Raw genomic sequence first — 143,049 nt, 5'->3', positions numbered from 1 at the left:
GAGCTCAATAAATACTGAATTACAAATTAGTTTCTCTTCTATCTCTTTGGGTTGCTCCATAGTTGGGTCACAGAATAGCTTATGTAATTCATTCCTTTTTTCTTACTGGAGGCCTCCTTTCTTGACCACACCTGGAAAGGCAGGTGGGATGACAGCGCCACCTGAACAAAGCAGCAGAGAAGGAAACCAAACTTTTGGTTGTCATTTAAAACATGAAAAATGAGAAAAATAGCAATTTATATTTCCTTCCTCTCCCAGAGCACTGCGTGAAGTGTCTGAAAGCTTCTGCAGTACAGAGTTTGGAACTGCTTCTTTACCTCACACCTTTGATGAGCAATAGCTTGAGGTCTGAGGCAGGGCTCTAAAAGAAGTTGACATTTTTTCCCTTTTCACCTTGTTACAATGTCCAGTGATGCCTGTTTAATGGGGCCAGAAATGAGGTCCCACGTGTCTACATCAGGGCTTTGAGAATCTTATCTGGTGGTACAACTTTTACTCAAAATTAACGCATTGCGTGGTTAAGGGGATGAATAAACTCATTAAGGGAGCTAGCCGATGTCCTCATTGTCACCTAACAGCATTCATTGTGTGTGTGCTTAGAATAATGTCTTTCCTACAAGCCAAATGGGAAAATGCTCTAATGTATTTCCCTGAATTTGGCCTGCCACTATTGTAAATTACCTTGCTTAATGGACTTTGGGATTCTGTTATCTATTTGGAAACTTCTGAGCTCCTGGAGAACCAAATCAAGTGCTTTAGTCCCTAGCAAGGGAAGGCAGGCTTAGAAGATTTACAACTCTGTGAACATCATTATTGATGTCTGTTGTGTTTTGCAAACAACTTTCCTGTGAAATAAGTACTTATGATGAGGCCACAGGCACTTTTTTTTTTTTTGATAAGTCACCCTGAAATAATGACTACTAGGACCCATAAATCCCCTCTGGTAATCAACAGGCCAGGAAGGTATCTGACAATGATCCCACCCCACCCCCACTCTAGCTGCATGTGGGAACCCTGCCAAGGCCCTCAGCAACCTTCTGGTCATTTACCAAGAGCAGCTAAAGTGATCACTACCACTGTCACCACTACCACCACCACCACCACCACCACCACCACCACCACCACCACCACCGTAGCCACAGATGTAGAGCACTTTACAGCTGATGGAAGCATTCATAGGCCTTATCTCGCCTCAGGAGATGTGGGACCTGAGGTCCAGAGAGGTCAGCCAGGAGTGAGGGCAGGAACTAGGGTAGAACTTGGGCATCCTGACTTGCTCTTACTGTCTTTACTCTTTATACTGGGGTGGTTAAGTTTATGAGTCAGCTTGACTGGGCCATGGGTGTCCAGATATTGGGTCAAACATTACTGTGGGTTTCTGTGAGGGTATATTTAGATAAGAGAAACATTTAAATCGGTGGACTGAGTAAAGCAGAATGCCCTCCCTAATGTAGATGGGCCTCATCCAATCCTTTGCAGGTCTGATTGGAGCAAAGCCCAGCCCTCCAATGAGTAAGAGAATTCTCTGGCCTGATGACCTTTGAACTGGGACATCAGCTCTACAGATTTTGGATTTGCCAGACTCCATACTCATGTAAGCCAATTCCTTACCATAAATCTCCATATATATATCTATCATATATACATATACCTTCTATTGATTCTGTTTCTCTGGAGAATTCTAATATGACTACTTCCTCCTCATGGAGTGATATAACGTGCCCTGACTGCTGGTCCTTGAGCCGGAGCACAGGCCTGAGCTTGGGGATATGAAAAGGTTAAAACTGGTTGTGACAGTAAAGGTGTAAAAGAATTATTTTTAATTGTGACAGAATGCATATAACATAGAATTTACCATCTTGACCATTTCTGAGTGTACAGTTTATCAGTGCCAACTATGCTCACAGTATTGCATAAAGTTCTCATTAAAATTGGGCTAGATAGAACTTTTTAGTACCCAAAGATGAGATCATCCTTACCGCGAGCAGTGACCCTCACAACTTCTGGATTTGCCCGAGATGGCTCCGAGCGACAGGGAAGGAGAGCCAATAGAATGTGTTTGCAAGCAGGAGTGAGAGAAAAATTAAAAATCAAGCTACTGCCCATTTGTCTCTGTGGAGCAGGGGCCTTTCTTTAAGCCAGGATCAGAGCCAGTTGCAAGGCTGTGACAGCATCAAGGGGAGGAGGAGGCAGAAACAAAAGGGAAGCTTGGAGGAAGGGGGGAGGGGTGCATCTGAGCCGAATGTGGAAGAGTGGCAGGATTCGAACACTTGAAGATGGGTGGGGATGAGGGGGACTCAAGGCAGAGAGCTGTGTGACTGAGGGCCAGTATCAGCATGTACACCTGCGTCCCTGCAGTCATGTGTCCTTGGGCCACAACCCTTTCAGTGCCACGTTCCCACCAGGCTCTGCGCCCTGAGCCTGGGGCCCCTAGAGGCTCTGCCGTTCTGGAGGAGCCCCACCCCAACCCCAATTCCCCTCGAGCTTCTAATCCACAACCAAGAAGCAGCATTTTATAAATAGCCGTGTTGACAAAACTTAAATATAGCACCCCTGGGAACTTAATTACCCAGTGGCAGCGCTATAAGGACCATCCGGGCTGTGACTGGTGGTACTGGCGGTGCAGGGAGGGGCAGGGGGTCTGAAGTGTGGCCAGTCAGCCCTGCCTCCAGGTCCTCTGCCCCCCACAACCTGAGCATTTCTACCAGGACTGGCCTGAAGGGGTGGGGTGGGACCTCACTAGGAGCAGGCCTAGCTAGACACCCATCCCTCGTCTGATCAGAGAGACACCTTGGGGTTCTCTGTCCTGGCAGACTTCTTCTCAGAGACTGCAAGATAGCAGAGGCCACCACTGGGGCCATCTGGGGAGCAGCCAGCTTCCAGGCTTAGGCCTGGGACCTGCCCAGAGGACTCACCCGAGCAGCTCAGTCCCAGGAAGTGGACTGCATCTCAGGCCTGGGGGGTCTGGCTCCAGCCTGTTCGCAGAGCCCCTACTCCCTACTGTGCTTTCCACACTGTGGCCACAGGTGCCTTCTTCGGGGACCCCACAAGCAGCAAGCCCAGACTCCACACAGCACCCATCTCCCTGCCCAGAGCCCTCTCCTCTTCTTGCTTTCTCCATGTTCCAACATAAATTCTTTCCCTGAGCAGTGCTCCCTTGTCCTGGCTAAGGGTGCGACCCCTGATGTATGCTCGTGAGGCACTATGTTTGTCCTGGGTACCTAAGATTCCAGTAGTTACTAAGCACTCAGTGCACTGTTGGCTGAATATTTGCCACCTTTGTGAGACTGCAAGCTCGCAAGGATGTGGCTTGTTCCTCCCTGTACTCCCAGCTCCTAGCACGGGGCTTGGCACTCAAGGGGTGTGCAGTGAATGTGCAATAAATGGCAGATAGAATATTTAGCAGAGCTCACACTTCTCTAGAACCAGAAGCAGCCACATCCCAACAGCTGAGACCTCTCTCCACCTCCCTGGAAACATCTGGTCACCTCAACAGCTGAGTCCAGCTGAAGTCAATGGGAGAGCCATCTGGATCTCCCTGAGGCCAGCAAGTACTGAAGACATAGATCTGGGAATGCTGGGGTGAGGTCTTGGCCAGCAAGGGGTGTGGTGGCAGCAGGGCAGTGGATGCATCATTGGTACATGCCATTGTGTGTGTCACCCAAGTGTTCCGGAGGGGACAGGGAGGTTGCCTGGTCAAGGCAGGCTGTGTATGGAGGTGGGGAGAGGGGAGGCTGTCTAGACTTCAGGAGGGGATGCTTGAAGCTCTGGGGTACATCAGGAGATGCAGAGTTGAGGCCACAGGGAAGACACAGAGATGGATTTGAGTTCTCACACGTGGAGCCTTTCCAGATAAGGCCAGGCTCTGCTGACCACACTGGCAGCTCCGTGACATGGTAATGTAGACCAGCTGCTGGAGAGGTGGACGTCTGGCACACCTGGGCAGGCCATGACCCAGCAAATCCTGGGGGCAAGGAAGAGGATTAGCCAGCAGGGAACAGTGGGTCCCCCCAGGGCCGGAAGTCTCCGCAGCTTACAGGGCTGCGATGTTGGAGAAGAGGAGGGCAGAGGGGAGAAGGACATGGGTGAGAGACACCCTGACCTCATGGCGACAGGGACAGGCCCTGGTCAGGGACACGCAGCCCCAGAACCACTCCTGGCGAGGCAGGACTCAGCCTGGTGCCAGGGCAGGGAGCCCCCTGGCCTAAACTTCACATTCATGATCACCTCTTCACATTTAGACTTCAGGAATTATTCCAAGTGAGGTTTTAATGTTAAAAGAAGTAATTTGTTAAATGTAAGCATTTAAAACATGCCAGAGGTTTTATAGCTGTATCTTGGCATGTCTTTGGTCTTTAATCTACCAAAGGCCTAGAAAAGTGGAAGTGGTCCAGACAGACCTGCTGGCTGTGGGCGGCCTGGCTGAGACACAGGGACACAGCCCTGGCTGGGGGAGCCCCAGACCCCGTCCTGCCCTGCACACAGTTGCTTGGTGTCTCCCCTTTTGGATATAGCTCTACCCAGGCCACCAGCTTTCCCCTTGAGAGAACCCAGGATGTTTTCATTGCCTCTTATTCACCCCATTGGTGACAGAGGGGTTCCCACCCTACAACGATGGCCACACACACAGCATCTGACACTGGACAGCAATTTGTCATATAGACACAAAGCCTGGGGAAGGAAGACATAGCACACCATGCAGGGCCACGTGGGGATTGAGTACATGGGGACATGAAAACAGAGTACACAACCAGAGTTTGAGAGAGGCAGGCTTTATAGTATCCACAGGATGAGGTGGCCCCCTTCCTGGGGGAGGATGTGATTGTCTTGTATGTAGTAGTACGCCTGAATTCTAGCTCCTGCCTCGAGTGCATGGTGAGGGACACAGGCCAAGACTGAACAGACAGCAGTGTGTTCAGGGAGCTCAGTGGGAGCTTGGGAGGGGTTTGTGGGAGGCTGTGTGGGCCCAGGAGGTCACCCAAGAGTTCACCCAGGAAGACAAATGAAAGTTCTCCTCTTGCTGACATATTACTGTGGTACTTCTTGAAGCTGCCCCTGCTGTGTTTAAACCAAGTCAGATTTGTTTCCAGAATGGGATGGCCCCATTTTTCTGGCCCGATGGAGAAAGCACATATGTTGGGGTATCCTTGGGTCAGGGGTCTTAAGGCTAGAAGCCCAGCCACTAGGAGGTCAGCTGACTCTGGTAGGTATAGACTCAGGCTCCTGAGAGGCAGGAAGCCCCACAGAGTGTTCTCTGTTCCCCTCTGCTTCTCCCGCCCTGAAGTTCTTGATCCAGGCTCACAGGATGGCCCTGGGGACCCGTGGGCCAGATGGAGACGTGTAACCCCAGGGTCACACATTCCATGTGTCCACCATTTTGCCTTGTGATCAGGATTGTTGTGTCCACTTTTGACTCTGACAAGTCAGCTCCTCCCAGTGGACCATCACTCCAGCAGCCTCCATACATCGCACCCCAGGCCTCCCTGCTCGTTCATGCCCTCTGCCAGATGCAAAGACTCACCCTTGCTTCCTGGAACTCACACTAACACTCTTCTGTCCTCCATAGACCTATAAATTCCTTATACTTTCCTGAATTGTGTGTGTGTGTGGTGTTTTTCCTGAATTGTGTTTAAAAACACATGATGCATTTTCTTAGGATATGAATCTTGCTGAAAAAAACTTCACTGATTTTGCTCTCACTGAAAAACTTGAGGCACTTTTTTTTATTGTTATAAGTTTTATTTTGCAGAGATTGAGGTATCTTGACCATTTGCTCGAAACGGAAAAAGAAAATCCTAAAACTCATTGGCATTGCTTTTTCAACAGACTAGGGACTACTGGACTATGAGGTTATGGTCAAGTCTCCTATGGAGGCACTTCTTTTATTTTTTTTAAGATTTTGTTTATTTGAGAGAGAGAGACAGGAAGCATGAGAGAGAGGGAGGGAGTGAGAGAGAGAGCACAAGCAGGGAGGAGAGGGAGAAGGAGAGGGAAAGGCAGATTCCCCGCTGAGCACAGAGCCTGACACTGGACTAGAGGCTAATCCATATAATCTCGCATCCATTTCTTTTGGGGACTCTGGTCTATCCTCCAGGCATCTATGTCCACCACAGAATTTGGTTACTTGGAGTATGCCCAGTCTCGGTTCCAGTTCTACTTCCAGCAGAAAGGACAGCTGAGTGGTTTCCATCCCTCATTCTGACTCTCCAGCCCCCAACTCCTCAGATTGCTCCTGGAGCCTCCAGGGCAGGACCTTGGAGGGAGGGGCAAAGAGCAGGAGGCTCTGGGGTTGGGGCTGAGCCCTGGAGTGAGCCTGGGGTTGAAGACTCGACCTCTCCCTGGGCAGGGACTTGGTGGGATAGAATCCCTGGGCTGTGTACCTTAAGAGAACAAACAAGCTGCTTCCTTCAAAAAAAAAGTCAGGGACACCTGGGTGGCTCAGCGGTTGAGCATCTGCCTTTGGCTCAGGGTGTGACCCTGGAGTCCTGGGATGGAGTCCCATGTCGGGCTCCCTGCATGGAGCCTGCTTCTCCCTCTGCCTGTGTCTCTGCCTCTCTCTCTCTTTCTCTCATTCTCTCCCCATGTGAATAGATAAATAAAACCTTTAAAAAACAAAAACAAAACAAAAGGCAGCTGCCCAACCGAATAAGCCATGGAGTTGCCTTGGGGCACTTCTAAACGTGGGAAGGGGCAGATTTGCAGGTTTCACAAGCAACAGAGACCAGTGTCCCAGGCCTAGATGGTCCCGAAGAACTGGGGGACCCCAGGGAGAATGGCTGATTGGTTTGGCAGAGGTCCACCCTCGATGCCAAATTGGAATGGCCAGGCAAGACTGAAATGATAGGATCCTTCTTGAATATTCTACTCTGTACAGGACCCCCACCCCCACCCCAAAGAATATTGCATGACTCTAGGAAGGGAAAGAGACCTTCCTAAAATCTAACAGATACTGGGTTTCCCATCAACTTAGGGGAGTGGCCTGTTCACTTTTTTTTAAAGAAGTAATTTGCCTTAGAAAATTTGGAAACTGTGGAAAAGTACAAAGACAACCAGCCTTACCCAGAACTGCAGCGCCTGGCGGTAAGTGCTGTTGCCATTTCGGCGCCGTTCCTCCCAGTCGTATTTCCTACCCTTTTAGATGTGGGTATGTCCAGTTCTCAGGACAGGGATTCCATGGGGAGAATTTCACTTGCTTCTTTTGATTTAACAGCTGCACGATACTCTACTCTGTGGATCTCTAATCATATAACCACTTCTCCTATTTTGGGTTTTTTGGGTTCTTTCCAGGTTTTTTGTTTTTGTTTTTTGTTTTTTTTTGCTATTATTAGTAATGCTGCAGTAAATATCCTGGCATGTAAATCTTTATGTATGTCATTGATCAATTGATTTGTCAAATGTCACCCTGCAAAGACCCCTGCTTGGGAGTAAAGGAGGGTCTCCTGATCTAGAGGTCCAAAGCCAGAGGCACATGCCCATTTCCAGAAACCTTCCCCCTAACTTTTTAAAAAAAATTTTTAGCGGCCAAAAGGTCCTTTATTGGGGCTCATGTGGCAAGCAGGAATCCGTCTTGTCCTATAACCTCTCTTCATCCCACTTCAGTAACTTCTAGGTCACTAGACTGGAAGCTAGCTATGCCTAATCTGGGCAGAGCTCTGGAGACTTTGAAGGGAGAGGGGACAGGAGACAGAAATGGAGGGTGAATGGAAAACCATTCTGGTAGCATTCCCTAGCCTCTCCCATAGACTTGCAAGATAGACCATTTTCTTGCCTCCAGTTGACAGATGAGGAGACTGAGGCACGGATAGAGACAGATTAATTGCCCGAGGCCACTGAGTGAGTAGATGGCATTGCTGGAACCTAAAAACAAGACAAACCGAGTACCCCTCCCCAGTCCACCCATGCAGTGCAGAGAGGGGCTCTGATGTGAATGCAGATGGATGGTCTCTAGCGGGGGGCAGGGAGGGGGGGCTCCCGCGCCCACCCAGCCCCGCCTCCTTCATTTTCTCCGCTTTGTTTCACACACCCCATCTTTCCAGTGGGTGTTCAGAAAGCTCCCAATTCAGGACTGTTGCGCCTGACACTTCCTCTGCATTCGTTTAGCTCAAAGCTGCTGTCCACCTCCACCTACCACATCAGAAACTGTGAGGAGGAAACTTGAGAATGCCACTGGAGCAGGAACGTCACGCTTTCCAGTGGGGGACCTGCTGTGACTCACCATTGGGCTGTGGGCCTCTGGAAACATTCCTCGGGGTGAGGGGGTCAGTGTGGCCAGAGAAGCTTTGGGAGCCCAAGGCCCTGTCCGAGCCACTCCTGGAAGAGAGGACACCCTAGGCCTCCACGGCCTCCTCTGCGGATGCTCAGAGGGAAGAGATCCAGACTGCCTGCAGCCCCCGCAAGTCCTCAGGGGCCATCACACACCCTGGGCTCTCCCCAACCCCAGGATCCTGCCAAGCTCCAGGGCCACCTTTCCAGAATGTTCTTCCTGCCAAAGCCCAAGGCACTGATGAAGAAAAAGCAATGTGCATGGAGAATGTTGTGCTCCCCCCTCAAAGGATAAGTTAAAGTCCTAATCGCTGGTGCTTCAGAATGTGATGTTATTTGGAAATACTCAGCAGATGTAATTAGTTAAGATGGATTAAGGCGGGCCCTCAAGCCAAAGACTGTGTCCTTATAAGAAGGCTGTGTGGAGACACACAGAGAAAATGTCCGTGTGACAAGGGAGACCAGAGGATGGAGTGATGTAGCTGTGAACCAAGGGAATGCCAAGGATTTGTGGTAACGGTCAGAAGCTAGAGCGAGGGAGGAAGGATCCTCCCCTAAGGATTCTAGACTGAGTGAGACCCTGTCAACACCTCGATTTTGGACGTCTAACCTTCAGAAGAGAGAGAGAACAAACTCCTGTTGTTTTAAGCCATCCTATTCATGGTCATTGGTCATGGCAGCTCTAGGACACTGACTAGAGGGTGAGTTGGGGTGCTGGCCCCCCTGAAGCACTCCCATTCCTAGAGGCTGAGAAGGCATCCATAAGAGAGGAAGTAAGTGTTTTCAGAGCATGGCTCCTGAACTCGCCCTCTTGGCAAACTTACTGTTCTCTCCTGGGGCTCTCCCCAGCTCTTCAGAGTTTCTGACGCACCTGGGGCCTAGTGGTGCACATCTGACATCCAAGGACTGGTCTGGTAGGGAAGTTTTGTTTGTGAGGGGATCCATCCTGAGACTGGACTTTGTATGTCCAAACCTGAGACTATAAAGAAAGTTTCTTTAAATCACCTTAAAAAGTTTCTGACTAAAGGGGTGCCTGGGTGGCTCACTTGGTTAAGCATCTGATCTTGGTTTCCAATCAGGTCATGATCTCAGCATTGTGGGATCAAGCCCTGCCTTCGGCTCCCTGCTCAGCACAGAGTCCACTTAAGACCCTCTCTCTGCGTCTCCACCCACCCCTAAAATAAATAAATAAGTCTTTTTTTTTTTTTAAAAAGAAAGTTCCTGACTAGAATTTTAAGTCTTTTTTTATCAGTACAAGGGACCCTATATCGCTCTCTACTGTCCCTACCCCTCACCTTTTTGTCTTTTAGCCAGAAGGTAAAAGTAGTTAGCTCATGGTCACTGCTGCATGGAGGAGCTACCTGATTCTCCCATTGTCTCTCCTCACTCTCAACGGGAACTGCTGGCTGGGGAGGGAAGCCCTGGTCATTTGTACTGACGGGAAGCAAACCTGAGCCAAGAGCAGCCGTGCCCAGAATGAGCGTTAAGGCAAATGTGACGCGGGCAGAAGTTTCCCTTTCCTGAAGCCAGCCACCAACGTGGATGGTGTGGCATGGGGTAATAGCTCTCATCTTCCCCTCCTTTCTTTTGTGATTTGTCATTGCTTGAAGGTCCTTCATCCCCTCCCTCCTTAGAGTTCAGATGTTATTGGCACCGATCCCCCATTTACATACGTGGATGGTTGTTTATCACGTCTGGCTGCTCTGAACTCTAGGTTCCAGGAGGGCAGGCTGTCCCCAGGCCTAGAGCTTGTCCAGCACATAGAGGGTGCTCAGAAGAACTTTATTGAAACAATAAGTAAGTTAGAAGAAGAGTATTGTTTTACAGAGACACATACTAACTGTGAGCTCAAATCCATGTGGAAGGGGGACAGGGAGGGCACAAACCCTTTTCTTCAAATGAAAAGAACAATAACTGATACCGTATACTTATACTGCCTTTAACTTCCTCAAAGCACCGTAATATGGTATATAATGTATATATAATATATATATAATGTGGGTAGAGAGGGTGTTATGATCACCGTGTCACTAATGGGCAAAGTGAAGTCTGTGTGGGGTGAAATGACTGGGTTGGGCAGGACGGGGCAGGAACCCAGCTCTCCCTCCTGGGAGTCTGTGCCTGGTAGCTGGGAGCCGTGAGGAGGGTTAAAACAGTACTTACTAATTTTGACATTGAAACAGAAAACAGCTGGCTCATCTAGTATTTTCTAAAATATGTCCTAAGAACGTGAGGCCCTCCAGAGGCTTTGTGAATCTGCAAACTCTGGTCGGATTCACAGAGGATGTAAGGGAGTATGTCACACACATCTCTTAGAAGCTCTGGTAAGTCCTGCGCTAAAGGGCCCATTTAACCTCCAACACTGTGTTTCCCTATGATTTTGGGCCGTAGAAGCCTCCCTCACTCCCTCTTCTTTCCTTTCCTTTCTAGTAGTAAATAACATCCTGCGGCGGATACCTTGTACACTGTCAATTCTTTGGTTTTTCCTTAGAAGAAGTGCCCTTTTCAGAGGATCACATAAAGGGGAGGAGGGCACGGGGCAGAAACCTCATGTCTAGAGCCCCAGACAAGGCCAGTCCTCCTGGGCTCTTGTACCTGGGGATCCTCTTGGGAAGGGCTGTCCCGGGGAGGGCGGGGACTTGGGGCGGAGCTGCGATCCTGGGCAGCAGAGGAAAGAGCGGACTCCTGTGGTGGCAGCTGCCTTCCTGAAGTCGAGTGGAGCAGTCTGTGGTTAATTATTTGCTTCTCCTGAGGAGCACTGCGTACCCCAACCTGTGGCTCCCTGGGCCTGATTGCATGACTCCTCTCCATGCAGATTCATCTCAAACTTGTTTGATGCTTCTCCAAAGAGCTCCATCTGGTTCCCACACCATTTCTGACAGGTGGCTAACACGGCTCTTTGAAGCCCCCAGAACACCAGGAAGTGTCTTCCGCAGAACCGACTTGGCTTTTATGTCACTTTTCTGTCTCCCTGTTGTGTATTTGCCAGGACCATAGACATTTGTATGAAAATGGAGTCCATGTTTGTAAGGACTCGTCTGCTCAGCCTGCAGGGCGAGGAGGCGCTGGGGGGCAATCTGCCTAGCCCAGCACCTACCCACATGGCTCTGCGGCTCCCTATGTGAGACTTCTCTGGGCTCTGAGAGAGGGGGACGCCATCCAGCCCGGATTTATGGCCTGAGTGGGCCTTCCTGGGCCACAGGAGCATCTGCTTCAACATGGAAACAACATCACTCCGTCTCCAAGCATATGTCCAGACTTGGGCCTCATGGGCTGTGGACTGTGGGCTGCATTGTGAAGTGCTTGGCTGGATGGTGGGGCCAGCCTGCGGGGCCAGGAAAGGCCAGTGGGGAGTCTGAGGGGTGAATGACTATCAACAGGCTGCTATGGTTAGAGAGAGCCACTGACAGCACATTAAGAGAGTATCAGGGCCTGGGTGGGGGCCAGCACATGACCTAGCCTGATGGAAGCAAACACCGAGCACATCTCTTCTGCCATCCTTGTGAGCCTGGAACGTTAGCATTTTCAAAGCACCTTCACCACCATTTGGTGTTTTCATGATGGATGTTATGGACCAAATGTTTATGTTTCCCCCAAACTCATATATTGAAGCCCTACTCCGCAATGTGATGGTATTTGGAGCTGGGGCCTTTGGGAGGTAATTAGGTTTAGATGAAGCCATGAGGGTGGGGCCCCCACAAGAAGATTGGTGCCCTTCTAAGAAGAGGAAGAGACAGCAGAGCTTCCTCGTCCACCATATGAGGACAGAGTGATAAGGAGGCCATCTGTAAACCAGGAAGCAGCCTTCACTAGACCCTGACCATGATGGCATCCTGATCTCAGACTTTTAGCCTCCAGAATGGTGAGAAATGTCTGGTACTTAAGCCACCCAGTCTGTGGTATTCTGGAACAGCAGTCTGAGCTGTCTGAAGTGACTGGGAAGTATTGCTGGCTGATGGAGAAGGTCTATCTGCTGCAGGTTCCACAGTCCTGGTTTTTCAGGGAGATGCAGCTCTGATGACATCACTTCTGTGCTGGATCCAGCCATGTCTGACAACCCTAGAGTTGTAGTTTCCTAGTTTTGCTTAAATCAGTTTGAACTGGATTCCTGTCCGTTCTGACCAAAACCAGAGTTCTGACCAAAGCAGTGGTGTACCCCTATTCTGATGCCATTCTCTTGGAGAACCAGCCCTCCCCTGACACTCTGAGGCTCCCCTTGCTGAACAAGTTGAACACCTGTTCCCTGTGGCGCTGCATCCTTTTTCCATAGGGAGATCTTACAATAATCACCCTCATGTGGCATATGGGGCTGAGGCGGGGTGGCTGAGGAGAAAGCCATGGAGAATCACTGAAGAGGATTTTTTGTTTGTTTGGTGGTTTATTATTTACTTTGGGTTTCTTTTTGTTATTTAAAAAATGTATTATTATTGTAGTATTTATTATTTACTTGTGTTTTTTCAATTCACAATGTTTATTATTTTTATTATTATTTGCTTTACTTATTTATTTATTTTTAGAAAGGCCGATTGACAGGACAATACTGATATTTTCCACCCCGAGGGTTGGGGCAGAGGTGAACTGGATGGGCTCCCAGGGCAGGTGAGCTCCTGAACTCAGGAATAGGCAGGGCGATGGATTCAAGAGAAGTAGAAATCTTCAAGAGTCATCACATATTGACTTGAAGGGTATGGCGGGGAGATGGAGTGGATAAGGACTCCTATTTTTTGGGGGTTTTGTTTTGGCTGCAGCATGTGGGTGGACAGTGGAGAGCCATTGAGTCAGAGCAAGCGTTGAAAGGGACCAGCCCCTGGGAGGGCCCAGTTCAGGCCCCAGGCCCTTGTGGCCCCCTCCCCTTGGTAATCCCTTGCTCTATCTACATGTTTACTTTTGAAGGACATTTTCTGTCTATGCTTTGAAGCCACTTAATCCATTAATTCTTCATTATTTATGTCCGGCTTCATTATGTTATAATCTTTACAGTTGTTAATTTGCATTTCATTTCCTGCAGTGACAGAAAACCCCAAAACTTTACCCATGAAAAATGTTATTGTTGTGAATATTAATACAAGTCACAAATGATCACCATCCAGAGCCCAGTGCATAGCAACGGCTCCCTTCTTTCCAAGGATGAGAAGATTGAGGTAATTACCAAAAGCAAGAGCTCTGCTTGCCCTGAGGGCTGAGCAAGGCAGAACCAGTCACGAGTCCTGCGATAATATTATAAGAGGGAGAGGGGCACCTGGGGGGGCTCAGTTGTGTCCCAGGTCATGATCCCAGGGTCTTGGGATTGAGTCCCGCATCGGCCTCCCTGCAGGGAGCCTGCTTCTCCCTCTGCCTATGTTTCTACCTCTCTCTTTGTGTCTCTCATGAATAAATAAAATCTTAAAAAAAAAAAAAAGTGGGAGAAAAAACAGTACCTGAAGACAGCCACTGCCCACTCTTGCATCTAGCATCACTCCTGGCCCAGACTCCACAATGTCCACAGCTAAGCCTCTTGGAGGCTAAAGAGGCTAGATGGCTGTCTCCATGCCCCGAGGGGTAGGGGAGAGCTCGTGCCCGAGGGGGCAGAGGAGGAGAAAAGCCAAGATGAGGTGAGGTGGCCCTGGGAGGGAAGGACAGGATGGGGTGGAGGGGAGCTGCTGCATGTGCTCTAGCTTTAAGCTCCTCAATACCTCCTTTCCTGGCCCAGGATGGGACTTGGGCTTCGTGCTTTTTAAGGAAAACCACACTGCAAGGAGGAATTTCTCTGCCTCGAGGCCAGAGATAACCAATACTCCTAAGCCCCTGAATGAGATGCCTGAACATGGAGATCTGGTAGGGAATAGCTATCACTCCTGAAGGAGTTTTGTGGCCCTGTAAGAAGTATGGGAGCAAGCCAGGGGTGGTTGAGGCATAGCTCTGCCCACTGGGGCCCAGTTGTGTGCAGGAGGTTAAGGCTGTGAGTGAACCCCTACTGTGGGCCTGTGATCCTGGCTGTGCTCCAGAACGTATCTGGGTCCCAGCTCTAAACATTGACTGGCCTCTGCCTGCACCTGACTCCAGGATGAGCCCCAACTCTGGTTACAGACCTCTCTGGACACTACTTCTGATGAAGCCCTTATCCTGGCCCCTTTCTCCTGCTCCAGTTCTGATTCCAGACAGTCCCCAGTCCCACTCACTTTTCTCCAGTGTCACCTCAGCCTTGGAACGCATTGGTCTACACTGTCACTCACACCAAGCTCACAGGTTGGTTAGACAGAGGCACTAGCTGCTGGACATCCCACCTCTGGGATCCTTCTCCGCAGTGCTGCTAGCACCAACCCCTCTTCCTCCACAAAGCCTTCTCTTTCCAGTCCAGCTCTCACGGACTTATCCTGCCATGGGCAACCTGAGGGCTGGTTGAACTTCCTGGTTCTGTGCGGTTGTCTTGCTAATATTAATGGCAGGAGCCATTGCTACTAATTAGCAATGGCCTAATGACCTAATAGGCCCCAGCCACTGTGCTGAATTCTTCACAGGCCTCAGCCTCTAATCTTCTGGAAGAGCTCAGGAGATTGAGATTAGGTCATGCCCATTGTACAGAGGGGAAGACGGGCTCAGGGATGCAAAAGAAGTTGCTCAAAAATATGCAACAAGTAAACCACAAATCTAGGGTTTGAACCAGGTGCTCTTTTGCCTTCTTTTCTTTTAAAAAAAGTCCCCCTTCCCCACTCTTTTGGGGGAAGGTGTTAACCCCACAGAAAAGCTGGAAGAACTGGGTGTCCTCTTAACAGCTTGCCTTAACCCACTCCATTTCTCTCCCTTTATATACATACACCATTTGCTTTTGTCAAATCGTCCAGAAGTGGGCTGGGACATTTGTGACACTTGACTCCTTGGATGCATGCATTTCTCAAAAACATGGATTTAATCCAGAGTCGAGCTGCGCATTTGGCTGCGAGATTTCTGTAGCCCTCCTCCATCGAGGGCGGTCAGAAGGTCAGCTCTCTGCAAAGTCTAGACTGATGTGGTCTGCATTAGGTCCCACATTCTGAATGTGTCCTACCTCCTCCTTCTAGCTAGATTCAAGTCAGATGTTTCCATCAAGAACACCAACCGTGTAGGTAAGTCCCTTTCACCACCCATGTGGGGCACGCAGGGGACAGAACCGCCTTGCGGAAGTGCAGCATCCGTGTTAGGGTGGTGGCTGCCCTGTCTCTGCTGTGCACTCACTGTTCTCTCCCTGGGTGAAGTGCTCCGGGCAGTCCTCTGGGGCTGTGTGACACCCGGTTCCCTGCCACAGCCTTAATCCCAATAGTTTTAGCTTCTTTTCCTGATTCTCAACTGACCCACCTTTCTTGTTCTGTTGTCTCCTCTACATTTATTAGTTGGCATTCTCTGATGAGAGATTTTTCATGTTTTCTTGTCTTTCTTCTTTCCCTGGCCCTGTCTTTTGGTGTATTACTGTGGACTCATGGATTCCCTCCCACCCCCATTAAATGTGCTAGAATCTCCACGATTATCATTCTTCTTTTTTTAGTAATCTCTATGCCCAACAGGGGGCTCAAAGTCCTGACCTCCAGATCAAAAGTTGCATGCTCTACCCACTGAGCCAGCCAAGTGCCCCATCATTATTCTTTTTGGTGCTAAATTTGGTCCAAATTTGGCCAGTGGGCTCCTTTTTAGATTGGTTCCTGTGCCTTTGAAAAATGATCCTGTTACATCTTTGATCAGTCCCTTGCTTTCTGGTCCAAGACCTTCCAGGTTCACTTTGTACTTTCCCTGCTCTAGAACTAGAATGAGCTGTTTTTCCAAGAAGTCCTAGTTTTTTCCCCCTTTGGTCTCCTCGCAGGCTTGACTTAGAGAATATACCTATTTCTTGTAGAATGGGCTTCTTGGAGAGATCTGTAATGTAGCAGTCACTATTTGAAGATGCTGTCTGTGGGGATGATGGTTGTGGCAAATGGAGGTGACATTTGGGCAGTAGCAAATCACCAATCAGAATGCTAAGGATGGGCTCAGGTGCCCACAAAGCCAAGGTACCAAGTGGGCTGAGCAGTGTACCCCAGAAGGTATGTCCCATGTTCATATTCTCTAATTTGTGAATGTGACCTTATTTGGGAAAAAGGGAACGTTGCAGATGTAACTAAGTTAAAGATTTTCTGAGGAGAGCATCTGGACTACCCAGATCCTAAATCCAGGGGCAAGAACCCTTATGAGAGAGAAGAAAGGCACATAGAGGAGAAGGCCATGTGAAGAGGGAGCCAGGGATTAGTAAGTGCAGCTGCATGCCCCAGAACAGCTGGAACCACCAGAGGCTGGAAGGGATAAGGAGTTCTCTTCTAGAGCCTTCAGAGGGAGTCTGGCCTTATCAACACCTTGATTTTGGACTTTGGGACTCCAGGATGATGAGAGAACAAATTTCCATTGTTTTAACCCATCTAGTTTGTGGTGATTTGGGAGGGCGAGCCAGGAAAGTCACACAAGCACCAAGGAAAGAATTTGCCCGAAAAAGCATCAAGGTAGTTGATATGGAAGAAATCAGAATGGTGTTAGACCACCTTACACTTCTTGTATAGTATTGTTTTTATCTGAAATTACTGCTGGGATCCTCTAAGGTCTTGACCCAGTCCTGTCCCCATGTTCCCGGTGGCTGGTGCTGTGGCCATAGCTCTGAGATGTTTGCCACGTTCTGCGGAATGGTAAACATGGCCCCCCAGATAGAGCGGTAGCCTGCCCTGAGCCCTGCACCCAGGGATTGGGGGCTGCCTCTATCAAAGGGCTGCCACCCTGGTCGGACGGCCCTCCCCAGTTCAGAAGGGTCTCTGGTGGCTGACTCACCTCCCATTTCCCTGGTCTGTGCATACAGGGCCACATAACTGGAGAGGCAACACTGAAGGATTAGGGCCTGGGGGACATAACTAAGGTGATGCTAATGTGCTGGTCTGGAGCCACTGGGAGCAGCCCTCACAGCACAGGCTTGGGGTCCAGCCTGCAAAGCTAGGTGGGGGCTGGTGGACCAGAACGTGTCTGATGGAAAGCTGGTGTGGCAGGACATGGTGGTTCAGAGCACCTGATTTGATTTGATGAGGGGGTCCTCCTGGAGGGTGTGGCACCAAAGGGTTGAAAAGACAGGCCTGTGGCTCGCCTACCCCAGTGACCGTAGGGTCTGACTCACTCCGGGGATGATGGATCCCATCACTCCTGTGAGCGCAGTGCTTCTTTCAGAATAGCTAAAGCTAATCTTGGGTCAGGCTGTGTGTGACCTCAGGCTCTGCTGACTCTTTGTTTCCATAGTGATTTGGGGTTTTTGAAAAGGTGGGTCCTCAAAGCTGAACTGGGGCAGGGCACCTATATTGGGCCTCGTGGTCTGGGTCATGGGCATGAGCGGACACCAGAGGAGAGTTTTCTGCAGAAGGCCCCCAGCCCCTCTCCCTGGGACATACAGAGCCCTGGCCTTTAGACTAGAGAAGGGCAGGGGGAAATGACCTTGCGCCCAAGCCCGGCCTTCCAGCTCTGACATAGCCACACTGCTATGACCCGCCTGATTTCCACTAACGGCCGAAGAGAACCATAAATTCCGATTAGGGAAAGACGTTGGTTGGCAATGACATACAAAAAAGTTTGTGATTAGTGAACTGTAAAAGCTAACATGACATGCTCATAATTGGGATGTATTTACTGCGTGAGAAATGCCGTGCTGCCATTGGGACAAAGTGACTTTGAGGGAACTTTCTAAAGGAGGCTGACACAACTTCTCTCTTTTGCTTACCAAACAGCAGTGGCTGTTATTGATGGCGCTTTTCACACGGCAGCTACAGAGAGCGAGAGAGGGGCTGTGATTTCTTGTCAGAACTGCTTTATGGTGTCGTATTTTCCGGGTGTTTAAGAAGCCCTGTTCATTGGTGGCATTATCCTGGGTGATTTATGGACCCTCAAAAAGCTTACTTCATTTCACTGTTTTAGACATTTTGCTTTTTTTTTTTTTTTCAACAAACCTTCCAATATAATCAATGGAGGTTTCTCCATCTGGCCTGGGAGGGGAGTGCCATGTGGGTTTATAGCAAAATCAATATGAGGATAAATGGACAGCAAAGAAAGTCCATTGTCAGGATAGAAAGAGGCTTGTAAGTCCCGTCTAAGTGGCAGAGCCATCGGCAGGGGCTGGTTCGAGGCTGGCCCTGCCAAATATGGCTACAGGGTGTTCTCACTGACCAGCTTGGAAGGGTTAGGGACCATAGCCCGGTGCTGGGGAGAGGGCTCAGCCACACTGTAATTAAATAAGTTTGTTTATAAGCAGCCCCTCTGCAAGTCTCATTAATGTTTGATGCTGTTTGAATCTGTGTTTTCTAATTAAAGTAAAAAATGATTCCCAAACATATCAATGTTCGAACATTTGCTTTCCAGGGGCCGAGAAAGCAGATGAGCAGCTCACAGCTGGGTCTGATGTCTCCTGAAGGAGACCTTACCGCATCAGGGCCCCTGGAGGAGCTCTAGACGTGCTTGCTCACCCCCTGTCAATGCCAGGAAAGTCCCTGTATCTTCTCTGGAGTCGTGCAGGGGTACCACAGGCCACTGCTTCCAGGGCACCTAAGAGGTGGAGGACTGTTTGGGATACCTGGATGGGGCTGCTGTGAGTACATGAGGTCATATAAGACAAATAAGAGTTGGCTTTTATTAGAGAAGGAAAACTCACAGGCCTCTTGAGCCCTCTTGGAGGAACACAGTAAATATTGAATTAATGAGCAAACAAAGGATAGTCAGACTGGAAATAAAATCCAGTTCCAGGCAGAGGGGATGCATATGTAAGGAATACCTCTCCCGCCTTGAGCAGCCTCGTGGGGCACATAGTTGCTCACTGTCCCACTGGCTGGACTTATATTCATTCACTCATGGATTCACTCACTGACCCCCTGGGATGGGCCAGGGCTTGTGCAGGGACCTGCAGGCACAGTGGTGCCTCGGACACGTAGGCTCTTGCTCTCTTGGAGCTCATAGTCTTGGGCAGGAGCAGGTCCTGAAGAAGTGAGCACAGAAACATAGAACTACCAAAAAGAGACATCACGAAGAGCCCAGTTAGCTTCCCAGTCCTCTCGAGCACTGCTACCACCCTCTGGTCAGAGAGACCACTCCTATTCCTAGTGCTTGATGGATTTGGTTCTGGGCCCTGTCAGGCCATGCCTTCTCAGAAACTTGCTCATCTCTCCAGCCTTTTACTCACGAGGGAGAATTGTGCCCTTGCCAGAGCACGTTGCAGAAATTACCACGGTATGCTTATTTATTTTTAAACTTTATATTATAAAAATATATATACAGAAAAGTAGAGGGAATAGTATAACGGACATATATAGTATAGTGTGTGTTATAGTAGTATAACAGACACCCGTATGCCCACCACCTATCTTTAACTACTATTTACATTATGGCATTTTTGCATCTTCTCTTTCTTCTTTCTTTTTTTAAAAGATTTTATTTATTTATTCATGAGAGACACAGAGAGAGGCAGAGACACAGGCAGAGGGAGAAGCAGGCTCCCTGTGGGAAGCCCGATGTAGGACTCGATCCCAGGACTCCAGGATCATGACCTTTGCCAAAGGCAGACGCTCAACCACTGAGCCACCCAGGTGCCCCTTCTCTTTCTTATTTCTGAAGTATTTAAAAATAAAGACACTGTTACATTTCCCCCATAACTATTTCAATACGCACCTCTGGAAAAATAAGGTAATATGCATATGTAATCATAATGCCATTGTATCAGTTAGGGTTCTCCAGAGAAAAAGAACCAACAGGATGTATGTGGATACATAGAAAGAGATTTATTGTAAGGAATTGGCTCATGTAGTTATGGAGATTGAGAACCCCAAGATTTGTAGTTGGCAAATCCGGGAGAACTGATGGTATAGTTCCAGCCTAAAAGCCAGCAGGTTCCAGACCGAGGAGGAGCCAATATTTCAGTTCAATGTTCTAATCATGCAGGAAGCCTTCTGTCTTATTAGCAGGAGGGTTAGTCTTTTCAGTTTATTCAGTCCTTCAACTGACCAGACAAGGCCCACCCATGTGAGAGAGGGCAATCTGCTTTACTCTGTTCAACTGTGTGTGTGTGTTTTAAAGATTTTATTTATTTGTTCATGAGAGACACAGAGAGGGAGAGGCAGAGACATAAGCAGAGGGAGAAGGAGAAGCAGGCTCCCTGCAGGAGCCTGATGCGGGACTTGATCCCAGATCCCTGGGATCACATCCTGTACCAAAGGCAGATGCTCAACCACTGAGTCACCCAGGTGCCCTTACTCTATTCAAATGTTAATCTCATCCAAAGAACTGTCACAGACAGACTCAAAATACTATTTCAGCAAATGTCTGCCACGCATGTGGCCTTAAGTTGACACATGAAATTAACCATCACAGCCATTATTGTGCCTAAAAAAGTTAAGAGTCTCCTGATCCAATACCCTGTCTAAATTCAGATTTCCCCAAAATTCCTTCAGACTAGTATCCAATCAGAGATCAAGCATTGAACTTGATTGTCACTTGTGACCTTTTGAAAAGCCCAGTAGCCAGGGTCATTGACTCCTCCAGGTTTATGGGGGAAGATGTTGGATGTGGAATTTGGTGGTGGGTCTGAGAAGATAATTGTTTATTACTGAGAACAAGCACAAGTGAAGCATCATAACACTCAGGTCTGCATTCCCCGGTAATTTATGGGCCCCAGGCATGGAGCATTTATGTCTCTAAGTGCTTTACATCGTTAATTAGACACACCTGGGAACTCTAGCAAGGACAAGTCAGCACGACCACGGCTACCTCCAGCAAAGTTTGAGAAGCTGAGCTGTACAGGGAAGGTCACCAAGCAGGTGTGGGCCTGAGAGTGGAGCAGGGGCCCCAAGAAAAGAGTGTTGGACTCCTCTCTGAGAGTTGAAGCCAAAGCCCAGCAGCCAGCCTTGGTCCAGCATTCCCAGACCCAGGATGGATTTAGGCTCCTTCCCTGGAGAGAAGGTTGGCAGGCTAGCAGCAGTGGGTATACACCCAGGGGTAGACATAGGTTCCCACTCCAGGTCAGGAGGGAAGACTCCTTCTTGGAGTGTGCTCCTGCGGGGCAAGAGGCCCTTTGGTTCTAGATGCCCTCAGGCCCCTCTCTGAAGAGCAGTTCTGAGTGCTTCTTCTTGGAATTCACAGCCAACTGCCTTTGCTCCCCCTGCCACATTATTTTTCAAAGCGATGACCCAATGAAGCAATTACTATTCCACTCGGGATGAAGATCTCTGCAGCCTGCAGCCAAGCATTGCCTCTGGAGCATCTGTTTCTTTCTCTCTTCCTCAGCCTCACCAAAGACCTCCTCCATTTGTGACTGCTCAGGTCTACAAAGGCTCCAACAATAAGACCAAGGCCCCTCTGAATGGACACTTCCTAAGAAAGGAGCTCCACGTTATCCAAGAGACTTTGTGAAGGAGTGTTTGGTTCCACTTGTGCTGTTTGCATTCTGGATGCTTTTCTCCCCTTGGAGAGCAAACTCAATTAAAATTTACATTTTATTGATAGACAAATTGTGACTACAGTCTAGAAAGTTTAATTGTGGAAGAACGGTTCCATGATGCTTGGCCAGGCACTGTTCACCTATGAAATGACTGTTTGCTGCACCATATTCTCCAGCACACGAAAAATCTGGAGCAGAAGGAAATAAAATGGAGGACTGCACAGGTTGCTTCTGCACAGGTTCTGTTTCTGCACAGTGTGTGGACGCTGTCACTGGAGGGGCGAGGGCCATCGTATGTTGGGGAGGTGGAGTCCCTGCCTGGAACTTTGGAGAATGGGGATGTCAGGCTTCCCCGCTGCAGGAAGAATATGGACCGCAGTTATGGGATCTTGTACCTGGAAGCAAGCAGGGTGGGCAGGGACCTTGATGCTCGACCTTTCTCACACGGCTTTTGGCTCTTTCCCTCATCTTTCTCCCAGAAGTGGACCTTTCAGGGGGCTCAGCTGGTTCTGGCTCCAACAGTCCCTCCTAGGCTCTCCACGTCTGGGTGGAGGAACTGGGAACAGCTATGCCAGCTGCACTGTTCTGTACAGCTTCTCCCAGGAAGGTCCAGGTCCAGAATGCTCTATGCTCTGTGACCTTGTGGCCTCAGTCATATCTAAATGCATGTGGATCAGCCAGGACATGGGGCAACAGAGTCCTTGCTCCCACTTGGCTGGGGTGTAGGTGCAGATATTCTTGAGCCTCAGAAGAGGTTCTGAATCTGTGTGCCTACCGGTCGCTTTGCTGGGGAAGGCGGTGTGTGAGGGACCACTCCCTGAGGCACTGCAGAACTCTTCCCAGCTGCCCTGCCTGGTGCTACCTGCCCCAGCTGCCTACCAAGTAGGATGCAATGGGCACCTAAACAAACTTACAGGCAACTCCAAACCGTTGCAGTTAGGATACTACCTAGCTTTCCCCTGAAGGGCTGGGCTTCGGAGCTGTCAAGACAATGAAGTGTTTTTGAATACCAGTGCTCGGGTGTTCCTGCAGGACTCAGAGCTGTGCTCTCCCAAATCAGAAGCATAGCATGCGACTGTCATCACGTTTTGTTATTCTCTGCCTGCATTTACATAACATTTCTGCAAAGTGCTTTATAATCATTTCATTAGTCATTCATTTGCTTAATTGCATAGCCCTCAATTCAGTTAGAAAATCTGATTTTAAATTCAAGTTTCTGCGACCACAAGTTTTAATTCAGAAAAACTTTTTTTTTTTTTTTAAGAAGATGGAAACATTTCCAAATTTTGAGCCCCATCTTACCAGCAGTGACTGATTTTGGAGTACAGAGTGAGACATTTAAAAGTGGTGACAGTGGTCACTTGCTTCTAAGATCTAATTTAGAATGACTAAGGGGTACCTGGGTGGCTCAGTTGGTTAAGCATCTGCCTTTGGCTCAGGTCATATCCCAGGGTTCTGAGATTGAGCCCCATGTTGGGCTCCTGGCTCAGCAGGGAGTCTGCTTCTCCCTCTCCCTCTGCCCCTCCCCTTGCTTGTGCTCATGCTCTCTCTCTCTCTCTCTCTCTCTGTCAAATAAATAAATAAACTCTTAAAGAAAATGAAGAATGGCCCAGAAACCCTGCCCACCACCTTGAAACAGTGGGGATACCAGGTTGAACATGAATGTGGTAGGTCAGAAAGAGTTCTGTTGCTAAAGAAGACTCACAGGACCCCCAAGAATCTATGGCTTATTGCAGGGCCAGGATACAACACAGCAATAGCATTATAAAAAAGAAACCCCTCACTGCCAAAGGCTGCTTCACAGTGCCAGGCACCACTGTCTGGAGAGAGTCCAGGCCTGAGCTCCAGTTGTCCTCTTAGTGGAAGGCCGTTCTGGATACACTTTAGCTCTTGGACCAGGAATCTTCAACAAGGGCACAGAACACTTCTGAACTGGGAAGTCTGAAATGGAGACTTGGCCAGGGCCTCTCATACCCAGTGGGCATTTTTTCTGGCTGCACTCCTGTCCTCATGGTAGAGACTTTGGTGGGAGGGGGGGGTCATGGAGAGCAGGTGCAAATCATCTGTCTTGGTGTTATCAATAAATGATGCTGTCAAGTGGAAACAAAGTACCCTTAAACTCTTATGACCCATGGTTGCAAAGCAACGCTATTAATCAGTGAGTTTTCTGTGCTGATCACGGGACCAGCGCCGTGTAGGTGTATTTCTTATTTCAGTAACTTTGCTCAGGCCAGTTCTAGGCCTGCTGGAAGCAACCCTCTCAGCAGCTCGGGGAGCATGGGTGACCAGGAGTGAAGAGGGCATAGGACTGATCCAGTGTGCTAGTGTGAGCCTGACTGTGGCCCCAGGCTGCAGACTCCCTGCCTTCCCATCCATTCTCCATTTGTTACCCAGACCTCGCGTCAGGGGTGCACATTTGGTTAAGTCCTTACTTGGTGGCCACCCTTTCAGCGAGCTCTTCTGTGCATGCCCTATTTTAAATTGCACCCCTCCCACATGCTCCCTATTCCACTTCCCGGCTGTATGTCTTTTCTTTTTTGTATAAGTAACATATCTTGCTTTTTGTCATCCATCCCAATAGAGTGTAGGCGCCATGAAGTGGGAGTTTATTATCTGCATATTCAGTGTCTCTGTCTGTGAGTCTGAGTGCCTGACATGCGCCAAGTCAGTGTCTCTGCTTGCTGCCTGAAACCCAGCTTCGTGCCTCTGGTTTTGGGTCCTCTGAAGCTGGTCCTCAAATCGCATTTTTGGTCTTTTTTTCCCATTGCTTCCTCCATCCCACCCAACACGTGCCTACCCTTTGCCAACTGCTTCCTGGTCCTTTTACACCCCTTCCTCGTTCACCTTGCACACGCTTTTCCCCTTCCTGGAATTCTCTCCCCTTGCCCTGACTCCCCATTACCTCTGGCACACCACCCCAAACCCACTCCCCCAGCTCCTGTCCATCCTTCAAGGCCCAGTTGGAATGTCACTTTCTCTCAAAGGCCCACCCTACCCTGCTTCCCCAGCACATGCCCTGTGTGCTAGCCCTGCAGCCCAGCCCTGCGGCCTGCTGTTCTGTCTGTGACCACCTGCCTAGTGGACTGAGGCATGGAGGGGGAAGGGATGAGATAGGTTTTACAGATACTGTGAAGGCCACCTCCATCAGGTGCGGGGCATTGGGCTGAGTGCTAGATGTAGATGAGCTCGTTTAATTTGCCCATCTCCCCAGGAGGCAGATATGAGACTATTCCCATTTTATGGAGGAACACACTGAGGCTCAGGGAGACCAAGAGCCTTACTGAGTATCACATAGCTGGTAAGTTGTGGGGCTGAAAGTCAGAGCCAGGTCTGACTCCAAAACACTGGATTCCTAACCACTCCTCTCCTGCACCTCATCCCCCTAGATTGTTTATGTTGTCCACTGCTGTGCTGTCGGGGGGAAACACTTCTGCACACCTCTGGTTTTTCACCTGACAGCTTCTGACCCTTCGCGCCACCCTTGCTGTACCTGGCTGACAGATTTGGGAGATGAAGTGGGCGTGCATGCCCTGCCCTGTCCCTTTTCTTGGCCCTGGGAGCCAGGCAGCCCCCGGACAGCCTGTGCTCCCATCTGTTCTCTGTGCTGTGTCTCCACCTGACTGGCTGGGAAAGCCAACCCCATTTTGAGGCAGAGATGAGAGAGCCACTTGCCTTCAGATACAAGTCATGGTCCCCAATTCAGCCTGTTTTAGAAATACAGTGACCTTTTGGTTTTCCTCTCAGTATCTCATTCATCAATTGGTTCAGGGTTCACATAGACAAGGGGGCAGTTATCTGCTGGGTCCTTAAACGTGGACACCATTAAGTATTTGCCGAATGAACTAAGGCAGGAGAAGAGCGTGTGGGGAGCAGAAGGCTCAGGAGGCGGGGGGCACTGGGCAGTGGGGAGGGTGCGTCAGCCTCTCTACAAACCTAAGGAGGGCCCTGGGACAAAGGAGACACTGCAGTAAGGTTCTGGGCTTTGCTCCTGGCCCCGAGGTGAGCCCATGCTGGGGCTCGGTGGGCGGCCATGGCAGCAGGTGGTCCTTTCAGGGCATCTTCCCACGGCTTTCTGAAGACAACCTCACGCCTCTCCCCTGGGCCTGGCGTCCGTCTGGTGAGAGTATTGCCTGTGGCCGTGGCCAGCCTGTGGCGACACGTGAGGCTGTGGCCTTGGGGGTAGGCCAAAGTGCTCTGGGCCCCGTGAGCCCGTGCTGTGCCTGCTCCAAACCCAGGCCTGGGCCTTGCTGCCTCCCGGCTGGCTCGCCGGCCCGGTGTTCCCGGCCACTCCAGCCTGTGGGGCAGCTTGGAACCCCCGTGCTAGCATCTTGCATTGTGGCCCCCTGGCCTAACCCGAGAGCAGGCTGTTTAGTCCACCTGCCTGGTGCCCATGACTGGGTTGAACTCAGAGGCTCGGAGCCTCACGGAGCCCAGAGCAGACAGCCCGAGCTGAGGATGCTTCCCTGTGCGGGCGGGCACTGCTGCTCAGAGCTGGGCACTGCAGGGCTGGGTGGCCACCTTCTCTGCCAGGTTTTCCTTCTGAGTCTGGGTGCTCTGCCCCTGGGCCTTTGCAAGTGGAAGAATGCAGAGGCTCGGGGCCCCCTCTGGCTCAGCTAGAGCCCCCAGAACCCCCCCTCCTCCCTCAAAGAATATCCTCCAACTTTTAGTAAGGCTAACGGTGTGCAAAGTGCTGTACTCGTGGCACCTGATTTCATCCCCATGTGCCCTCGTTCTCCCCGTAGGGCTGGGGCCTGAGGCCCACAGCTGGTGCTGCCCTCTGAAGCTCCCACTTCTCTCTCCCAGCCCAGAGGAGTCACAGGGTGCTGTGAACTCTGTGTGAGGACTGCTTCAGACCCACTTCACTTTCATGCTTAGCACCACTTGCAGTGAATCTACACCAGCCAAGGCAGGGGCATGGTGTGATCCAGTTTTCCAGGCTAGAATTCCCCTTGTAGAAAAAGTCAAAGCATTTTACTGACTTAACTTCTCATAGCTGTTTCACCTTTGGCATATCACTGAGTTCACCTGGCAACACCTTTAGCGGACATTGGTGCCTCTGTTTTTGTAGGTGAGGGATCCGAGACCCAGGAAGCATGCAGAACCCCTGGTGGGAGTGCAGTTTCCCAGGGCAGGGGCTTGTCCTGCCTTCTGCTGTGGGGTGATAATGCAGAGCCCAGGTGTGTCTGCCTGTGGAAAGTTGCGGCCACGGCTGGGCCTACTAGGTCTCTGTTCCTTTTTCTGAGTGATTGATGTCTGTCCCTTGTTGGATCCCTGATCTTTTATTTTTTAATTTTTATTTATCTATTTATTTTTGGATCCCTGATCTTTTAACTGTCACTCTGCACCTGTCCCTGTAGACTGCTGAGCTGGGAGAGGGGGCCAGAAGACATGGGTCCTAGCCCTTAGAGGGTACCTGGGATCTGTGGGGCAAACACTTGCTAGTGAAACAGAAAATCCTTAACATTTCAGTGGCTTAAGTGAGTAATGCCTTAAAGTTTAAAGTTTATTTCTTACCCATGCCTAGTCCAGTAGGGGAGTCCCTGGCCAGGCAGCTGATTCAGTGACTCAAGGATCCAGGCTCCCTCCCTGTCATGACCCGGCTGACTTCATTGACTCACAGTCACCAAGTAGCCATCTGCACTGCAGGCAAAAAGCAGCAGAGTGACTCTCCCATCGCTCAGGACTCAGATGCATGGCCACATCCAATCACAGGGGCAGCTGAGAAATGCCACTTTGCTGAAGGCTCAGGAGAGGTGGGGAGCACAAGTTTCGGCGAGCATATAGTGCTCTGCCAGAAGGCCTGGCTTGGCTCCATGGGAGCCACCTGCAGTCTCAGAATGCTCATGTGCTTTCCTATTGCTTCCCAGGGTGTCTTTCAGGCTGGGGGAGCCTCTGGCTGATTGCCTGGTGACTCTGCAGGATCAGGGACCCTGAACGGTAAAGGCTGGGGTTGGGCTGGGCCCTGAATGATGTACAAGTGGACTCAGGTGAGACCTAACACGCCTCATGACTCCAATACCTAATTAAATCCAGCCTGCCTGTTAGAGTTGTCAGAGGAGCAAGTAAAGGTGTCCAGAAAAGATGACAGGAGCAGGCAGTGGGAGGAGGAAAAGATGGCAGGTTATAGCTGGGCGTGGTCCACAGAAAGGCTGGGGGCACTCGGCCCCAAGGATGCCCAGGCAGCCCCTGTGCATGATTCGTTAGGCACGGCCCTGCCTGCCGTGGCCAGGCCATCCACCTTGAGCCTTCATCTATTCACTCCGTACTGTATACTGATCCTCCTGCAGGGTGGGGGGTGAGTGAGGGGGTGGTGGATCTTAACACATTAATAGCATTTGATCCAGCACCATTCTCCTCCAGTTAAAAATAAGGCTCATCAATTGAGGCCAGGCCCTAGGGGACAGCAGTGTTATAAGCTCCTCACCTGATGATGTTCAAACCTAGTTACAAAAATACACAGCACCTCTGTACCAGGGAGAGAGTGACCTACTTTAGACCTCCTGGACTGACACCAAATTGATGGGGACAACGTCTGGGCCCTCCTTCTGTTTTGAAATTCCTGATAACCCATTATCTCTGGCTAACTGCGCTTCTTAGCAGTTATCCAGAAGTCTCTAACCAGTGTGGATTTTTGTTTTGTTTAGTGCTGCAGCATGCCTAGATTTGGGTCCTCACAGCAAGAGGCTCTAGAGCACAGGGCCTCTGGGCATCTGAGCAGAATTATTGGGTTTCTACTAGTCTCCATCATCAGGGCATTGCATCTCCTCCCTTCCCTGTGCCCGGTGCTGGGGTCCCTGCAGGATGGGGCTCTAGCATCTGCAGGGAAGCTCTGAGACCTCCCTGCCTCACAGCCTCCCCTGGGTTCAGAGCCCGAGGACACCCAGAAATATCTGCTTGCTCTTTACACATTCCTTCACTAAGTGTTAAATATCTTTATGAACCTGTGTAGACAGGTACAGAGACAGCTAGTACACACATGACGGTGGTGCGTGCCAAGGAGGGGAGGAACATACCTGGTATGGTGTCGGGAGGGCCTACAGCAGGGAGGTTTGGCCTCGTCTCTGAAGACAAGGGATAGCTTCTTGGAGGGAGTGATGAGGTTGCTGAGCTTAAAGATGAGGAGGAGGAGGCCAGGATGGGGGTAAGCATCAGGAAATGGGCTGGGCTGTGGAGCGGAGCACGGTAGTTCAGCTGGGAAATCCTGCTCTAGCCAGAGCTGCTGGTGGCTCTCCCCAGGCTGTGTAAGGACCCGGGCTCAGCACTCCCTCTCCTGAGTCTTCTTCAGCCCCCTGCCTCCAGCAGCCTGGGCCCCACGGTGGGTGTGCAGTAAACTTTTGCTGGGTTGAATTCAAGAAGAATTCCTCTTCTTTTTTTTAAAGATTTTATTTATTTATTCATGAGACACACACACACACAGAGAGAGAGAGAGAGAGAGAGGCAGAGACACAGGCAGAGGGAGAAGCAGGCTCCATGCAGGGAGCCGGACATGGGACTCGATCTCGGGTCTCCAGGATCACACCCCGGGCCAAAGGCAGGCGCTGAACCACTGGGCCACCCGGGCTGCCCAAGAATTCCTTTTCTTAGTGACTTCAAATTCTCAAAGTTTATGTTGCTTCTTTGAGGTGTAGCTCAGAAACACCTGTCTGGTTGAGGTTGGCAAAAGGGAGGCCAAATGCCCAGGTCTATCTCTACCCCCTGCATGAATTCCAAATACACTCTTCATACTAATAAGAACAAAAGACATATGTTTTCCTGCCCCCTCTCCCCCGAAGAAAAAACCCATGAGGAGGTTGTTTGCTTGCTTTGGGAATAGGGGTGCCATCCTATTGGCTTATGTAGAAGTCAGGTCTGAGAATTTGCATTTCTCCTTTCTGCTGGCTGCCTCCTGGTTGAATCGACTTCTTGCAGGTCAGTGTATGGTCAGGCAATGTCCTGTGGCCTTACTGTGGCCAGGTCTGGCCTGATGCGGTTTCAGAAGTTGGCTCGTGGGTGTTGCCTCTGGCAGAACCCTGGAGGGGGGTGGTCCTGGACGTTGTGGGTGGGGGGCAGTGACATTGGCCAAGACTGCACCAAGAACCCATGCGCCCCTCTCCAAGGCCAGCCATCAGAGCTGGAGGACCCGAAGTGCTGCTGCAGCACGGATGCCTGCTGCCCTCCCACTCCTCAGCCACCATGGCCCTCCTTAGCCAGGGAGGGGCCTGACCACGGCGCCGTCCAGGCATCCGACAGCTTCCCCACACTGGGGCTGGCCCCACCACCCCTCTTGTCATTTTCAAGGCTTCCCCCAGCCTGTTTGTGGAAACACCCAACCTTCCAAACTGGCCTTAGAGAGGTAGCCTCCCTCCCTGGAGGGAGAGGCCCTTCCAAATTCTGCCCTTGAAGGACCCTGGGACAACTTGGGACGGGGGCCTGCAGGGGTCTCTAGATGTCTAAGGGCCAACACCTGGCATTAGGGTGGTGGTTAGAGAGAGGGTTACTGATACCTACCATTTCCCTTTGGGGAACAATTGAGAGTATAGTTAGGTAAATGAATGAATTGCAGGACAGTGATTTTACCGCGTTCAATTGAAGAGCATCTTTCCAAAGAGCTTCCCCAGTTGGGCTCTCATTTACTTCCCTCTCAAATGATCCTATATGTCCTAGGATACTGTGGTGTTACTAGACACTCTGACATATAGGTATTCTGATAAGAGAAGCAGGCCGGAGAGGCTGCTTGATGAGCCCAAGTTTTCTTGTCCCTTCACGGCTGAGCTGGGAAACCCTGACGTGCTGCCCGCTGGTGCTCACATCCTCGGCTGCTGGTCTGGAGAAGCCCATTGAACATAGGGAGCTGCTTAGTCCCTTCCCTCCCTGCTCCTCATTATCAAAGTTGCAGAAGCGCTGCTCTGCTCCCTGCTCCAGTAGAACCACTTTAAGATCTCATCTGTGAGGCAGACTTTTTTTTTTTTTTAAGATTTTATTTATTGATTTGAGAGAGAGCGAGAGCCGGAGGAGGAGCAGAGGACTAGGGAGAGGGATAAGCAGACTCTGCATGGAGTGCAGGCTCAGTCTCACGACCCTGAGATCATGACATGAGCTGAAACCAATATTTGGACGCTCAACCAACTGGGCCACCCGGGTGCCCTGAGGCAGAATGACTTTTGAAGTTGTGTGGACTCTGTGAGCATGTGCAGACTTCCCTGGACAAGAGAAGGACTGGACTGCCTAGCAGTGAGTGTGATGGCCTCACAACCAGACACACCCCAGTGCTGATGAGGAGAAGCCCCTGTCAGGGCTCCTTGGTTCCATTGGCTCATGACCTGGGCAGGACTGAAGGGTCAGGGGGGCAGATGGAATGATCCTAGCCCAAAGTGGAAGGCAAGATTTGGGGACACCTGAAGAGAAGCAGGAACCCTGGAGGCTGAAGCAGACCCTTCCTCAAAGAGGAAAGGCAGGTCTCTTGGTGCAGACGCCTGGCAGTCCTGGCTGGCGTGCAGCCCGTCCCAGGAGGGCCCAAGGGAATGAAGCTCTCCCATCAGCGTGCTCAGGACAGTGCTCCTGCTCTCCAGCCTGCTCTGCCCAATGCATTATTAATGAGGCAGGCTTCATTTCCAGTTTTTGGGTGGCTAATTTGTTCCTACAATCATGATTTCAAATATCACATGAATAATTCAGAAAATTATTTTACTGTAGTTAGATAAGCCTGTTAGCTGTCACACATTGGAATAAATTAGTTTTTCCATCCCATGGGGCATGGAGAGGAGGTGCTGGCCATGCAGCAGGGGTCTAGCCCGGACTTGCACACTACTTAGCACTCGGCTTCTAGAGGCCAGGCAGGCCTTGGGGCTGAGCAGATACTAGGCATCATAATTTGTCACGGACAAGCGTGGTTACTTCTGAGTGAGAATGGGTCACTCACAGATGGCAATTAGTCCCCTGGACCTCCATTTGGATTAGAGATGTGCATGGTTGTTTAACAAGCCCTGGGTGGTACAGCTCTGGCCTCTCCGGCTCATAAATGCACAGCAGTGCCCATCTTCTATGTGTGAGGCCGCAGGTAGTCCGCACAGAAAAATCTCCCCACTCCCATTGCTCATAAGGCCGGACCAGATGGGAATTCACCTGAATTTTTTTTATTTGGATGAGGGGAATGGCCTGGCTCTGTCCCTTATTAAATGTGTTGTATTTGGGAATTTGCTTCTTTTCTCTGAGCCTTGGTTCCTTCATCTGTACATTGGGCACACTCTTCTGAGCATGCCTCAGCCCCTGGGTTTTTGTCAGAGATGAAAATGACACAATGGGTGTGCAAAAACTGCAAACTGCAGAAAGCAGCATGGATCTAAAGGTTACTCTGCACCTGCCTCCTTCAGGACAAGGGCTTCTCTGCATCCCTCCCCACTTACCTGAGAAAAGACAAGTCTAGCTTCTCTCTGACACCCATTCTGCTATTTGAGAACCTACCCAGTTCCCTGTCTATGGAGCCATCACCAGCCATAGGCCAGCACCTGTCTCTGACCTCTGGCCTAGCACCCCTGGTATGCCATTCTCAGCAATAGCTCTGGGTGGGACGATTTGTCTCCTGTGCCAGATGCAGCCAAGCTTCTGGCTCTGGGGACGGAACTGGCCCTGGTGTGACCATCTGTCTGAGACTCTCTGTTGGTGAAGGCAGAAGAGTAGGATGCTTTGGCCCCATTGGAGAGTGGCCTGAGCACTAGAGGCTGAAAAGAGAGGAAGGTGTGGCCTGCTGGCACTCCTGCTTGCCCCTGGGACAAGGCTGGCAACTGCAGGGGCTCACCAATGCCCTATGGAAGAATGACAAAATCCCTCAGTCCTGTTTGGGGAATTTGGGCTCCTTGCACATGTGGGTTCCAGCGAGAGTGTGGCTCAAGTGAGAGGGTCAGGGACAGCTGGCCCCAGGGCCTGGGTGGGGGAAATAGAGGTCAGTGGTTAGGGTGACCAGAGCAGCTGGCTGAGGTGAGGTTGTCTGGGGTTCCCTCGGGGGAGGGAGGGAGAGCAGCCAAGAAGAACAGGAGACAGGACAGGGGTCAGGGCTGCAGGGGCCACGTTGAGGAACAGGGAGAGTGAGGGCCGGTGGTGGTGGTGGGGAAGGGAGTGGTCAGGGTAGCATGGCCCAGAGGTTAATGTTGTAGGCTCTTGGGTCAGGACTGGTGCCACCGGGGACAAGTGCTATGGCCTTTCTAGACTTCCATTTTCTATAAGGTGGGGATGATAATGGCACCATCTCTGAGCATTGGATATTTGTTCCATGGGATAATGCCCTTAAAGCAGGTGGCACAGTGCCTGGCATATCAGGGTGCTCGATATGCCTTCACCTTGCCTTCACCTGTCCTCAGCTCAGATGCCCCCAGGGGTGGGGAGACGCTGCATCCTAGGCTAAGCTAGCTGATTTAGGTCATCGACTAAAGCACCCAGTCCTGGATAAGCTGGAGGATGTCTTGGGGTGTCCTCCCTTTCAGGAGGCTCCAGGACACAGTGGGGAGATCAGACCAGCCCGGGGAAGGAGGGGTCTGCGCAGCTCTGCAGAAAGTTGGGGATGGCTCAGCTGAGATTCTGGAGGCATGCAGGGCTGCTGAACAAGCCATTTATCAAGATCTTGGCGACAGGTATTTAAAAGGAAAAACATTTGCATGTATATATTTTTTCAAAATGATTAATATTCAAATTAGTGCTGGAGATCCAAATTGCTAAAGTGTAAGTAGGCAGAAAACTTCTCTCACAGCTTATAGTTTTCCATCCATTCCTCCATCCTCACTGCCCCCCCCCAGTTCCCAGAAATATCTCTGGGCTTCCACAGACTTGTCCTGGAGTGGCAGCAGCTCCCTGGCAACTCGCTTCCCAACTCTTACAGACCGAGCTGTGGGCAGCTGACCCTCCAGGTAGAAAGAGCAGCTTCCTAGTGACCGCCCAGAGCCCTTGAGATGCCCGCCTCCCTGCAGGCTGCCCCACCCCACTCAGGCGTCTCCTGCACACATCGCACTCCACAGGTGCCATCCTAAGGCACACCTGTAAACATCCCACTCCTTGTTCTAGCAACATCCATGTCATTCTGTTGCTTGTGGAACAAAGCCCGAATTCCTTTTTTTGGAAAATCATCACCAAGACCCAACCTAGTTTTACAGACCTCTACCCTCCCCAACCTCTGCTCGTCTGCCCCTGCCACCCACGGCGCCCTGGGCATGAGAGCACTATCTCACTCTGCACCTGTCGTTCGTGCCGTGGCGCGGGTGCAGGTGCTTTCACTGTGCTTGTGGCATCTGGAGAGCCCGCCTCCCCTCAGCCAGATGTAATCCCACTTTACAGTTTATGAGATGAACCGGGTGGAAGGTAGTGAGAGAAGCTCCTATTTCTCAGATTTAGAGCAGCTCTGACCGTGCATCCCAGCTTAGAAACTGTTCTTTATCCTGTAGGACACACATGGAGGAAGGAAGTTCGCTGCGGGCTTGGTTTGATAACCTACGACAGATCTTAGTTTCCACCTATGACTGCTTTTGTCTGAGGAGGGCCCACTGAGTGTGGGCCCCATGAATCGGCTTCTGGCAGACTAGTGCTACCAGATGTTGCAAGCTCCACCCACTGGCAGTCACGTGAGTCCTTATTCTTGGCTTGTCTTTCCCTTTAGGCACCGAGCGTTCCCCCCAGGGCAGGGTTACCTGTCAATTTCCATGTCCCAGCACTTAGCATCCATACACCCATACACCCATACACCCATCCATCCATCCATCCATCCATCCATGAATCCAAGTGATATTTATTAAGCCCTTAATGAGTTTTAAGCCCTTTGCTAGGTGCTGGGAGTAGAGCAGCTATCAACCCAAATCCATTTCTTGCCCTCAAAAAGCTCCTTGTTGAGTGGCAGAGGCAGAAAGACAAGCAAGCAATAATCATACAGGGATTGTGAAAGCCACAGGAGGTGTAGATCCAGCTAGGATGGGGAAGAGGCAGAAAGGAAGGGTCAGAGAAAACTTCTAGAAGCCAGGATGTCTAGGCCAGAAGAATGGGGGTTCAAGAGAGGGGGCTCTGGGGTCAGGTGGCTCTGGATTTAAGTCCCAGTTCTTCAAGGTGAGGGACTCTTGACCAGTAAACTAACCTTTCTGAGCCTCGGTCTCCTAATCTATGAAATACAGTTTCTAAGCCAAATCCTCTTCTTCTCCCCTTCCTCCCTCATCAATTCCCAGCTAGAGAACTCAGCCTATGTAGGGTGAGGCCTACAGGGGACTTTCTCCTGCAGAGAACTACAAATTGAAAGAGAAAGACTGGTGTCAGGAGGAGAGGGAGAGGAGATCGGAGGCCTATAGAATCTGGATGGGAGAATGTTTAGGGGTGGGCACAACCGCAGGTAGGCAGGATGCTGATAGAGTGAAAGGCGGGAAAGAAGATTTTTAAGAATTTTTGCTTTGTTTTGTGAAGAATTCTCCCTTTGGAGATAAGGGTCTAGCTTGCTTTACAATTATATTTAATTTTTGGACTGGTGATTTTTTGGAAAGCAAAGTTATACCCAGACTGGCTTATGAGGCAGGCCGACTTTACATGGCTTACCTTCTAGTATACCCAGCCTGAGAGGTGGGGTATATTCATGGTCACACACATGTTCAGCCAATACTCACACCTGAGCACTCCAAACCATGTCATTTCCCCTAGAGTATGTTGAACTGTGGATGAAGTTCCATTGACCACATTCCGGGGGAGGAGCAAGATGGCGGAAGAGTAGGGTCTCCAAATCACCTGTCTCCACCAAACTACCTAGAAAACCTTCAAATTATCCTGAAAATCTATGAATTCGGCCTGAGATTTAAAGAGAGACCAGCTGGAATGCTACAGTGAGAAGAGTTCGCGCTTCTATCCAGGTAGGAAGACGGGGAAAAAGACATAAAGGAACAAAGGCCTCCAAGGGGGAGGGGCCCCGCGAGGAGCCGGGCTGAGGCCGGGGCGAGTGTCCCCAGGACAGGAGAGCCCCGTCCCGGAGGAGCAGGAGCTGCACCGACCTTCCCGGGGGAAAGGGGCTCGCGGGGAGTTGGAGCAGGACCCAGGAGGGCGGGGATGCCCTCGGGCTCCCCGGGACAGTAACAGCAACTGCGCGCCCAGGAGAGTGCGCCGAGCTCCCTAAGGGCTGCAGCGCGCACGGCGGGACCCGGCGGGACCAGGAGCAGCTGAAGGGGCTCGGGCGGCGGCTCCGCGGAGGGGGCTGCGCGGCCCCGGGAGCAGCTCGGAGGGGCTCGGGCAGAGGAAGAGGCTCCGTGCGGAGGGGCCTGCGCGGTTCCAGGAGCAGCTCGGAGGGGCTCGGGCGGCGGCTCCTCGGAGGGGGCTGCGCGGCCCGGGAGCGCGAATCCACCAGCGCAGGCTCCGGAGCACAGGGCGCCGGGACACAGCCCAGGATCCCGCCTCCCCCGGGACAGGCAGAGGCCGGGAGGGCCCAGGACAGCGAGGACGCTCCTGCCCCAGCTGAGCAGATCAGCGGCCCCGCCCCGGAGCCTCCAGGCCCTGCAGACGGAGTTCCTGCCGGAGCTGAATCCAGGTTTCCAGAGCTGCCCCGCCACTGGGGCTGTTCCTCTTGCGGCCTCACGGGGTAAACAACCCCCACTGAGCCCTGCACCAGGCAGGGGCACAGCAGCTCCCCCAACTGCTAACACCTGAAAATCAGCACAGCAGGCCCCTCCCCCAGAACACCAGCTAGACGGACAACTTCCAGGAGAAGCCAAGGGACTTAAAGTACACAGAATCAGAAGATACTCCCCGGTGGTTCTTTTTTTGTTTGTTTGTTTTTGTTTTTGTTTTGTTTTGCTTTTTGATTTGTTTCCTTCCCCCACCCCCTTTTTTTCTCCTTTCTTTTTCTTTCTCTTTTTCTTCTTTTTTTTTTTTTCGTTTTTTTTTCTTTTTCTTCCCCTTTTTTTTTTCTCTTTCTCTTTTCTTTCCTTCTTTCTCTCCTCTCTTTTTCTCTTTTTCCCAATACAACTTGCTTTTGGCCACTCTGCACTGAGCAAAATGACTAGAAGGAAAACCTCACCTCAAAAGAAAGAATCAGAAACAGTCCTCTCTCCCACAGAGTTACAAAATCTGGATTACAATTCAATGTCAGAAAGCCAATTCAGAAGCACTATTATACAGCTACTGGTGGCTCTAGAAAAAAGTATAAAGGACTCAAGAGACTTCATGACTGCAGAATTTAGAGCTAATCAGGCAGAAATTAAAAATCAATTGAATGAGATGCAATCCAAACTAGAAGTCCTAACGACGAGGGTTAACGAGGTGGAAGAACGAGTGAGTGACCTAGAAGACAAATTGATAGCAAAGAGGGAAACTGAGGAAAAAAGAGACAAACAATTAAAAGACCATGAAGATAGATTAAGGGAAATAAACGACAGCCTGAGGAAGAAAAACCTACGTTTAATTGGGGTTCCCGAGGGCGCCGAAAGGGACAGAGGGCCAGAATATGTATTTGAACAAATTCTAGCTGAAAACTTTCCTAATCTGGGAAGGGAAACAGGCATTCAGATCCAGGAAATAGAGAGATCCCCCCCCTAAAATCAATAAAAACCGTTCAACACCTCGACATTTAATTGTGAAGCTTGCAAATTCCAAAGATAAGGAGAAGATCCTTAAAGCAGCAAGAGACAAGAAATCCCTGACTTTTATGGGGAGGAGTATTAGGGTAACAGCAGACCTCTCCACAGAGACCTGGCAGGCCAGAAAGGGCTGGCAGGATATATTCAGGGTCCTAAATGAGAAGAACATGCAACCAAGAATACTTTATCCAGCAAGGCTCTCATTCAAAATGGAAGGAGAGATAAAGAGCTTCCAAGACAGGCAGCAACTAAAAGAATATGTGACCTCCAAACCAGCTCTGCAAGAAATTTTAAGGGGGACTCTTAAAATTCCCCTTTAAGAAGAAGTTCAGTGGAACAGTCCACAAAAACAAAGACTGAATAGATATCATGATGACACTAAACTCATATCTCTCAATAGTAACTCTGAATGTGAACGGGCTTAATGACCCCATCAAAAGGCGCAGGGTTTCAGACTGGATAAAAAAGCAGGACCCATCTATTTGCTGTCTACAAGAGACTCATTTTAGACAGAAGGACACCTACAGCCTGAAAATAAAAGGTTGGAGAACCATTTACCATTCGAATGGTCCTCAAAAGAAAGCAGGGGTAGCCATCCTTATATCAGATAAACTAAAATTTACCCCAAAGACTGTAGTGAGAGATGAAGAGGGACACTATCTCATACTTAAAGGATCTATTCAACAAGAGGACTTAACAATCCTCAATATATATGCTCCGAATGTGGGAGCTGCCAAATATATAAATCAATTATTAACCAAAGTGAAGAAATACTTAGATAATAATACACTTATACTTGGTGACTTCAATCTAGCTCTTTCTATACTCGATAGGTCTTCTAAGCAAAACATCTCCAAAGAAACGAGAGCTTTAAATGATACACTGGACCAGATGGATTTCACAGATATCTACAGAACTTTACATCCAAACTCAACTGAATACACATTCTTCTCAAGCGCACACGGAACTTTCTCCAGAATAGACCACATATTGGGTCACAAATCGGGTCTGAACCGATACCAAAAGATTGGGATTGTCCCCTGCATATTCTCGGACCATAATGCCTTGAAATTAGAACTAAATCACAACAAGAAGTTTGGAAGGACCTCAAACACATGGAGGTTAAGGACCATCCTGCTAAAAGATAAAAGGGTCAACCAGGAAATTAAGGAAGAATTAAAAAGATTCATGGAAACTAATGAGAATGAAGATACAACCGTTCAAAATCTTTGGGATACAGCAAAAGCAGTCCTAAGGGGGAAATACATCGCAATACAAGCATCCATTCAAAAACTGGAAAGAACTCAAATACAAAAGCTAACCTTACACATAAAGGAGCTAGAGAAAAAACAGCAAATAGATCCTACACCCAAGAGAAGAAGGGAGTTAATAAAGATTCGAGCAGAACTCAACGAAATCGAGACCAGAAGAACTGTGGAACAGATCAACAGAACCAGGAGTTGGTTCTTTGAAAGAATTAATAAGATAGATAAACCATTAGCCAGCCTTATTAAAAAGAAGAGAGAGAAGACTCAAATTAATAAAATCATGAATGAGAAAGGAGAGATCACTACCAACACCAAGGAAATACAAACGATTTTAAAAACATATTATGAACAGCTATACGCCAATAAATTAGGCAATCTAGAAGAAATGGACGCATTCCTGGAAAGCCACAAACTACCAAAACTGGAACAGGAAGAAATAGAAAACCTGAACAGGCCAATAACCAGGGAGGAAATTGAAGCAGTCATCAAAAACCTCCCAAGACACAAGAGTCCAGGGCCAGATGGCTTCCCAGGAGAATTTTATCAAACGTTTAAAGAAGAAATCATACCTATTCTCCTAAAGCTGTTTGGAAAGATAGAAAGAGATGGAGTACTTCCAAATTCGTTCTATGAAGCCAGCATCACCTTAATTCCAAAGCCAGACAAAGACCCCGCCAAAAAGGAGAATTACAGACCAATATCCCTGATGAACATGGATGCAAAAATTCTCAACAAGATACTGGCCAATAGGATCCAACAGTACATTAAGAAAATTATTCACCATGACCAAGTAGGATTTATCCCTGGGACACAAGGCTGGTTCAACACCCGTAAAACAATCAATGTGATTCATCATATCAGCAAGAGAAAAACCAAGAACCATATGATCCTCTCATTGGATGCAGAGAAAGCATTTGACAAAATACAGCATCCATTCCTGATTAAAACCATTGACCACATTCCCAATTATAGCACAAGGGGGTTAGAAATACAAAAAAGTAATCTTGGGGTGTTCCACTGAATGGTATTTTAGAAAGTTGTCTTTTTTAAAAACAGATTTTTATTTATTCATTTGACAGAGAGAGAGAATGCACAAGCAGGGGGAACAGGCTTCCCATTGAGCAGGGAGCCTGATGCAGGGCTCCATGTGGAGTTCGAGGTGGGACTCGATGTGAGGCTCCTTCCCAGGACCCTGGGATCATGACCTGACTGGAAGGCAAGTGCTTAACCGACTGAGCCGTCCAGGCACCCCTAAAAAAGTTGCCTTAGGGATGCCTAAATCAACAAGAAAACCCAGAACAAAAAATGGAATAATTAAAAAAAAGCACAAACTGTCAAAACTTATGGCTGTTTCCAAAAACAGTACATTCAGAAAAATTGTATAATTCTAAATCCCTGCATCTCCAGGAAAGATTATAAAGAAAAACAAAAACCACACACATGGTGAACTGCTTCTCCACATTACAGATATCCAAGATGTAAGAAAGAAGCCAAGACAGTTCAGAAAGCAAGCAATACTAACCTGATAAACAAGACCTAAGAAATGAGTACTGATGGATAGAACCAGTAATTAGGCTTTTGAGAAAATCCATAAAGCCATTAATCCAACTAATCAAAGAAAGAACAAATACATAAACAAATGAAACCAGAAATGAAACATAAGATGTAGCAAATAATATAAAAGAAATTTGTAAGATTTGGGGAGAGTATGGATTTTATGTATATGAATAAACAGGTATGGATATAGGTGTGTATCTGCAAAAAGTTCAAGATATGGCACCTAATGCCACCAGCACACTTGCAAAGAAAATGTGTCTTCTTTGTCACTGAGTTCTGTTATGAGCTGAACTGGGTTCCCTACCCTAACCTTCATGTCCTACCCCCCCCCCCTTGCCCCAATATACTGAAGCCCTAACCCTGGTATGTGTGAATTATGACTGTATTTGGAGATAAGACCTTTGTTAATATAATCAAGGGAAAATGAGGTCGTTAGGGTGGCGTTAATCCAATATGAGTGATGGCCTTATAAGAAGAGGGGAAATATGAACAGAGGCATGCAGTGAAAGCACCCTGTGATGACCGGGGCAGAGACTAGAGGGGATGCACGTGCCAGCCAAGGAACACAGGATTGACAGCCCCATCAGAGGCTAGGGACAGGTAAGGATGGGTTCCACCCAGAGTCTCAGAGGGAACATGGCCCTGCTTTCAGACTTGTGGCCTTCAGAATTATGAGCAAATACATTTCTGTTGGAAGCGACTCAATTAAAATTTGTGGTTATGTTGTTAGGAACCCAGTCGTAGGAACCCAGCACAGTCTCCCTCCACCTGTCAGCTATTGGGTCAAGTTTGTCACGTTTCTCAGGTCTCTCATTCATTAGCTTTCTTGATCTGTCACTTAGAGAGGAGAATGTACAGTCGGGGGGATTTCTGTCCACTTCCTCGCATCTATTCTGTGGCCGTGGTGTCTGAGCCGCATACCTGTGTTGGATGGTCATTGTTGATTCATTGATAAAAAATATAGTCTTGTAACTTTGTGTATCTCATAATAGTCTTTGCTACCAAATCTACTTTATCTGTTATAATGGAACTGTTGCTTGTTATTTTTATTTTTTGCATAGACTCTATAGATCAGGGCAACATTTTGGCATTCACTGCTTAGGGTTAGGGTTTGGTGAGGGTTTTGTTAGAATTTCTTTTGGTAGAACTACATGTCTATTTTGTTTTAGACTTCATTCATGAACTTTCTCAAGGGTGGCTTATCCTGCAGGTATTACTTGCGGGCACAGGATAGGCACTGGAAACACAGACATGATCCTGCATCCTTGGCTTTGCTCTCCCAGACCTCAAAGTCCAAGGAGATTCTTCCAGTGGTGGCTCTTCTTTTAGCAGAAAGGTCAGCTCAGTTGCATTTCATGTTAGAACTGATACAGGGATGGAATATTCTGGCACTGCCCATAGAGAGAGAGCCAGTAGTGGAGAAAAGCGGGACGGAAAAACACGAGAGGAGGAGAAAGGAAGAGGGACAAGAGAAAGGAAGAGCAAAGGAGGACCCGGGGCCTTTGAGGATATTTAGAGAAGTGTTTCTTCCTTCTAGCCGGAGGCTTTGCAGGTGGTGTCTCTGCCCCTGTTCTGTGCATCAGGAGTAATTTGACTGAGGTGGGATGAGTGCTGTGGGAGAGCTTGCATTCCTCTTTCCAGCATCTTCCTGTCTGAAGTCTGCTCCTATCTGTTCTGGTGTCTCTGCCCTTGGGGAGCCTAAAAGCTGCTCATTGTGAGTGAACTCCACAGTGAACTGCATCTCTGAACCTTCCCCACCTATCATAACCTGGAATTCCCTGGAAAATCGGGCTCCTTTGGAGTAAGGCGCCTGATTTCAAGAGACAGGGCCTGGTGATCTGATGTCTCTCATACCCATGCCTCTAAGAAGCTGTGGACTCTAACGGGAGAGAGAGAGAGCCCCACATCTCTTCAGGACCATCCGGTTCAGCTGGCATGGCCTGAGCTGCTTGTGACAGGGGCCTGGACAGAAAGGTCCTCTTCTGCGAACCAGGCACTGCACATTCTGCTGTCACTTTGATTTCCAGCTCCCGTCTAGTTGTTAGAGTGAATGCATCCATCACCCCTACAGCTTCTACCCTGGAGCTTTCACAATTTTTAAGAGGTCTTCACTAAAATATGCTCTATTAATAGAAGCCATGGGGTCCAAGTCCTTGCTTGGCCTTCTCTGGACTGGAATTTCTAACTTAGCCAAATATATTTATCCTGATCTTCATGGGCCATGAGGGGGTGGCCCTAAGAGCCCATAAACCAAACAACATGGGAAAAGGTTGAGCAGCTTGGAAATAAATCACCAAATTGGTGGCTCTGTGCTCTGGCCCTGAGGCCTGGGGACTTGGTGTGGCTCCCCTTGCATGAGTGTTTGAAGCCTGACCTGGCCAGCTCCCTGCAGAAGATGGTGGTGGGTCCAAGTTCTGGGCATGTTCTGGAAGGAGCACTGTGTGAATGGATCCTTTGGTACCAGAAAACATGGATAAAGCAGCAGCCTTCAGCACGTGAGATACATTCTTGCCCCAGGGCATGATGTTCACCCCCAAAGCAGCATGCAGCAAGCTCCACCAGCATCTCCATTCTAGCCCTGGGTTTGTCATTGGGGACAATGGAAAGGCAGAGAGCTTTCCACACAACATCTCATGGAAGACTCACAGCCACTTTACAAGCCAAATGTTGTTATTCTCATTCCCAAGATCTCATAGGGAGAAGAAGCAGAACTGGGATTTGAACCCAGGAGTCTTTGATTCCAGAGTCTGTGCTTTTAAGCATCCACTGTCCTTCATTCTGTGACTGGGGCATGGTTGGAAGGGAGGGCAAGTCTTAAATCCTTTCTGGAGTTTATATTCTTTGAGTCTCTTCTCTACAGCAGCCAGACCTATTCAGAAGGAAGAAGATGTCCATCAAGTTCATCTGGCTGTCAAGGTCAATAGTCTGGTGAATGAACAGCTTATTGGCCAGAGGTGGGGGCTGGCTCAGTGACCCTATCCCCTTCCGGCTCTGCTGTGAGCATCCCCACCCCAATAGTCTACCAGCCCTTGAATCTTAGTCCTTGCCATCCTCAGGGGCCAAACAGATTTTCCGAAGCCAGGAGGGGGTCCAGTTTGCCTGTAGTCTGACCCCCTGAGTGTCCTCTACACACAGTCCCAGAGGGCAAGTGTAAGAGTTGGCTTCCCTGACCCTTCCACGAGGCTCCTCCCCTTGCTCAGCCCACTGCGTCATGGTCCAGGACTCTTGCCACAGATTATCCAGAACAGTCACTGACCCTACCACCCCAGACATTGAAGAGTGGCTTTGGGATACACCCAGGATATCCATTGCTATTTTCTACAGCTGGTGAACACCCATGTACGTTTCCATTCATTGAATCACTGGACACTGATCAGGGCCAGAGAGACACAGAAACCAGAATGCAAGGTCAATGTTATCTCAGGTAGTTCAAAGTTGGAGAGATGCTGTCTGTGACAGCTCTGAAACTCTGGGAAAACTCTGGAAAGCTTAGAACCTCGTAGAGAATGAAAAGGGATTCCTGTGATTTAATCCGAGGCTGTCTGTGTCGGTTTCTAAACCTTCATTATTCCACTTTGACATCTCTCAGTCTCCCAAAGGACAAGGATATGACAAACACAAACTTTGGGTATTTGGGATCCCCTCATCATACTCTTCATCATGAGTGTGATACCCAGAGATTTAGAACTCTCAAATGCATTGAGTACACCTGCCCCACTGTGTCCCTAAGAGACCTCGAACCTCTGTGTGAATGTGGGGAGATGAGAAGAGGATTTGGAGGAGGCTGATGGCTGGTCCCTGAGCTCCTCAGAGAAGGTCACCTAAGAAATCTGAGCTGGGCACCCCATCTTGCTACCTGCCCCTCCCCAGCCCCAAATACAGCCCCTGAGCCTGCCTGCATGGGGAGGGGCCTGTCCCACCTCTGTTGCTGCTGCTTCCTCCACAGACTCACACATCTGCAGTCTACACCCAGCAGGGCCTGGAATGTTTGCAGTTTTGGAAATAGTCAGAATGCGCTAAAAATGCAGTGACAACAGCCGTCTTGGAGGGATATTTTTAAGGGTGATAGGATCTGAGAGTCATTAGTGCCAGAAATGTGGGTCTCATCTTATTTTTAAAAACCAAGTGCCACATCTCCAGATGCTCCAGCCTACACCTCAGGCCACGTCTTCAAACAGCCACACCCCTGGTGTCTGTTGAGTGCTGGGGACACGGTCAGACATCTTCCTCATGGGATGTCCCGGTGAGGTTTCAAGTCTTCATTATTCCAACTGGAACAGAGAATGTAGTGTGAAGAGGCAGGGCTTCCCATCTCAGCCACTTCTTCCAGCTTGGGTGCATTTCACATGAGGCTTCCTCTAGGGAATGGTGATATTTGGGGGCCCTTTGAGCATGAAGACCACACCTGGCAGAGGGAGTCCCACAGGAAGCAGGTATGTCTGACCCCTGCAGTCAGTGCCCAGGGCCTAGGCCACAAGGCACCGAGCTCTATCAGTACACACTGCCTCAGCGACACTTCCACCTTTGCTCTGCTGCGAGCCCCCTGTAATCCACCAGCACTTGAACCCCAGTCCCTGGGGTTGAGAGACTGAACAGGGGTTCCAAAGGCCAGGAGGGGGTCCAGTTTGCTGTAGTCTGGCCCCCTAAGTATCCTTCCACACAGTCCCAGAGGGCAGGTGTGGGAGTGAGCCTTCCCCAGCCCTTCCGCTTCCAGGTTCCAGAGGACTGAGCCCTCTTCCTTGCACTGATGCATAGGAAAAAGCAAGGAGTTTGGAGCTGCAGAGAAAAGGCTTGCTGACTTCTGGTCAGAACTGCTTCTCAGATGACTATTTCCTCTAGATCAGTATTGTCTTAACACAGATCTCATGTGAGACATACAGGTAATTTAAATATTTCTGGTTGTCCCACTAAAAAAGTAGAAAGAAACAGGTAACATTAATTTGAATAATACGTTTTATTTAACCCCATCTATCCAAATGCTGTCATTTCAATATGTACCTAGTGCACACAACTGGTAATGTGAAGCCTGCATTTTTTTTTTTTGTACAAAGCTTTTGAAATCTGCCATGTATTTTATACTTACACACATGGATTTGATCTAGTCATATTTGAAGTGCTCAGTAGCCAAATGGGTGTCTAGTGGTTACCATATTGGACAGCACAGGTCTAGAGCCTCTTCTTCCAGGTGGGCATATAGGAGGGCAGCAGGACAGATGGAAATAGTCTCCGGATCTGGAGGGGAAGATAACCCATCATTCCTAGTTGCCTTTTCCTAGGGGATACAGGACAGCAGGAGGTGGGGAGGGGGGAATGTTGGTGCTAGTCCTCCGCACACACTGTTTTCTCCCTAGATGGCCATGCTCCCTAGATGGCCATGTGGGTGTGGCCACAGAGCCAGGTCCTGGGGCTCCAGTGGTTCCTTGCACAGTCTGGAAAGGGTTCAGAGGCAGCCTTACTGAGCGTATGGGTCCCGTGAACAGAGAGCTGCCCTTGTGCCCCTCTTTTCTCTCCCACAATACTGTTTCTCTGTGAGACCAGGAGCAAAGTCATTCACTCTTCAACAAATACTTCAAAGCATTTGCTGCATGCATATGAGGCCCTGCTCTAGGATCTGGGAATAAATAGAACAGTTAAAAAAAAAAGACAAAATTCTTGCTTTTATGGATTTTACTTTTTAGTTGGGGAGAAGGTGCAGAGAGAAAGAGAGAGACCGTAAAGAAATTTTATCAGTGGCAATGAATATTGTCTTAGGCTGTTTGGGCCCCTGTAACAAAATATCATAGGCTGGGTGCCATATAAACAACAGAAATTTATTTCTCACAGTTCTGGAGGCTGGAAAGATTAAGGTGCTAACTGATTCAATGTCTGCTGAGGCTGACCAGCTTCTCACTGTAACCTCATGGGGTGGAAGGGGCGAGGGAGCTTTCTGAAGGGAGCCAGGGACAGAAGCAACCTCATGGAAGTCTGGGGAGAGCCTTCCAGGCAGAGGCAAAAGCACTTGTGGAGGTCCCCCTGCAGCAGAAGTGTACCTGGTGCCTGGTGCTAACCCTAACCCTAAACCTGGTGTCTGTTGTGTGTGAAGAGCAGCAGGAGGCCAGTGAGCACAGAGGAGAGTGGGAGGAGGTGAGGTCAGACCAGTAGAGCAGGGCCCACAGCGTGCCCTTTGTAAGCATGTTGTTTTTACTCTGGACCGGCTTAAAGGCTCCTGCATGCTTTTTTTTTTTTGTTGTTGTTGTTGTTGTTTCGTTTTTTGACATTAAAGCAGCTATTTTATTTTGAATAAGTGGCATAAGCAATTCTGAGTATCCCTCCACTCATATGAAAGCTCGTACCCGACAGTACTCCTTGCTTAGTTTTTGGAGAAAAGTAATCTTTTCTTTGGCCGGTCCTGTCATCTGCTATGACACCTTCTAAAGGCGGGCATGGCATCAACGGACATCTGGTTACAGTCAAAGAACCAGGTCCACACAGCAGTCTGGCACTTACATTTGGGGTGGTGACTATCATTTGGATTAAAGTTGAATGCATGCGCTAACAGGGCTGCTGACCGCTGATCTTGAATTAGGTAAAATGAATGTGATTTGTCCACATTCCTACAGTTGTGTCCATTTAAAAATCACCTTTATAAAAAAGCTCCTTTCATTAAAACATACTCTGATCAAATAATCATGCAAAGGAAAGCACCCTTAGCCCCCGAGTCTATGATATAAAGGCAGGGAGAAAGGACAGGTTCTCTGCTGTGATCGCATTCAGGACATTCACAAGGGCAAAGGGTGAGCGAGTTCCTGGGAGTGATGCTAAGTGGCCACAGCGAACATTCCACGTGCTGCCCCTGAACCTTCAAATGATCAGCTGGCCGATTGTACGCTGTCCTCCCCGCTCTCCCATGAACGGCCGCATGGCCTTCACGTAGTTCTTTTCCTCCAGCGTGAAACAGTGATAAATCCCTGCAGGAAGAGTTATCATGTCTCCTTTTTCATGAAAATGTGGACACACTCATCCTCTTTATCTCTCACATCAAGGCACTCACTGTCGTCCAAGACGGAGTAACGGATCTCATCATCCAGGTGCAAATGCTCCTCACAGAACATCTTAATCTTCATAATTTAGTTGTTTATCTTTGCATGTGGTTATTATGTCCATCCAGGAGGAGTCTCTCTCTTTCAGATCTTTTCTCATTCTGGATCATTCTCATATTTCTCAGCATCGAGCTTCGAGCGGGCACAGCTGTCCCCTGAGCCCCACCTCCACGACAACCTCTTCCTCCTCCCTCGACTCCGGCCACATTCTTCTTCCTCTTTATCAGGCTCTTCTGCCTCCTCCTCCTCCTTCTGTTTCTCCTCCCTCTTGTCCTGGCCGCAGGCTACGCTTAAGTGGGTTTGGGAGCAGCCTGTTGTGGGAGTTTGTGTGCAGGTGGCACATGGTGGCCCCAAGGTGCATGGGCCAAGTTGTGTGGGTAAGGAGGGTTGAGGACACCTGACTGCCTGTGTCAGGGAACCCTTGGTACTAAGTCTACCTTGAGGGCCTTCTGTGAGCTGAGGGACCATCTTGGAGGAAGGCCTGTGACTGTGACCTTCACAGCGCTCCTTTTGTTGGGCTGGGTGGTTAAGCAACGTCATTAAGATGAATGTGTGTTTTGGTAAAGGGTGTAAATATATGAATAGTGTCCTCTCCAGCCCCATACATCACCCAGTGTTTATTCAGTGCCTGGTGCATAAGCTAGAAGGCATGCATTGCTATTTGGGGCTGTGAGTTTTAAAGTACATTAAAGGAGTTTACTGAAAACTCTTGGCAAACAGATAAAATACAATTACTCTAATTCCCAAGGCATTGCAGACAGAATGTCCTGAAAACCTGCAGTGTAATAATTCACAGGGAGCCGTGGCAGGCAGCCTGTGAGGCATCAGAAGCGCTGCTTTTGTAAACTTCAGAGGCGGCCAAGAGCTGTCCCTTGGGAGACCCTCGACCTGTGTTTTATTAACCTCCCTGTTTCTGGCTGAGAAGCTGCAGGGAGAATCTAGCTGGCAGGGCTGGCTGCCACCCTCAGGAGCTCTACAAGGGCCACCATCGAGGGGGGGAAGGGATGGGACCCCTGTTTTCTCTGGCTGCACCCTGCCTGTCCATGTGAGCTTCAGCCTCAGGCTCTGCTAGCTGTCCTATCGCACATTGGGGGGGGTGGGGTGGGTGGGATTCTCCCCATGAAGCAGTCAGGACTCTCAGGCCTTTCCTGGGAAATGGAGGCTTTTGGTGGGACAGCTGAAGAAGGGTCTTAGTGATTAGATGTGTGCCATCTTTCCAGAGAATTTGAGGTTGACTTCTAAGACGCAAGGGACCCAAGGACAATTCCTGATGCAGAGGTGGAGATGCCATCCTGTGGAGCTTGGGCAAGATTGCACGGGTGCTCTGCTCTGCCTTGCTTTTCTCTACTTGCCAGGGCAATGGGAGATGCCCCCAGAGTTTGTAGACTATAGGTGCCTCTGATCAAGGAGTCATCCTGTACCTGTGCCCAGGATGAATGCCAGTGCTGGTCTCTGGAGCCTAGGGAGAGCCTGGACCCTACTGCACAGGAGAGCTGGTGGGCAGGGGGTGACTTAGCTTCCAGGCATCTCCCTGGTGAGAGGTGGACAACAGAGAAGGGTCAGAACTTTGGGAGCTAGGACCCCAGTTTCTTGGAGAGGGGGCAAAGGATGGGCCTTCCTTGAGCAGGGCTCCTCCCTGGCTCCCAGACTTAAAGCAAGGAGCTGCTCACTACTCAAAAGCTGGGCCTGAGTCTGCTCTGCTGAAGACCATGGGCAGGCTCAGAGCATTGGTGCAGGGTGAGCAGGGGTGTCTGGGAGGTGGTCCATAGAGAGGTAGAGGCAATTGGAGGGCAGTCAGGAGGCAGCTTGCACCGCGGGGAAAGGCCTCTGCGTTGCTCCGTGATCGTGGTCAAGTTCTCAGAGCAGAATAGACCCTTGTGGGAGAAGGGCCTTCCACGAACATTGATTAAACATTGCACTGAAGAGACATCACAATAGCTAAAGCCTAGATAATTGCTTGAGCTGAAATGTTGGAGCACCTGAGGAAGAGTCAGGTAGGATGCAAGTTTAGAGGAGGTGATTTCTGGAACATACCCTCTACCTGAATCAGTAGTTCACTGGGAGACTGCCCTCTCACTTGGTAATAATGGTAATAATGAACACCTCCCCAGTGAGCAACAGCTGGGATTTACAGAGCACATGCTTCCAGGAGGCTCCAAGACCTGGTGAAGGCCCAGAGAGAGCCGGGGACCTGTGGCTATCTCGTCATGCCTCATACACTGTCTCTCGGGAGATGGCCCCAGAGCCTCCAGCCAGAGTCTGGCATTGGGGTCTCTAAACTTGGCCGGTTGTTTTCTTTATCCTTAAGGCTGCCCATGAGGCTTCTGGCCCCTAAGACCTGGTCCTGTCTAATTAGGTATCCGGCTCAGAGCCCAGGCAGGGCCCTGCTGGGTGTGGGAGTTGGGAACACCCCATGCGGCCCACACGGGCCTAACTGGGTCCTTATTCCAGGCCTGGAAACGGACGGCTTCGGCTGAGATTCACTTGCTCTGGTGGAACAGTATGCGGAGTCTCTCGTGGGAGATACAGAAATTAGACCCGCTTAACTCGACTGACCATAGCCTCCATTTGAAAGCCTCCTTTCTCACCGCCAGCGAGACTCGGTAAGTGGTCGTGTTTAAAATAGTTGTTCGATGGGGCTACTTATTAATCTAGCATTAGTTACGGTAGTTAGGCTTTTAGAGATAATGAAATGTAAATGCTCCTCCAGAACAGGCCCTGTTCTCTCAAACCAAACACATTTGTGAAGAAAAATGGTTGTAGTAAGATGATGGAGAATATTAATTGTGTCGATTTACATACTGTACAGATGGCCATGCAGATGCTGAGTCCGGTCAGGAGCCAGCTCAGGCCAGCAGGAAAGGGGCCCCCGGGGCTTGCTTTACTCTTCCCTTTGGGGAGACCACTTTCACTTGTTGCTGAAGGCTTCCCGCTGGGGTTTTACAGACAAAGATTGTTGAAGAAGCCTGTCAAAGGCCACAGGGGGTCAGAGGCAGAGCTGGGCCTCGGGCCTGGGAAGCCTGACTCTGAGCTCTGGGGTTCTTGACCAGCTGCCCCCCGGTGGGCTCCCCGGCTGCCCAGTCCAACCGGCTCTCCGTGGGGGTCTCAGCAAGTCTCGCCACATCCATCCTGACCACCTCCCTTCTCCGCAATCTGCTCCTACCTAAAGGCAGAGACAGCCAGCAATGATTATTCTTTAATCAAGTGTTAATTATTGAGTGCCTCTGCACGCCAGGCACCACGCCAGGCTTCGAGGTTGCTCTCATTTGTGGAGCTGACATCTAAGCAGTCAGCAAATATCCACCAAGCAGACACGCCGTGACCAACTGTGAGACCGGCTATGCAGGCGAAGCCCAGAAGGGGATGGGAGGTAGAAAATGATGATTATGGTGACAGCTGACACTGATTTTTTTACTATGCACTCCACACGCTTCAAAACACTTTAAGCGGATGACGTCCTTTGATTCGCCTAACAATTCCGTGGATTAGCCCCATTTCACAGATGAGGAAGTGGAGGCACAGAGAGGTTAGGTAATTTGGCCGCTGTCACAAAGCTAGTCAGTGGCAGACCTGGGATTTGAATTGGGGATTCGGACTCCAGATTCTCTGCTAACTAACTGTGCTGATTGCGTCTTAAAAGTGAGAGTAAATTTGGATTACACAGGAAGTAGGGAAGACCTCTCAGAGGAAACCAAATTTAAACTGGCCCAGAAAGGTGAACTGGCCAGGTGGAGAGCCAGAGAGTGGCAAAGCCCTGGGAGAGGGAAGAGCCTCAGCCTTCTGGGAGCTGCTGGCATCCTGGGGTGAGGGGGGGATTGCTAGCCAGCCAGGGGCGGTTCAGTGACAAGGCCTCTGGGGCTGTTGAGCTGGGACTTCTGATCCTGAGAACCACAGGAATCCAGGGTTTCAAGCAGGGGAGTGGCAAGCATCAACCTTTCTTTCCCTAAATAATTGCGCTGGGATGGGCCGAGGCCCTTCTTCCCCTGGGTGGCAGGTCGCTCGGTAAGCTGGAATTTGGTTCATGAGTAGAGCATCTAAGTCAAGGGCAGACTGGGTGCAGAACAGGCATCTGTCAGCTTGGACAGGGTCCATTTCCAGACTTTGGAAATGCAGGGGAGAGCAGGATGTGTCCCACTCAAGGTAGCGCAGCTGTGAGTGTGGCAGACGGCTGGGAGGGCTGTGTGTGTGACACCTTCTGAGACAGGACAGTTGGTGAGTGTGCTAGGCACCAGCATGCACATTTATGGGGAACTGCAGCCGGCTCTGTAGCTTATTTGAAAGAAACACATTGCTTATCGTTGACCTATGGTTTATGAGTCCCAGGACCCCTGCCCTTTAGAGGGAAATGATTCTATTTGTATCATGGAAGGGTCTTTACTGTGAAAAATGAAAAGGCTGCAATGCGTATCTCGGTGGCTGCCATGAACTAAACACAGGTGGAGATGGGAGTTGAGGAAGCATCCCTAAGGTGGCCTCTGTGGTGGGGATATTTCCATCATTACATCATTTTATCAAGCCCAAGGAGAAGGCCAGGGTCTGAGACAGTGACCAGAGTGGGCAGAGAGCCGGGAATGTACAACACACTTAGAAAAATTGGAAATACATCTGGGGCCTAGTTGAAGAGGTAAGAGGATGCAGACTCACCAGTGATAAGAAGATAGAAGTCTGGGAGTGCTTCCTGGAGGAGGCAGGGCTTGAGCTGGACTCTGTGACTCTCAGGACAGTGATTCTGTAAGCCCTGAAACCCTGAGCAGAGGCCTGGCCCTGGGGAAACATCCTATTTGTGCAATATCCTCATGCTGTTCCAAAAGCCAAGTTCAGATGATAGCTCTCCAGACTAAGTCCAGAGTCCTCACTCTGCCTACCAAGGTTTGGGGCAGCAACCCCCACTTGTAGGCTCTGGAGTTCCTACACAGATGGAGAGACTCAGGGGCAGGGGTCTGTGGAGGAGTAGACCAGAGATGAGCTGTGTCTGTGTGGCTCTTCACACAGAGGGAAACATGGTCAACTGTCTCGTCAAGAGTAGGGGCAATGAGGGAGCTTAGGGGGTCTTAAAGACTCCCCCAGCCACCCCTTGGCTCTGTCACTGTTCTGAGTCTGCTCTGAAGCCATTGTTGGGTGGGGGGGGGTGGTTCACCAACACCGGCCCTCTTTTCTGTTCTCACATCCAAGGACACAGACCGGCAGTTTTTGAGCCACCAAAGGCTGCTCTTGACCTGGAACAACCTATATTCTTTGTTCAGATCCCAGCTAACTTATAACACCTTTTCCTGGCACTTCCCCCTCCACTCACTCTGAGCTCCACAAGTACAGGGAGTCCTGGTCTCATTCCCTTATCTGCTTGTAGCTTGCAGAACAGGGTCTGGCATGTAGTAGGTGCTTCGGGAATATTTGTGGAATGAGTTAAATGAAGCTTTCTTATTCCTCCAGCCTTGGGGCTCCCAGGACATTTTTATGACTCTCAGTTGGCATTTATTGAGTTCATTCCTATGAATGATGTTTAGAGTTGCAATGGAGACAGGCCTAGGCAAACTGGGACAGCTGGTCACCTGGCTAGCTAGCATGGTGCCTGGACTAGTTGGTTCCTGATAGGTGGTGGCAGTTGTGTCTTGCATGTGGGAAGAGGACAGGTAAAGGTGGCGCGTGCAGGGATTTTGTTCAGGATGAGCTGGAGTTGGATGGGAGAGGACTGAGGAATTGGAGCCTTCGTCTCTGGGTAATAGGGAGCACAGTAGGTCTCTGAGAGCTGCAGAGTTTCTTCTGGGGAGGCCTGGGGATTTCTGTGCTGGAATCCCTGTGCGCTCCCTCTAGGCCGGCTCTTGGGACTTCTCCCACAACCTGCTGCATGCAGAGTGGGTCTCCTGCCCCTGGGTCGCAGCCAGCACCTGCTGGGCCCAGAGAGCTGCTTTCTGAAACCAAGTGCCGAAAAAGCCTGGCTTGCCCAGACACCGTTCCCCCATTTGAATATTCTGAATGGAGCTGATTGCCTAAATTGAAGGTATTATGCTATAATGATTGTTATAATTAAAACTATTATCATCTGAAAGAGACTAGAACATGGGAAACCACTGCAAAGACTTTTAAAGCTTTTAAAGCATGTTTTTGGACCAGATAAAAAGCGCCTTTGTGTGGAGTGTTTCGAAGGGAGGGAGTCTGTGAGTGGGCACCTGTGGGCTCTGCAGGGCAGCTCTGGCTGCAGCCCGGACGGGAAGCCCGGTCCTCAGTGAGGTGGCGCGGGGAGCAACCGGGACATTCGGTCAGAGGGTGGCAGCTGCCATGCTGTCCCAGACTCCAGACGCAGCCCTTGGGCCTGCAGGCAGAGGACGAGTTGGCTCGCAGGCTCGGGCTAGGCTGGAACCTGGCAGAGGAGCCCTCTCGGGAAGACGGGGCCGTTGATGCCTCGCATTTCTCCATGCTGGGGAAGGACCGGCCAGCCCCGGTGGGAGAAAGGTGACCGTGTCTAGGCTGGGGGACGATGAGATCTTGGGGGCCTCCAGATGGCAGGAGGAGGGGACTGTGTGATGGCAGGACCTGGGCCCCCAGCAGGCTGTGGGCTTGGCAGTCTGGACCCCCCTGTACTCACAAGTGGGCTCTTGGACCCAACCCAGTGAGCAGGGAACTGGAGACACAGCCTGAGAGCAGGTGGGACTGGCACAGTGGGCAACCCCCTCTTCTGAGTCTGGTGTCCTTCCCTCTTCCCCCTCTCCCCCTCCCACAGTACAGGTATAGAGACTGAGGCTCGGAGAGGCAGGTCTGGGTGAGGGTCACCCAGCTCAGGAGTGGCAGGGCCAGGCTCTGGGCTCCAATCCAGGGTGCTGTTCCTTTTGCCTTGGGCCTCTCTGTGGCCCTGCTTGGTCAGCTCTTCCTTGGGTTGCTCCTGTGTGTCTGGAGTCATGTCTTGCTGGGCCACTTTGTTACATTTTGTCCCTTCTTGGTTTGTTTTATTTATTTATTTATTTATTTATTTATTTTAAATTTTTAAAAAAATTTTTTTTATTTATGATAGGCACACAGTGAGAGAGAGAGAGAGAGAGAGAGAGAGAGAGAGAGAGAGAGAGAGAGGCAGAGACACAGGCAGAGGGAGAAGCAGGCTCCATGCACCGGGAGCCCAACGTGGGACTCCCGGGTCTCCAGGATCGCGCCCTGGGCCAAAGGCAGGCGCTAAACCGCTGCGCCACCCAGGGATCCCCCTTCTTGGTTTTAATTCTTTTTTTCCTTTTCCTTCTTCCAAAAACAATTACACAATGAGTACATGAATTGATTCCTTGTTAAGCAAACAGTATGGATGATAATAGTGAACACACAGCACTGATCTTAGACGTGTGTGGATGTGTTTGTGTATATGTGTATATATTACTAATCCTCATGCAAAGCAATGACATAAGTCTTACTATCCTTGGTTTACGGAAGATAAGACGGAGGGCTGGGGTACGGGGGCTCCACAGCTGGACTTAGAACCAGGCAGGCTGGTCCAGAGCCTGCATAGTCGTCTCCTGTGCTTGTGGAGAAAGTAAAAGTCCCCCTGAGGACACTTCCCTCCCACTTGTGGAGTAAAGACCACAGTTACTCTGTGGTGTCTTCTTTCAGACCATCCTCGTGAATTTACACACACAGAATTTTGGTGTGTGTTTCTGAACATCAATAGTATCATTTGGTTTTTATTGTTTGCAAATTGCTTCCACCACTGAACAATACACCTTGGAGATATTTTCATGCCAACATGTGGCAACACTTTACCCTTTTAAGATGTTGCAGTGTCTTCCCTAGTTTATTTATTATCAAACGCATTCCAGTGTCATAGACTAATGTTGGTGTCTCCCCAAAATTCATATGATGAAATCTAGTCCCCAAGGTGATGGCATTAGCAGGCAGGGCCTTTGGGAGATGATTAGGTCTTGAAGGTGGGGCCCTCATGAATGGGATTAGTGCCTTTATAAATGAGACCCAGAGAGCTCCCCTGGCCCTTCCACTAAGGTGGCCCATGTCCTTACCATCTATGAAACAGGAAGAAAGTCCTTGCCAGACACCAAACCTGCGGGTACCTTGATCTTGGACTTCCAGCCTCTAAAATGTGAGAGAAAAATAAATAAAAAAATAAAAAAAATAAGAGAGAAATGTCTCTTGTTTATAAGCCACATAGTCTGATAATTAATTCTGTTATAGCAGCTTGAACAGAGCAAGATAATTAGTAACTATGAAGATGTAAATTAACAAAAAGGAGATCTAGTTTTGTCACCTGGCCACTTGGCAAACATGAGAAAGATTACTATCATCAAGTGTAAGCCAGAGTAAGGGATAATTGCCCACTGCTAGTGGCAGTGCACCCTGGGTGGCCTTCTCTGAGGGCAATTGGTCAGTATCTATTAAAATTTAAACTGGTACATTTTGTCCTGGCCCCCTAGCTTCTAGATCTTTAATCTGGAGACACATGCACATACATGGCCAAGAAGGCATGCCCAGTGATGTCTATGTAGCACTGCTGGTGCTAGTGTAACACCCTGAAAACCACCTGTCCTCAGCTGGCACATAGCCTCCCAGAAGTGGGTACAGACCTGCTCAGATGCCAGGAGACAAGCAGACAATTTTTTTTTAACTTTTTTTTTTTTTTTTTTTTAGAGAGAGAGCAAGTGAGGGGTGGGCAGGAGAAGAGGGAGAGAGAAATCTAAAGGGCTTCATCCAGCATTGAGCCCAACTTGGGGCTCAATCTCATGACTCTGAGATCATGGCGTGAGCCAAAGTCAAGAGTTGAATGCTTATGTGACTGAGCCATCCAGTAGTCCATGGCTTTTTACACTTTCTAAAATCTAGGTTTGGTGTACAAGGTTCAGAACCCAAATAGAAGTCCTGAGCTTATCAAGAATGATGGCAATGCTCTGCCCCCCTGTTCTTTGCACTTGGCTCCCAGGCTTAGTGGTCACCCAAGTTTTTCTTCTATTGTTTTGTATTTTCTCCATATTACTATGCTAGTTGATTTAACTGTGCTTTCTTGATTTTCTAAAAAAAAATTTTTTTAGATATGATCCATTGACTTTCTTTTGTGGAAGGGGCAATTTATAATTTCTGTAAGCTGTGCAGCACCCTCCCTTGCTCCCCGCCTGCCCCCGCTCCCCACCCCAGCTTCCCCTTCTCCTCTATCCCTCTGAGAATGTCAAATTTTCATTTTGGGTGAAATCAGTATTCATGTTTACATTATTATGACTGTGTAGCTACAGTTCACAGGGAGCCATATGTAGTATGAAGATGATAGTTTCTTGTGCAACTTTGCATTTTTTTAGGATGACTGTTTCCCTTTCCCTCTTTGTTTTGTTTATATGAACCAATTACAGATGATTTTCCAAACTCCATGACAGAAATGAACATCTTGGAAATTTCCAACCTATACAGTGGTTGACTTGTTTTATTTGTGTGTGTATTTTTCAGACAGCCCTTCTGAGCCTCCAGCCTGCAGGTCTTGTCCAGACTGTTCTCTGCATACAGCATCCAGATTCACACACCATCTCCTACTTTTAGAGATCCCTTGCACCAGGATCCCACTTCATCCACTTTCTTGGGTTCTTCTCTGCTTTTCTTCAGTAACCTCTGGAGAAAGGGTGACTAAGAGGTAAGTTTTTGAAGACTTTGCTTATCTGACCATGTCTTGATTTTAGCCTCATATTTGATTGATATTGTGGCTGACTCTGGATTGGAAATCATTTCCCCTCAGAATTTTGAGAACATCGTTCCATTGTCTTCTGGCTTCCATTGTTGTTGAGACAGCAGATAGCTCTCAGATCCACAGGTTTGTTTGTGACCTGCTTATTTATTTTGGAAGTTGTTAGTATTTCTCTCCATTTCTTTGTTCTACGGGTCATGATGATGTTTCTTGGAATGGTTTAAAAATTTTTTTTAAAGTTAATTTTTTAAGTTTAATTCATGGTGTCTCATACTCAGAGGATCTGTTAAGTCTTGCAATCCATTCCTTCAGTTCTAGAGTAGTATCTTGTATTGTTTTTTGATAATTGAATTTTCTGTTACCTTTATTTTGTTTTTCGGTAACTCTTGCTAGTTGGATGATAAACCTATTAGATTAATCCTTGAATTTTCTTATCTTATTTTCTACTTTCTTTTTTTTTTTTAAATTTAGTTAACATAGGGGATCCCTGGGTGGCACAGTGGTTTGGCGCCTGCCTTTGGCCCAGGGCGCCGTCCTGGAGACCCGGGATCGAATACCATATCGGGCTCCTGGTGCATGGAGCCTGCTTCTGCCTCTCTCTCTCTCTGTGACTATCATAAAAAAAATTAAAAAAAAAAAATTTAGTTAACATATAATGTATTATTAGTTTCAGAGGTAGAATTTAGTGACTCATCAGTTGCATAAAACACCAAGTGTTCATTACATCACCTGCCCTCCTCAATGCCCATCATTCAATTACCCCATCCCCATACCCCTCCAGTAACCCTTAGTTTGTTCCCTAGAGTTAAGAGTTTCTTATGGTTTGCTTCCCTCTCTGTTTTTATCTTATTTTATTTCTATTGTTTTTTTGAGGATTTTAAAAAGTAATTGCTACACTCTACGTGGGGCTTGAACCCACATCTCTGAAGTCAAGTCATATGCTTTACTGACTAAGCCGTCCATGTGCTCCTGTCTTTCTGTTTTTTTAATGGAGATTTTTTCCCCTATTTTTCAAATATTCTATTGGTGAAAACGATTTCTGCTATCCTATTTTAATTTCAAAGAATTTTTTTCTGAATGCTCATTTTATGGCCCTCTTGTTCTCATTTTATGAAATGCAGTATCTTCTAATTTTTGTATGGGTATGAAAATACATATACTGTGTATATATTTTTCTTTTCTTTCCTGCCATCTCTTTGTTTTTTGTTTTTGTTTTTTGAAATTCTTTTATTTCCTGTTTGCTCTGATGTGACTTTCAGTTAGATAGTTTTCTGCAATGCCTTGTGCTCTTTGGCTCTCCACACATATCTAAGAGTGAGCCACCACCAGATAACCCCTGGTAGCACTTTGTGCCTGGGGGAGGCTTGATGACCAGTGGGCCTCAGTATAGGGTGACAGAGTGGGTTAACTGGGCTATTTCCTTTTTTTTTTTTTTCTTCTCATCTCCTTTTTTTAAAATTTGAAATCAGGCCTTTCTTTTTCTTTTTCTTTTTCTTTTTCCTTTCCTTTTCTTTTCTTTTTTTTTCTTTTCTCTCTTTCAGTTCAATTTGCCAACATATAGCATAACACCTAATGCTCATCCCATCAAGTGCCCCCTTCAGTGCCCATCACCCAGTTATCCCATCCCCCTGCCCACCTCCCTTTCCACCACCCCTTGTTCGTTTCTCAGTTAGGAGTATCTCATGTTCTGTCTCCCTCTCTGATATTTCCCACTCATTTTCTCTCCTTTCCCCTTTAATCCCTTTCACTATTTTTTATATTCCCCGAATGAATGAGACCATATAATGTTTGTCCTTCTCCGATTGACTTACTTCACTCAGCAGAATACCCTCCAGTTCCATCCGCGTTGAAGCAAATGGTGGGTATTTGTCATTTCTAATAGCTGAGTAATATTCCATTGTATACATAAACCACATCTTCTTTATCCATTCATCTGTTGATGGACACCGAGGCTCCTTCCACAGTTTGGCCACTGTGGACATTGCTGCTATAAACATCGGGGTGCAGGTGTCCTGCCATTTCACTGCATCTGTATCTTTGGGGGCAAATCCCCAGCATGCAATTGCTGGGTCGTAGGGCAGGTCTATTTTTAACTCTTTGAGGAACTTCCACACAGTTTTCCAGAGTGGCTGCACCAGTTCACATTCCCACCAACAGTGTAAGAGGGTTCCCTTTTCTCCGCATCCTCTCCAACATTGGTTGTTTCCTGCCTTGTTAATTTTCCCCATTTTCACTGGTGTGAGGTGGTATCTCATCGTGGTTTTGATTTGTATTTCCCTGATGGCCAGTGATGCGGAGCATTTTCTCATGTGCTTGTTGGCCACGTGTATGTCGTCTTTACTGAAATTTTGGTTCATGTCTTTTGCCCATTTCATGATTGGATTGTTTGTTTCTTGGCTGTTGAGTTTAATAAGTTCTTTATAGATCTTGGATATTAGCCCTTTATCTGCTAGGTCATTTGCAAATATCTTCTCCTATTCTGTAGGTTGTCTTTTAGTTTTGTTGACTGTTTCTTTTGCTGTGCAGAAGCTTTTTGTCTTGATTAAGTCCCAATAATTAATTTTTGCTTTTGTTTCCCTTGCCTTCATAGGTGTATCTTGCAAGAAGTTGCTGTGGCCAAGTTCAAAAAGGGTGATGCCTGTGTTCTCCTCTAGGATTTTGGTGGATTCTTGTCTCACATTTAGATCTTCCATCTATTTTGAGTTTATCTTTGTGTGTGGTGTAAGAGAATGGTCTAGTTTCATTCTTCTGCATGTGGCTGTCCAATTTTCCCAGCACCATTTATTGAAGACACTGTCCTTTTTCCAGTGGATAGTCTTTCCTGCTTTGTTGAATATTAGTTGACTGTAGAGTTGAGGGCCCATTTCTGGATTCTCTATTCTGTTCCATTGATCTATGTGTCTGTTTTTGTGAACTTGGCTATTTCCATATGGGATTCCCTAATAACAATATCTTTATGTCTTTTCTCTTGGGGTGGCCATTTTCTCAAAAGAGAAATCCTTCTATTAGCTAGCTGCCTGAAGGAGGTGTATAGGTTTGGCTGAGAACTTCTAGAAGTTCAGTGGGAGAAGGTGGCATACATCTTTACCATTCAGTGTATAGACATCTGTATTCCCTGTTTTTAATATGATCCCTCATCCCCATGCTCAGCTGTGTCTGCCATACCTGAGTCCAGAATCTCTTTGACCCCAAATCTCGTTGAGTTGAGCAAGTTGAGTTGGTCCCTCATCCCCATGCTCAGCTGTGTCTGCCATACCTGAGTCCAGAATCTCTTTGACCCCAAATCTCACTGAGTTGAGCAAGTTGACACCCTCCAACCCCCAATCTTGCTAGGAGGTAGGAGTAGGATTCCTAGGTCTTATGCTGATTTTCCAAGAGTCCTCCAGCATTTAGCCCCGCCTATGCCTCAGAGGTATTTGGTGCTGCTTGAATCCCTAGGCCTTTTCTGGGTTCTGAATGGGTGTCTCTTATAATCTTGGCCTCTGTTCTCCAGCTCTAAATAACCTCCCAAATTCCCACTGCCAGATCTCATCACTTTAGGGGTTAGGATTTCAACATATGAATGGGGAGGGGTGGGACACAAGCATTCAGATAATAGCAAATTGTTTGAATACTTGTTACACCACTTTGCAAATCAAAAACACTTAAAAAGTATCCAATAAAAAGTCTCCCTGTAACTCCTCCTCTATCTGCTCAATAGTAGGACTTTGTTTATTCTTCCAGAATCTTTTTAAAAAATATTTTATTTTTTAAAAAAAGATTTTATTTATTTATTCATGAGAGATACAGAGACACAGGCAGAGAGAGAAGCAGGCTCCATGCAGGGAGCCCTACGTGGGACTCCCGGGTCTCCAGGATCACACCCCAGGCTAAAGGCGGCACTAAACCACTAAGCCACCAGGGCTGCCCCAAGATTTTATTTTTTTAAAGTAATCTTTACACCCCCCATGTGGGACTTAAAATTAGAATTCTGAGATGGAGAGTCACACGCTCCACCAACTAAGCCAGCCAGGTGCCCTCTTCTAGAATCTTTTTATATAATGCATATTAAAGCAAATATGAATGTGTGGTTTATCTACCCCATGCCCACCTTTTTTTTTTTTTAACAAATGATGGCATACGTTAAGCATTTTTGGATACTGCTTTTTTCCCTTCACCTATCAAAATATTTTGATATATGAAGTACATCCATAATATTTTATAGTTGTATCATATTATGTTATATGCCTGTAATCTAATATGTTGAACCAATTGTCTCTTGATGGACAGTTTGGTTGTTTCTCATATTTGCTAACATAATACATTCTACAAATTTGTTAGGATGAATTCCCAGAATTGGAACTGCTGAGGAAAAGGGACATGTCTTTGTGACCTTGACAGATGCTGCCAGTTGCCCTCCCTGGGGGTTTGTACCAGTTTCTCCCACCAGCAACGCATAAAGGGCCCGTTTTCCATACACTGACAGAGTATGTTCTCAACTTTTTGGATTCTTGCCAATCTCATAGGTGAGAAATGGTCCTTGTCTCTCTATTTAAGAGCTAAGAAATCATTCCCAGGGGCTTCTCCAGCAGGCTTGTTCTCCTGAGCAATGTCTCCTTGATCAGAATTTTGTAATATGCCTCTTCCTAAGCTTGTCATTGGCAAAAGGAATGAAAGGACTAATTGGTTTAAGGTTAATCCAGATTAACATCCTGTGGTGGGACTGGGATAGGGGCCAGCCTTCCCGCTGCCTGGGAGCCTGGATTACACCTGCTTCTGTTAGCAAGGTGGATGGGACTGATGCTATTAGAAGGCACCCAGCAGTGTCTGGGGCCATGTCCCTGGTGCACCCTCCTGCTAGAGGGCTTGCCTGACACCTGTGCCTCCAAGGTCAGGCAAGGCTGCTTCTAGGAGTCCTCATTTTCATGTGCTCATTGTTGCTTGGCTGCCTGGGGTGGGAGGATGCTCTGTGCTTGTGGAAAGGGCCTGATCTCTGATCAGATCCAGTATACTGGTTGCATAAACCAGGCCAGAGAAGCATCTAGGCTCTAGCATTGAAAGCCCTGGGTTCAAATGTCCCTCTACAATGTACTAGCCATGTGACCACTTAGCCTCTCTGAGCTTCAATTTTGTCTGTTATAAAACTGGGCCTGGAACTTCTATGATAGTGGCCCTAGGGTGGTAAAGAGGTATGAATATCATGTGCCCAGCCCAAAGCCTGGCCCACGGGGAGTATTCAGCAGAGGACTGTCCTTATTCAGGTCTCCTATCTCCTAGAAGGCAGGAAAGAATATCACACCAGTTGTGGCCTTGGATCTTGAGCTTGGTTGTCCCTCTGTCCCCAGTCTCAGCACACAGCTAGAGCCTCAAAAAAGGTGCTCAATCTATGCTTGTTGAAGGAATCTGAGAACAGCAATAAATTAGTACAGAAGCCATCACTACATATCCTAATAGTATTTGGCCTTCTCAGCCATGTTGAGGCAAAATTTCCCTTGATAGGATCTGTATTGAATCATTTACACACGCCGTGCTGCCTGATGACGTGCACTGTTTATCTACAGCATCAGCTTCATATTGATTTATCAATGCCCATTTTGCATGAGGATCAATGGCTTAATTGCATCTCGGCAGACATGGGGATACAATCCGTGTGCCGTTTGGAGCACAACCCCGAGTCGAGAGCCTGCTGAAGCTTCTGTTTGCTCCTTGTGAGTTTGCCTACACGTGGTGCTGCTCTAGTGGACAGTCCCCGAGGCCTGAGTGACCAGCCGTGATCGCTGCTGGCAGAGGTCAGGGAGACCAGGTGGGGTGTGTGTGAAGGTATCCAACTGGATGAAGAGGATTCACTCTTATGGGAAGGGCAGTGGGTGGGAGATGCCTGCAGCTGGTGTGGGCTCTGCTCCCATGACCCTTCCTGGGATGTGTGTTACCCCTTTTAGCCCCTCTGCTCATTTCTCCTGTAGACGGAGCACCTCAGAGCAAGGGTATGTTCTGGTTGGTCTGTCTCCCCAGGATCTGCCGCACACGTATAGGGCTCGAGGAAGTCTGGCTGAGGGCTTGAGGGTAAAGTGCACCTTTCCCTGGGTCTCCCTGCTGCGCTTCCAGGTGGTGTGGGGGCTGATGAGCGCAGGTGGCGGGGCTCGGGCAGTAGGTGGCGCTCCGTCTAAGTCTGCGATCCGGGTCTGGGAGGAAAGGCGGTCAGAGCTTCGGAATTCACCCGACTTTAAAATTAAACAGAAAATGATGATTAAGCATTTTAAACTTTTTTTAACTCTTGAAGTGATATTGAAAAGCTTTGTGTTATGAATGTCATGGAATTGCAATCAATCAACTAAGATAATGTCCACTTATTAAGCCCCTACTAAGTGCCAGATATGGTATTAGCATATTAATCCTGAAGGGAGTACTCTTCCTTGTGTAACATGTCCCCCTGACTAATCTATCTGTATTACTTACCTTTTAGAGGAATACATTGATGAATTGCTCTATTAAAAGAGAATAAAGGTATTTAAAGTCTTTAATGGGAGAGGAATCGCAAAGGAGTTTTTAAGGCTTAGAATTGTGTAGAACGTCAGCACATTATGTTAATTTTTTTCCAGAGGCTGAACAGCATAGAGGAGGGGGAAAAATCAACCTGTTATCATCTTGTTGCACAACCTGGGTAATCTTTGTCTCATCAATGCTAACAAATATACCACTAATAGCAGTTTGTGTTTGTAACAGTGAGATATGCTTCTCTGGAAAATATTATCAGCACTTAAATTATCTTACAGATCACACTCTGGCTTAACAGAGGGTCTTAGTGAAAATATGATAGCAGGTTGCAGCCAATGGGCTCTCTATTTTTGGGTGGGACTGTGGGCTGCTAAAGTCCCAGGCATCTCCTCTCCACCTGGGGGAACCTGGGGGAGCTGACGGGGTCTGTGTGAGTGGAAGTGGTGTCACCTTCTGTGGGACAGGCAGAGTGAGGGGTGGCTGTCAGCGAACCCCCGGCTTGGTCCTGCTCGATGTGTCTGTGTCTGGTCCCTGCTCTTGCCTCAATACCAGCGCAGTGCCTGGCACACCTACGGGCCTCAGCAATCCTGGAGGACCCAAGTGTTTAAAACTACAGAAGATGTGGGCAGAGAGGTGTGACTAGACAAGGTGCCATTCAGGGGCCCAGTCGGCACTTTTCTGTGTGCCTGGGCTACCTCTTGAAGCCACGGGCCGGAAGGAGCCCAGGTTCAGGCACATCTGAGGGCAGGAGAGCTCTGTGGTCTGAGGAAGCTGGTGACTGCAGTTGGTATGGTGGGGCAGGACATGAAGAGGAGGAGGACAGGCTTTCCGGCAGGAGGAGGAGGGCATAAGCAAGACTCTGAGCAACCATGAGGTTGGGGGTGTCTGGGCCAAGGGGCAGGGCAGGGCAGGGTGGGGAGGCACCTGGCTCCATGTGTCCCCAGGCTTCTAAACCCTAGGGGCACCTAGCCCAAGACCCACTTGCCATTCTTTTTGTCCTTGGAGAAGGAGTGGGGCTTTTCTGTGCCCACAGATCCTATTCCAGTTCCGAAAGAGTCATTCTCCATCTGCAGCATGAGGGGCAATATCAGGGAAATTTCAGGAACCTGCGGCCCCCCAGACGGTGATTCTGTGAGCCTGTTTTCCCTGCAGTGCTCACCTGGTCTGTGGGGGTGCTGGTCAGGCAGGGTGCTGCCCCCAGAAGCTCACAGTCCCGTGAGGAAATAATCAGCACATGGGGTATCATGGTTCACACCAGAGCCTTGGTGTCAGCATCTGTGTCCCCTGGCCAAGTGTAGAGCCTGGGCCACAGCCAGTCCTGGTCTTGGTCTGAAGAGTCCAGGGGACATTCCTGACCAAGGTTGGGGGCTGCAGCAGGGCCGTTTCATGCTTCAGGTATGAAGAGGCTGGTAAATAGGAGGGCATTGTAGGTGGATGCAGTGGCAAGTGCTCAAGGCTCAGAGGTCCTGGGTGCCCAGGCTGTCCAAAGTATGGGCTGCAGGAGAGGGGGCAGTGCCTTTGAGGCCAGATCACGAGGGCCTGGTTGCCACAGTGAGGTGCCTACAAGTGTTCGTCCTCTGCTTTCCTGCTTGGGGACCTAAGCAGGCTGTGCCCAAGTGGGGTGGGATCCTAAGGGCAGAACTACAGAGACCCCCAAGGCCACAGCGACCCCTCTCCTGGCTGGCTGGGTGGGCCTAAGAACTGTTTAGGGGGCAAGGGGCTCCTGTCTGCAGCTCAAAGCCAGGAAGAGGCCTGGCCTCTTGGCTTGCAGGCAGCAAAAGTGACTCCAAACCTATTCTGGAAGGAAGAACAATCCATGGTCTAATGTGAGTCTCCTGCAGGGCCAGGGGCTGCTTGTTGGCCCATTGTGCCCCTTGGTCTGGGCTGGCGCTGAGGCTGCTCGGGAGGAGGCTAGAATGTGGCAGCCTCTAGGCCCAGGCAGCCCTACACTGTGCTGCGGCTTCATAGATGTGCTGCATCTGCATGAGGGCTCTTACTCAGCTTCCACAGACATCCCGGAGTCGGCCACAGGAGATGTCATGAGCTCCAGGGCTGGTCGGGGTTAGGCCCTGAGAAAGGGTCCTTTGGGTGGCAGGAGGCTCCAGGCCCTGCCCAGCCCCCCTGTGTGCAGCGTCAGGTGTTCTGAGGGCAGAGGTGGGAAGGCAATGATGGAGCTCTGTTCTTGGCTTACAATGATGAGCCTGAATGCCCCGCATCTGTCCTGTGCCACCGGAGGTGGTTTTCCTCTGGGCACTGCAGTCAGAGGAATACCCAGGATGGGATGATGCCTTCAGGGAGAGGCCCGAGAAAAACAACCATTTACTATGCAAGGGAACAGGGGAGGGGCCCCAGATGAGCAAAGGGGAGAGAGCAATGGTTAGTGCTTAGCCTGAGAACAGAACTGGGAACAGCCATTTTTGTCTGAGTGACAGCATCTGAAAGTCCCCATGGGGGTACCCCAGGCCCTTCTGCTCTGGCTCTGGCCATTCTGCCCTCCTCCCCTCGCCCCCAGGTCTTCCACTGCCTCCACTCCCCTTCCCTGGCACCAAGCCCTTTGTCAGGAAATCTGTCCTGGCTCTCCAGAGCAGAGGGGCTCCGCCAGTGCCTTCTGGACTCCGGGCTCACCTTGTTCCCTGCATAGGAGGCTCTTTGCACCTGTCTCTCTGCTTCTTGCTGGTTGGGTCTCTGGGGGTTGGGACCCCACCTAAATGGGCAGTGTGGTCTCATCTTGATTCTTACCTTGGTTGCATCTGCAAAGACCTGATTTCTAAACAAGATGACATTCTGAGGTTCTGGGTAGTTGTGAATTTTGGGAGGACCCATTCAACCCATTGCAAAGAGGGGCCCTTGTTTGTTTATATTTTTCTTATTTTTAAAAGATTTTTATTCATTTATGCATGAGAGACACAGTGAGGGGCAGAGACACAGGCAGAGTGGGAAGCATGCTCCCTACAGGGAGCCCAATGAGGGACTCAATCCCAGGACCCCCGGATCACGCCCTGAGCCAAAGTCAGACAGATGCTCAACCACTGAGCCGCCCAGGTGCCCCTGTTTATATTTCTAAGTCTCTTTCTGAGGTGGTAATTATCCTATGAGCCCAGTTACCAGTGTTTTCAGAACCAGGCAGGGGAAAGGGGCTGGGATCACTTGGTAGGTAGGCTCCTACTTCATTTATTTTCATTATGGGCCCTCCACTCAACTAGGGGGCACAGAGAGAAGACCTTCAACCCGCCAGCTTTCTGCACAGTGTGCCGTGCAGTCCCTGGCTGTGTAAGCCACGCAAGGGTGGTGGTGTGGATCTTGTTGTTTTTATATAGATTTTCAGGCAGTCCTCCTGGTTTGAGTGCCACCTTCACTCCTACTCTCAGCAGTGCCTGGACCCTCAAACTCCAGGGCCTATGTAGCGTTGAGGATGTGCAAATCCACTGCTTTAGGCTTTCCCTGCTGCTGGCTTAGACCTGGTTTTCTCTGGTCCTCTGTGTCACTTACCATCTGGTTTCCAGCTTCCCAAATTTTGATGCTATTTGTCTTCTATTTGGTTTATACCTTTGTGGGTATTATCCCTTTACTGTCACTCTATTAAAATCCATCAGTGGACTCTGATCACATTTAGAAGGATGCTTAGAGTCTGCCCATGGCCAGCTTCCCAGCCTGGGCTTCCTTATACATCAGACACCAGCCCTTCCGTGTTCTGAGTTCAATCTTCAGAACAACCATCCTAGAGCTCTCGCCCCTTTGTCTTTTTATCACACTCATGGACAGGAACAGGCTTCCGTGCAGGGCTCTCTGTTCAGCTGAGGAAAGCAGATACACGGCCATGAGCTCCTTTTGATGTTTCCTCTCCTCTTCTCCTACTTCTGCTAATTTCTTTTCTTTTCTCCCCTTTTCTCTTGGAGTCTGACCAACAGAGCCTGGAGCTTTCTGGAAGGTTTCCTGGGGAGACTGGGGGATGGAGCCCTCCTCACTGAGGCTTTAAAAGGAGGCCACACAACGTCTTTGAGTTCAGGTTTCTATTACGCGTGTAGAATGTAGAAGCTGGTGATCATCTATGAAAATTCAATAAACCTTGAAAACAGCATCAGAGTTGATATCTGTAATTTAAAATAATGGATACTAAGAAATTGTTTCTCATTTATCTCTACTGCTGAGATTGTGGCATGAAAGAGACTTCATTAGGCGTAGGTTTTTTTTTTTTTTTTTTTTTTGAAGAAAAAATAGTGTCATTTATCTCCATCAATGATGGATGCAGGAGGTAGCTGATGAGGCTGATAAAACCCAATCAACAAAAGCCTTGGTTCTTTCGCAGTTTGGGATAACAGAATGGAGCCACAAAAATCACAGTGGGAGAGGCATGGAAACTTAAAGTCTTGTTCTGATGTAAAAGTACCACTTTGATTTGTTAGGCAGCACACCTGGCCCGAAGCATTGTTCAGAAATTAGGGGAGGAGGAGGGGGTTGAAACATGATTTAGCCTCAGGTTGCATGTGGTCAGAACCTCTTCTTCCTCCAATGTTCCTCTTTACATTCCAGGAGCATTGAGCTGAAGCTGGGGTGCCTATGAAGGTACCAATGCTCAGCTCCCAGGGTGGGCTGTGATTGGCTGGAGAGATGCCTGAAGTGTGTGTGTAGGTATGTGCGTGTGTCTATGCATGTGTGTGCGAGCATGTGTCTGTGTCATGTGCAGGCTTCTCCCTAATGAGTCAGGAGGCAGCATTTCTCTTTTTGTAATATTTCCACTCCGAAATAAAAAATCTCAGAGTCCAGTTCCTGCAAGTGACCAACTGGCGAGAGGAAGACCATGCGTGTGAGGGGGATTGATTAATTCCCCTTTTAGGAAAAAGAGTACTCAACATGCCAACTTAAACTCTTTCACAGTCCCTGCTCGGCTGGAGGTGGAGGGCAAGGCCTGAAACTGAGTCCAAACCCACAGGGGCCCTGGAAGGGGAGGTTCCACTGAAGCCACCAAGTCTGGATTGTGTGATGGTTTGAGCAGATGCTGCTTTTGTGCTGAGTGCCAGGCATGGTGCTTCCCAGAGCCATGTGGGTGTGACAGTGATGCCAGATGATCCGGGGCACCTGTAACCCTGCGGGCACCCAACTAGCAGAGCTTCACAGAGCGGTATCCTACCTTGTGACCTCTTGCCCTCCTCCACGTTTCACTCCCACCTCCCCTTCTGTCTGGGGGCACACGCTGCTTGTACTTCTGATGTATTTTAGATGCAGAGCACGTGTGTGAGCCTCTCTTCCCCTATGTGCACATGCGCACCTGTGTGCATGCACACACATACCCACCCCCCTTCTCGAAAGAGGAAGCCTACATCCAGCTACAGAGCCAGGGACATCCTACTGTTAGGACACGGATCAAAGAATGCTAATTGATCAAATATTAAATGCCATTTAAACGCTGCACTGAATAATTTACCTTTTCTCATGTGAGCAACTTTGCAGCAACTGAAATAGGAAGCGGGAGTTTTCATGCTGATAACGGTGTTAGCAGGGGAGGGGAGGAGATGTTTGTTTTCCCGAAGTGTTGTGAAATGTGTGAGAACCAAAGTTTTCACTTATTAAATTCAGCCCTGTAGGAATATGGTGTCAAGGTTTTCCATCTCGACGTGATTTTTAAAGAATCAGGTGATGGGGATATGGAGGGTATGGAGAGGAGGAGGTGGTGAAATCCTTGCTAGGAGTGACCACTGATGCGGCCAGGGACGCTCTGCCTGGAGATGAGGAGTGCAGAGAATAAGGGGAACCCCACTGCCGTAGGTTGGAGTATAGCCCCCCAAGATATCCTCGTTCTCATCCCAGGGGGGCTGGAGCACATTCTCCCACCCAGCAAGGAACATTGCGGAAGTGATTCAGGTGGTTCAAGGCAGGGAAGTTGAAGTGTATTATCCAGGTGGACCCAAGGAAATCACGAAGGTCCCTTAAGAGACAGCGGGGGGTTCAGAGTCAGAGAAGGAGGCATGCTAGTAGAAGCAGGGTTTGGGGTGATGCCACCATGAGCCAAGGAATATAGGCAGCCTCCAGGAGCTGGAGAGGGCAAGGAATGGTTGTCTAGGGCCTCCAGAAGGAGCACAGTTCTGCTAACACTTAGCTCTTAGCCTTGTGTAATCCGTTTTGCACTTCTGACTTGCCGAAGTATAAGGTAATAAACTTGCGTTGTTTGAAGCCACTAAATTGATGGTAATTTGTTACAGCAGCAACGGGAAACTAATACATATATACCTTTGACTGTCTCCCTGCATCTTGCTGTGTCTCAAAAATAACACCCCCACATCTAGTCCTTTGGGGGCAGATATTTGTTACTATAATTACTGTTGGTAGCATCTGGAAGCACTTACTACGCGCCATGCTCTGTAGCAAGAGCTCTTCTTGCATTAGCCTATTTAGTCATCATGTCAAGCCCATGGTCAGAAACCATTGCCATCCACACCATTTTAGTTATCCACTGCTACCCAACAAATTACAGTTCAAAGCCCAAACATTTATTATCTCCCAGTTTCTGTGAGTCAGGATTCTGGGAAAAGCTTAGCTTGTTGTTCTGGCTCAGGATCTGTCATGAAACTCTCGTCACCTGCTGTCAAGGTGTCCACTGGGCTCTGGTCATTGCAAGGCTTGACTGGGGGGCGAATCCATATCCCAGCTCACTCATGTGATGATTGGCGGCCCCCAGGCTCTCTATTGTTGGCTGGAGGCTCCAGTTCATTCTCCACATTCTCCAGTAGCCCTCTGTGAGGGTTGTTCACAGCATGGCAGCTTCTTTCTCCCCAGAGTAAGGGATGAGAGAATGGGACGGAGGGAGAGAAAAGGTGGGGTGGGGGAGGCAGAGAGGTGAGTGAGAACCCAAGATGGAAGCCTTGGTCTTTCTCTCACTTAGTCTCAGAAGGGACATTCTATCACTTCCACTGTATTCTGTTCATTCGAAGCCAGGAATGAGATCAGCCACACTCAAGGAGAGGGGATCTCACAGGGGTGTGAAATCAAGAGATAGAGATCATTGGCGACCCTTTTAGAAACTGCCTACCATCCCCACTTTGCAGATGGGATAACTAAAGTCCAGAGAGGTTAAGCTTGTAGAAGCTAGAGCTGGGATTGGAATCCAGCTCTGAGCTCAGAGCCCATGTTCTTAACCTTCAAGCTGTCATGTTTCTCAGCAGCCAGAGTGTGTAACTATTCCTTCCTGTGTTATTAAACACTCCTGCCACCTTCACATCTCATATTAAGGTCTCTCCTTAGGGTGCCCTTGGCCCTCAAGGATACCTGAGACCTAGCATGGACCACCATGTACTGCCGTGTTTGGTTTATTGTCTGTCTGTCCTGCTGGATGAGATGGGGAGCCGAGTGCCAGGTGGATGCCTCTTTGAATGAATGGAGAATGAAAAGCAGGAAGGTTCAAAGAAAGAAAGGAGTCCTGGCAACATGGGGCCACCGAGTGAAGGGTTTGCTGTGATGGGGGGACTGCGCATGGACCTCTGTTTCTGTTTGGTGAGCTCTCTGTGTGAGCTTCCCCTGGGGCCACAGAAGCTTGCCTCTCCACCAGCCCTTTGTCTGTCTGGTACCACGTCTGTGGATGCCTCAGCGGGGTGGGAGGAGGGGGCAGTGTTGTGGGGCTAGTGAGCCATGAAGGGCTTGTCCTGGGGAGGAAGAGGATACAAGGCCCTGTGGTGGTGTTTGTTAGACATCTCAGGTATGTCCTTCCCATTTCCTTTTGGGAGGACAAGAGAGAGGAACAAAGGGAACAAAGCTCAGGGATCTCTAGAAGGTCACATCTTCCCACAGTAGGGAGGGGACTTCTTCCTCATTGATTCAGCACCGATGCCTTGATGCCTTCTTCCTTAATGTCATTTGTTGGGAACTTTTAGGCCAGTGGTTATCAAAGTGTGGTCTCTGGACCAGCAGCAACATTAGTTGGAACTTGTCAGAAATGAAAATTCTCAGCCCTCCCATCCCATACCTTCTGGATCAGAAACTTTGGGGATGGGGCTGAGCATTCTGTGACTTAGCAAGCCCTCTTGGTGATACTGATGCGTGATAAAATGGGAGACACGTGCTCTAGGCCCTTAAAAACCCTTTCATAGCTTTTGTATTTCTTAAAATAGAAATTACCCTAAGTGCAAATCTTTACTATATGAAGGTATTGGAAAACCCGGAAAACAATGGGACGTCTAAAATTACCCAGAGATTAGTATTAACTTACTGGTGTGTGTCACTTCATCGTTACAGGATTAGGTGCATACTGATAAATGCACCATTTAATAAAGTTGAGATTTTACTATAAATATTGCTTTGTATACTGCTTTTTAAATAATTCTCCATGTCCTCAACACGTGTCCATGGCATCACTCCTTCACAGCTGCATACTGTTCCATTGTGGGAATGTACCATCACTAATCCGTCCCTGGGACTGACGCATCCGCTGACGTTCGCTGTGAACTCTGCTCAGATATAGCCACTGTGTAAACAGATGGTGGGCAAAATCAGTGAATTTCTTCATGTCTCTGTCCCTCGGAGGCTGGGAGCAGTGGGGAAGCTCGTGAGAATACAAGGATGGAGGCCTGGACACGACCATGGCAGTGAAGAGAAAGGGACAGATGAAAGGACAGATGCCACGATTTCAGCGAGTGCCCAGAGCGGGTTTTGGGGAAGAGGGAGGCAGAAATTCAGAGTCTGTGTGAGCCAGAACGCACTGTGATAGGAACACATCTGATGCTAGTTTTGCTTGGGGAATAAGCCCTCCCAAAACAAAGCCTCTCTTTATATGCACAGAAAAATGTGTGGAAGGCCATAAACCAAAATGTTAATGTAATTTCTGAGTGGTGATGTTATGAGATATTTTCATTTTCTTCTTATTGCTTATCTATATTTTCTGAATTTTCCATAATGAGCATCCATTACTCTTGTAAGAAAAACAATGAAAAGAAGACAAGAGGAGTCGGGAGGAACAGTTAGTTGACTGGGGCAGAAGATGCTGGAAGGTTCTTTTTGGTTGTGCTGGGTGATGGCTCCATGGGTGCTTAGAAGGGGAAGCAGGTCAGGATTGAAGGAGTGAGTTTGTGAATTTTTTCTAAGTGCCCAGGATGTCAAGGGCCTGACAGGGCATTCTAAGGCTGGGATAGGGCCATTGACCTCCTGTTAGTGGATCAAAAGACCCTGACTGGCTCAGAGAAAGTTCTGGCAGGGAGGGGCTCTGTGGCCAGTGCAGTGAACTCCCAAGCCTGGCATGAGCATGTGTGTGCGTGTGCATGTGTGTGCGTGTGTGTGCACGGAGGAGGGCATGGAGACCAGCCCTGATTGGGTCTCTGCTGATCCTGGGGAGGGCCTTGGTGGTCAGGAAGGCATCTGAGCCCGGAATCCTCTTCCAGGTGAGGCTGATCAGGAGGGAGTCAGGACTATTAGCCTCTCCCTCGCTTGGGCCTTGACTCCTCACAATGCCCTGTGGAAGGAGCCCCGAGAGACAGCACTCAAACGAGTTTCAGTGACATCTCATCAGATGCCGAAGGGGCTGTGCTGGTTTTTTTTTTTTTTTTTTATTCATTACTTAAAAAAAATTTTTTTTTTTTTTTAGTTCATTACTTCCAATTATGAAAGGGGTTTTGTGGGTTTTTGTCTTCAACCTAATTGAACCATTTGCCCCCCTTGTCTCCTCCGTGCAAAGCATCTTCACCCTTCGGTGCAGAAAACACTAGAGAAACCTTTTTTCATTTGAAGGAAACATTTCTCCTTGAAGGGCACGGGGGAATCGAAGAACACTGCTGGGCTTGGTTGGGGCGGGTGGGGGTGGAGTGGGCCGAAGCTGAGGCTGCAAAGGCTAACATTCCTGGGGTCCCTTGAGATCTGATGCCAAATCCTAGAATGCCCGAGTCCTTCAAGGAGAATGCACGGGCTGCTTTGTTTGCCTGGGACCTGGAGGCTGCTCCACAGGGAAAGCTTTAGCAGGTTGATGGAGGGCCCGCTGGCTGGAGGGACGAGGGATTAGTTCTGAGACAGCAGATCTCTCCCTCTCTTCCCTCCCATCCTCCTGATAAGATTTCTGGGTTGGAAAAAAAAGTGATGATGGCTGGAGCTCATCCTTGACAGAGGCTTGGGGTTTGACCTTTCCAAAGGTTGCAGTACCAGTAGTGGCTGAGGGGCTGGGACGTGAGGGGCGGGGTGCTAGGAGACTTGGTGGGCTTCTGACACGGGCAGCTCAGCCTGCACTCGGGTCCCCCGTTTGCTTTGGGGTGTTCTTCCTACAGCAGTTCTGCGCAAGTCTGATTTCAGAAGCCATGCAATCCAGTGAGTGGCGAGCAGTGGGTCTGGGGAGTAGGGTGCCAGCTTCGCGAGGCCAGTGCTCCCAGGACCTGGGAGGCCGCGGTTCCTGCCCTGAGTGGGGGACCCCTCTGCTCTCTCCTTCGGCTGCAATGAGCTGGTGTGGGGACTTGTGTGACATCTCCCCAGACCAGAGCTCAAGTGGAGGTGGCCAGGCTAGGAGAAGGGAAGCTTGGAGAGTGTCTTGACCAAGTGGGTTTGGGGTCTTTGATTACTTTGTTCACTGACTTGTTTGGATGTGAAGGAAGATGGGGAGAAGGGGCGTAGGAGGAACAGTCTGCTATTCTGGTGTGGCTGAGGGAGACAAGGCGGGGATTGCTCTGGGGTCCTGTCTCTGTCTGATTACAGAAGGTGGCTCTTAGGCTCTGCTCATGGAACCTGACCTTGGCTCCCTGTGACCTGTCTCCCTACCCCTGTCACATGTCCCTGGTGCCTTTTACCACCGAGGCACCATGAGATTTGCTGTGGGGTTGCACACATGAAGAGACTGTCCCTAATGGCCAGGAGTGGGCTGGTTAGCAAAGAAGATGTCCATGACTACCTAGGCTGCTAGCAGAGGGTAAGGAGGGCCTTAGGAGAGGTGCTTCAGGGTGGGCAGGAACTTTGAGTCAGGGAAGGCTTGAAGGCTGAGGAAGCACTTCTGGGTTCTATAGGATTTGACAGGGAGACATTCTGAAAGTGTTCCAGGTTGGGGACTAGCAAGGGAGAAGACTTGGAGGTGGTAAGGGGAGCAGGAGTGGGGAGAGATTCAGGGCTGGAGCCAGGGGGAGTGAAGGGCAGAGATAAAGCTGGGGCATCAGAGGAGTCCCCTGAGAGGATAATGGGGAACCTTGAGTGCTATTCTAGCAAGTTTGGTCATCGGACCGAGGAAGAGGAGACCCTTGGGAGGTTTGTGAGTTTGTGAGTGCCTTTATTAGGGGTAGCTCCAAGATATAGCTCATTTGATAGACTGGCTACTGGGTCTGGGGCTGGTAGTGGGGTGAGGGAAGGAGCAGAGAGAGGTGCTTTGGCAGTAGCTTGGGGAATGGGTGCCCATTCCTGAGCATTGCTATGGAAGGCATGGCCAGTGATAAGTCACCTATATATGTCCCTAGTGCCCTGTCTTGTCTGGGCCTTAGCTTGAGAACTGGGGGGTCCTAGTCCTTAATGCCATTGTTAACTCTGTGCTGAGGGATTAGAGCCTCACCCCCCAGCCACAGCTGACACTGCTGGCTCCTCTCCTGTCTTGCAGGACAAGGAGCCTCCTGATTCCTTATCCTTGCCCGGATAGTGCTCAGCCTGGGCCCAGCCTGGAACTGTAAAGCCACCCCCTGCCAACCCATCCCTGTGCTCTGCTACCCCTGCCCACGGCCCCGAGTGTCAGGTGTCAACACCCCAAGAAAACGTCTGATGCTCTAAAGACCCTGCCAGAGAGAGGGTGAGCCCAAGCATGGCAGGGTGGTGGGGATGGGGGAGCCCAGGGCTGGCACTTGAGATGTGTCATTGTTTTATTAAAGTTTAAAATTTAATAAAACAAAATTTACGGGAGATGTTCCAGCTCCACATATATCATTTGGCTTCTCGCTGATGCAGCATGTTGGGCGCACAGCTGTGCTTCCCCATCTCTGGACATCAGAAACGGAAGACTTAGTGGTTACAGACGCCTCGTGGGGATAGGGGCTGGCTGGTGGCGAGGCTCACACTTGCTCTGGAGTGGGACAGAGTTGGGTGGAGGTCAGGCGGGCCAGGGGCACACCTTTGGTGCTATTGCTGAAGACCTCAGGCCTCCACTGGTGCACCTAATGTCTCTGTCTTCGCTGCAGCAGCTTGTCCTTGACCAGGTGTGGAGGACACACTTACAGCCTTTGAAGACTCACACGAAGGGAGTATAGCAGAGGAACCAAGGGATAGATTGCAGAGCCGACGGCAGGATCGCAGCTCTGCTGGTTACTTGTGGTACTTGTTTCTGAGTATGGAGTTGGTACTCAGTAAATGCTAAATAAGTGGTCATTTCTTTTTCTTTTTATTCTCGACTAGATGCTGCTGGGCCTCAGGTCACAGCCCCACAGAGCCTTCATTGAAAAAGAGGAGGCAGGTTCATGGACACTGGAAATACTTAGAGGTATGCTAAGTACTGAGTGGAACTCGGTGTGTGTCTATGTAATCTGGGGAGGCTTCTAGGAGATTTTTTGACTTGGTCTTTTAGGGGACCAGGGAGGATTTCACTGGAAAGATCAAGAGAAACCTGACAAACACCATCTTAGCCAGGTGACCAAGGTCACCATCACTGGCGATGAAGCATGTTGACGGTGTGTACCCTGCCTGTGAGAAGCACCCTTTACCTCCCTCAAACCCACCGCTTCTGTCTGATCATGAGAAGAACTTCGGATATGTTCCTGTAGTGAGGCATCCTACAAAATCCCTGACTAATACCCCTCAAACCTGTGAAGGCTGCCAACAACCAGGAAATCCAAAGAAACTCTTAGCTGAGAGACTAAGGAAGTGGCTAAATGTCATGAGATATCTGGGTTGTGATTCTGGAACGGGAGAAGGACATCAGATGAAAACTAATAAAATCTGAGTAAAGTATGGACCTCAGTTAAGGAACAAAGGACCTAAGTTCATTTTCTCTGAAACAGAGCATCAAGGAAAAGCTGAGTGTATTCTTTTTTGGATTGCGGGGGAAGATGGGGGTGATGGGCAGTAGGGGGTATTCTTGGAGATTGAGCTTTAGCTAAGGGCTGGAGTTCCAGGCCTCACTGATGCTAATGCCAACGACGAGGACATTGACAATAGTAATATTAGCAACAGTGACTAACAAACCAGATGTTGGCTGACTAAGGCAGATGTCTATTGGCTTGGGCTCTGGCCTCCTTGGCTTACCTCTTAGAGCATGTTTCTCAGGCTGACAGCCCATCAGTAAGGCTTACTGACAGCTTACCCAGCACTGGGCAGGGCTCCTGACCTGCTGGAGGTCACAGCATGGTGGGGAGACAGGCTTCCGCACAGGTTGGGATGAGTGTTGTGGAAGGGAGCACCACCTTAGCCTTAGTGGGAGGATGGCAGAAGGGGAACCCCTCAGCTGGATGCTGAGGCTGAGAGTCATGAGCATGTGCACGGGCCTTCAGGAGAGGGTGCCACTGAGGGTTGGCTGGGGGGCACCTGCGTAGAGGCCTCCCCTCCTTGGATGCAGTCATACCCCTGGAACTGAGCCTAGCTCCTCAAAGCAGCTGGGTGGCAACAGTTTTTTTAAAAATCAGAGAAACGATTACAGTTTGGCCCAGATTCCCAATGCAGAGGGCACAGCAAGGCATTTGCATGAAGGCCTTGGAGGGTCTGGAGCTCTCTGCTGTCATTTGTGGCTCTCCTTTTAATCACTATTTATTTTTAAATATCTGTCTAATGTATAATACAAGCTTAGGCTCTTGAGGCCTTCGTCTCCTCTTTCAGCTCTGTTTCTGAAATCCCATTTATGGAGGACAAATAGCTTTTGGGTACAAGAGTCTTTGCCTCTTCAAAGAGGCAGTTAGTGGGCTGTTCTCTCCTGACTGTCTATCTGCGGTTAGGGCAACAAAGTGAGATTATTTTAATTCCATTTAAACTCTCTGGAGGTCTGGCTGTCGAGGGAGGCAGCTGCTGTCTTTGTTGGCTTGTTTTCCTCCTAAGCGGTGTGTTTCTTAGGGTTGGGGCAGGGAGGGTAAGGAGATGGCACCAGCAGGGGGTCTGTCTCTGCCTCTTGGCCCCCATCAAGGGAGCTGGGCCTAGCATTTCTCTGAACTTCAAAGAATCTCTCAGCAGGATCTTTGTGGTAATGACTCAGGAGGTTATGTTTACAGAGTTTGAGTATTTGTGCATGTGAGTGCCCCAGGCCATGTGCTTGGCTGGGTTTGTTAAAAAGCACACTCATTCTGTGGGTCACACTTAGTGGAGTACCAACTGGACCAGTCATTGGCCATACAGTGGGGTAGTAAATCCTAGGATGGGGGAAATATGGGGTATAGGTTGAGCTCTGAGGAGAGGTACCTGACCAGGTCAGGGAAGGCTCCCTGGAGGAAGTGGTACCTAGACTGAGCTCTGAAGGATGAGTCGAGGTTGTCTTGCTGATACTTTCTTCCTCCAGCAGAGAAGCATGGGGCATAAAGTCTGTCATGGGCTGATCTGCTACCTTGAGAGAAATGTTCTAAGGTGGGGATGTGCCCAGACCCATGCTGCTCAAAGAACTGTGAAGGGACAGTGAGGGGCTGCTGGCCTCAGAGTCTGCCTGGTGATGGGGTTGTCTCAGGCTGGTGGGGTGGGGGGTGACAGTGATCCTTATACTTAGATCCTTGGGACTAATTAGGAGACAAAATAGTTTGGGAACAAATGGTAGGTATCTCCCAGCGAGGAGGACTCAACCAAAAGGTGATATAGGGGGGCCTTCAGGGACCTCAAACTGTCTCTCCTGTGAGAACCCTCATCGGGGGATCATTGGCTGTGATGACGGGTCTCAGATTTGTAGCCAGGAGTGGGCTTGCTTCCTGGCTGGGGTTCGGAGGACTTCTGGGCACTTTCTCAGATGTGGAGATTGTGAAGCTCTGTGGGGTATGACGAGATAGTCCCTTGGCTTGGTGTCTGGAAGCCCCTGAGACACTGGTAGCAGGTTCACTGGCCCCTGGGAGAGCCAGGCCCTTGAGCCATGCGTGCAGCTGGGCCAGGCACTATGCCCTTTAGTGCCCCAAAGGGGGAGCCAGGGCCAAGCGGTTGGCCCACATGGTTCTGTTAGCGTGGCAGCTAACAAGTATTGGAAAGCTCAGGTCCTGGCTTAGGGATTTGTTGGGTTATATTGTCAGGTCTCTTAGCTTGGCTTTGCCTGTTTCTTCTTTAGTTTTAAAATCTTAAAATGTTGGTAACTGAGAGCGTATGTGCCATTCAGTGGTTTGCCAGGCGTAGGCTGGTATTTCAAATTTTGTGCCCCCAATGTACCCTGAACTCTGCAAAGTATCCCCCCATCCCCATCTCTCCCAGGTCCCTATTGGGCCTCAGAGATTCAGGATACAGAATAACCACCAGGGCCTGCCTTGCTGGTGACTTCTCAAAGCACTGGAAAAAGTCAGAGCAAAGGATGTGAAGATGAACCTAGCAGCAAGCACCTCAGAATAGCTCCTATGACAGCTTGGGATGGGTGGGCAGCACTAATTTTATCTGCCAGCATTTCCTCGATTCACATTGACAGCAAAAGGCCAGATCCTTCCTTCCTGGTGGTTTTGGAGTGGAGGTAGAGCTGCTACCTGCCTATCCAGCCCCCAGGCCACTCTGTGTGAGGGTAGAGATGCCCCTGTTAGAGCCCCTTGGAGGGCTCATGCCCTACCCTGGGTTGCTGGGCATTATTGCATGAAGATTCTCACCAGTTTTATGTTTTGCAGGGAAGTGAAAAGCTTCAGATCATCTTTTAGATGTTGTTGGCAAGCAGTAGAGCTGAGGTTCCTAGTCTGGACTTTCACTGCATTTAGCAAGTGTTTGATATTTCGCCACTGCAGTTGGACTAGATGTTGGGGAGAGGGTGGGCTGTGGTGCAGTGGGTGGTGGGAGGGGAAGGATCTCGAGAGAAGACCACAGCCCCGCTGGACAGGAGTGTGGTAATGACACTGACACCAACATTAGGGTCTGGAGCAGGTTGCAGAAAGGCTGACCCTGTGGGTCGTGCTCGCTGGAGCAAGCATCCCAGTCTGAATTTGGGGCCTCCAGCCAGTGTGGGACTGGGGGGTGTCCCAAACCCAGGCAGACTCCTCCCTGGTGGACTTGGCCACTGACAGCTGCCATGACCAGTAGACAAGAATTGATTAGCCAGAAAGTGCTGGAGGAAATCCACATTTTTCTTCTTAGTGATCAGGTCTTGCTCTCACTTATATTTTCTGTAAGATGAGCATCCAATGGGAAGAGAAATATGGTGGCACTCAAGCCTGTTTCCTCAGCCCAGGCATTAATAATTCACCCCCCTTTTTCTGTGTCTACACAGAGCTTCACCATATGACCTTGGTCATTCTTTAAAGGTGGCTTGGTCTTTCCTTTTGGGGATGGTGTTGAAGACCTCATTCTGTCTCTCCTTGATGGGGGAGGGACAGCCCTCCCCTAAATGTCATGACTCGGTGTCCTCAAGCAGGAAGGGTCTTTTTGGTCACCCTCCTGCCTTTGCCTTCCCTTGTAACATTTGGGCCCATGGGGTTGGCAATCCCTGGCCCCATGGATGTGCAGGGCCAGGCTGTCTGATGACCTTTTACGTTTTATAAACGAGGAGGCTGAGGCTCAGAGAAGAAAAGGAACTTGCCAGAGGTCACCCAGCCGGTGGGTGATGGAAGAGGGTGTTGAGCTCAAGGGTGTGATTCCAGAGGCTGCACTCTTAACCATTGTGCTATGCAGAACCCTTTAGGAGCTCAGAGGGAGGCAGGCAGCCCAGCCAAGGGCTGAGCGTGAAGGAGAGAAAGAGGCATCACCGGAAGCCTCCTTGCGCTCTGTTCTGGTTATCAATAACAAACCACCCACACTCCATGCTGTAAAACTACAGTCATCTTCTATTATCATCTTTCCTGGTTCTTGGGGGTGGACTGGGCTCATTTGTGGGTTCTTGTTCTGGGCCTCCCGTGTGGTTGGTTGCCTATGGCAGGTGGTGGCTGGTGGGGAGTCAATGCCTGGAAGGCTGCCTCACTTACCTGGCTGGTGTTGGAGGTTTTCCTACCAGCCAGGACGTCAGTGGAGACAGTGGCCTGTCTCCACAACCAGGGCTGTCCCACGCTTGGCAGCTGCATGGAGAGAAGGGTGGACCCGAGAAAGTCAGGTCGAGATGCATTGTCTTTTCTGATTTAGCCTGGGGAGCAAGTGAGCATCACTTCTGCTGGACTGTCTTCACTGGGTGTGAGTCGCTAAGACCAGGGAGGGGGGTATGTGTTCCCGCCTCTTCATGGTTGGGGGTGTGGGGGGTATTGAAGAATTTGCAGAGGGTTTCCCGTAAACCCAGGATGAGACCATGACTGGAAGGATCAGTAAGAAGGTGAGCAGAACAGGAGGGAAAGAGGGAAGGTGTCCCTGGCTGAGGGCAACATGAGAGCAAAGGTTTGGGAGGGATATGGGAGGGTGGAGGGGTGGAGAAGCCCCGGAGGGTGGACGCATCTGTGCAGGGGTGCTGGGAGGCTACAGCAGCAGAGTGGGTGTTAGCTGGAAGGGGGGGCCGCTCACGGCTGGCTGTTGTGGTTCAGTGCTCATGGGTCTATTTCCATATAGACCTCACCCTTAAAACAGAGCCGGTTTGGTGAATTCCTACCTGGGCCTTGAAAACACCGGGAGGCAGAGCAGGGCCCATTCCTTAGGCCTCAGGGCCCCTGGGTAGCAGCTCCAGGCTGGGAGGTTCACAGAGGCAGATCCCCTGCTGAGTCCCTGCGTTGGTGGTGCCTTGGGGGTCTGCGTGTGCTTTGCTCCCCCACTTCTGGTGTGGTCCTCCCTCCCACCCCTAGCTGGGTGTCCAGAACCAGTATGAGGGAATAGCCCAGTGGGCAATGGGGTTTGCTTTAACTGGGGGAGGGCAGATGAAAGGGAGGGGAGCTTCTGAGAAGCTGAAAATCACACCCTCTGGGTTGGCTGTGAATCCCTGCCGTTCAGACAAGAGTCTGCTCTGCACTGTGCTCACCCGTGAGGGGCTGCTCCTGTGCTCCTCCCTCCCTTGCACGTTTCTCAGTGCCAGAGCCAGATGCTTACGGACCTGCTTCTCCATTTGGCCAGGAGTGGAGGCTTGGGCTTAGGGAAGAGCTAGCAGCCCTCCAGGGCATGTAGGAGAAGGGGAGTGGGTACCGACCCATTGTCTATACACAGAGGCAGGTGTGTGTATGTGTGTGGGGGGGCGGGACTGCACCGCCTGGTGTAATGCCCTCTCCTTGTGTGTAAGTGGAATTTGTAAACATGCTGGACAGCACTCCAGTGATGATGTTACATGGTGTGATTCTCTGAAGCAGAAGACTGGAGACAGTGTTTCCTATGGGCTCTGAAGGGGTAAGCTGCCCTTTGGTGGAGAGGGCCAGGTGGCTAGGACCTGAAGGCAACCCTGGCACATGATCCCTAGTTGATAGCCAGGAAGGAAATGGGGATGTCAGTCCCGATGTGCAAGGCACTGAGTTCTGCCAACAACCTGGATGAGTTTGGAAATGGATTTTCCCCCAGTCAGGCCTCCAGCTAGGATACATCCCAGCTGACAGGTTGATCTAGGCCTCTTGAGATGCTAAGCTGAGATTTCAGACTCTCAGAAGTTCCTAGACTTCTGACCTCCAGAAGTGTGAGGTCATTGGTAGGTATTGTTTAACTGCCAAGTCTGTGGTCCTTTGTTACCCATTAGCAGAAAACAAATACAGCAGGTAAAGCTCATGTCTGGGTTGTGGGTGGCATCTGGGCCCTGGGCAGTGAGGGTTTGCAGGGAGGGGCTGTGGCTTAGGTGTGAGGTGCACTGTGGCCATGGTAGCTGGGTTCCGGTGGCCAGTTCTGGACCACTAGGCCTCATGGATCACTTCCCGCAGAGCCCCCAGTCACATGACAATCCACTTTTTATGGCCTGGTATAGCCACATTTTATTGTCGAATTAGTAGGAATAACAGCAGCATTTTAGTGGCTGATTGGGAGCCGTATATTAGCCATCGTATTAATAAGTGCACAGTGACAGGAGACCAGAGAGAGTGAGGAAATGAGACATGGTATTTATCCCCAGTGAAAAATCTTTTTTATTATTAAAGACACTGGGTTAACTGAGGATAGATTTAATGCCTGCCAGTAATTTTATTGGATAATCAGCAACCCAGGGTCCCCACCGCAGCCTGAGCTCTGGAACCCTCATCTAGGGCCATTGGATTCTTTGGAGGAACCATAGGGCTGGGAAGTGGCAAATGTGGGCACTTGCCTGGGATTTCCTCCTGGGTCTGGAGGGGGGCAGGCAGAACCTTCTCCAGGAGCATCTAGCACTAATCCTGAGGTTCCTATGTGAGACAGGGCAAGTCCCTCATCTATTTGGAGATGAGCAACATCAGGTCAGTGCAAGTTCTGCGGGCTCTGAAGAGAGGGGTCGCAGAGAGGCATCAGAACAGGTGCAGGCCTACCCTTGACACCAAGGGGAGCCGCCTGGCAGAGGACCATGCAACTGGAGGGTCTTATGTTCTGGGGACAGCCAGCTTCCGTATGTCACCTTGTTTCTCTGGTGGCTAGCTATGTCTGGTGCTCATGGCCCAGCCCTGGAGAGGATAGGTGTGCCTGGCTCTGGCTGGAGGAGACTCATAGCCAAGGCCCCGGGAGGGAGGAGCTTGGGCTGTGGCCATTCCAGTGTCTATTTCGGTAGAGCCTGCATTCTGGAAAGAGGACTGCACTGAAGAACCCTGCAAGCTCTAGGCCTTGGAACACCAGAGAGGAGGGGTAGGGGATAGAGTATGGGGCAGGAGGGAGAGGCGCAGCATCTGGAGCTGCCAGTAGCTGGAGTCCCAGCCAGGTCTGCTTCCTATAAATACCTAAGCTCCCTCACTGCTTCTCTATGGCTCTCCTCTGAGGATGCGGCCTTTCTGTCCTCTAGGGCTTCTCAGGTACCCTCATCTGACCCTCTCTTTGTACCTTCTACCATCCACCCTTGCTCCTGCCATAGACTCTGGGAGGTAGAAGACACCTGGTGGCAGCTGAGGGGCTCTTGTGGCACAGGGAGTACGGCATAAGAGAAAGAACATGAGCTTTGGTGCACAAATGCTGTCGGTTTGTACCCCACCCTGTGCTGTGCTGGCTGGGTGACATTGACCCCAGGGGCAGTGATTCACCCTGAGTCTTACTATCCTCTGCTGCCAGAGACCACCACCACCTCTATCTCTCAGGGAGTGGTTGTGAGTATGAAAACAGAGAATGAACATCTGTTAAGGGCTTTGTAGACTCTCTGGCACATAGTAGATGCTCAGTATCAAGAATGTTATTTCTAGAAGGACTCAGACTCTTGTATTCTCAGGGGGAACTTCCTGGCCCATATTGAGGTTAGTTTGCTAACTTGTTCATTCTTCAAGTGTGTGGTTCTGGGTGTGGGTGATACAATGTGTGGCAGGTAGCAGGTGCTCTGTGAGTATTTATTGAGCGGATGGCTATAGAGATTATAGACCAAGTTCCCCCTCTTGGGGAATTCAGTCTGCGGGGGTGTGGTGGTACTTGTGAGTGGAGATATTCTCTGGTTTTCCTCAAGCTGGTTGATCTCACTTTGGTGTCCAGTGCCAAGGAAGCCTTGATGATGTCTCTATTGCTGTGAGCCAGAGAAATTGCCTCGTTCCTCTGTAGCCTGACATTCTTTTGACAAGAGATCTCAGGGAGAGGTGACTGTGACTGTATCCTGTTTGGAAGTGCAGACCTCAGCCCAGTGGCGGGGGTAGGTGGAAGCTTCAGACACAGACAGCATTGGCTTTGCCTCCTGTGGGTACTAGGAGCTCTCCACTCCCACTGCCACCCAACCATGCAGTTTCCCTGCTTCTGTCAAGCCCAGAACAGATATGAAACAGCACAGCCAGTGCTCAGTTGGGAGTGGAGAGGTGAGCAGTCATCCCTGGGAAATCCTCCTGTGCTGCTCTGGCGGTCTTACACAGGGTTTCTGGGGGTGGCCGGGTTGGGGGGCTTCCAAGAAGGATAGGAACTGGTTCACTTCCCCTGGTGCTTCAGTTCCTTTTGGAGTTCAGATCCTTGCCTCTGGATTGTGTCCCCCGATCTCAAATCCTGTGTAGACTGCTGGCCTGGCAGTGTTCTGGCTTGAATAGCCAGCCTTGGAAGTAGTCCATAAAACAAAGATTGGCCTGCTGCCTGCTGCCCTAAAATTCAAGAGAGCAGATCGAAAAGTGAATGCCTGTAGCTTGCTGGGCCTGTGAGCACGTGGAGGGCGTCTCAAGGGTCCAGGAGCTGGCAGCCTCTGGGGGCCTTCACTTTCAAAGGTTAACAGTGCAGAGACCAGCAAGTGTCCAGGACCCTGTGATGGTTTAGCAGTTCTAGAGCCGAGGACTGGAAAATTTGTGTGATTGTTTATTGCCTCCATTTTTTATTATCAGCAAAACTTTAATTACAGCTCTCACTAAACCTACTACCTTCTGCCAGCGTTTACAAGGCAATAAATTTCCCCTTCTCTCCTAACACAATCTGAACCTCCAATAGGGAAGTGCATATGCACTGGAAGATATTGATTCCCCAAAGAAATTATAACAGCATTTGTTCTCAAGTAAACACACAGAGAGACTATTATAACACTGGGGAAGAGTCGATTGTCTTTGCTTTATTAAACAACTCAGCTCTCGATTGGAAGCACATCTAAATTATCAAGAGATTGGGAGAACAGATAGACAGTGATGCCTGGAATGAACCTTCGAGTGGGAGGACTCTACTGCAGAGGTGAGCAGGCTTTGTCTCTTTCTCCTTCCTCCCTCATCAAACCCATTTGCTCCTCCCCCCCTTTGCCTCTGCAGTCCTTTAGCCCTGAAGGGGCATTGATCGTGGCTCTCAGCTAGGGAGTGGGCAGCTCACTACAAGCTGGCAGAAATGAAGCTTGCACAAGGCCTGCCAACTGGCTAATGGCCCCATGTGTATTGGCAGACAGTAAACATGAGCCTTTTAAAAACTTCTTGTTGTGTTACTGGCAGGTGGAAAAGGTTGATGCATTCATCAGCCTAATTTGGAAAATGGTACACGGCCCATCTTCTTGCTTCCCAACACCCAGAAATGCATCCCACTGAGCAAAAGAGTGATCAGCCATGACCTCGTTCCCACTGGGCAATTTGAGACAGAATATTTTATTATAAACAACTTGGTTCTATGGTCCCACAAGAGCAGAGATGAGACCAGAAGTCTGCAGATGTTTTATACAATGTTGATATGTTCTACATAATGTTTATGGCGGTGTTAATTGGCATCTTGCTAATAAAAAGATAACTTCCCTCAAATCCATTTTCCATGATTAAACAAATTCATGAAATGAAGGTGAAACAAATATCTTTGCTGCAGGACTTTTCAGAGGCTGTATGTTAATACACATTAAGACCCTGGAAGCAGGGGGAATAATTTGTACATACAGTTCTTTGTATTTTTTTAAACAGAATTCGTATTATGTAGGATGAGAGTTTTTACAGAGTAGTCTCTGGGAAGTACTGAGCTGAGGAAATAATGCAAAGGTAGGATAGGTCATGGAGAAGTGGTTTGGATTTTCTTTTCTGTTGTTGGGTTGGAGAAATGAGCCTTCGGAGTGAGTCTGAGTGGGTAGCAGCAGAGTCAGACTAGGTCAGTTAGAATGGCCAAAGTCTTGCCAAAATGGTGCGTGCACTCTCCCAGGGCCTCTGAGATTTGCTCAGTACTGATGTGAAAAGTGCTCCCTCTCTGGAAGATGGCAGACCTCAGCCCAGTGGCGGGGGTAGAAATGATAGATAATACAGAAAAGGACCAAAGGAAAAGCTCCAAAGCAGGGATGTCTTTCACCGAAGCACAGTCATGGCAGTCTTATCTTAATTAAAGATTACTCTAAGTTAATAGAGGAGGGAATTTCTCTGTTTAGAAATGATTTTCTAGCTTCTTTTAGACCAACCCGCTATCAAGAACAGTTGGGAAGTTGTGGTAGGTTATATTTTCCAGATGGCCATGTCCACGTCTCTTCCATACTACATGCTCATGCTTCTTGTGTCTTCTTATGACATGGCATTGACACTCTTGCATTGAGAGGTAGAGTTTATATCCCTTCCCCTTAAATGTGATTGGACCTTTGTAATATCCTGGGTCAAGAGCATGTGGTAGAAGGGAAGCTGCATGACTTCTGAGACTATGTCATAAAAGCTTACACCTGCCTCTCCTTTTCTGTCCTGGGATACATGCTTTGGGAACCCTGAGCTGACTCGCAAGAAGTCTAATCTGAAGCCTCCATGCTGTAGCAGTCACATGGCAAGATTACGTGAGATAATGAGAGATGCCTCAGGGGCCGCATGTCCAACTGCTTTAGTCTTTCCAAACAAGATACCACACATCTGAGTGATGGAGCCTTTGAGATGACCCTAGCCAAAGCTGCCATGTCACTGCAGCCTTATCAGAGACCCCAGGCCAGAATCTCTCAGTTGAAATGTTTCTGAATTCCTGACCATAGTAACTGAAAGATATAAGTGATTGCTCTGGTTTGAAACCACTGAGTTTTGGGGAAATTTGTTTATGCAGTCATAATTACTAGAATATAGTTCCATAGAATTCATACAACATGTGGAAAGATTTGGAAAGCTATAAGAACAACAAAAGCTTGGGATCCCTGGGTGGCGCAGCGGTTTGGCGCCTGCCTTCAGCCCAGGGCATGATCCCAGAGACCCGGGATCGAATCCCACGTCGGGCTCCCGGTGCATGGAGCCTGCTTCTCCCTCTGCCTGTGTCTCTGCCTCTCTCTCTCTCTCTGTGTGTGACTATCATAAATAAATAAAAATTAAAAAAAAAAAAGATTTAAAGAACAACAAAAGCTTGGCTTAAGAGGGGCCTATATTCTGGAAAGAAGGGAAACCCAAAGAGGAGAGCCAGATCTTTGGTGCCACTTTTACTCTCAGGTTGGTTGCCCCCTGAGAGGCAGCACAGGTGGTGGTTACTAAATGGTTGAGAAAGCTGAGTGTAGCTTTTAGCATTTTAATGGGTTTGTGGGGGAAGATTGGGGTTCAGGTCTTGCCAATTAAGAAGGGCCCTGGTAAGCTCCCCAGACTTTCAGCTACGACTTCTAATAGTGTAGTTGAACCTGAAATAGACTAACCTTCAGACAAGCTGAGGCCTGACTTTTATTCCATTTACAAATTTTTAATTTTTTATTATTTTTTAAAGATTTAATTTATATGGGGGTGGGGAGAGCGCACAAGACAGCGTTCATGTGTGCATAAGCATGAGGAGGGGCAGAAGGAAAGGGAGATGGCACCAACTAGGGAGCAGAGGCAGTGCTCAACCCTGAATTCATGGCCTGAGCCAAAGTCAGGACTTAATTGACTGAACCACCCTGGTGCCCCTGAAACCTGCCTTTTAAATCAGCTTAGCCACTGACTGGGTTAAGGTCATCTGTCCCTACTGAGTTTGTCATCCGAAGCAAAAATGAATCTTCTTTTGAGCAAGGCAACATGATCTGGAAACTCATATTATCTCTACACTATCTGGAATTCACCAAAAAATAACTCGGCATATATAAGACAAGAACTGACTAAAAACTGAGGGAAAATGTAGGATAGAATAGACTGGAAAGGAGTCTGGCAACTGAAATGATCAGATGTGGACTTTAAACTACCTGTGATTAATACACTCAGGAATTTGAATGACCACGTAGAGAATTCCTCCCAAGAATTGGAAACTGTAAAATAATCACATAAATTTGGGAACTGTGAAACCAATAACTGAGACTTCAACAGAGGGATTTAAGTGAATATTAGATACAGTGGTAGAGCAGATTGGTGAACTGGAAGAAAGATGGGTAGAAAATTTCCAGTTTGAATGATGGGAAAAAATGATAGAAAATACAGAAAAGACTCTAGGAGATATGGGACATGATGAAATGGTCTGACATTTGTAATTGGAGTCCCAGAAAGAGGAGTGCGGGGGTGGGGGGCACAATATTTGAAAAGATAATGGCCAAGAATTTGTCCACACTGACAAAAATATCAAGCCACAGACTCAAGAAGCATTATGAATCCTAGATAGAGTAAATTAAAAGGCGTCTATGTAGGCACATCACAGTGAAACTACCAGAAATGAAAAAGGAAATCTTGAAGTATTCAGAGGGACAAAGGACAAAGTACCTTCTAAGTGCAACACTGAACCTGATACTGGTTTCCAAGGAAAGAATGGAAACTTGAAGGCAGTAAAATATTATTCATGGTGAAAGGAAATTACCTCTGTGTAGTCAGCTCGGGCTGCTATAATAAAATACTGCAGACAGGGTGGCTTAAACAACAGACATTTATTTCTCACAGTTCTGGTGACTGGGAAGTCCAAGATCCAAATGCTGGTAAATTTGGTTTCTGGTTAGGACTTTTCATAGCTTGCAGATGGCTACCTTCTTGCTGTGTCCTACCATGGTGGAAAGAGAAGGAGTCCTGGTGTTTTTTCCTTCCCTTAGAAAGACATTAATTATGGGACATCTGGGTGGCTCAGCAGTTGAGCGTCTGCCTTTGGCTCAGGTCATGATCCCAGGATCCTGGGATTGAGTCTCTCATTGGGTTCCCTGCAGAGAGCCTGAGCCTGCTTCTCCCTTTGCTTATGTCTTTGCCTCTCTTTGTGTCTCTCATGAATAAATAAATAAAATCTTTAAAAAAAGACAGGCACTAATTATGTCATGGGGGCCATGACCTCATCTAAACCTAATGGTCTCCCTAAGATCCCACCTCCAGATATCATCACACTGGATATTTATATCACACTGTAGGTATTAATATCACATGTATTAAAAATGTGTCCCTGGTCATCATGGAGTCCTGGGCTCCAGATGTTCCCACCTGCTTCATCCAGGCAATGTCTTCTTGCAGAGAGTGATGCTATGGACCATGGCGGTGGTTATTTCTTTTTTGAAGGTCAGGGGCTGGTTTAGGTGATTTTATTTAGTACTGAGAGCAAATCTGCCTGAACCATCTGGATCCTTCTCAACTCATTTCTTTATTTTTTTAAACGTTGTTTTTTAAAATTACTTTTACATAAATAATTTATGTTAGAGAAAAATCAGAAAAAAGTGATAAGCAAGAAGAAAAAGGATCACTCATAATCCTTCCCTTAGAGATAATTTTTATTGTATTTCCTTCTAGTCTTTTCCCTATTTTTCCAAACAAGCTCTAACTATGTATTATTTGGTGGCTCACTTTTAAAAAACTTTCAGTTGTATCAAAAATACATTTTAAAGTCAATAGACATAGATTATATGTTTTAATTTTTAGTGCAATTTAATGTTTTTCCCCCTAATTCCACAATAATATGGAAAATACAAAAAAAGGATAATTAGGAAAATGAAAGTCTCTAGAGATTACTACTACTTCTGGTGAAAATTTCCAGTGTGTTTTCCATGTATGGATATAATTTTTACCTTTCTCCCCCTAAATAGAATTAGGCTCATATTCTGCAAGGTAGCATTACTTTTCATGGCTTAATTATCAAAAGAAACTTTAACTTGAAAAAAGTATTCCATTGTATCAGTGTGCCATCTGTTATTTATACAGTTCCTTACTTTTGGTCATTTACTTGTTTCTAATTTTTTCTTTTTTGCTATTGGAAACAATCCTACATTAATCAGTTGTGTCATTGATATCTTGTGATACTTACCCAGTTTTTTCCTAGAAAAAAAAATTTCACTTGCTTGGTCCAAGAGCATGCCCATATTTGTGTTTTTCAATTTACATTGCCACATTGTCTTTCAGGAAAGCCATGCCACCTGACAGGTCTACCCACACCGGTCTCTTTACTCCCTCCCTATTCTTACCACTATGGACCATGATTCTCCTTACGAGTCTTTATAAAGTTAGTAGATGGCATATGGTATATTGATCTTTAAATCTGTATACTTTGATCTCTAGTGATATTGAACATTTTCTTATATATTCATTGTCTGTTGGTGTTTTTTTTTTTTTTTTTGCTAATTTCTTGGACATTGTAGACCAATTTTGTGGGCTTTAATATAGGGATATTTGACTTCTTTAGGTGAAGGCTGTTATCAAAATTCTAGATTGGGTTTTGTGCACAGTTCTTTTCTATTTTGTTTGTTAGATCCAAAAGGTTTTGTTTTAAATTATGCTTGAAATTACATCTAGTTTTATAATATCTGAATTGAAAGAGCTCATAGAGGACATTTATTCCATGTGCCAGTTTTATCGATGGAAAAACTGGGACCCAGAGAGGACAAAAGACATGCTCATAGTCACATGGCATACCTCTCTGTCTCTATCTGCTGCTTTCTTTCTCAATCATGTATTATTAAAATTTGATGCTTGGAATGATTCATTTTGTCTGGAAACATCTGCTATTCCCCACCTGTCACTTGGTCTATAGATGGAAATATTGGGTATGAGGCTAAGATTCTCAAACTGTCAATCTCACTGAACAGGACAGAATAGGAGAAAGTCTAGTTTGAAATTGAATCTCCTTGAAAACAAAGTGACTCTAAAAATCCATTGTGATTCTAAATAGACTTGGGAGATGTCAAGTTTCAGCATATTTGGGATTTGCTTTAATGAACAGATTAAAATCATTTATGCATAGTTTATAATTTTAATGAAAATAAGTACTATAAAGTATGTTTAAAGTATATTTGAAAAGTCATTTTTCTTAGTAATACTTTCATATTGTCTACTTAATCAATTAGGAAAATACTTTGTAGATAGTTTCAGAAAGGATGGGTTAGGTTTGCTGCAGTAACAAATACCCAGCAATATCAATGGCTAAAACAATAGGAGTATATTTCTTGTTCACTCTGTATGTCTAGAGGAAACTGATCATAGGCACTCATAGGCTTGGGCTGATAGAGGCTCCATCTCCACACATTTCTATGTTCGTCTTGGGACGAGAAGTGGGTACAGCAAATCACTTGCTGATTTTTGCAAGGCAGGGTTTGGCCAACCATGGCCTCTAGGTCACGCCTGTTTTTATACATTCTGCAGTGTAGGAATATATTTTATATTTTCAAATGGTTAAAAAATCAGAATAGTATTTTATGATATACACAAATTATATGAAATCCAAATTTCATTGTCCATAAATAAAGTTTTATTGGAACATAGCCACACCCATTTGATTACATAGCAATGGCTGCTTTCCTGGTACAACAGCAGATGTGAGTAGTTTTGACAGTTACCAGATGATCCACAAAGCCTAAACTCTATACTACATGGCTTTTTGTGGGAGAAGTTTGCTAACCGTTGTTTTAAAGCCTCTACCCAAAATTCATGCTATTCATGCTCATGTTTCATTGGCCCAAACACATCCCATGGCCTTGCCTGACTTCAGAAGAGATGAAGAGTTGCATGTAAGGAGGAGAACTGGAAATATTTGGTGAAAGGCACCAACAACTACCCCACAGACAGAGGGAAGGTAAGCTTCTCCCTGGCATCGTGCTGAGATTTTACCAATTCTTAATTAATTGAATCTGAACTAGAGATAATTTACTCCAAATGTCTGTCAAAAGCCTGAATTGCCTGTGTTTGTGCAGGCCTAGCCCTCCCTCAGAATGACTGCAATCGATCTGTGATTATTCTCATAACTGCAATTTACAGCTTGATAACAACAGCTAGAGAAATTTATAAGCAACCCAATGAGCACTTTTAAGAAAAAAATCAATTCCAGTTCTCCGGAGTACAAGGGGACATTTAATACTGTAAATTGTCTGAGCTCAGCTAGAAAGGGAAAAAAAGAAAAGCATTTATTTTCTTATTCACCGCCTCCTTTAGAGTTAGTGTTTTTGACCCTTATCTGGGAATGTGATTTTCCCAAACAATGCAGGAGGGGAACTGTACGGGCAGGCACTTCTTCCTGAGACAGCATGAGCCCACTCCACCAGCTTCAGATAAGCCCCCGTTAAGTCTGTAAATTCTAAGTAAACTGTTAAGTAAATGAGAAATGTGGGTAATTTCCAAAAGCGATCTCTGAGCTGCTGGATTTAGATACCTCCTTCCCTGCCATGAGATGCGGACACATGGTTAGTGCTTCTCCCTGGAGTTCCATGGTCACCGACACAGGTGTATTTCCACCGTAAGCAAGCAGCTGGGGTGTGCCCTCCCCAGGCCACTTTCTGCCTCTCAGACACGACAGACAGTGAGTCCGAGCACCCTGCCTGGTGGTGCCAGAGCAGCTGAGACCACTGAGTCAGCCTCTCTCATTCTGGCTGCCTGAGAATATTTTCTCCGTGTCCTCCCTCCTACAAATGACAATTCCTTTCTTTTTAAAAATCTCCTCAAAGCTCTTGTGCTTTTGCAAACCACAATTATTCGTAATGAATCATCCCCAGAGGGCACGTCTTCATGAAGTCTTGCCTACTTCCTTATGGTTGTGGCAACTGAGTAATCAGAGGATATAAGAGCCCTTCTTTCCCTGCCATAAAATACGTTTATAGAGATATAATTAGCAATGGTATTATCTTCATTTGGACTTAGCCATGCTAAATGTCCTACAAGAGTTGTTTACGAGGTGATATGAATGGTAATGGTATTAATAACACTATTAGCCAGAAGTATCAATATTTCCCACCACTTACTGCCTCCTAATGAGGTTGCGTGTGGAGTTCTGGGACAGGAATGAGCTAGTAGATTTATAGAAAGTTGTAAGGAAGCACTTAAGAGTCATTAAAAGGAATTTGGTGACTTCAAAGTGTAGGGCCCTTGTCCCTCTTTGAGTTAGGAGCGTGGGGCAGGTCTCCGTGTGCACAGATCCTGGTGGCCCTGGACCCACAGATGCTCTGTGCTACCTCTAGGTCTTTGCTGGTACCTTCTCCTGTCTGTGATTCCTGCCCACTGGCTCATCCAGACGCACCCATCACCCATCCACAGGGCCTGGTTCTTTTGCTACCTCCTCCGGAAGCACTCAGAGCACTTCTGGGGCACTTCAGGATTTTTCTGCCCTCTCTCATGTGCTATCTTGTCTTTCCAGCAAGACTGTGGGGTCTTTGAGATGGGGGCCCTGTTTTTCATTTCTGTATCTTTTACAGGACCGGGGGAGAAACAGCCTCCTCTGAGGTCCCAGCCCCATTAATGTTCAGCACTCTGATGGGTCCTGACGCCTCCTAGATGTCCCTGCAGTTGTAAGGGTGGAGGTGGGGGGGCCCTCCGGTGACATGTAGACTAGCTGGCCATTTTACAGTGGGGAGACTGAGGCTCAGACAGGTGATCAGTTTTGCCGGGGTCCCACATGGGGAGGGGCATTGTGGGGAGGAGTTTCAGTTCCCAGGCCCAGCTTTTGAATGGGTGGATGGGAGTGGAGAGGTGTCCCCGAAGAGGACCTTCCAGGCCAGGGGTGGCTCAGCCAGGTCCCAGCACCCCAAATGTTCACCCATATGAGAAGGACTCCTGCAGAGGGTGGCAGAGCAATGCAGAGGACAGCGTGCTGGGACTAGAGGCAGGAGGCCAGCATTAGGTGCTCGCTCTGACTCTTTCAAGCCTCAGTTTCCTCTTCAGGGAAGTAGGGACGATTTTCTGTCTGCTGGTCTCCCTCTTGTTCATTGGGATTGCATGGTAGGCTTGGTGAGAGGTTGCTTTGTGCTTCTGTGCTCCCCTCCATCCCTGATGAGGATGGTGACAGAGGTAGGACGTGAGAGCAGAGAGCAGGGTCCCCTTCCCAAGGTCCTGTCCATTTGGTGGAGCAGAGTGTCACATGGCCAACTCATCTGAGACTGACTCTGACCTACCCTCCTGATTCACGGTCAAGAAGCCTGCTGAGTCTAACTCATCACCATGCTGCTTCAGCTCCCCACCCCTGGCCCCCAAGCCTTGACCCCAATGTAGTCATGTAGGCCCGACCACAAGATGAATACTGTCAGCTGCTATGACCATCTCATCAGCCCTTCTGTCCCACAGAAGTGGGTGGACGCTTTTGATCTTACCACTGGTGCCGCCTTTTGGGGGCTGTCATGCCAGGAAATTCTTTGGAAGATGTCTGAGGGCAGAGCTGGGCTAAGCCTTTGTTTCCATCCAGGCAACCTGGGCCAAGACCAGTGTGTCCTCTGCCCCTCAGAGAGGGTGCCAGTCTTATCCAAGGCCTCCCCGAGAGCCTTGAATCAGGGTGGATTCCTGGACTTCAGACCCAGAGGTTCTTCTTATTACAAAGATGAATGATGCCAGTGACAGAGGGACCATGGCTGTGAAGGGGGCGGAAAGATGATGGGGCCCCTCCAGAGCAGACTCTGGGACAGGGTGTCTGGAAAGGCCTTCTTCCTCCAGTCTGGCAGCACAGCCCTGGAATGGCTTCTTAGGGGAGACCAGACTTTGTGCAAAGAGTAACCATGAGGATCTTCCATCATTCCCCAAGGCTGGACCTTGGGAAGCAGCAGTTTGGGCTCCTTTCTACTACTCCGGGGTCAGCAGGGACAGCAGAACCACTAGACCCTGTCTCCACCTCCTTTGACAGCACCAAAGAGTATCCATCAGCTTGTGAACTCCTGAGCATTGGCAACTGTGTCAGATCCCTCCCCAGACTCACCTTGGTGACACGGTAGGTGCCAGGTCAACGAAAGAGTGAGGGTGGCACTCAGAAGAGGGGATTACGGTTTGGTCTTTTGTACCATCAACAACCAAGCAATGCTTGAGTCTTTTCTCAGCGCAAAGTAAAAATTCCCTTGGAGTCTCACCTGAGGGGATTGCACCTTTCTGAGGTCCCAGGTGGGCGGTTTGTGAGGGGAGCGGGCTTGAGAAGCTCTTCTGCTCTCCACTCTCCCTTTGCTGTCAGGGCAGCCTGTCCCTTGTATATGGCTCCTCTTAGCCCGCTCAGATCCTATTATGCCAACATAAATTGAGTTACAGCATCAAAAGCTCTTTGTTTAGTGAACCAAGCACTTTGTATTAGTTACTACATTTGTCTTGTTATTTTGCGTCATCTTTGCTGGAAGCCTGCATGAGTGTCCTCGAGGAGAAAACTGTACAGACTGATTTGTGAAATCTATTTGGTTCTTTTGGTTATTCTTAAATGGGATAAACAGCAGCGCTGGGGCTCCAGTGTTTGCAGGGGGGGTAGAACTGAGTGTCCAGTGGTTGGTGTGGGGAGGACCATGGTGCCCACGGTCCCCCCATACACAGTTGGCTGAGTTTCCCCTATAATATAATTAGGCATCATCTGTTACAAACAGTTCGCTCCTGTGGAATGGATGCGGTGATATGAGAGTTATTAAAATTGCCAATTCTTCGCATTTGTGCAGTTTAAGGAATAGCAGTTTTTCACATTGTAAAAATAATATGATGCACATTACAGAAAATTTGGAAAATGGAGACAAAGCACAAGGAAAAACAAATCCCAAATCCCAACACAGGGGGTGAGGCACTAACATTTCAGGGTGTAGCCTTCGAGAGATGCTGTCAGGTGTGTGTGTGTGCACGGGCAGGGGTGAGTGTGAATCTGCACCCGGTGCCCACTGGGGGTTCCCTATGGGACAGGGATTGGGACTGACTAGCCCCCTGCTTCCCTTGATGGCTATCACCCTGGAAGTGCCATGCTGTTCCGAGCCTCTTGGCAGCTCCCCGCTGTCCAGGGTGTTGGGATGGACACTGGTGTGCCCCCGTGTGGCCGACCTCTCAGGCTTTGAGGTGAATTGTGATCCTTGAGACCTGCAGGACCCTTGGTTGTGTCTGTGTCCTGCTCTGCCCTTTGCCACCCCTGGATCACTGAGGATGACCTCCTCCTGCGGGAGGATGGCTCCAGGGAGGTGTGTGACCAGCCTTGCATGCAGGGTTCAGAATTTGGGGTGGGGTGGGATAGGAGAAACCCAGGGCTTTGTAGGTCTGTTCATCTCGTGGAAGATAATAATGCCAGAGAAGGTCTATAAACTCATTTATCTTCCTCCTGGCTTTAAGAAAAACCTGACTTTTGTTTTACTAGCCACTCGCAAGTGATGCTCAAGAATCTCTGTCTCCGTGCTGATATATAAGAGCGTATTTGCTCAGTGTCCACTTTCCATTTTCCTAGAGAAATCAATCCTCCTTGTCAGAAACACATAGTTCTGAGACTCTACCTGTGTCAATATGAGCTGTGCTCAGGGACAGCATGAGGGAGGCAGGTGCTTGTGGAGGAGGGCACCACACTCCCTGCTCAATATTCTTTGACCTCTGAGCTCACCCTGACTTTGCTCAGTCGATTGTCCCCCCTGCCGTCAGGAAGGCCTGCCCTTGAACATGGCTGAGCGATTCATTACCTGTCAGAGGCAGCCAGGTGTGTGCACACATGGCTGCGCTGGGGGCTTGTTTAGTTGGCTTAGTAATTAAAAGCAAACAAAGCTGGGATGGAGACCTATTGGTGTTGCTGGGGGCTCTGAGGCAGAAACATGCGGGCGGGCAGCCAGGTTCCGGAGCCCAGCAAGATGAGGTGTCAGGAGAGGTGACAGAGTGCTGGGACCTCGGAGTGGGGGAGCAAATGGCTCCATTGTGGGCCATCTTGCAGGACACATGAAGCTCTCCATCCCCATCTGGGCCTGGAGTGGGACTGTCCCTGGGCATGCAGTCAGGCCTTCTGTGGTGAGAGAGAAGGAGGGCAAGGCCTGTTCTCAGATCACTGCCCTGCTGGGCCCTTTATTGAACTCAAACTGGGTGTTGGTGACATCTTAAGAAAGGATTGAATTTTGGTTATTAAGTAGATGGCAGAGGTGGGATTCAAACTCTGAGCTTTGTGATCCCAACGCCAGTCTCTTGTTGGTTTTTCCATGGGTGAGCTGTGTTGTGGGTTGAATGGGTGCCCCCCCCCCCCCCGCAAAGTTATGCCCACATACCTGGAATCTGTTTGGAAAAAGTGTCTTTGCAGATGTAATTAATGAAGGATCTTGAGATGGGGTGACTATTCTACATTACTCCAGTGAGCTCTAATGTCAGTGACAAGTGTCCTTCTAAGAGAAAGGCTGAGGGAGAGTTGGGACAGATGAAGAAGACACAGACGAGAGAAGAGGAGGCAGTGTGACCATAGAGGCAGAGACAGAAGTGATGTGGCCCAAGTCAGGGAACACGGAGCCACCAGAGGCCAGAAGGGGCAAAGAGCAGATTCTCCCTTAGAGCCCCATGGGGAGTAAGGCCCCGCCGGGTAACAGACTTCTGGGGCCCGGTGCTGAGAGACTGCACTCCTGTTGTTGGAACCCACTCAGTTTGTGCCGATTGGTTATGGCAGTTCCAGGACCCTCATACAGGTGGCTCGGTTCATGTTAGAAGCTGGAGTTTTTCAGCTCCTTTGTAATCCTAAAGGCATCTTTTTTTGGATATCACAGGCAGTCCTGTCCAGGGTGTGGCCTAGATGTGGAATCATGTCTCCAGGCCTCTGAGGACATCCATGACAGCACGAACTGCCAGTTTCAGTGTCCTTCTCGTGTACCCTGGAGTCCCTAGCCCCACAGCACAGCGAAAGCTGACCTGATGTTGCATATATGTTTTATGAATGGATTTTGCTCAGCTCTGGGGTTGCTTATTTCTTGCCCACAGGCAACAGCAGGAACTTGGTGCTGTTTGGGCCTTTTGCCCCAGAGAGGCCCACTCCCCCTCGAGCTCCACTGGCAGGTGACCTCACAGGGAGGTTATAAATAGCAGCCAGGGATGGCTTCTGAGTGCCTCCAAGTGGAAGCACAATCACTTGCTGACAGTTTGGTGCAGGGGGAGACAGCGGGATGCTGGGGGCCGTCGCTTCTCCTCTGCTCTGACGGTAATCAGAAGAGGCAGATGTCTCCGACAGCTGGGGCTAATGGGCTGTCAGACAGGGCCGGACCAGCCTGGGACATCCTTCGTGCTCCTTGGCCCTGGTCCAGGCCAGACTGAGGGAAATCAGGCATGGGCCCGCCGAGGGAGGCTGAGGACCTGCTTGCAGAGGCTGTGCCCCTTCTGCTGTCTGCTGAAGCCTCTCTGGGAGTTGGGGGGGGGGGTCTGCTCCATCCATCCTCGACAGTTTTATTTTTCATCTGTGGGAAATGGTCATTTGAATTATTGATGAGAGATTAAAACTAAGCTAATTCAGTTCAATTTCTCCAATAGGCAAAACTATTTATAATTAACCTAGAAGCAAAGGTCAGTGCAGTAGTAAATGGCTGTGGTGGCAGGAGGAATTCAAATGAGAATCCAGTTTGTGCTAAGGTGGAATTTCTGCAGGGACCAGCTTGAGAAGTGCTTTGAAATGAATTCATGATTCAAGACCAAAGAGTGGTACCACCTGAGAGACCTTCTTCTCAGCCTTGGGACATTTTGAGCAAAGGATGCTCTGGGCTTGTTTCTTCAATATGCAGCCCGGAAAAGGGAGCAGAGCTAGTGGCCTCTGGGACATGTGACTTCCAAAGCAGCACAGAAGCGGGGAAATTGGGAGACCTGAGGTCTGGTTTGGCTGCCTCTGAGTCCCTGCGTGCGTTCATCCTCTCTGTCCATGAAATGAGAAGGTGGGACTAGCACACTGGGCCCCTCTGTCTCGCCCTCCACTGACTCTTGCCCTGTAGTTGTAATGAGTGATTCTAGGGCTGACAGGGGAGGGCTGACTGATGGGTGGACTGCTCCTCTGTTCTCAGACACTCAGTGTCCCTTGAAGTTGGGGATTTGTCTTTGGTGTGGGTCCTGGACTGATGTACCACTGCAGCCTCGACAGGTAAAAGGACTCTGCAGTCTGTAAGGGAGTACAGTGGTTAGTTCGTCTATGCCTGGGCCCACCCAGTCCCTTGCCTCCAGTGTCTCCCTGCGTGCTTTAGGTGGGAGAAGCTGAGCTTGGCTAGTTTGGCAGTGAGCATCTGGGTGAGGGGCTGGCATACAAGCGGGGACTTCCAGCATGTCCTAGAGAGGCACAGGGCCTTTTGTGCCTCAAGTCTTTGACTTCTTCTCTGATGGAGCTGAGCCAAGTATCACCTCTTGTTTAATGCTGGGAATTATTATTATTATTTTTTTAAGAGCGATCACATGTGTGAGCAGTGTTGGGCAAGGAAGGGCAGAAGGAGAAGGAGAGAGAGAATCTCCAGCAGATTCCATGCCCAGCATGGAGCTCCACATGGGGCTCTATCTCAGGACCCTGAGATCATGACCTGAAATCAAAAGTCAGACGCTTAACAGATTGAGCCACACTGGTACCCCTAGTATTGGGAAAATGTATTTGAATACTTATCACCAAACTCTGGGAGTGACTTTCAAACATCCATCTAGCAGCAAAACCATTACAAAATGAAACCTTATGAGGAAATGTAATAAGTCAGACAAAAAAAGGGGTCTCCCCCTGCTTGGCAGTGGGGACGCTGTGGACCTACCCTGGAGGCGCTTCCTACCCCAGGGGCAGGCTGCCCTCTGAGGGACCAGGAGGACTTCTCCCACCCCAATCCAGGAGAGGCATGCTGACCTTGGTCAGACCCCCCCCCAAAGATAAGATCAGCCTCCTCACTTTGTAGCAGATGGGTCTGAGACCCAGAGGGGGTATGCGGACTGGCCTGCAGGTGCCGTGGGCTGCTGGCCAAACAGGGCTCTCCTGGCTTCCAGCTTGGTGGAGGGAAGTAGGGAGCTGTCTTCTGACTCCACACCACCTCTCTGGTTGCTGTTCTCAGCCCTAGTGGGATTTGGGTCTGATTCCCGACAACCCAGTCTCCGGTAAGGTCTCCCAATGGTGCCAACATTTGGCCTTTCTCTGGAAGGGTTAAGTATGTGCTTTTTTCTTTTCTTTTTCTGGCTTCTTTTTAGGTGGACTTCAAATTTGTAGGCCCCAAGAAAGGGTGCTAATGTGCTAATGTAAGCTGAAGGAATGCAGCACTATTTCTTAAAGATGGGATCCACATTCTTTTTGAAATAACGCCTTCCCGAGGCAGCATGTCTGTGTTTCTTCGGCGGTCCTTGGGGCGCAGATGCCTGCAGCCCCCCTGCTTTGTGGTGGCCCCGTGGGTTTCACACATCTCCTTCCTCATCTCCTGAGACTCCTGCAGTTTTAAAGTCAGCTCTCACCTCTCCTCATGAGGAAATAACGCTGCAGCTGTTTGTGACCTCCGATTTTAATTGGATCTGAGAGCGGTTTTTGAACGAATGAATGAAGTTCCTGGGCTCTAAGAACAAGCTCTGTTAGTAATGAGCTGAAACTATTACATTAATTTCCTAAGGACCTCGTCCTTCCTCTGCTCAGATTGTTGCAGACACTGGTCAATGCTGCATATAAATTGAGGTCTCAAAAGGCTAAATTAACAATTAATCGGCAGCATCTCTCAGCCCCTCAAAATGGAAATAGTCCCTCAATTATAAGAGGAAATCTACCTTCAGGGACCTCTTGTTATTGAAGATGTGTACCCTGGACACACCGGGGGAGGCTGCACTGACCTCTTGTTTATAAGGGTCTAAAGGGGCGAGGAGTGTTCATACATCAAAGACATCGTTCTTAGCGTTTTGTCACATCAGCTTTTGCGTCTCTTTGTGTTAACGCCGAGTCTGGGTGGAAATTCGTCTCTGTCACTCGAGGGCACCAGAAAAGTGTACGGGCGGCCCCCACGGTCACTTGCCTTCACTCTCTCCTTCACCATGCCGCTCAGACTCCTGACGCCCTGCCTTTTGTGATCCTCCCCCTGCACCACACCCCCCCACCCCCAGATTCCTGGCTGGTCTCCTTGCCTCCAGAATCTTGCTCCCCATGCTTTGTTGGTACGTGGCCTGTAATGATCTTGAGCCAGAGTCCTCAGTGGCTCCCCACTGCCCCAGGGAAGAGGAAGGAGCTTTTCCCTGTGGCTTCCACACCCCATCTGATGCCACCTTGCACTTCCCCCACAGGACCCTCACCCCTCTCCCCATAGGTGCTCAGCTGCCCTCTTGGGCTGGCTCTTCATAGCACCCACACCCCCACCCCTTGGCTAGTTCCTGCTGCAGAGCTTTTGCTCCCACTGTTCTGTGGTGGCCCATATTATTTATTGTACAAACTAGGGTCATTTTGACGATGAAAGGTGACACTAACTAATTATGCCATGACAATGGACATAAGTTGGATGGTCCAAGGAAACCAGGACAGGCTGTCACCTGAGCTGTGTCTTCCCCTTCTTCTTTTCACTTTTCATCTCCTTTTCTTCTACCTCCTCCCACTAAGATAAGCTCAGGTCTTCTTCCGTCCTTGATGGCTCATTTTAAGGAAGCTTCTCTCGGTAGTTTGAGTTTCCAGGTCGTAAATGTGAGGCTACATGCCAGAGGCCCTTTGTTCTCCTCAGCACTGCACATATTGTCTGAGTATCTCCCAGGAGGTGAGTGGTGGGACCCAGATTAGGAGCATGGATTTTGCAGCAGGAAGGGTCCTCTCCTGTTAGTACCAAGGGCTGAGCCACAGGTATGAGCACAGAATGTTATTCAGTTAGGTGTGTTTATACACATATGTATCGTGGTCATTTGTCATTCTTTTTGGTTTTCTAGTATCTGAACCTCCCTATTCTTAGGGGCATTTCCAACTTTTAAGGCAGAGACTCTCTTACTATATGCAGTTGAAGAGGGGCTCCTGGGTGGCTCAGTGGTTGAGCATCTGCCTTTGGCTCGGGGCATGATCCCAGGGTCCTGAGATCGAGTCCTGCATCAGGACTCTCTCTGCCTCTCTCTCTCTCTCTGTGGGCCTCATGAATAAATAAATAAAATCTTTATATACAGTTGAAGATGCCAGGTACTCACTTTTTGGTTTTCCTTGCAACCAGGGTGCAGGAAGAGACCATCTGGATGGACTCGAGTCTGGTAACAGTGCCAGCCACGACAGGGAGCAATGGTCTTGATAGTGGCAGCCCCTCATACTGGGCATTGGTGGCAGCTCCAGCAAGGTGATTGCATCTGGCACTGAGTCACTGGTGGTGGATTTTGGGGACGAGTTGTGGAGCAGATGTGAAGATCTGTTCCTGGTAGTGTTCTCCAAGGCTGGTTCTCTGGTCTTCCCAAAGATGGTGGGAGCTGTTTAGCATTCTTTATTATAAAAAATGTTAACCATAAACAAAGTTAGAAAATAATCACATAATAAGCCTGAGCCTCTACCTACCCACTGGGTAGATTCAACAATTATTAAATTTTGTTCCTCCCCTCTTTTTTTTCTATTGCTCCTCCCCAATTTCTGTATCTCTTTCTACCTAAAGAATTTTAGTATCTCATTCCTAATACTTCAGCATGAATTTACAAAAGTTAAGACTTAAAAAAATATAACTTGGGAGATGCCTGGGTGGCTCAGTGGTTGAGCGTCTGCCTTTAGCTCAGGGCGTGATCCCTACTCAGAGGATCGAGTCCCACATCAGGCTCCCTGTGGAGAGCCTGCTTCTCCCTCTGCCTGTGTCTCTGCCTCTCTCTGTGTGTCTCTCATGAATAAATATATAAAATATTTTAGAAAATCTTAAAAAATGCTTATAACTTGGCAATTTTCATCTTCCCTTAGCAAGATTTAACGGTAATTCCTTAATCCCACCTCCTTTCCAGTCTGTATTCCTCTGATTGTCTCAAGATGCCTTTTTATAGTTGTGTTTAAGTCTGGATCCACCCAGTGTCCACACTGCACCTATAGTTTTTCTGTCTCAGAGGTCTCTTTCACTGTAGAATCATGTCATGTTGCTGACTTGTTTTGCCAAAGAAACCAGGCCGGTTGACCTGTAGAAGTTCTCACCTCTGGATTCGTTTGATTACTTCCTGGTCATGGTATCTCTACTCGTTCCTCTGTCCCTGGCCCTTCCTGTAAAGAAGAAATTGTTCTAGAGACTTGGTTAAATTAAAGTTTAACTGTTTTGGGAGGAATATCTGGTAGTGATGCTGTGTCATGGGGTTTGTGTCCCTACTTTTAGGGCTACTGGCTTGATCGGTGAGTTCAGTTAGTGGCAGCCTGAACCCTTTGTTACCAAATTAGATCTCCTTACAATAGCAAGTAGTCTGTGGACACTAATTTGGCACCCTCTGAATATACCTTTTACTTTTTCAACTATTTTAGTACCTGTAGATCATCATTGTCTCTGCAGTGTTTTAAAAGAATTTCTGCTTAAATCCATGAGAATGATCTGCTTGCAGATAAATAATAACTCTGATTAGTAATTAATTTTTTTGTAGTTGAAAAAAATTATAACAATTGCTGGTTGCTTTACATGAAAGTATGCTATACAACCCAGGGAAGATTCTGAAAAAATAGAAATACTTCAGTGCCTTCTTGGCACATCTTCAGCTGTTACAAATCACTGGTTGGTCATACTGGACTTGGGGAGAATAACTCACTACGGTCTTGTATTTGTTGTGGCAGCACGTGCTGCTATAAAAAAATGAACTCCCAAATGTCAATGGCTTCATGCAGCAGAAGCTTTGTTGTTGGTGGTGTTCCTGGTTAGTAGGCAGCTTCCCTGCACCCGGAGACTCAGGGCTCCAGGTCCTGCTCATCTGGACTCCTCTGTTCCTGATGACTGTGTTATTTTTGGTGTCCAGCTGGAAAGAAGAGAGACTGGAGAATGCACACCTTTTTCTTACCTCTAAGGGAAGGATACTCATAGTTAGTTATTCCATTTGTGAGAATTGGTAAATGGGGGCAGTGCTAGAGATGAGCAAGGCTGGGAATGGATTCCTCCGTGGGGTGGCCACTTCCCCGGGACACTGCTGCACATTTGCATGGATGGTTTTACCCCTGCTTTTTCTTGGTTTCCTTTTTCATGGTTGGAGCCTGGCTTTCATATCTGCAACCACAGATGGAGAATCAGGGTTCTCACATCCCTGTACGCTGTCCTGTTATAGCCTTGGAGTGGGGACTTCTCATTCTGCCCATTGTCACTCATCTCGTCCACTGTCTGATTCTTCCCTTGGTGTCCCTGTATCCTAGGCAGGGTGTCTTTCCAGCTCAGGCATGGCAAAGAACCAGATGAAAAAGAGATTGTAACCTTTTCTGTGAATGCCAAGATGTCACTGCATCCCTCAGGAAATTCTGTTTCTATTCAGAAGATAGTTCTTCATAGAGAGGCTTTCTCCCTTTAATTAGTATTTTCACAAACTCCCCCCACCCTTTGTGAATTCTCCAAAGTTTGACAATAGCCTATAACATAGTTGATATTCAACTTTTAGACAGAAACATTAAAACAAGTTTTCAGGGATGCCTGGGTGGCTCAGTGGTTGAGCGTCTGCCTTCGGCTCAGGGTGTGATCCTGGGATTCCAGGATCGAATCCTACATCGGGCTCCCCGCAGGGGACCTGCTTCTTCCTCTGCCTGTGTCTCTGCCTTTCTCTCTGTGTTTCTCATGAATAAATAAATAAAATCTTAAAAAAAAAATCAAACAAGTTTTCAGAAAACAAAGCTTTCAGATAAAACCAGTGGCTTCTCTTCTAAGCTTCCTGCAGATCTTAAACTTCACCAATTCCTGCCCTATTCTGAATATAGCACCTTTTTGTTGGAACACACTATATATTTGTAAAACACATTGCTTTGTTCTCTAACAAGTTGAGAAATCCCTGCTGAGCAAGAAGGAGATATGATGTGTCTTGGTTTTTCCTCATCCCCAGCCCAGGGATGACCACAGAGTTGGTGGATACTCTTTGGTTGCCTTGAGAAGTTGATCATGAAGGCTGAACATTCGACTCATAAAAGCTCAGGCTGTATGTGCTTTTTGGTTTTATGGAGTGTTGTGGTGTTGAGGACCTCTGGCATATTGTGGTCCCTGTGAATTCACTCTCCTTCCTCTGTTGTGCAGAGGCTGACAGACTGTGTAATGTGAACATCTCACACACTGGGAATCGTTGAAACTGAAAGACCCTTCATGTTCCATAGGGAACCAATGTCCATCAAGTGGGGTAGGAAATGAAGAGCTAACGCCAGTACTAGTACCAGACAACCTGAGGTCCTGAGGGTGCTTCCTGCCCAAGGGGAAGAGAATCAAGGTGGTCGCAACCCGGAGGAATGCTCGCCAGTGTCTGATGGCACCATAATCACATAAACAATGACAAGTTCCATAAACATCACAAATGGAGGAATTTGCCTTGAAGTTCCTTCTGGGATCTAATTTAAGGAACATTCTGGTGAAGCCGAGGTCACGAGGGAGGCGGAAATGAGTGCAGAGAAATGCAGTGTGACAGGTGGGCTGTCCTGGTGGGCAGCTCTGTGGGGAAAGGCTCCTGGGGAGGGAACGCTCAGTGGGAAGTGACCCCGGAGGAGCGACGGCCTCAGCAACTGCCAGCCTTCAGGCAGGCTGACACCACTCACGCTGCTGCAGGATGGGAGCTGTGTGGAGCTGGGAAGAGGACGTGGAGTGAGAAGATTGGGGTTTGGGTCTTCCACTGTGTGTGGCCTTGAGTAAGTTATCATGCCCATGAGTTGACTTTTCCCCATTGGAAAGTGGAGCCGGAAGCTGATGTGGGCTGGGGCCGCTGGGAGCACTAGCTGCAGCCCGTCTCCGAGGGCAGGAGGGGTGGCTGTAATGCTTAGTTGATTAACAAGGAGGTGCTGGCCAGAGGAAGTTTATACTGGGTCCTCCAGTCTGAATATTCTTCTTTGAGGCTTTATTTAGGGTTTTAGTTTCTGAAAAACAGAACTGGGATCCCTGGGTGGCGCAGCGGTTTGGCGCCTGCCTTTGGCCCAGGGCGTGATCCTGGAGACCCGGGATCGAATCCCACGTCGGGCTCCCGATGCATGGAGCCTGCTTCTCCCTCTGCCTATGTCTCTGCCTCTCTCTCTCTCTCTCTCTCTCTCTCTTGCTGTGACTATCATAAAAAAAAAAAAAACAGAACTTATTTTTTCTTTCTTCATTGTGAGGTGGGAATTTGATGTTGGAAAACAGAGGACGTCTCGTCTAGAACAATGCGCGTGGGCAGCCCAATTTCATCTTGATCTTTGGCTGTACCAAGGATTTCTCTGGTCCTCCAAACCTCCTGCTCCTCCAACCCTGCCTGCTGTGAGTTTAGCAGGGAAAGAGCACAAAAGACACAGACATGTAAATTAGAGCCTGCAGATCCAGGGGCCCCTCTGAGCTGCTCTTCAGTCTGTGGAGAGAGGGCGAGGGTGGGACACCTGGTGTGCGTCCCAGGAGGCCAGACAGAGCATCCTGCCAGCTCAGCAGTGACACTGCTGAGCAGACAGTGAAGAAGCGGGGTTCCAGTAGAGAGCCCCAGGCATCCCTTGAGCCTGTTGCCTGAAGGCTGTCGGGGGCAAGATGTCTCCCCAAGGACCCCCCACCCACAAGTTATTTATGTTCCCGCCCAACTGGTGGGAGACAGAGTGTGCGCATGTTTATTTTCGAAGAGAAGTTGACTTCAGTCTCTTGTTCTAGGTGGTTCTTACTTTAGCTGACCCCTGTGGTGTCTCTCCTCAGGGCTGCAGGGAGGTGTTCACTGAGTGTGAAACAGGGAAGCAGCAGGTAGAGAACGAAGCATAGAGAAAGGCTGGAGGAAACTGCGTGTGAAGGGTGGGCAGATCTACTTGCTTCAAGAAATCCTGTTGACCTTCCTGGAAATTGTGTTTTGTCTTCAGAAACATCTTTTCTTGGAATTTGTTGCGAGGGAAGGGCTGGGTGGGGGGAGTGAGCCCCCTTCTAAGCGGAGGTCGAATTCCTCCTTCCAGAAAAGGAGTCTGGAGAGAGTGGGCTTTTGGTGTGGGGCAGAAGAAGGAATGAGGAGGAATGCAGAGCTGCTCTTTAGGGCAGATGACACTCCAAGCCTGCCCTAGAATCAGTGGAAATCATTTGCAGACCTCTGTGGCTTGGAAGACAACGCAGCTATCCCGGTACGCTATGTGAGTGGGCCAAGGGAGCTGAATTTAATTTTATGTGTGCCGGGAGATTCTGGGCAGCGTGTCTCCGTGGTGCAGAATCATTATTTACAATGAAGCACTTACACAGAAGTAGTAAAGTTAATGGAGGTTTCAGAGGAATTAGCCCTGTCGCATTCCCCAGTGACACCGCCGGCTCCCCTCTCCGATGGCTGGATCTGCTGTGTGCAGAGCTAGTGGAGTTTGCGTGTGGGGTGGTGGTGGATGAAACTGGGAGCACCCCAAAATGGAGAGCTCCCAGCTTGCACACACTGGCCTGTGGCCCCGCTCTGCCACAGGGCGTCCTCCCTGGCCACCAGCCCCGTGCGGACTTGCTGGGGGTTCCTGGTGGAGTGCATGCTATTGATGCCACTTCCTGGGGTCGCTCTGGCTGCTGCTGTGGAGGGTGAGATGTGAGGCAGCCCCACACTCCCATTCCCCGCAGGAGTGACCACGTCACACGTGGGGATGGTGACTCATTCCAACTGGCCACATGCCATGAGGTCCTTGGGTGGAAGCTCCTAGGGCAATGTTGCCAAGTCTACACCTGGTTCCTGGTGTACCCAGTGTTAGGATCCTGGCAGATGTGGATTGGAATCTAAATTCTGCTGCATGACCTTGAGCATGTTGTGTGGCCTCTCAAGTTTCATTTCCTTTATCTCTAAAACAGGGACAGTAATGATGCCAGTGCCCAGAGTCGCTGGGACGATTATGACAGAGGTTGGAAACCACTTGGTCCTGTGCTGTGGGGGACAAGTGTACTGTGGAACTCATGCTACTTCTCCACTTTCGTCTCACAGCTCGGTCCCAGCATCTCTCTGTATTCTTAGACCCAGAGCCTGTGGATGGTTTCCCTGGCTTCCTTGCCAGGTGGCCTCCTCCCGGGTTTTGTCCACAGGAGGCTCAGAAGGCAGGAAGGCCAGGGAAGCCCTAGTTTTCCTTACTCTCTTTCTCCTTCTCCCAGTGGTGTCTCCAAGGCAGGGCAGCTCCTGTGGTGGCCTTCCTCTGTGCTCCCAGCTCCCGGGGCTGCAGCCTCTCCTCTCAGCTCCAGGGAATATCATCTCCTCCCTTTGTGACCCCCAGTCCCTGGGAGCTATTGGTTTCTTGCATGTCCTACTCTCTAGGTCATCTCACCTTCTTCTGGCTGTCCCAGCACCTGTGTGAGTGATTCATGGTGTTAAATCTCCTCTCTGTGAAGGACCTGACATGGTTTCTCAGTCCCTGACTGGACTCTGATCAATACAGCAGAACTCCCATTAGTTATGACAAGAGCATGGCCTTGGAATCAGACAAGGCCAGGTTCAAACATGGCGGCTCCACCCCTTCCCAAGATGCGACCTGCACCTTCACGTGTGCCTCTGTAGAATGGAGATGATAATAGACCAAAGTTTGTGGGGTTATTGGGAAGATTTAATGAGAGAATAATATGAAGTACAAGCTCCACATAGTGTGGTAGTGGATGGCAACACGACAAGAGGCTATGTTTCTAGAGGTGTTTGTTGCTTCCTCTGGCTGGCCCAGGGAGTGCTGGAGATGGTGCTGGAAAGCATGTAAGGTGGTGGGCTTGGGCCTGGGTATCTGTGGCCACCAGGGAGCTTCATGGAGCCTAGAGGACTCTGTGGACAGGGACTGCTGGAGCATCTTTGAGTCCTCTCCCAGTTTAGCTTAGAGCTTCAGCTAAGCACCAAGCCACGCTCTCCCTGAGGCCACCTGAGGGGGAGGACACCACAAATGCTGTGGCCTTTTCTCAGAGTCTCTGGGGCTCATAAGTGAGGATGGGTCAGTGCCTCAGTCTGGGACATCGCTAGTTGCATGGCTTTTAAAGTCTACTTAGTCATTCATTTTACCTAATTATCCAGTGACCTGACACCAGCCTATAATGTTATTTTCTGCTCAGAATGATACCCATGGGGTTTGGAGAGCTGGAATATTTTATCTGCTACTCAGTGGCCAACCTTCCTAGCACTTTTGCTCACTCAGACCCTCCAGAGGGGAGCGGTGGCACTGGCCCCACCCTGGGCTTATCTGAGAATTGCACGGCCCGGGAGCCAATCAATGGGCCATCCTTCAGGCTCCGGTGGAGTGCTGGGTCAGCATCCCCTTTGTAAATGGCTTTTCCTGGGCTTTTTATCTCTGGGAGGGGAGGGGGGTGTCATGATGGGCAGGCAAAGAGACTTGGCAAACCGTGGATCTGAATCAGCAGAGCTGAGACAACTTGCATCCTAAGCAGTAACGTGGCCCACCTGACATACAATTTGTTGGGCTCTGCCTCTCCCCAGGGTGGTCCCCAAGAGCTGGAACAGGGACCATGTGTTTAGAAGAGTTCCAGAGGCCCAGAGTGCAGGGTCCTCCCCTACCATCCGCCATTCCCACTGGGGGCCCAACTGCCTGGAGAATGCCTCTCCTTCACCCGGGCCGGTACCCATTTCTGCCCTCAGCCTTTGCCGTGCCACCCACTTGGCTGAGGATGCTCTGTCCTTTCCATGAATGCGACGACTCTAGGGATCTTTCCCTGTTTAGAGGCCCACTGACTTCCCTCATCCCTGCCTCTTCTGAATTGTGTAACAAACCCCTCATTAGGTTTTGCCGGACATGATTTTCCAGGTCTTTGCAAATGTCAGGCTGGAGTCTCGATTGGCTTCTGTGATGCTTGGGATTGCATGACCAGCCCCATAGGGGTGTGGATTTCCTTTCTGGAGCCTTGGGTACCATTCTGGGTACTCTTTCCAGAGAGGAGTTTTCAGGGCATTGCAGTGAGGGACAGTCAGCTAGGCTTCCCCCACCTGGCGGTAGCGGAGGAGCAAAGACCACAGCTTTCCTCATATGACTTCGGGCCACGAGTACCTGAGAGAATATTTAAAAATACAATTCCTGGCTCTCACCCCTAAACATTCTGTTTTAGTAAATCTGGAGGCAGGACCTAGGAATGGATGCTTTCAAGTCAGATTGCCAGGTAATCCTTTTTTTTTTTTTTTTTTAAGATTTTATTTATTTATTCATGAGAGACACACAGAGGCAGAGACACAGGGAGAGAGAGAAGCAGGCTCCATGCAGAGAGCCTGACGTGGGACTCGATCTCAGGACCCTGGGGTCACAACCTGAGCCCAAGGCAGATGCTCAACCACTGAGCCACCCAGACAGCCCAAGATTGCCAGAGAATTCTGATGTCTTGCAGAGTGGAAATCCTGGCATAAGACAACACACGGGCTGGCCAGTCAGCCTTACCATTATGCCATAATCTGCATTTTGGGGGGACAGTCTTATTTCAAGGATTCTGTTCCATTGTTCCCATAGGCCACTGAAATAGCCCAGAAACCCCCAGGTTTTGTTAGCCAAGGTGAATGTCTCAGGCCACTTCTCCAACTGAATAAGGCAGTAGACATCCTCTAGGCTTTAAGTCCTGAGTTTGGAAATTGGAAACCGGCACCTCCCCACAGGAACAATTTAATCACGAAGCACTTGGTTTTTAGTTCTCTTGGAATCTAAGATTTAGCAAAAAGTAATTCAAGAATCCCCTCTGCATGATTCACTCAGTGCTGGAACAGTCCCAGCAGGAGCAGCCCACAGTTTCAGTACGTCAGTGACCCCATGAGTGGCCTGACTTGCTAGACCTTTCTGTGTTCCTGGAGTTGATATACTTCTCTCTGTCCCTTTCAGCCACCGGTCTTTTGTTAGTTTTCCTGAGCAGCAGTTTTCAACCCTGGCTGCACATTGGCACCACATATGGCTTTCCAGGCCTCTTGCTCTGAGATTCTGATTTAGGTGGACTGGGTGAGACCCTGGCCTTGGCTGGAATTGATAGGCAGCTGGAATTGAGAAGCACTTGGAACAAGCCATATTCTCATATGCATCCATGAAGGAGATAAATAAGAGTGAGATTTTTTTAAAGAAAGATTTTATTTATTTTTCCATTAGGGACACACAGAGAGAGGCAAAGATATAGGCAGAGGGAGAAGCAGGCTCCCTGCAGGGAGCCTGATGTGGGACTCGATCCCGAGACTTTAGGATCATGCCCTGGGCCAAAGGCAGGTGCTCAACCACTGAGCCACCCAGCTGGCCCCAGAGTGAAATTTAAGAAAACATCATCCCTTAAACGTGGTGCCGAACTTGCCTTACTAAACTAGTTATTCCTCATCACTGATGTACCTTGTTTGGCTTCCCAGATAATTTGAAACTGTCTGTCTCATTGTCACACTTTGTATTTCACAATGACACTGACAGTGGACATGCCCCTGGCCCCTGCTTACTGACTGCCCTCACTTCTGCTGTTGACCTAGTTACCTGGGTGACTGCTTTCTCCTGCCTCTACTTTGCACTATCTGAGCTCCTTCTGGGGCCTAATTTGTTTGATGATGGGAAGCTTCACTTTCTGCCCCTTGAAATTGTCTGAGTGTTCCCTCCCTAGGCCACCACGAAGAGAAGAAAGGGGGAGGGAGGTCTGTAGTCTTCCTGTCTGTGGCTCACGGTCCCCTTCCCAAAATGATATATCTCCTGGGGTGGCTTGTGTCACTGTCCTCATGAGGGCTCTTGGCATGGAATAAAGATCATCTGCTGGGGCACCTGGGTGGCTCAGTCAGTTAAGTGTCTGCCTTCGGTTCAGGTCATGATCTCAGGGTCCTGGGATTGAGCCCTGCATTGGGCTCCCTGCTCAGTGAGGAGCCTGCTTCTCCCTCTCCTTCTCTGCTCTCTCTTGCTCTCACTACCCAACCCCCCAAATAAATAAAATCTTAAAAAATATATCATCTATTAATTCTCCCTCCACCAATCCCTGCCCAATTTGGCTTCCAAAAGAGGGGCATGTTCTTTAGGCTGAACGCTGAGAAGATTTTGCCTTTGTAATTGAGTGTGGCTTCTTCACATTCCCTGAGGGGAGGATGGATGCACGTCTTGTCTGGGTTTCCATTTGCTGCTTTCCCACCCTCCGCCTCATGCTGAGACCTAGCTGGCCCCAGGAGACACTCACTGTATTAAATCCAGTTGAATTTCTTGCTCTCCCTCCACTGGGCTCACTCTCAGGGACAAGCAGAAGGAATATTAGTGTCAGGCTGTGTGTTCTCACTTCAGCAGGCTGCCTGTGTCCTTGTTGGTGACAGCCCCTGATTTCATAGACCCTGTGGTGTGGTGTTCACCCCAGGACAAAAAGCTTGTGGGGTAGGAGGTTTGGAAAGGCCAGGGATAGGTTTGTGTGCAGGAAGGTGTGTGATTCTGGCACACGCTCAGATTTCCAAATAAGCCTCTTCTCTCTTTGCCATGGAATTACCTTCTCCCTTTGCAGCTGGTTTATAGGACTCATTAATTCTGCTATTAGAAACAGATCCCCATTAAAGGCAGTTAATAAACGTGTGATAGTCTCTTGGTGGACCTAGAGTCAGAAAGACAGGAGCCTGAAAATCACAATGCCAGAGGGGAAGCACTGCTTCTGTTTTTTGGCAGGGGAGGGCCAGCTCCTACACGTGCTGCAAATTTAAGGCCATGCAAAGGATTGTGCCACAGAAATTTAGGGAAAAGAAAAAAAAATCTGTGCAGACTCTGTTTTAATCAAATTCAGAAAAATCTTCATCATGTGAAAAGATTCAACACATGAGAACAAAATGCATTCCATGTTTGACATAATGCTTTTCTCATCTACCACCACTGAAGCTCAGTTATTCTAGACCTACACTGTCCAATATAGTGGCCACCAGCTGTTGGGCACTGGAAATTTGGCCAGTCCAAATTGAGATGTTCTATAAGTGCAAATAGGCACTTGAGTTTGAAGAAAGTAGATGAATTAGTCACTTTTTTACATTAAGTAAAATGATAATATTTTTATATATTGGGTTAAATAAGCTGTGTGTGTTTGTGTGTATTTCTTTCTTTCCCTTACGGGGATAGAGAACAGGGAGAGGGGCAGAGGGAGAGGGAGAGAGAATCCTTGAGCAGACTCCCTGCTGAGTGCAGAAGCCCACACAGGGCTTGATCTCATGACCCTGAGATCATGACCTGAGCCGAAATCGACAGTCTGACACATATCCAACTGAGCCACCCAAGTGTCCCTAAATAAGCTATATTATTAAAATAAATTTCACATTAAAAAAATCTTTTAAAAATCTGGTCCCTAGACAATTCACAGTTATGTCTGTGGCTCCCATTTGTGGCTTACATTATGTTGCTGTTGGACAGCATGGAGGTCAGCTGCCCCCCTCTTAGACAGGAGGCTGATGACTTCTCCCACAGCTAAGGATGTTTCTGTGCTTGAGATGCTCTCTGGCTGTCTTGGCCTCTCCTTTGCTCATGAAGAGTCTGCTCCTCTTGGAAAGCCAGTCACCAGGTTGATGAGATGGCCCATGGGGAAGCATCTCCCGTGAAATTGCTTCTGGAAGTCCCTAGCTCACCTTGTGCTTTCCCTTTGTTCAGACCAGAGGTAGAACCTTGCAGAATCCAGCCTACCACTCATGTCACAGAGTTTAGGCAATGTCCAATGGAACTTTATGAAGCACCTCCTAAAGTGCAGGGCATTGTCCTAGGTACTGGGTTGCAGCAGTGGACACAGTAGATGAGCCTCTGCACTCCTGAAGCTTATGCTCCAGTGGTGGGAGCAGATAATCAACAAGGACCTAGGTAAATGAATACAATGCCTTTAGGGAGTGATAGTGGCATGGATGTAGAATCAAGCAGGGACATTGAGTCAAAAAGTGAAGTGGAGGATGTGGGGAGCTACTTTACATTGGGCGATCTGAGAAGGTGACATCAGCGTTGAGATTTGAATGAGACTGAATGATGAGAAGGAGCCCATCATGTGCAGATGTGAAGGTGGAAGGCTCAGCTAGTGGAAAGGCCCCAAGGCTAGACTTAACTTGGTATGTTTGAGGAGTCTAACCAGGAGTGGTGTGGTAGGAACTGTTGCTGGAGAAGCATCAGGGACAGATCACATGGGGCCTGTGGCCCCATTAAGGTATTTTGAGTTTAGTGTAAGAGATTCTGGGAGCCCCTGGAGGGTTTTGAGTAGGGAGTGAAACCATCACTCAGGCTCCTCTTGAGGATGGACAACAGATAAGCCTGGAAGCAAGAAGAACAGTGGACATGATGTTTCCAGGCAAGACATGCTAGCAAGTGAGCCAAAATGATGCCATGGAGGTAGAAAACAGTGATTGGATTCATGAGATAGAGCTGTCTCGAGTGGCTATTTGGCTCTGGAAGGTGACAGAGAGAGACATCATGGGTGACCCCTGGATTTTTATTCTGAGCAGCTGGCTAGATGGATGGTGGTATCCTTTACTCAGGTGAGGAGCCTGAATTTTGCAAAAAGTGGCAAATTAAGAGAGGATCAAGAATGCAAGTTTGGACAAGTCAAGCTAAAGATTCCTTTAGATGTTCTATGTGGACACACTGAGGAGGGTCTTGGGTCTATGCCCCTGGGGAGAGCTCAGGGGAAGTTCTGGGCCTGTGATGTGAACATGGAGCCATGGGTACCTATGTGGCATTTAAAGGCACAGATTTGGACAGGATCCCCAGGGTGCTGGGCTAGCTAGGGAATGGGAGGGTTCTGAGAATGCCAGGCCTTATGGCTCTCCTGCATGTAGAGGGGGAGCAGAGGAACAGATGCAAGCAAAGGGGAAGATAAATTCAACTGAGGGTGCAGAAGCCAAACCTCCAATGTCGGGAGCTCCCGAGCCTAGCTCTGGTGGGCTCCAGGTGTGAGGTCTTAGTTTCCGGCCTTTGATGAGTGTGTTTAAGGAGCTTCCAGGGAGGCCTCAGGCTTGAGTAGGGAAGAGGCCGTGGCTCTGGGGATGCCCAAGGCAGCTCTCCTGCTATCTCTGGGTCCCAGGGTGCACCTGGCATGCCATGGGAGCAGTTCTTTTTTTTTGTTTAATTTTTTTTATTGGAGTTCAATTTGCCAACAGATAGCATAACACCTAATGCTCATCCCATCAAGTGCCCCCTTCAGTGCCCATCACCCAGTTACCCCATCCCCCTGCCCACCTCCCTTTCCACCACCCCTTGTTCGTTTCTCAGTTAGGAGTATCTCATGTTCTGTCTCCCTCTCTGATATTTCCCACTCATTTTCTCTCCTTTCCCCTTTAATCCCTTTCACTATTTTTTATATTCCCTGAATGAATGAGACCATATAATGTTTGTCCTTCTCCGATCGACTTACTTCACTCAGCAGAATACCCTCCAGTTCCATCCACGTTGAAGCAAATGGTGGGTATTCATCTCTTCTGATGGCTGAGTAATATTCCATTGTATACATAAACCACATCTTCTTTATCCATTCATCTGTTGATGGACACCGAGGCTCCTTCCACAGTTTGGCCACTGTGGACATTGCTGCCATAAACATTGGGGTGCAGGTGTCCTGCCGTTTCACTGCATCTGTATCTTTGGGGGTAAATCCCCAGCAGTGCAATTGCTGGGTCGTAGGGCAGGTCTACTTTTAACTCTTTGCGGAGCCTCCACACAGTTTTCCAGAGTGGCTGCACCAGTTCACATTCCCACCAACAGTGCAAGAGGGTTCTGACATGGGAGCAGTTCTTGTTTGGGATAGGATTTTGGCTAGATCTCTTCTTATGAGAGCAATAGAGGAAAGCTTCATGGAAGAGGCAAGCCCTGAATAAGCCTTGAAGGGCAGGGGGAATTAAGATGGAAGAGGGTAGGAAACCAAAATTAGAGGCAGGAGTGAAATTAGAGGCAGGAGTGTGTGTATGTGGGTGAGTGGGTTGGAGGGACTTCTGAAGAGGTCTAGTTTAGGTAAATGTGATAAGTTGGTAAGTACCTGTATCAGAACTCAGTAACACTCTTTCCTTCCCAAAGTAATGGTTTTATGTGGGGTTTAAGGGAAACATGGCATGGAAACCTGCATGGAAATAGTGTGGCACTTTTGAGGAGTGGAGTGATGACATAAAGGTGGTGTTTGAGGCTGATTAATCTGGCACAGGGCAATGGGGAAGACAAATTAATTTTTGAAATGTAAGTTTTGTAGCCACTATGTCCAGGAGAGATCTGTAGGGCTGGAGACAGGGCATTGAGCAGCTTCTACCAGACGACGAGAGGATGTGACAGCTATGAGGTTCTGGATCACCCTCTAGGTATCCTGCATGAGAGGGGCAATCCCAAGAATTGCAGTCCTAGGATGCAGATCCTCAGAAACCGGAAGCCCTGCATGGGCAGCTCTATGCAGAGGAAGGCCTCAGGTGGGATTCCCAAGCTCTTTTTGCTCTCAAGAATTGCCCAAGTCTGTGGAGGAAAAGTGGCCACCTAGCACACAGCACCCCTTAGGTTGAAGCACTTGTCCCAACTGTGAGTGCATTGAAACTTTGTGTATTTATAAAATGTCTGTGTCACCAGCCCAGCCAGACTGCCATGAGGGCAGGCCCAGCCTGCCTTTGTGCATCGTGGTGTGCCCAGCCCCTAGCCCTGTGCCTGGGAGGTAGCACATGTTCATTTAATGTGTATGGGCTGAGTGGAAACCAGTGGCATTCTCTAAGTCTAGACTGACGGGCTTGGGAGGGACTTCACACAGGGAAGCGAGCCCTACCTTCCATTTTCCAGGTAGCCCCCATGTGGGAAGGAGGGGAGAGAAGATGGTAAAACTTCTTTTGCTTACCTTTTAACCATCACAGAATCCCCGACTCCCTGCTGTGCTGCCACCTGGTCTCATCTGGCCACTTGACAGTTTGGGATTCATTTTATACAGTTTTTAAATAAAAATGTTTTGGCATCACCCTGATGGAGGGGACATTGTTTCTTTGAGCTTCTGAAACCCCAGATCTTGTGGGGACCAGCTCTACTGAAGGCAGAATGCAGACCCAGGAGGGGCTGCTGGAACATACCAGACAGCCCTCAAGGTTAGCGAGAAACACCCGTGCGTTCCCTCCCCTCATCCTGCAAACACGGTCAGCAGCACCATGTTACCCTTCAAGGTTGTTTTACATACAGTTAAGAAATGTCCTTCTTGCCACTGAGCTTTGTACTCGTGTTGACACCACCCATTCAAATCGACCACTTTCAAAGTTAGCAGACTGAGGTACAAGTTACTATGCATCCTGCAGTCCCAGTTTCCTGGTGGTTTCACTGAATTCACTTTATCCATTCTGTTTTCCAGGTGCTGTTAGGTTTCATGTGCGTGGGTGGGGGTGCTAAGGAGTGAAGGGGGCATGCCTGTCCTGAAGCTCTGGGCTCTCTACCTTCTCCTCCTGTGCCCAATGCAGCAGCACAGAGGGGGCAGCTGGGTGAGATCCAGCTTTTTCCTTGACATCTTCTTTCAATGACTTCAGAAGAAGCATGAGGGAAAAAAAAATTCCAGAAGGCTCTATTTCACCATCAGGCTTTCAAAGTCATTGTGAAGGATACCAGCCAAGATAGCATACTTAACTTTTCTCTTTAGTTTTTTTTGATTTATTATTTTTTTTAATACTGCAGAGTTAACACTGAGGTCTCTTAACATCTGGTCTTCCAGCTGCTGGTATCCTCCATGGTTCCCAGCCCCACACTGGCTCTCCAGCCTGGATGGATTTGAGGGCAAGATGATGAGAGTCACGTCTGTTGGCCGTTAATTGGCTTGTATCATCAGGACTGGAGACTGTATTCATCACACGTGCCCTGGACTGAGTGACATGGCTTTAGTCCATTTGAGCCTGTTCTATCGTGGAGATGTCCCTTGCTTCTGTCCAGCCTCCCTGCATCCCATCCTATGGGTTCCAAGAACCTCAGCACCCTGGCTATTTAGGGGAGCCACATGTTGTGTCATTGGAAATGTGCTAAGTCTTAAAGATGGCAGAATGTTGTGTTCTAGTTTGGAGTGGAAAGATTTATAGAAGTTTAAAATCTGAGGGAAAAGTTAAATATTTGAATGTGTTAAAAAATAACATCTCAGCTGAGGATTTCATGTTTTATGCCTTAAAAATGAAGTTCAGTGGGTAAGTGGCAAGGATATATTTGAGGCTATGTGGCGGGGAAACCCCTCCTTTCAAGGAGTTCATAGTGTCTGGTGGGTGGAGAAGCAGGGGTGGGGAAATCAGAGGTGAGAAGACAGTATCTGAAGAAGGCGAGTGCAGGAAGTCTGGGGGTGGAGCTGGGGGTGGGCAGGATTCGGGGTGGAGATTGAGAAGTTTCTCCCAGAAGGTGCCATCTGGAGCACGACAAAAAGACACCATCTTACCATCGAGGGACAAGATGGGTTCATACACGAGCAGATACTGTTGTCATGTGTGACCAGGGTGTCCCTTAGTTTTGTCTGGATTTTGTGGTGAGAGGATATGGCCTTCTATCCATGGAAGCTTCTGGTGTTCTTTCCCTCTGTACCTGTTTACCGAAGCCCTCTGGTTTCCACTGTGTTGCTTCAACTGCTCATGGGTCTGTAGCTCTTTTCTGGTTACAGAGCATTCTCAGTGGCTCTCGGGGGCAACAGTCAGTGGGTGGAAAGAAAGGGAACAGAATTCCAAGGGAAAGAGGCGGCATGACCAGCTTCTGTAAATTTTGAGCATTCTCGTGTTGCGTTAAGCGTCTGTTTGCAGAACATCATCTTTGATTATTGCAGTCGTCCTCCATTTAAAGTGCGAGGAGCCCTCTTGACCCCCAGACAAGCCAGTCATAAAAGAATGTTTTTAAGGAAAACTCTCTGAAGTAGAATTCTATTTACAGAAGTGTAGTTTGAACACAGTCTCTATCTGTACAGCAGGGGAGGTGAGTGGCACTCATGGGGTCATGCTTGCATTTGGAACGCAGCAGCTTCCTCTAAAAGGCACAGTGTGTTTTAGCTACAGTAATAAATATTAGCCCCATCTTGCTGTTGGGAGGCCAAGGAACAGAGAGGGGAGATGTGCACATTCTTTCCAGCCTCCTCTCCTGACCCACCAGACTGCTTGATGTTAAGAGGCTGTTTAACAACAGAAGGAATCCTGTTCTTGTTGCTAGGTTGATGGGATTGTTCATGAATATCCATGACACTTATGCATATTCATGAAACCGAGAGTGTGATTGACAGCCCACACACCTGAACCGTTTCCTGGAGCACCCTCAAAGGGCCTTTCTGTCCTGAGCCTGGGCATCTGCTCCCACCTGAATGGGTTCCATAAGGACTAGGCTGCTTCAGGTAACATCTGCCTAGAAGACCACCTGGGGTACTTGTCTTCCTGTTTATGCTCAGTGGATGCCTTCCTTCACCAGGTTGTTCCAAGTCCTGCTTTGGGAAAATAAACATTTCTCCCTGTGACTCCCCAGCTGTGGGCCTTATACCTGGTAATGGTAGCTGATACTCCTGGTGTGGCCAACCCAGCAGCCCCCCAGGAGCCAGTTTCTCTCTGGGTCAGAAGAGAGGAGGAGGCAAGAAGGCTGATGCTCTGCGGGTGGGCACCCGTGGTTTCCTCACTAGGTGGTTCATCTAATAAGGGATCCAAGGACAGCTGTATGCCTTCCTGGTACCCCCAGGTTTTGGGCTCCAGGTAATGCTATTTGCTTTTCCTCCATGCAGCTCTGAGGCTTGAGAATGATGGCAGAGTCTAGAAGCTACTCAGTGGCCCAGATCCTGCCCCTAGTCCCCAGCTGGAGGTGACAGCTGGATGTAGGTGTTGAAAACATGGAACTCCTGTTCTCCTCCCCGAGTGCTGGCTTCCCCTGCAGCTCCTGTTCCCTGTTTCCCCTGGTTTGAAACCTCAGCATTTTCTGAGTGGGCCCTGAATCTCCTCCATGTCCTGGAGTGCGCAGGGTGACTGGTTTCTTTTCTTTTCTTTTTTTTTTAATAATAAATTTAATTTATTGGTGTTCAATTTACCAACATACAGAATAACACCCAGTGCTCATCCTGTCAAGTGCCCCCCTCAGTGCCCGTCACCCATTCACCCCCACCCCCCGCCCTCCTCCCCTTCCACCACCCCTAGTTTTTTTTCCCAGAGTTAGGAGTCTTTATGTTCTGGGGTGACTGGTTTCTACACACACCACAGAATGTGTGGAGTACTGCCACTTGGCCTATTAATCAGGGTTCTCCAGAGAAACAGAAAACACACACACACACACACACACACACACACACACACACACAGTATGACCTTCCTGAGAAAGTTCCTAGATAAATACAGGAGGAACATAGGCTATCTGGAATACCTGCATGGCTATCAGAAGGAATTAGGAAAGTTGGCCCAGCAGGAAGACATGTTTGAAAAGCCTGCTAAGACATCAGATAAAGAGGCTTAACATCTGCAAACAGCACAGCAAGTCTTCCATTGTAGTAGGTCCCACTGCCAGTGACTTAAAAATCTTGATCTCTGTTTGACAGAAGACTGCTTTCCTTGTTAGCAGGGATTCTAATCCTCATTGTTGTGCATGGAAATAAATTAGTTTTGCAATAAAAAAAGATTATATGTTATCTAGAGGCAGAATATAGATATTTGCTCTTATTTATGGATGGTAGACAGATTTTATTTATTCAAGGGGCTCTTACAATAGAGTTCTGTGTTTGAGAAGAGAGCTTGACTCCCTAGATGTTTAAGGAACTGGCTCACGTGATTGTGGAAGCTGGCAAATCCAAAATCTGCAGGGTAGAGTCCGAGTCCAAATGCCACTGCTGGCAGAACCGGCTCTTCTCAGGGGAGCTCAGTCTTTTTCTGTTCAGGTCTTTAACTGATTGGGTGAAGCCCACCCACATCATAGAGAATAATCTGCTTTACTGGAAGTCCCCTTATTGATTAATTGATTAAAAAAATATTTTTAAAGTAATCTCTACATTCAATGTGGAGCTTGAATTTACAGCGCCTGGATCAGGGGCAACACGCTTTATGGACTGAGCCAGTTGGCGCCCCAACTGCTCCCTGGTTTCTTTTTTCTTTCTTTCTTTTTTTTTTTTTAAAGATTTTATTTATTTATTCATGAGAAAGAGAGAGAGAGACAGCGAGAGAGAGAGAGAGAGAGAGAGAGAGAGAGGCAGAGACATAGGCAGAGGGAGAAGCAGGTTCCATGCAGGCAGTCCGACATGGGACTCGATCCTGGGTCTCCAGGATCACGTCCTGGGCTGAGGGCGGTGCTAAACCGCTGGGCCACCGGGGCTGCCCTGCTCCCTGGTTTCAATGTTCATCTCATCTAAAAAAAAAAAAAATACCTTCCTAGAAACCCATAGGATAGTGTTTAACCAAATATCTGGGTACTGTGGTCTAGCCAAGTCACATAAAATTAACCATCACACTTGACTTTCCTGGCACCTGATGTCAGAGATGTGTTCTGACTCTGGTGCGTTCCTCTATGCTGCTCCTAACGGAGTTTGACAGGTTTTTCCAGAACTATAGCCTCTTGGCATAAATCTTTTAAGTTGTGTTTCATCCTGGAAGAAAAACCTTCCATGATTGGAGCTCCAGTTTTAACCAGGGTTCGTGGCAAAGGTGATGCTCCCTCACCTTGTTTTCTTTGTGTATGACACCTTCTTGGGGGCCAGGATCTTGGCTGATGCATCCTCACGCCTTCAGTAGCCAGCCCCAGACCTGGTGCAAAGGAAGAGCTTAGTAAATCCTCTGAGCTAACTCTGGAAGGAGCAGAAGTTCTCTTCGTGGTCCTGGGGGATTCAGGTGACCAGGCCTCTGGGCAGTGAGCCATGCCTGCTGCTGCCATCAGGACACCAGTCCCTGTCCTACATGGCCACCCTTAGCAGACCACTTGTGGGTTTTGTGATCTCATTGCCTGGGCTGCCTGCCTCTGATTTGATCAGTTTCCTCAGGATCAGGGGCAGTTTCCTTCCTTTCCAGCTAGCCTCAGCCCTGGGACCAGGCCCCTGAACATGGAGCTCAGGAAAGGTTTACTCCTGTGGTTCATCAGAGAGCCAGTCTGGGCTGCATTAATAGGAAAAACATTAGAGGGGACCGAGAGAGTGAATTAGTCGCAGAGCTTTCTGAGGGGTAGAAGAATAAATAATCAGGATAAAATATACTGTGATAAGGAAGCCTGTCCTTTTGTTTACTGACATGCATCTCTGCTTCAAGCTATTTTAAAAATGACTATTTCATTGATAAAATGAATGTGTGGAGGTGATAAAAGAATGAATGGAAATTTACCTGGGAACGTCTCTGTAATTGAGTGCCTATCTGAGGGATGAATAGAGGAAGCAAATTATCCATGATGGGCCAACTCTCTGCTTTTCTAGGACTGCGCATTCTATTTTTCCTGCTCAATAGAGGACATTGTCTCCTCCACCAAATTAGCCAAACATAGATAATGTTGTCAAAGAATGGCTCCATTAGATTTCACAGACGCCTGACACCAATACAAAAGCCTCTACCCTCACCGCATTTCAACTTCAGTTTTTTCCTACATGACTCAAAAAAATAAATTTGTTTTGTGGGGCAGAGATGATGAGTTTGACAGGTTTTTAGAACAGAAGATAAAAGAGGAGTTAGCAATATTGGTTAAGGGGATTCCAGCAAATTCCATTAGGCTGTATATCATGAGGAAGATAGAACTGGTGGGAGCACTGCTCAGAGGGACATTTCTATCCCATCCAGAGAGGCCAGGTTTCTGCCCCCCACCCCCAGCAAGGAGTGAGTGGTGTACATCCAGAGAATTTATCCCCATTTAGAAGGAAAGAACAGCTGGAACTCCAGAAAGTGCTCCTGAGCCTAGGAAATGGATGTTATCGCTCTTGTGTTCAGAGTTTCCTGATTCTGGGGTACAGATACACAAGGCCTGCTGAGGGAGGTTTATCTCTGGGGATTGGGGTGAGGCATAGGGACTGGACACCACTGAGATTTCTCTTCTATATTACTGCGGCATGGCCAGGTCTTACACTCGGACTGTAATCTTAGACACTTGATGTAGAGTTGGAAGAGTCAAGTTCATGCATAGATACAAGAGTCAATCTTGGGGGCTTCTGAGGGTAAGAGCTTTATTCATCTAGACTCAAACCCACTAGTCAAAGGGGATGTTTACTAACTCAGGTAGCTGAGAAATTCAGGGGTGTCTGCTTTCAGGCAAGGCTGGATTGAGCAACACAAAAAATGCCCTTTCTCTCACTGTCTCCTCTTGGCCCTGCTCACCCTGTTCATCCGTGTTTGGGTCCCATTTTCTCTTAATGCTAGCAGGCTGCCTCATACAGAAAGAGGAGGATGACTGCTAGCAGCTCCAGGCTTACATGACTCTAGATTGGGAAGTCAGAGAAAAGCAAGCTTCTCCATATGTGAGCATATAGACACAGAAATGGTTGGCCTTGCTCGTCAAGTGTCCACATGGACCAATGACTATGTCTGGGGAGATGTGATACTGTAATTATTTCAGTTTGGCACACTTCTGTGGCCAGAGCCTGGGGCTGGGGGCACTATGATGGACAGCCCCACAGAACCATATGGAGAGCAGGGTGGATGGTTCCCCAAAGGAATCACAGTTGCAGCAAGAGCAGCCTATTTTCAGAACTTAAAAAAAACAGGAAGAGGCCTCAGCTAGAAGGATGGTGACCCTAGGCAGAGAAGAAATGCCGTGTGAGAGCCCTCGGCTTGGTCAACCTCATCTCCCATGTAGCCCAGGCATCCATCTGGGCCCTCCCTCAGCTCTGTGAAGGCTGACCGAAGTCCAGCAGGCATAACTGAGGTAGGAGCAGCTAGACATTTCCCTGGAGCATGGCAAACCTTCTCATTCCCCTCAATTATGTTCCATTTGCCATAAACTTATTTTTAAATGCCATATTCCATCTCTCCCAGCATCCTGTGTTTGAGAATAATGAGACTTCTCAGCTGTATGGGTTTTATGGTGAAACATACCCCATTTGAGAGGGTTCCAAATTCTCTCTCCTTTTTCTTTCCTTCTTGATTCCTTGGCTCCTGGCAACCCCCTACTTAGGATTTGCAGAATTATGGATTTATTCTTTCAGTATTTACTGAGAACCTATGGTGGGAAAGGCCCTGAGATCAGCCTCAAACAAAATAAACCCAGCCTCAAAAACCAGCAGGAAAGTTAGATAGTCAATAAAAACAAAACCATTACCCTGTTGGTTGAATGGATACATGCCCCAAAGGGGCAACACCGGGTGTTCAGACCACTGAGGACTGAGCTGGCTCATAGGGCAGGGAGGCTTCCTTGAGAGATACTTTGAGCTGAGAGCTAATGGGTGGCTGAATTTGGGGTTTTGATGAGGCAGAAGGGTGGGGAAGGGGGGAGCATGTTTGGACGCCAGGGCTCTGTGCAGGGAGATAGGGGCTGCTGCCTGGATGGGGCTAGGTGAGAAGCCTGGATGTGGTTTGGTGGGAAAGCTGTCAGCCTTGTGGATGGACTTGGAGGGGCTGTGGTGGTGAGGAGAACAAGGTGGTTCTAAGGCTTCAGCCCCAGTGATGGTGGTGCCTTTTGCTGGGATCCAGAAGGCTGAGAAAAGCCTATCTGGAGGAAACATGCACAGGTGCACACATTGTATCTTGGACATTCTGAGTTTGAGGAGAAGCAGCTGGGTATATGGGAGTTCTGGGGACACAAATGTGGGAGCTCTCAGCCCAGAGATGGTGAGGGAAGCTGTGACAGGAGGCACCTGTGTGTGGAGGTTGGAGAGACCAGGCCTGGGGTCCCAGGAACTGAAGCATTTGGAGGTCAGGGAGAGGAGGGGCAGCCAGCAAACGGATAAACCCGACTGGGCGACTGGGCGAAGGTGACATCCTGCCTGTGATAAATCATGCCAGCACTTCCCTGGGCTGCAGATTGTGCCCTCAGAGCCCCCCCTGCACCCCCCCGCCCCCCAGGCACCAGGGGCCTGTCGCTGGGTGATGGATGAAGGCCTCTCCCACCCACCCACCTTCCGCTGGCGCCAGCTTCCTGCCACCACCGGGTAGTCCCTTGGGAAGAGAGAAAATAGCTAAGTAGACTTGTAGTGACAGCCTTATTAAAAGTGACTTTTTAGAACTTCTTACAATTGTTGATTAAAAGGCCCTTTGCTCCAAAGGCTCTGTTTGTGGTGGAAGAAGGAAAGACATTTTAGAAGAAATTTCTATGGAGGTAGGATGTTCTGGCAAATTGGCTAGGTGACATTTGCTGTTACAGGCTTGTATTTCAAAAGCCACTAAAAGCCCCTCCAGAAAGTACTGGAAAGTCATCATTTTGAGAAAGGGAAATACTTGTGGGGGAAGGAGAAAGTGCCAGCTGTGGAGCATGTAGTGGGCAGTGGTGGGGGAAGCAGGGGGCCCAGGTCACCCACACCCTGTGGCAGGGCTACTCAGGCAGCTCCCCCCGCCCCCTGCGCACTCCTGCCCGCCCTCGCTGCCACTGCTCCATCTGACATGACTGCTTCTCAAAACCATCCTTTCCAAAGTTAACCCATTTCGTGGACTCCTTTCTCCAGATCTTCCTGGCCCCTCATAGCCCTCGCTCCCTCCGGTGGCCCATGACCTCTGCATGACTGCCACATGTTTGTGGCTGGGCACCCTCCTGCCTCTCTCCCATGTGTGCTTCTGGCTTTCCCCTGGCATGCTGTGACAGTGCTGAGAGGGAAGGCCCTCGCGGTGTGGGGGTCGGAGGAACTCCACAGGACATCAGCGGGCTCTTTTTCTCCTGGCTAAGTGGGCAGGCCGCTGTCAGGTCGCTGGTACTCGGCACACGTTGTGTCTCTGTCCTGGGCTTGTTACTCCCGAGTGGGGCTGCGCCAGCACACGCAGGCAGGGGGAGATGAATAGCGTGTGTGCGTGTGTGTGCGTGTTATCTGTGGTTGTCCAGGTCAGGGAACCCAGCCAGGCTGGCCAGGGGAGGACTGCCCAGCACAACCACCTGGGATTGAGATGAGACCGCTCAGAGATCATTCAGCTGGGGCTGGGCAGGAGGGGAGACTCTGTGCCCCGCCGCCCCCCCCCCCCCCCCCCCCCAGCCACGGAACTAGGTGTCTCTGGGTCCCACCAGGATCCCGGGACCTGCCTCACAGCCCTGTGCTCGGGGTGGATTTGCAGACAGGTGGGCTTCTGGGAAGGCAGAGCCACTCACTTGCCAGGAACTGAAGAGAGGTACAGGGAGGCCATGCCTGTGGACACAAGTGTCCGGTGCTGGAATTTCCCTGAGTCCCAGCCTTGGAGCCCAGTGGAATGCTTTTGAGGCTTCGTGAATTCTTCTCTGCTGAAGATAGCTTGAGTGGTATTGGATACCACTGCCAATTTCCAGAGTTTCAGACTAGAGACATCCTCAGAGGTGGCTGAAGCCCAGAGTTTGTGAAAGAGCAAGAGGACCTGGTATTGAAATTGTGGGACTGGGGCCCAGGGGTGTCTGGGTAAGTTGTAGTGTCACAAGACTTGTGGTCATTTAGTCCTACAATGTCCCTCTGAGCAGAAGAGGAATAAGTGGGCCAGGTGAGGCTATGGCCACCTGGATTCCCTCCCTCCCTCCCTCCCTCCACCTCTTTCTCCCTCTCCTTCCCATCCGTCCATCCATTCTAGGCCTCTAGGCTGGAGACACAATGGCTAAGGCCCACGACCTTTGGTGCAGGGAGGCGGGCAGGAACCAGACAGCTGTGTTGTCTGTGTGAAGGGTGTCATTTTTGGAGAGCATGGGGCCATGGGAGCACAGTGATCTGGAGCAACAAGAGGCTTCCTGGGACCTCGATCATCCCTGGAACTTCCCTGGTAGGGCAGGCTTTGGTGAGGGTGGTTGTGTACGTGCACAGTGAGCAAAGCTTGCCGGGGAGAAGAAGGGGAGACCTGATTCCTGACCCTGGTGTGTATAGTTGTCTTGCTTCCCCTATGTAAAGGCAGGTTTGAAAGTTTTCTCTCTAAACCAGCCTTGCTGTAGAGCTGACATGAAGCTGTGTCCAGGAACCACATACACGAGAATGGTTCATCGTTCACAATAACGAAATCTGGTATTTTTAGACACTTGCCTCGGCAGACCCCTCCTCCCAGAACTGGCTCCCCTTTGCGTGCGCGCGCGTTCTCTCTCTCTCAGCTCCTCTGGGAAGTGAGGCAGCTGGCTTAGCTGAACTTCAAAGATGATGACATTCTGAACCTCTAGAAAACATTTTTTGGAATCTCAAAGTGCATGAATTAAAATGTTATTTTTACTTTTTTTCAGCCTGTTGAGGAGAAGCCTGTGAAGGGGCACATCAGCCCAGAAGGAGAAAGCATGTGGAGCAGCCGTGTGGGGCCCAAGCCTATGAGCCTACGTTTCCATATGAAGGAAGTGCTCTTGGACTATGCAGTCCTTGGGTGAAGAGCAGGTGACAGGGAAAAGTCTGTCACGTCTGGGCTTCTGTGAGTGTGCACTGGATTCCAGGAGCTGTTTCCAGAGCTTTCCTGGTTGTTTGTGGGAAGACTGGTTGACCTGAGGGTGTATCTGGGAGGGAAACGCTGTCCAGCAAGGGCAGTGATGGGCTTCTGGGTCAGAGCGAAGGAGCTGGGGCTGAGCTAGGGGACATAGCTGGGGGAGATGGACATGAAGTGCCCCCCACCCGGGGACAGACAAGGTTGAGACCAACCCCTAAGAAAGATGGAAGGGAGGAGGGCTCATGAGGAGGATGAGGAGTCCTGGACTCAACACAGTCTGGTCTTCATTGGAGGTAGGGACGGGCACTGGTAGTTTTGAAGCTTCTTGGTTTGTTAATCTGATAGCATGGATTTGTTTCTCTGTGGTTACAAAGCAGACTTGTGTGCTTATCTGAGAGACAGCCGTGTCAGGCACACTTTGGAAAGCAGTTGGGGTGGAGAAGCACTGGTAGGCAGAGTAGGAGGAGAGCAGGGAGTAAACAGGTGCACAGGGTGGCACCTGGAGGGACCCGGGGGTGTCAGCATCTTCAGTGCTTGGGAGCCTCCCTGAGTCCCCAGAGAAGACTCCAGAGGATGCCCCTGTCCCCTCATGACATACCTACATTCATGAGTCCCACGTCCACATGAATAGGAGGCTTCGGCATTGCATGTCTCTTTCCAGTGGTGCTTCTGGGTGGGGAATTTGGCCTCCTAGAAGAGGGGACATGTTTCTAGGACCTCGTAGAGACTTGGCTCCTAGGAATGTCTATATATCTCTCCTGAGCTTCCCCTAGATAGCATTTCACTCTGTTCAGAAGATCCTGTTGGGTGTAATCCTGGGAGATGCTCTGTTAAAGCTGCCTGTGGCCCTCTGAGTGAAGCTGGAAAACACCATATATCCTATGCTCCCTTCTTGGAGATTCTTAATGACCATCAGCATGTCACAGGCTCTGAGAAGTCCTTCTGTAAAAGACATCTGTTAAATTTTCTTTATCCCTCTGTTTCCCAAACATATTTGACCACAGATCTCTTTGGATACAGAAAGCCTGCAAAAACCCTGTGCCAGGCTCTTCCACTCACATATACATCTTGGGTACTTGATTACTCCATATTCTCATGCCAACTATGCTATGGACTCACAAGCTCTGGATTTCCTCCCACTGTGGAAATTAGGGCATTTGTCACCAGGCCTGCAGTGGCCTCTCTTGAGCTTGGGGTAGGCCTGTGGGAGCCAGAGCATAGACACATCTGTTCAGGCAGCACACTTCAGCAAGCGCCCCCTGCCAGCCTGAGCATGCAGGCCGGTTCCTTCCTGGTTCAGCCTGAGCAGCTGGCTCAATGGCCAGTCTGTATGTTCACCTGCATGGCCAAATGAAGCTCACCTGGGTCTAGGAAGCTCCACGAAGGACAGGATGTGAGCAGAAACATTCCATCTGTTGAATCTTCTCTCCCCTGCAGCAGCACAGGCCCCAGGCTGCTCTGAATGCCTTGTTTTGCATATCGTGATGAAATATTTAAGGAAGTTCTTCTCGTTTTGAAAACCTTTTTGTCAAGGCACCAGGGGCAGCCTGAACATGTGATAGAAATCCCTGAAGCCTGGAGAGAAGGAAAGAGGGATGCAGAGAGGAAGGAGAAACCACTTGAGAGGTTGGGGCTTCCTTGAGAAGGATCAGGAATGGCTGAGGGGTGGCCATCTTCACCTATCTTCTCCCTGGTGTCTGTGCAAGGTGTGTGCCACTGACCTGGAGCCTTAGAGGACTTGATTCTGGTGAGTGTTGGCATGGTGTCCTAGATTGGGAGGCTTGTAGTATGTCCTTGAGAAGTATTTGTTTCTCTCAGAGACTGGGTTTCTCCAGTGATAAGACTACATGGTAGACCAGATGCTCTCTGGGGTTTTTCAAGGTTTAGTTAATAGGACTCTACTTGGAAGCTGGTTTGTCTGTCATGTTGTTTTGTTGCCAATGCTTCCTCCATTCCCAGTGAGATAAATTGAACCCAGTGGCTATCCTGGAAGGGAAGACTGTATCTAGAAGGCCCACCCAACTGTAGCCTGCTGTGGTTTATACAGACCTGGCTTTCCTGCCCACAGAGATGTTGCTGGAGCTGGGGCAGCCGTATCTAAGGGCCAGTGTGGTACTGGCCTTACTGACCTGTCATATTTCTGAGCCGACCTCCTGGGGAGAGAGCTCCATGATTTGACTTCTTTTGGGTATCCTCAGTGTTACATCTGCATCCCCCTCTGTGTCAGGGATAGGCTCTGGTCTGGGCACAGCCATAGCAGCAGCCTGTTGGCACTCCTGATACAAAGTGGCAGCTTGTTCAAGGCCTTACCTGGCCCTCTGTCCTGGCTCTTTACTGCCCTGGCCCCTGACTAGGGCAGAGTTGATTTGACCTAAGTCAGAGGTGACCCTGGAATGGTCAGAGCATCTGCAGGGCCTGAATCTCTGCCTCTCTGGTGATACAGCCTCCATGTTCAAGGGCACGTGCCTGCCCAGCTCCCAGGGAAAGAGTGAGCAGCTCCCCCTCGGATGATTGATTAGCATCCTACATTTCCCTTTGCCAAGGAGCCTCAGAAGCACACAGGCAGATGGCTTCTCCGGGAATTCCTCTGGGGAACTGAGCTTCTACAAATCCACATGTGGAAATCCAATATTCAAACGTGAAAAGAAATTGGGAAAGAAAATATGCTCTCCCTCTCTCTCAGTTAAAACCTGGATATAGGGCTGGAGAGGTCAGAAACAGCTTCTACTCTCCCGTGGCTCCCCTCCTTGTCAGAGGAAGAAGAACAGACCTGGGCTGCTTCTAACTCAGCCTGGCAAAGAGGCCTCCAAAGGGCTACTGCTGGGAGACGTGACTCTGAGGAAGTAAGCTTCAATTCAATTGAGCAGGTTTTGCTTAAGCAACGACTGGCCTAGGCTGGGGTTTGACATGGTGTGGGATCAGATCCCATAGTGTATGGCCTAAAAAGCACAGACTCTTGGCTCAGAACCAAGGTTCTAGTTCTGGCTCTGCCATGGTCCAGCTGTAAGACCTTGATCCAGAGGTGTAGGCTGTCTGAGCCCCAGTTCTAAATCTGTAAAATGGGGATTGTAGTACCTGTCTCATAGGGCTGTTGAAAGGATCAAATGAGTGTGTGCATATAATACTTGTAGCACAGGGCCTGGCTTGGATCATAGTGTACTTTCAATAACCACACAACCTCCAGCCCCCGGTAGGCACAGGGGATGTGCCCCGTGTTAGTGGTGACACAACAGAGGCTGAAGTTATATGCATTTTTCTAAAATCACTTGGGTTGTTATTGATAAAGCAGAATTGACATTGGGGTCTGCAATATTGTAGGAGGACAGATGTGTGAGACAGGGGTGCTTGCCCTGGTGTCAGGTGGTCTGGGATGAGAAGAGCCTGCTCACGGTGGGATGTGTGCTCTGTAGTCACTGCTCCTTGGCAGAGGTTGAGCCATAAAGAACACATTTTTTATTTTAAACATTTTCTTCCTGCTCAAGAAAAATGTTTATAGGATTCTAAGGCATTAGAAAAGCTACCCAGATCCATTGCCCTAAGTGGGCAAAGGCAGTTCCTCTGTGGACGAAGAATTTGGGGTCTCTTTCCCCAGAGCCCTGACCTTTCCCATCCTGCCCCACACCCGTGTTTCATGGCACTGCTTGCTCTCTGGCATTTGGCTTCTCTCAATCCTTTCCCTGAAGTTTGGTCCCATTAATGTTTATGAGCAAATAAAACTTTGATTGCTGCTTTGGGCCGTGGGATCACTGCTGACTTGGGGAGGGACACCTAATTTAACATAATCCTATTTCTTCGACGTTCCATGACTTCCACTATATTCTCCTCTGGGAAAATGAGCAAAAGGAGTGGAAATGTGATTAAAACAGAGCTTCACCTTCCTCTCCTGGCCTTGGTGTTGTCAATCCCTTGCTGGGGGTCGGACAAGAGGCAGGTGGAGTGTTGGAAACACAGATGTTGTTATATGTTGATTCCCATGTGGATGTGGACATGTAGGGATGAGCAGCCCTTGGGGGCTCATGAGCTCTGGGGTGCCATGAGTGGTGTGTCAGTTGGTTTCCCACAGAATGAGGGCTGGTGGATATATTTGGTCATATGCATGAGGATGCCCATTCCTTCTTTGGAAAAAGAAATGAACAACTAACTCATTACTTCAAGAGTAAAATCAAGTCAAACTGGTGTGTGGGACTGTGGGGGCCCTCATGTTTGTGCCATATGTATCATTTTTATTTTCCTAAATATGCAGAGTCCTATATAGGCTTCTTTTCAGTGGGTTTGGAGAAGCAGTCTTGTGGGGGGGCACCTGGGCGAGGGGAGCTGAGGGAGGGCAGGGCTACACAGCAGCTGCAGGAGGTGAGAGGCTGTACTTGACTCCATTATAGAGTCACATCTCGAGGACGGGCAGCAGATTCCTTCAGGGGCTGTTGACAGGGCTGTGCGCCAGGCTGGAGGAAGGTAATTATATCATTACTTGTCACTCTTGTCTCAAGGGGCCAAATTAGCTGACTCTCCAAAACGAGGGTTTACTCTTGACTTTTTAATTTACGAGCTGATGCAGAGGCATACTAGTTCACTCTTTAGTTTTTTAGGAACGGCTCAGGTGTGCTTGGCCTGGTTGGTGGGATTGAGGGGAGCAAACACGGTTCTGACATTAAAGGTCTCACAGAGCAGCAGGGAGTATGGAACAGACCACCACCCATGCTGATGCTCAGTAGGATGGGAGAATAGGTGGAAGAAGGGGATGGATGAGAAGGGCAGCCCCCCCCCCCCATTGGATGCCAAGGCTCCTCTGGGGAGGGGGAGGGAGGATGGCCCTTGGAGGACAAATTGCATTTCCACAGGTAGAGAGGAAAGGGAATGGGCAAGGCTTCACGGAGGGGTCAATCCAAAACATAGATGTGTAGACAGAGAGACAGGGGCTATTTGCCAAGGGGTTCTATAGAAGGGAGTCCTGAGAAAGTAGCTGGAAGGGGTGAGACCCTAATGCTGTTTGAAGATGCTTTGTGGTTAATTGTGGAAGAAATGTATATGAGCCTTCCTTTGTCTGACACATTTCCTGAGTGACTACTACATGCTATACACTCTGCTAGGGGCTAGGTATGCAGCTGTAAACAGGTGAATATCACTCTCTTGTGAGGTTATAGTCTAGCAGGAGAAGATAGTAAACAAATAGATGTAACACATAAGTAATGTATATGGTATGTTAGGAAGAGCTCAGTGTAAGGGGAAAAGAATGAGGAGCACCACGTAGAGGAATGGGACCACCAGGGGGTGTCTCTGTGTGTTTGGGTGGAGATTGCACTTTTGACCAGGGTAACAGAGTAGGCCTCCTGGATAGGATGACATTTGAGCATTTTGAGGAGGATTTAAGGAATTAGCCAGATGAATACTTGGGGGAAGAGCATTTCAGGCCGAGCAAATATCAGGTACATAAGGACCTGATGCAGGAGTGTGCCTGGTATCCTCAAGGAGCAGCTGGAGGCCTGTGTGGCTGCAGCAGGGTGAGCAAGGGGGCAGTGGTAGGAGACAAGGTCAAAGAGCCACAAAGCTCCACCCTCAGCAATGTGGGGGCCTCTGGAAGATTTGGAATGGAAGAGAGACGGTGATCTGACTTCTGTTTTAAAAATAGCATTCTGTGTGCTCTGTGTAAACCTGACCATTTTAGGAGCAAGGCTGGAGGCAGAGAGGCCAGTTGGGAGGCTGCTATGGCCTCCAGGTGAGAGGTGATGGTGGGCTGGGCTGGAGACGTGTCGTAGAGGTGGTGAATAGTGGTTCAGTCCAGGATATAGATTTCTTAACAGGCTAAGTATGCATGTGGGAGATGGGGGAGTCTAAGATGTCCCACGGTTTCAGCTCAGCAGCTGGGCCTGGCCAAGCTTCGGATGGATCAGAGCCCGCCCGTGTAGACTTAATGAGCCCGAGCTATCTCTTTGCTGTCTGCATGGAGATGTGTGTGTTGGGGGGTAGCTGACTTTCCTTATCTGGAGTTTTGGAGAGGGCTTGGGGCTGGAGATGTGGATATATAGGGGCCGTTGGCCTTTCGATGGTATTAAGGCCATGAGAAGGGGTGAGACCACCCAGGGGGGGTGTTAGAGGCTGGCGTGTTCCTGAGTTTGAAGTACCAGGTATTCCATTAGGCACTTCCAGCATCCCTCTCTGTCTCCACCACAACCTAGTGAGGTAGAAGCTATTAGTTTCCCCACTGTACAGAAGAGGAATCGGAGGGTCAGGGGGTTAAATGAATGACCCAAGATGATACACCTTTAATAGGTCAGAGTAGAATGTACATACATCTGTCTGATTCCAAGTTCTTTCTATTGTTTTTAAAAAATTTATTTATTTATTCACGAGAGACACAGAGACAGGCAGAGACACAGGCAGAGGGAGAAGCAGGCTCCCTGTGGGGACTTGATCCCAGGACTCTGGGATCATGACCTGAGACGGAAGGCAGACGCTCAACCACTGAGCCACGCAAGTGTCCCCTGATTCCAAGTTCCTTAATTATTGCACTTATCAACCCTCTAAAGACCAGGTATGGAGAAGTTCTCCATCACCTGAGGGCACCTGGAAGTGGGGCCTGGAGTTTTTGAATGGGAGACAACCAAGTTGTGGCGAACCCAGTGTTGTGAACTGAGTGTTTGCATCCCCCCCAAATTCCTGTTTTGGGGCCCTAGCGTCCATCATGGCTGTATTTAGAGATGCGACCTCCAAAAAAGTAACTGAGGTTAGATGAGGTCATGAGGGTGAGGACCTGTCTAATAAGGTCAGTGTCTCATACAAGTGACACCAGAAAGCTCCTGCACTGTCTCTCTCTGTACGCGCCCTGAGAATAGGCCATGTGAGCACCCAGTGAGAAGGAGGCCATCAGCAAGCCGGGAGGAGAGTTTTCACCAAGAGACCCAGTTGGCTAGAACCTTGATTTTGGCCTTCTAGCCTCCAGAACTGGGAGAAATAAATGTCTGTTGGTTCAGCCGCCCTGTCTGTGGTATTCTGTTATGACAGTCTGAACAGTCTGAACAGACTAATAGATCCAGACTCTTTGGTATGCTGGCTTTTTCCAGAGCTGTGTGTTCTTGCCAGGCTGCAGGGTCCAGCAGTTTGGTAACTGGTTTCTTAAGGACTTATTCTCAACCCCTTTTCACCCACTAAACAATTCAGTGGATTTGAATGAACTAGAAGAGTCACTGAACAAATTATCTAGTGATTATCTGCCTTGTGGAGTCCAGAGAGAATTGTTAGAAGAAAATTGGTAAATTCTTTTCATTCTTAATAAAACCTAACATTATCTTGCTAATGCCTGATATTAAGAGTTCAAAGTCATCTCTATACCATTGATCTTCAAAGGAAGAGATTTCCTAATTTATTTGACAAGGCCTGGAAAATATGGGTGAAGCTCCTTTCAGATGGGAATTTTATTTTATTTTATTTTTAAAAAATCTTTTAAGCAGTTTTTGGTACAGAAAGTGCTATAGTTTTTTTTTTTTTTTTCATTTGAAAACACCAGAGTGTGGGGGAGAGATGCAAACAAATAATAAAAAAGATACTTTTGTAACATTATTTTCACTGTTTGGAAGAAAGAGTCATTCCAATAGTATTGAAATGTCCAAAGATGAAATGATTTCATTTTCTTCTCTAAAGGCTATAAAACTGGGGCACCTGGGTGCCTCAGCGGTTGGGCGTCTGCCTTTGGCTCAGGGCATGATCTTGGAGTCCTGGGATCCAGTTCCACGTTGGGCTCCCTGCATGGAGCCTGATTTTCCCTCTGCCTGTGTCTCTGCCTCTCTCTCTCTCTGTGTCTGATGAATAAATAAATAAAATCTTAAAAAAAAAAGGCTATAAAACTGACCTGTACCTCTGAAACCAATAATACGTTATATGTTAATTAATTGAATTTAAATAAAATCAATAAAACCCAAGACCCATCTCTATGCTGCCTACAAGAGACTCCTTTTAGATCTAAAAACACCTGCAGATTGAAAATGAGAGAATGGAGAGCCATGTATCACACAAAGGAAAGTCAAAAGAAAGCTGGAGTAGCAATACTTATATCGGACAAAATAGACTTTAAAACAAAGACTGTTAAGAAGAGACAAAGGAAAAAAAAAGAGACAAAGGAGGATATTCTTAATAAAGGGGACGGTGCAACAACAACAAAAATATATTTTTAACATAAAAAAAATAAGGGCTATAAAAAATCAGGCTGCCTATTGATTCCATCTTTGTGTCCAGTGAACCCGTGTTACTCTACAGTGGCCCAGGGGTTCGGTATTGCAGAAAGATCAGCCCAGGTTTCTGGGCACATGGCCTAAACAGGAGGGGGGAGCATCTCCCCCTGCAGAAATATCATGGGCAAGAAGGTAGGTCCTTCAGCCAGGAGGAGCGGCTTTCCGCACAAGAGCTGAGGGCAGCAGAGCCCTCAGTGTCCCACTTCTGCTTCCCTTCCACTTTCAGAAGACAGGGAAAAAAGTCAAAATGACAACGCCTGTGAAGAAGGTGCAATGTATGTTTAGAAATACTGTTGGAGGGAACTATCTTAGGAGTAAGAAAAGCCTTGCCAGCTTTTACTACAGATGGGAGAAGAGAGCCATCAAGGAGATGCCACCACGAGCCAAATACACTTCCCTTTTCTGGAACTTCAGTAGCATAAGCATAAGGAGGCCAGTTTCAATTCCTTTGCCCAACAGGCTAGGCTTGTAGATTAGGCATTTTTGGCTCCATGTGGACCAATAAAGCACAGGACTGCAATCCAGGGCCCAATTCCCTAGAAAGTACCCCCTCGCCCCCCAATGCCAACAAATGGTTAGATCCTGTAACTGGGAAATCTCATAATTTTTCAGATGAGAATTTAGAACATTGAATAAATGTGCAACATGGCTGACTCCCCACCACCCTTGCCGCCTCCCCACTCTTGGCTTCCACTGAATTTGTGTGTTCAGTTGCAGCTCGGACCTCCCTGAGCGTTTCAGGGCCACTGAGCGGCAGGGCCCCTTCTGCGGGAGGCTGGCATCCTTGCTTCCTTCCTTGGTCCGAAGGGCACTCTGGTTTCGTGCTGCTTGATTGAGCTAGTTTTAAGGAAGGTGCAGAGAGGCACTCTCAGTGTGGTCAGCATCTTGGGAAGCGGATGTTTCTGGGATCTTAATGTTTTCTCTCTTTTTCCTGAGAAAACCTTTTCTCGATAAAAATGAGTTGTCAGCTGCTCTTGAGGCCCTATAAATTGATTTTGACTCTGTCCATTACAGGTAGCTTCTGTGTGAAGAACCCGTATAAATCTTACTCAGTCAGGGAGTGTTTAAAATGGCAAATTTCAGAGTAAAGGTTTAACAAAAACCATAAATAAAACTTCAGAAGTAATGGAAGTGTTTATTAGTATCTGTGGAATTCCACGCTGGAACAATGAAGGCGGTTCAGGTGCCAAGAGACTGACTGAGGTACTGTGTTTGCTGCGCACGAGAGAATATCCATCTTTATTTGGCCTCTGCTCACAGGCCGGACTTGGAGAAGCCTGGCTGTGAGCAGTGCTCCGTGGCTAGGCTCGTGAGGGGTGTTTATCACTGTCAGGGGCAGTGGCAAGTCTGGACGTGGCAGGCTGCCAGGAGGAGAGAAACTTGCTAAGGACCAGTGCCTCGAATCCGCCAAGCTTCCAGGCCTCCTGAGTGCCTTGCACGGTGGGAGGTACTAATATCATGGTGATCTCATAATCCCTGCAACAAAGCCAAGGGACAGTTGGAGCAACGTGTCTGCACTCTGTTCCCAGCTAAGGAAACTGAAGCCAACAGTGGTTTGTGACTTGCCTAAGTCCTACAAGAAGGTGTTACTAGAAGCTAGAGTATAGCCAGTGGTTCCCAGGATCTTGTAGTGGTACCTGCTACGTTTCCTTCCTCCCCATTTAACTCCACCTCTCCAAATAGTTGTTGAATCTGGGCCTCAGCTGGGTGCCAGGTTGTGGCAAGATGCATCAGCGTGCAAGGGTTTTTTTTTTAATTTTTTTTTTTACTTGCCCTCCTCCCGTATGCTCTCCATTCCCTCTGCTGGGACCTGCACACATAGAAGGATTGTAGAACAAAGCCACAGTAATTATCACTTATTCATTAGCTCATCCATTCCTCGGCTCATTCACCCATTGCCTCATCTACCCGCTCATCCGTTCACTTGATGAACACCAGCTATGTTCCAGGTTCTATTTAGGTGCTTAGTAAGTCATAAAATGGGCAAATGTTTGGTGCAAGAGAAGGGTTTGAAGGTTGGCCCAGCTGGGGTGAGATTGGTGGGTATGTAGGAAGCTTCCCAGAGAATTTAGGCTGAGCTGGATCCTCAAGGAAGGCAGGGTTTGAGAGGATGGGCAGCTTCTGGGCAGGAGGGACAGAGCAAGCCAAGGCCTGGGGTATGAGTGTGGGCGGTTGTGTAGACTTGGTCAGGGAAGTAGACAGCAGGCGGGCTGCTCTGGGCAGTATCACCTGTGGGCTGGGGTGAGCTCGGTCCTCCTCTAGAGCTTGTTGCTCTGGCCAATGGACTCCAGCCTGGGGCCTTTTGGCTGCACCTAGGAGCTGAAATATGGGTCTCCAGTGCTGAGTGTGGAGCCAGCTTTCTTTCCTTCTAGTTCTTTCTCTTCTCCCACCCCATCTCTGGGGTCAGTGCAAGTACCCGCTCCAACAGAAGACTGCTGCATGGCAAGGCTCTCACACATCTCTCAGCAATCCTTTGTTCTCCACCAGGCAAATTTGGTTCAGACCGTGACCCATGTCCATGTTTGTCTGTTGTCCAGCTGTCCGTCTTATTTTCTCCAGGTGGCCTGGGTCCTCTAAGGGCGGTCTCTGCTAACCCCAAAGAGCCCTGCACAGGCCTGGCCACACACTGAGTGTTGCCAGGTGAAACACAAGATACCCAGTTATATTTGAATTTCAAATACACAAGAAATCATATTTTAGTGTAAGTAGGCCCTACATATTGTATAGGAGATGACATGCAATGTTTGGGACATAATTATACCAAGGAATTATTTATGATTTTCTTGAAATTCACATTTAACTGAGTGTCTATTTTTTTTTAAACAAAATCTGACAACCTGACCCTAAAAGGCTTACTGGTTGGTTATAGAAACTGAAAGATTTCTAGGTTCATGGAACATGCACATTGTTAGGAATGAGATGTACCTAGAGGTATAGAAGGGAGCAGAGGTGAGAACAAGTTACTTATCTCGCTAAGCCTCAGTTTTCTTATCTGTGAAGTGGAATTTTCCTAGTCCCTACCTCATGAGTGAGGAATAAACGAGATCATGCCTGGCAGGTGCTAGCACATGCCTGGTGCTTGAAAGTCTTGACAGAGTGACGGGAGCTGTTACTATTGTTTTTGTGATTTTTCTTTTCTTCTTCTTCTTCTTTTTTTTTTTGCTGTTGTTGCTACCTCTCAAGGCCACGCTGGTGCTCTGTAGCTATGCCCAGAAAGTCTTCTGCTCCTTCAACTCCTGCCTCCCTTCCTCGAGGCTGGTGTCTCTGGGAGCCCCTCTGCCTCCTCCCATCCCCTCAGCGTGTTTCCTGAGCGAAGCAGTCAGGCGCCTCATCCCTGCTGGAGAAAGTCGTGCCTCCACCTAATGCGGCTAAATTTCTGTCCATGGATGCGGCAGTGGACTTTGTAATGGGACATAGATCATTACAGATGGGACTCAGGTTTTACAAAATATTTTAGGAGGTAGATAAATTAGATCATGAAAAGTGCATAAGGGACATCAATTATGCAGGAGTCAGAAGAATGATTATAAAGTGATCTGGCCTTAGTTTTGGTCCATGAAACATTGAATGGTGGCCATTAAAGTAGAAAACATTCCTTGCTTCCAGCTTCAGAGAAGTGGGCTGGTGGGGACGTGGCCTGGCCCAAGGGAACTTGTAGAGCACATGGAGACCTCCTCTGCTTGACTAAGCTGTAAAAGGCCACCTGAGTGGAAGAGAAAACTGGCCCTGGGCTTGCTTATGTGGAGGAGTTCTGGGGCTGTGGGAGCACAGGGGGCCTGCTGAGGGCCCGGCTAAGAGGCTCTCCTGGCTTAATTCAGCACAGAAAGTGCACACTAGAATATCGTGTCGAGTTCGACACTTTGACTCCTAGGTGCCCAAAAGTCCTCCAAAGGTGTCATGCTTATCCTTCCTCTTGCCTGTAGCAGCAGACTGGACCCTCAGCAGAGTGCCATCGCTGAATTCTACCTGGAGCTGGTCTCTTTGCTTTAGGCCCACCTGTCCCTTGGAGTACAGCTCTTGATAACCATAAGAAGAACAAGGCAAAATGGCAGTGGTTGGGGTACATGCAGCCCTCAGCAACGTACCCTCAGTGGGAGAGTGGAGCGTGGTTCATTGAGCGAGTATGTAGCAGAGTGGAGTGCTCTGTGAGGGGGGGCAGAGTGGAAGGTGGGTGACACTTGTGCTGCCCTCTTGTGCTCCTCAGTGACAGTCTGTTTCTGTTGGAGCTCACAGGTGCAAGAAAGTGTTCTCATCAGCCCCCTGACCCTGTTCCCTGGGGGGCCCCTAGTCCTTCCTCTCTGAAGTCAACATTTCACTGAGTCCTGCTTATTTCTGCCTCAATCCTGGGCAATAACACAAACCTTTTTTTGGAGCACAGGAAGTGGTGTTAGGCATTCCTCATTACCACTCCAGGCTTGGAAGATAGCAGCCCTGTGCTGCCACTTGCGGGTTGGGTGACCTTGAATAAATCACTTACACCATCTCAGTCTCAGTATTCTCAACTGCAGATACAATGGTGCCCGTGGCGTATAGTTCATACAAACTGAATTCTCGGCTGGGTGCTCTTCAAGTAATGGTGTGTTCTCTTGGGTGTGGGACCTTTGCTCCTGCTTGGCCTTTTAGAGGTTGGAGTTGGATGGTGGGCACTCGGTCCTCCGGGCCTCACTCAGTCTATGCATCCTTACAGTACACTCAGTATGTGATCAGATTTGCCATAAATAACAGCTTTGCAGATGCTAAGGCCGTTTCTCACCCAGGTATACCTTATCCATCTACTTTAAACTTGTGTCCCTGGGTCGTTCACTATTATTATTAAGGACAATAGCTAGCACTTGTCTAAAGCTTCTTTGCACCAGGCTAAATGCTCTGTATGCATTTGTTCATCTAACCTCAGAACTCGGTCAATAAAGCAGCGGGTCTAGAAGTGTTACGTGATATGCCCAAGGTCACAGAACTAGCCCATGATGGAAGCAGGATTTGAACCAGGCATTCCCATTGGAGGGCAGAGAATAACAGGCAGACCTGCCTGGGAGGAGACTTCCTAAGTCCCGCCTGTAAGCGCACCATTCTAGAAGGGGGCAGACTGTGGTGGTGGGGCCAGGAAGGAGTTTCTCCTGTTCTCTCCAAACCTGGAAGAAGGAGCCCCATGAAGGCAAATTCATTTTCTCTTGGACCCCAGCATCAGTCAAGCTGCCGCAGCTTGTCTTAGAACTAAAGACCAGTCTGGAGAGAGAAATGCTTCCCCAAACCACTGAAGGACGCTGGTGTGTAGAACAGGACAGGTAGCCCGGCACACAGATGAGAGAAAGGGCCAGGGCTGGCTCAGCCATTCTGTGCACTGTCATCTGAAAAAGAATTTTGGACTTTGCTCCTTAGGCATTTTGCACGGTGAAAAGAAACTTTAAGAGACATTGCAAGGAATCCTGATGAGACGAGAGATGCCACCACATTGAAGGAAGCAAGAAGAGGTACGAGAGGGTGTGTCTGTGGGGCTGGGGCGCGTTGTTTATAGATTTCTAGACAGATGATGCTAACTTACTGCCTTCAAGGGGGAGAAGTGTCTTTGATGATGGTGCTGGATAGTAGGTGTAAACCCGGACTATCCTTGCACACGGTTGTAGATGATCGCTATTTATTAAAGCAGCCCTCTGGACTCCGATGAATAGGATCCCTTTTGTCTGGTTTGAGTTGTGTGCACACTTGGAAATCACGTGGCAGTTTACTTAACTATCCTGAGCTGGGCCCTTAAAAGACATAGGGGGTATCTTGGCAGAGGAAAGCTGAGCTTCTTGAAAAGCTAAAGGGCTGTGGAGCTTGAGCATTTAGGAGTTTCTGTACTTGGGTTCTTCCACCCGAAGGGAGTTGCTAGAGGTTTGGAGACCACTGCTCCTGTAAACTTTGTACTCCTCTGTGTGGGTGGGCGGTGGTGGCGGTGGCGGCGGTGGCACCAGTGATGCAAAACAGTGATTGGAATTCTCACAGAGGGGGCAGCTCCGAGGCCCTCCCGGCTCCTCGGTGGGAGGGTTCCCCAGGGCTCCTCCTGCTGCCCAGAGAGCAGGGTGAGGGCCCGATTTGGAGTTCACTCTGGGCTCCTGGGTGGTCCTTCGGACTCTCTGAGACGAGAAGTCAGGCAAATTGCCATCATTTCTGGGAGCAATGGGGTGGGTGGGGAGCCGGAGCCTGGGGTTTGGGGGTCTGTTTGCTCTTGTGACGACAACCCTAACCAGCTCTACTTCCAGCTGGATATTGGGTCATGTGAACCCAGGGGTAAGCATCACGGCGAGTTTGGCAGAGTGTGGTCACTGCTGGTTTTCCCAGGCTTGTGTCCTCCAGTTCTGCCAGTAGAGAGGGACTGAAGGGGTCCTTTCTGTCCCAGATGGAAATCCCGGAGGGGAGTGTCTTACTGGTCTTACTGGTCTGTGCCTGACCAAACACTGAGGGCAACATGGGACTCTGAGGTGCCCAGCTTAGGTCAGAGCTCTCATTCTGACCACTTGCAGCAGCCGGAAGGGAGCGAAACGCAGAACCTGGCAGCTTCACTTCTTACGTGGCTGCAGTGGGGAGAAGCGGCTCCTTGCAGGAGGGTGCATTTTCCGGAGGAGGCAAGACTGTGGCAGAAGAGGTTCTGATGGGCCAGGACGTGCTTTGACCAACAGCAGCGGAGTTCTAGTTATAAGTTTTGCTGATTTCATTGAAGAGACAGTGCTTGAGTTCAGCATGCACTTCCTGATTACTAGTGAGGCTAAATATTTCCCCATGGATTTTTTTTTTTTGTGGCCATTTGCATTTCTTTTGTGTGTCTCCCATCTGTGGCCTTTGCCCGTTTTTTTTTTTTTTTTTTTTTTTTTTTTTTGTAGCTGAGTATTTCAGAGGAGTGGGGGTGGGTGGATCTGAGTTTGCTATTTCCCACCGCCTTTGGTGGGTGATTGTGCCAGCTGTATTTACTCCTGCTTAGAGGAAACCCAGCTAAGCCTTCAGGAGACCAGTGTGGAAATGCAAGAAAAATACTCTCTTCTTAATCAAATTTCTTGTATTATGAATGCTTATTAAATATTTTATGTGAGAATTGTAATTACTGATTAAGGCCAATATCAATAGCCTCGGATAATCAGTGTTTAACACTAATTAGGAGGTACTGAGCAACCCCCCAACGAGTCGTCTCTAACAATTTGGGGGTTGCTGTAATTGTTGGCAAGCTGCGCCGGGAGGTAGCCCTGCTGGCCGAGTGGTGCCCTCGTGTCTGCGTCAAAGTCTGGCTAATGGAGGGGTAAATCGCAGCTGAATCGGGCCCCTTCCCAGGTGTGCTGTGTGGCCCGGGCTTGGGGGCGCGCCGCGTCCTGGGCTCTCTTGTCTGGGCTCACGTGGCCGGTGAGCTAGTGGGGCGCGGGAGGTTTCCAGCTTGAGGAGCGGGCGCTACATCCCCGCCTCATCGCTTGCCTGCCTCTCCATCCCCGCCTACACACACGCCACACACCACAGACAGGACACACACATACAGACACTTACCCACACACAACCACCCCCACCCCCACACGCATGCACATGCTCCTCTGTAACCATTACTGGCTTTGTTTGGAAGGTTTCTCCTGAGGGTTTTGCTCTGCCTCTAAGCGGGGGCACTTGAACTTGCTGCAGGGAGAGACACTGGCTGCAAAATGTCCGAATCTCCTTAACATCCCAGCTCTGGCCACCCGATGGCTTGTAGAGTTTGTGGGAAGAGGGAAGGGGCTTTGG

The 143,049-nt window shown here is 48.9% G+C and overlaps 2 long non-coding RNA genes across 2 annotated transcripts; one reads left to right on the top strand and one right to left on the bottom strand.

Moving 5' to 3' along the window:
• The first annotated feature begins 75,603 nt into the window (after positions 1-75,603).
• On the top strand, positions 75,604-140,785 carry LOC144321613 (uncharacterized). Its single transcript, XR_013387215.1, has 3 exons — positions 75,604-75,690; positions 126,903-127,081; positions 140,692-140,785. It is a non-coding gene; the product is annotated as an uncharacterized LOC144321613 (long non-coding RNA).
• On the bottom strand, positions 97,691-102,891 carry LOC144321612 (uncharacterized). Its single transcript, XR_013387214.1, has 3 exons — positions 102,825-102,891; positions 101,858-102,139; positions 97,691-98,172 (listed from the first exon to the last, which is right to left on the bottom strand). It is a non-coding gene; the product is annotated as an uncharacterized LOC144321612 (long non-coding RNA).
• Positions 140,786-143,049: the final 2,264 nt, after the last annotated feature.

Source organism: Canis aureus, chromosome 10 (assembly GCF_053574225.1).
Source record: "Canis aureus isolate CA01 chromosome 10, VMU_Caureus_v.1.0, whole genome shotgun sequence".
NCBI lineage: Eukaryota > Metazoa > Chordata > Mammalia > Carnivora > Canidae > Canis > Canis aureus.
Note: the sequence above shows the minus strand (reverse complement) of the source record. Positions and strands in the feature narration are given on the sequence as shown.